Raw genomic sequence first — 144,179 nt, 5'->3', positions numbered from 1 at the left:
GGAAGCCATCTGCAACTGATGGTGGCCTACCTGGAAGACATCTACAATTCTATGTTTGCCCTACAGAAATATTTTCAGGCTCTGGCCTCCTTCCTCATGGCAGCCTTCCACGCATCCCATACTTCCACCCCACCACCTGCCTCTTCCCCATCCACTTTCCCCATTCCCATACCTGTACCAAGCACACTCACACATAAGAATGCACACACCTCAACAGCCCCAAGCGGTACACATAAACAGAAATACGACAAAACACACAAGCATGCAACTACTCAGCAGACACTCACCCCACTGACAATCACCTCCACAATACCTCAGACACCACGTCCACAGCCACACACCCATCCACCACCCCACCATAACCCCAGACATCACAGCCACACCCACAGACCCAGGCACTGCTCCCACCATAGCCTCAGGCACAAACACCCACAGACACATCCACCACTCCCACCATACCCCCAGACACCAAACCCACTCCAACAGACACATCCCACACTCCCGACATACCCAGCGCATCCACATCACAGACTACAAAGAAACACAAATGCCCACACTAACCCACACAACAGACACCTATAAAACATAAACATCATACATCAGACACAGACATCAGCACCAATAACACACACACACACACCTGACACTTCAACTTCCTCAACCTCCCAACCCCTGATCCCACCTGGACACCGTACCCATTTTCCTAAAGAAAGTTTAATGTTTGTCCTTGCCCTTACCCTTACCCCTGTAAAAAAACACCCCCCCAAAGCCAAAGGGACCACAACCACACCCCAACCCATCCCTTCCACATCCAAGTCCTCTCCTGTGACCCTTGATCCACCCACCACTGTACCCAGCCATAGACCAATGAAATCCCAAAAAAGGACACCCCTCCCAAAGTCCGACCCACCCCTCAGAAAACCAAACCCACCCTCCCCAAAACCGACCCCACACCTCCTAAAGGACATCATTGAGATGCCTGGACTGCCATCTAGATGCCCCTTGCTAGGAAGGTTCCCATGGTAGTGTTCTGTGACGCATGTTTAGTGGCACTTGGCCTTGACTACGTGGCTTCATGTTTTTCTAATAAAAATGAATTGGTAGTTTTCATAGACATTAGTCCGGCCATTACTTTTCTACCATTTTGATGTTCATGAATACTTTGTATACTAAATGTATGACTACAGTTGTTTGTTTTACCCTGATTGATGATCCAGTTCATGTGGTTGGTAGGCTCTGACCTTGGAACCATTGCTGGAGTCACCCAGGACAAGGGAAAATGTTCAATGGGTGGATATATGGGATGTAATCTTATTGGGGCTGACATTGCATTGGGTGATGTTTCATTTTTATCTTGGCTTGGCTAATGTAAGCAGCAATTGGGTTACCTTTCTACTTATGATGTAGGCTGGACATTTGTTTAAAGTGCACAAGCTAGAGATTTGTTTGTCCACACATAGAAGTTGTTCAACTGTCATACTTTTCTATACATTTTAATGGATATGTGTTCATTTTCATGTGTGTCCCTTACACCTACTTTAACTAAATGTGTGGCCCATGCTAATACTACTATATTTGCGTTCATGATTTGCACTTATACATTTCCAGCAAATGCATGGCACTTGTTCAAACTATTAGTTGTCCCTGATCTATATCAAACCACTATCCCTGTGTAAATAGTGGTTTTGAGGCATGTGCAAAGTGGAATGTGGGCTAGGGCGCCAGCCTTCTAGGGGTTCCCCAGAAAGAGGCATACCTATTTAACAGGGATTCTTTACATCGTGACCTTTGAATGTTTTTCACATCGATTATTTAACATCCCATTACATTGCAGTATCTTGAAATGTGGGTGATATGTAGAAGTCCACTACAGATTTTAGCAGAGACGGTATGTTTCAGTTCAATGACATATCCATGCAGACGTGCCTTTGATATCACAAAAGACATGTGAGCAATCTGAGGGTGTCACTTAGATTTGTGGGTGGGATATTGATGAGGAGTTGCTGTTGTGTGACACAATGTTATGGACACATCACTATCACTGAATATTGGTTGTGCACACATTTAAAATTTAGAATAGTGTGCCTGTGTAGTGTCAGTGAACTGGCCAAAGAGGGCTTCATAGGGCTGTGATTGGGTCATACATTGAGTACGACTCTGAACAGGGGCCCACAAAATATGTTTGGCCAGCAGGCCACATACCCCAGGCCAGGTCCATGGCAGGGCATCGATTTGCTGTGGGGTTGATGGTAATGGGTGTTTGGCTTATCGCCAGTTGAGTCCACGACGGCATCGGTTTTGGGTGTCATCTAGGAGCACAAGCAGCGGAAGCGTGTGTGAGATCGTCTCCATGGCGACACAGGTGTGTAAATCGGAGTACAAGTGAGTTTCAGCCTTATATGCCTTCCTTTCTGCCAGCTATAATGTGGTGGTTGTACCGCCACAGTCAAATCTGCAGAAAGCCACCTCGTAATTGGTCCAGCAGTTACACTGGCAATCCGCCCTGCGACAGATGCATTGGCCTATCTTGCCAATGCCACGGTCTAGATTTGCTGGTGGTGTGGGTGGGACTGCGGCGGTCTTTTGTCTATATAACCGCATGCATCATAATATGGTGGTCAAAATGCCAACACTGCTGCGGAGTAACCGTTGCTGCTTCCATGGCGGTCCCAAGACCGCCAAAATCATAATCAGGCCCTAAGTCCTTTCTCAAAGTGCTCCACCAGAAAATTGACCACTTCCTAACTTGTTTCCATGCACCAAAATACCCATATTTTCCATATTCCCTTGTATCTGTGCCTAGTACCTGGTGCCTACGTCTGGACACACCTGAAGATCACCTGACACTTACCAGACAAGAAGGTTTAAAACCCCCCTTTGAACTAAGGGATGTTCCTCTCCATCTACATCTCTCTAAAGAACATCTTCCACAGGTAGATAAAAGGTCACCTCACATGCAAGTCTAAAAGTATTGGAAACCACGTCTGTGACACCCAAAATGGAGTTAACAACACTAGAAGACATTCTTCTCTTCTCACCTTCTGCATTGCATCGGATTCCAGAACAAAATCCGGTATACATCCAAATATCGCTCACCCATGCAATGCATCTAAATTTTCCAACCACCATTTCAGCTCTATACTTGCCTCCTGAACTGGAATTATCCTGTCTCCATAACATAAGCCTGCTCAAAAAACTCTTGCCTTTACCCTTTGCAGTGCTCGATAATGTAAAGGACCTGAGAATACTGCTTGAATTGTAAAGCATAACAGACCTACCAATCTTGCTAGTTCCCTCAAGGCCAAAATAAATCTATTTTCACTATGTAACAAATTTCTTTCCTTATTTGACTGTATCTGTTTTGAAACCTAAAAACCAAATAACATGTTGGAATCAACACAAAATTATTCTTGTTTATAATGAAACCTAGACTCTCCAATAGAATCTTTACCATCTCCAACTGAAGTTAAATCAAGCATTCAGACATAATCAAAATGTCCTCTGGATAAACAATCATTAAAATTTCCATCTCTTTGAGGTAAGCTAACACTGCTTTCATTACTTCGGTAAAACACCAAGATGCAGAGGATAGACCAAATGGAAGACAGCAAGACTGATAAACTTGATTCTTCCAAATAAACTGAAGAAAGGTTTGACTGTCCTTTGCCATTGATATTGGAAAGTAAGCATCTTTCAGATCCAACTTCACCAACCAACCATCCTCAATAACATGCCCCTCAAAAGATGGATATCTTCCATCTTGAAATGTCTGCATAGTAGAAACTTCTTCAAATCTCTCAAGTTTATTACTGGCATCCATCCTATTTCTTTTTTCTCCACCGGGAACAGGGTATTCACAAAAACCATGTTCTCTTTGTTTACCTCAAATATTGCACCTTTCTCTAACATACTGTTTATCTCTTCTATCACACTCCCTTGTTCTGAATTCAACACTTGTTGCCTCAGTGGATCGGATTGAAAAGGCATCTCTATAAACTCTATTTTGAAAACCCTAGATAGTTTCCAACACCCATGGGTCTTGTGGTACCTATCCCACATTTTTATGAAACGTTTTAACTGACGACCTACTCTTACTTGGAAAAAAGGACTCACTGTACTCACCCTGGGAGCCAGGTGGTCCCTGACTATGGGACTTACTTCCTCTTCCTCTATGAAAGCGACCCCTCTGTGAATAGAAGTGTCCTCCTGTCGTGTATGGTAACATTTTCTATAACCTCTACTTCTATAGCTGTTGTGGTGGGACCTGTGGAAACCTAGTCCGGAAGAAAGTCCCCTTCTTCCATCCTTGCCAAAAAACACCCCCACTGAATACTCTGCGCATACTAATATATGCATTGTTCAGGGCGGTGAAGAGGCCACATATTTTCCCAAGCTCTTGACCATATCTTCTCAGAAAAATAACACTTTTGTGGTTTCACTAGCTTCTTCAGTTGCTAAATCTCCCAGTTTGGGGTTAATTTGTATTAACACTGCTTTCTTTCTGTGTGTGTTAAGTCCCAGCAGAACAAGACCCCTTTGCCTTCAGCCTCTCACAGGTCTGAGTCTAGAGGATGGCCTCTTATAGGAGCTTCCTCAGACATATCAACTATACGGGCTAAGGGCCAAGCACAACAAAAGGATGATGGACAATACAAACACTCATCCCCCAGTCACAGATCTGGGTTTAATCCATTATTCTTTTGCTCACCATGCCACCCCAGTTTGGACCCAGCCATATGCAAATCAGTCTTGACACTGTTCCTCATGGGAACAGTCCAGCACATGCAAGAGCTGGCATTGACATTGCTTCAGCAACCATTCTAGTCCCTTTCTAGTATCTCTGCCAATCGTAAACAAGAATGTGATCATCTTCTGATCTAAAGTAGGGGGAGACAGACCTTATCATCTATTACTGGCATTGATTACTCTACTTTCAATATATATCTCACCTCTTTTTCAGGAGGAATTCTTATCCATTTGTTTATAAAATTCCCCACATGTTGCAATGTCCACCACTCCGCACTTCTAGGGTGCTTAATGTAAAGGATCAAAAACATTTCATCTCTCAGAGGATTTTTAATAGAATCTTTTGAAGTCGATGGTGCATCATCTACAAATGGTCATCACCTTCAACATCCTCCTGTTGGAGGTCAAACACATATTCATTAATAAATTTATCATACCCTTTCATACTTTCAGTAGTTTTTCCCTCAGGGATTTCAGGTACATTTTTAAACGTTTCTGCCATTTTAAAACAATTTAAAATATTTTCTTTAGATTGCCCAAACACAAACTGAGGGCCTCATTATGAGTTTGGTGGGCTGACCATTGGCATGTCAGACCCTTGGGGAGGAGCCCGCTGCAGAGCTGGAGGTCTCCCCTGGGCCCTATTACAAGGTTTCGAACAGTATGACCAGCGTAAACCTCCGTATCAGGAGGTTTCCACTGGTCAGCCCAGTGGAAACAGTGCAATGGCATTGGCCTCAGCTCCTTAGAGGCCAATGCTGTCGCACAGAGGGTGCTTCCAGCACTCTTGGAATGTGCACTGTCTGCTGTAGCAGACAGTGCACATTCCAAGTGTGATGGGCGGGGTGTCCCTGCACTGCTAACGACATGGTCATAGAAAGAGCAGATGCCCCCATGTGGCCCCCAGCATTGCCTTTCATTCAGTCTTTTAGAAGCAGGGACCGCCCCATGAAAAGGCTGGCAGAAAGTGAAGTTGTGATGAGCACATTGGTGCTGAACTCAGCGCCACTGTGGCTGACCATATCTTTGACCGCCACCAACCCATCAGAATCCATGATCCGAGTGGTGGCGGTGTCTCCTGGCAGCATAACCCCCAGGGTCGTAATATAGGCGGTCATACCACCAGGAGTTAAGCGGTCCAACCGTCACTGCGGGTTTGGCAGTCTTTTGACCACCAAATTCATAATGAGTCCCTGAGTAATGACAAAACCTAGCTAACTATGTTCACCCAGAAAATACCTCTTCTGACCAGAAAGGCTCTCCTACCATCTTTTATCACAAACTGATAAAGTACCTGTCAAAAGATGCTTGCCGTGTAATTTCATTGAAAAGCAGCAGCTTATACTCTATTTTTTATATTGAGACAAGTCCATTCCAAGATGGCTTCTTGCTCCTATGAGATTTCAGCTCCCTACTGATTCTCATGTCTCTTCTCTAATGAAAGAACTGCCACATGGATCTTGTTAAGCAGTGCGTAAGCAGCTACTCTCACAGTCTGCTTCATTTGCACTGAGCACTTTGCCTAGTTGGCATGGCCTCGCTCACCGTGGGCATTATGCCCTCATTATGACTGCAGCGATCTTTAGCCAAGACCCCCGCAGCTGCATCTGTTGGAAGACCTGCAATGCTGGCAGTCTTCCGACCACCGTATTATGACTGCCAATGGATATCTGCATTGTCGGTGGTCAGATATCCGGCACATTTATCATGGCGGTAGGCGGTGCTTAAGCGGTACCACTGCCAGCACTGCCACACCAGAAAAAAGACGTTCCACAGAATAACAACCAGTAATTTTTAGTCGGGGTCTTCTGGTGGTGTGGCGGTGCCGACAGTGGGAGCGCCGGTTCCCATCTCCTCACAGAGGAGCACCATGTCGGACGAAGTGAGTGTCGTCTGCAAGGGGAGGGGGGATGGGGGTGTGTGAATGGGTTAGTGTGAATGTGTGTATACATGTCATGAATGTGGAGTGGAGGGTGAGGGGGAGTCTGTGCATGCGTGTGTGCCTGTGTGTAAATGTGGTGATGATGATGCGTGTGTGTATGCATGTGGACGGGGGGTGGGGGTAGGGGTGTGTGCATGGCTGAATGTGTAAGAGGTAATTGGGGTGTGAGTGAGTGCATGCAGGTGCGTATATGTATCTAGTTGAAGGGAGAGGGTGAGTATGCATGTGTATGGGTAAGTATGCGTGTCTATGCGGGAGAATGTTGTGAGTGGGTGTGTGAGTGGGGGGTGTCTGTGTGTGAATGTGTATGTGTGTGGGTGCATGCTTGCTTGTGTACGGAGGAGTTTGGGGGATATTCCAGTGACAGGAACGCAATTTCCAGTCGTTGGGATACCTTATCGACAGCATTTTGTGTCCAGAGCCGTAATAACCTCAGCAGTTAACTGACTCAGTGGGATGCAGGTGGAAACCTTCAGCCCGGCGGGCTGTAGTAAAGCGGCGGGTCGGGCGGGGACGCAGAGGTTTGGCAGTGGCCACAACACTGCGGTCGTAATATATGGTCTGCACCGCCGGTCCCGCGGTTGTGCGCCCGCCACAGCAGCCCTGGCGGTCCATGGACCACCAGAGTCATAATGAGGGCCTATATCTTGAGGACTTGGCCCCACTTGTGAAGGGTGCACAGTGCTCCTGTAGCTATATACAAGGAAACCCTTAAGCTCACTGTAAGTGCATTTATTAGCTTGCGCTTAATACACAAAACCACTGCTAAGTCTGCCCTCGACTCGCTGTTCTAAAAACACATTAAACAAAATGTTCCCATATATGAAGCACAGTCTAATATCATTACGCTCAAATCCATCACTTCACCAGCTTTATATCATATATGTTGATTTTAACCACACAAACAATACGTAGCTGCTTGTTTCCATAAACTGGAAATCAAATCCTACAATTAAACTAACACACCAGTAAAAATATTATATATCCAACAACTCAAAGCTATATCTAAAGTAACATAATCTGCTACTTATCTGATGAGAAGCAGAATTTAAAAGAGGAAGAGGATTCTGAGAAGGGATTATCAATGTGTTGGAGAAGGTTCAAGTTCTGGATTGTTTTTGTTCATGATGTAATGTATTCTTTAAAGTGCTGCATGGAGTAGCATTAAAAGGATTAATTCATAATGACAGCCTCCAGTCTTGTAATGAAATGATCATTGGATTGCTTAAGTTCAGAGCTTGCTATATTTTCATAAACAATGCAAAGTCTGGTTATTCTCTCCATATCCTGAGACCAATGTGCAAAAAGATTTTGTTGCTACAAGCCCAGCAATTTGAAACATTGCTGGTTTTGTGACTGTATATTCCCTTATTGTGATGTGTAAAACATAATTTTACAAGTCTAACATTTTCCTGTAAAATATGTTCTGTGATCACAGAGTGGAAAGAGTGTGAAAGGGTTGTTTCATCAAAATTGTCATACTGTGAGGCATGTTTCAATGATTTACAACTGCGGTTCCAAGGGCAAACCACTGAAACGTTACCAGCTCCTCAAAGGAGGTAGTAACTGATTTACAAAGTGGAGGAGTCACCTTTCCCATTTAGGACTAAGGGTGGCATCCTCAATGAGAGTATACAGTGGTCCAGAATTCGCCAGGCTTCTCTTCCTGAAGATTTCCAAAACAGATTTTTTTTAAAGTAGCCTACGTACTTTAAAGGAACCAGTGCTACTTAAAACAACATCTGTTTTGGAATGCAGTCACATGAATGATTGTCTACTGTCCCTTGAAAGCCACTATCCCGGTTACTGCAGTCAATCACAGGCGATGTGATTGATGAATATTAATTCATTGACCCCTGTGTGATTTTTTTTAAAATTAATTTTGTCACTGTGAAAGGTGTAGCCTGGGCTGAGAATCTAGTAGCTTTAAGACTAGGGCATAGTCACCAGGTCTGCAGCTCCAATGACACTTAAAAAGGCTAGTACACATGCAACTTCCTGACTTGCATTACAGGTTCAAGAATATGAGCCAGGAGAACAAGCTGCACAATCCTGGATGGCACCTGAACCACAATGGATGCCGATAGCGCAAGTGGTTAAAAAGGTTAACCTTCCCAGTGAGCACCATCTGTCACTCTGCAGCAAGAGGGGCAGTGGTAGAGCCCGTCTGTCGAAGGGAGATTTACTCAGGGCGTTAACTGAATCTCCCCACCTCTCCACCTGCAGTGGCCTTATGAACTCCTTAATGTCTTCCACCTCCAAAATCAGAATTGTCTTGTGGAAACTAAGGGAACCATGTACAGAGTTCTATATCTATGGATCAGTGTCTCTATGTGATGATGTCTTGATAGAACACCAGCACATCATCACTAGAATGTACGGTAGGTCAGTTAGAGAGCTGGCATCACTGTGAAACAATGTGTTTAATCAGCTGGCTGGGATAGAGCTTTTACTATTGAATTACCTTGGAATGAAGACTTCCGTTGTATACCTCTACGTCACAGTGGATTATTTCATTTTGGCGATGAGCTACAAAGTATACAAATATGATCTGCTGAGAACTGAAGTGTGAAGCATTTATACAAAGGTATACACAGCACAAACTCTAACACAGCAGTCTAAATTCTGAAGCTGAGATGATAAAATGAATACTGTTTAATTAATCTTATCAATTGTTAAATAGTACCTTTGGGACATGATGACAGTTTGGTGTTGATTCCCGAGCTCGAGCGTAGTAGGCTTGTGAGAACTGGAGGCCACAGAGTTCCGAACCGTGAGCTGCTTGTTGACTACAAACAGATGCGCTCATCTCACTATGCTTGTGCGTCAGTGCATTCCTGCTGTTTCATCAAGATTGTGTCTCAACGCGTACCCACAGCCACAGAGTGGGTAATGTATTATGGTAACATGCACAACAGTTGTAGGATACTGAAAGAAGTGCTCATCACTGATGCGCACAGCTACCAAAGAAAGCCAGTGTATAAGGTAGCATGCAAAGTTTCTTCATCAAAAATAATTTTTGCCTCATATACTAAGTAGTTTCATTAGATTTGTATAGTGCATCACTCTTATAGACAATAGAAAATTAACAGTACTACAGGGTATCAAATGCATTATTCGATGTGACTTTGTTGGTCTTGTAACTATATTCCTTGAGTCTTAAGTAGATAAATCTGTGTGGATAGAATTGTTAGTGATGCAGAATCTACCAGCAGCGCCTTACTTCCTGGTTTCACAGGGTGATCCACCAGTACATTGGCAGAAATAGAAGAAGGTTTTCAACCATTATGCCAAGGTGTGGGTGACGTCGCTCAATGCATAAAGAAAGATGTCCCTACTAATGCATTGCCTGGGTACCGAAGGTCAAGAAGTGTTTGAAAATCTTCCTGATCTGTCTAATAATGATGCAGCAGGTCTTAATGAGTATGAGATTTGTATAAAAAAATTAAACTTCCATTATCTGCCTAAAGTCAGCACAGTTTAGAAAGGTATCAATTTGGGAAAAGAATGCAATGTCAAGGTGAATCTCTGAAGCAATATATAACCGAATTGCGAAGACTCGCCACAACTTGTGCGTTTGGTAATGCTTACATAGAATGTTTACGAGATCAATTGTTAGTAATGGTGGAAACGAGTGAACACTCAAGGAAGTGTGTAGAAGTTCTTTGCAACTACAGCACAGTTGCTGAGAAGATTACAAAAGCTGGAAATGTAGAAGTGAAAGAGGTAATGAGTAGTACCGCAGAAAACAATAAAAGGAAAAACAAAGCAGGTACACAATCTAGCAAAATGTTTCCAGGAAATGTTTTAGTTGTTGGAATGCTGGCCATATGACCAGTAATAAAAAATTTCCAGGTTGGACGGTAGTTTGTACTAACTGTGGGAAAAAAGGTCATCTTGCCAAGTGCTGTAGTTCAAAAATTGATACGAAAAAATAAGGCAAGTAGAATGTGATGAAGAAGGGTGATGTAAAGTCTGTGAACGAAGTTGAGATTTTACAAACTAATTGTGGCTCCACACTAGTGGTCCGATCAAAACAATATTAGTGAATGACAAAGTGGTTAAAATTCAGTTTGATTCAGGGGCAAAAACAGTGCTGATACCGAAAACATTTTATGACCAACACCTAAAAGGAAAGGTTAAACTAATGAAACCAGATGTAAAACCTAAAGCTTATGGAGGAAAACCAATCAAATTGTTGGGTTACTTCTGGAGAACTATTGAAGTCAAAGAACAAGTGATATCTGCGAAGATTTATATTTCAATAAAAGGAGACTTGTTAATTAGTTGGTTTCACCAATGTGATTTATATGTGGTTATTGATCCAAATGAGAGTTCACCAGCGAGGCTCAGAGAAATTCCAAATGTAGGGAGAGTAATGGAAAATGGTAGCGATTGGGTGAACACATTTTCTGAGTTGTTTAACAAAGACTTAGATTGCCTAAAAAACTTACATGCATGAGATCAGGCTTAAGCCTTATGTCCATATTAAGTTGCAAAGCTGAGAGGGGTCTCAATAGTAGTAAAAGAGAAGATGAAGAAGGAGATTGATAAGCTGGTTAAGAATGGCAATATTAAAGAATTGGAGGCCTTTGAATGAGTAGCACCAGTTGTAATGGCACCTAAAACCAATAGTGATACCAGACTGTGTGTTGACCTAAGGGAACTTAATAAATCTGTGATTGTGGACCATTACCCCTTTCAAATATTAATAAAATGTTAAGTTCTCTTGATGGTGCCAATCACTTCTCAACACTTGACCTGACGTCAGCAAACAATCAGATTTTGTTGCATCCTTCGTCTCAGGAATTTCTCAGGATGCCTTTTGGGTTGATATATGCAGCCTCTGTATTTCAGAGACCTATGGAGAAGGTTTTGAGAGGAATAAAAGGAGTGAAGGTGTACCAAGATGATCTTCTGTTGTTTGGGGCTGATTTGAAAGAACATGATCAAAGAATGATGGAAGTTTTAGAGAGATTGCAAAAAAGTGGATTGACGTTAAAATTAGAAAAGTATAAGATTGATGTACCTAAGATTAAGTATGTGGGCCATGAGATCTCAGAAAACAGATTTCGACCAAGAGCTGGGTTAGTGAAAACCATCAAAAATCAACAAGTTCCTCAGAATAAAGATGAGCTGATAAAATGTTTAGGGATGGTGGAGTTCTACAATAAGTTTGTTCCTAAGTTTGCAGAGAGAATGGGTAACATGAGAAGGTTGTTATGCAAATGGAAGGAATTTGACTGGTGCGTTAAGTGTGAGAATGAATTTGAAGACATAAAAGAGAGCCTAGAGAAAGCATCAGAGTTAGAGAGTTATAATGATAAAGGTGAAACTGTAATAATGACTGATGTGAGCTCTAAAGGTTTGGGTCAATTTTAATACAAAAGTTGAATTCAAAGAGCAGGACTATATTGTTTATATCGAGAGGGCTGAGAGGAGCAGAGTGCAATTATTCAGCTGTAGAGTAAGAGGCTCATGGTGTCTACTGGGCAATGAGAAAATGAAGGAAATGCCTGTAGGGGTGCAAGTTTAAAATAATAAGGCCAAAGCCTCTCAAGGAAGTATTTATGAACAAGGGAATGGATAAGGCGTCGCATAGGATTAAAAAATGGGTAGTACCCCTACCGAGTTTGAATATGAGATATTCTACATGCCAGGTATATTAAATGTACAGGCTGATTGTCTCTCAAGATTATGTGATGAACATAGTGTAAAGGATATAGAAGATGGAGATTATTTTGCTGGAGAAGACTTTGATGAAGAGGTAAAGGTATGCTTGGTAACAAACACGGTTGTGCACAAGTCAGAATGGAAAAACGTGCTTCTGGTAGATGAAATTTTACAAAAAGTAATGATGATGACACAAATTGAATGGTGTACAAAACAGAAGTGTGAAGACAGTTCATTGGCTTACTGTCAGGTGAGGAATTAATTAGCTATAATGGATGGTATTTTAGTAAGGGGCAGCAAGTTGATTCCTCCATTTGCCTTAAGAAGCATATTAGTTATTCATGCTTATGCTAGTCCTATGGGTATTTCTAAAACAAAGGAGAGGGTTAGAGCAAACTACTGTTGGCCTGCAATTGATGTGATGATAGGGGGGAGGTCAGAAGTTGTCCCGAATGTGCACATTCTGATAAAATGTTGTATGGTCATAGGAGAAAACACCTGAGAAAACACCTGAGGGCTGTGGTTAGATTTAGCCTTGAATATACTTGGTCCAGTTATATTGAGATCACATGACCAGTATGTCATTGTCTGCATTGACATGTATGTGAGATGGCCTAAGATTAAGGTGGTGAATTTAGTTGAATCTAAAGATGTTATTTGTTTCCTGGATAAATTATTTGAGAGAGAGTTTTCTTTCTTCTATCCTCACTGACAATGAAGTCCAACTACTTTGGAGTCAGTGGAGCTGTTTTTGAGGGACAGAGGCATCAGGTACAAAAAGGCAGCATTATATCATCCTGAATCTAATGGTGTGGTTGAACGTTTTATTAAGTTTCTCAAAGAATGCCTACAATTGTCTCAAGTGCAAGGTATAGGCAGGGAAGATGGAATGAAGAAAAAGGTTTATGAATATCGGTTGACACCGCATTCTACTACTGGTGTTTTGCCCTTTCAGCTGTTCAGAGGCAGATTACCCAATTCTGAAGTTGCTGCTGAATGCGTACTAGGGAAAAGAAAAGAAATAAATGATCGAGTAAATGATGTAGGAGGCTGGAGAGGAAAAGAAAAAGAACAGAAAGAGAAAAGGAAGGTAAAGTATGATGTACGTAAGGCAGTGAAAGAAACTCCAGCGTGACTGGATTAAAATCAAATCTCCTAGAAAAGAGGGAAAGTTGTCAAAATACAAGCGTCCTTATAAGGTCATTAAGTTATTTAAAAATGCAGTAAAGACAATTGATCACAAGATTTGGAACCTTAATAGAGTAGTGAAATGTGACCCCATTGAACCAAGGGGTGAGGGTATTTCAAGAATGGACTTTGATAACAATGTCAACTTGAGACCAAGGTAAAGGATAATGAAACCAACGTACCTGCAAGACTATGGGCCTCATTACGAGTTTGGCGGTCTTTAGGCAAGACCGCCACAGTGGCGGCCACCACAAGACTGCCATTTTGGTGGTAATCTAACCGCCGTATAATAACTCACACAGCAAAGTCTTCCAAAATTCAGAAATCATCAAGACACTGGAAGGCAAGATAGAGATGGTTCCACCACGAGCATTGCCAGCCCGCTAAAAAAACACAGATCCTATTACGACCCACAAATCACAATAGCGATTCTTGGTGGAAGACCAACCGCGGAGCGAACTGCAGCGGTCACATCAGTAATACACCACACCACATTGGATAGTTTGAAAACTCCGCACCTGACGCACACCTACACACTGCACTATAAAACACACCCCTTCACACTCCACAAGCCTTTGCAACCAGAACACCATACACTGCTAGATAGAGGCAGCACAATAATATTAACCAACCATAGAATAAACACCTCTACACACTTCACATAGCACACATCCCACACCTGCACAACACACCCACACATACATTCATATACAACATAGTCAACACCTCAGTCAACAACTCACATCACAGCACCCACACTTCATCACCACTGATTTACCTAATTATTCAATTCTTCCTCACCATCTCGTCCACCACTTCCATGTCCCCACAAAAACATCCCTGTTTCACAGATGATAGATTGAGGGTCATGGTGGACAAAATCATCAGAGTAGAACCACGACTATTTGGAGCACAAGTCCAGCAAAAATCTATAGCCAGGAAAATGGAGCTGTGGCAAAGAATAGTCAACAGGGTGAATTCTTTATACAGCTACCCACTTAGTAGGGTGGACATCAGGAAGAGATGGAATGAACTCAGAGGGAGGGTACATGCCATGGCCTGGCACCTGGTGATCCTCAAGACTCGCAGTGGACCCCCACCTCCTCCCCCACAATTCACATCATGGGAGGAAGAGGTCTTGGACATCCTGCATCCTAAGGGCTTGACAGGAACACATGGGGGAGAAAAGTCAGGTAAGTCACAGTTCAACAACTGTCACCAAACTGCAATGTCCTGCATGTTCACCTTTGGCCAAATTAACAGCTAACCCACTCACCACCCCTGTGTCCAAATGTCCGAATACCCTCAACTAAACTCACCTGGGGGCACACTGTTTGTGTATGGCATGGGAAGTGCAGGGACTGACAGCACTACAATTCCTACCATGCACTGTTCTACAATTAAGGAAACCAGAACTTTGTACTAAACGTCAAATCAACCCACCTGACTCCTCCACTATTGTACAGTCCAAGGTTATGACAGCAATGCTATGGCCATCCACCTGTACCATTACAAGCAATGTACAGCTACTGCTGTGTTCCCTAGTAAACTGGCTTTTAAATCAACATTCAAACAATTTCATGTACTCACCTCGGGTGGAACCAATATAAGAAGCTGGATGTACTTGAAGTATACCCATACAGAGGCCCAGGTATACTGGTTACACCTATACTGTTGGGCAGCTCTGTTACCATAGTACATTGTGCAGCTATAGTTGACTCAATGATGGCATACACCTAATTTGGACATCACTTTAAAATGTCCAGTTATCATTCAGACAATATATGAGTCAATGAACAGTTATTTACCCACCAAGATCTCCAACTTCCTATAGCAATTGGAAATCACTGTGTCCCGTATAGGCCTAACCCAGATGTGGAAGCAGGTGTCATTGTCAAGGGATCAAGTAAAGGCCTCGAGTGCATGTTAGATAGGATGTCTTGTGGTAAAACTTTGATATCACTTGTTGCATTACTTTCAGTAACTTTGTATTCCACTTCTCCTACAGGTAACCTATCAAATGTCACCATGGAAAGGTCACCCAGGACTACCATTACCCTTCTGGATGAAGCACTCAGTGAGTAATACACCCCTGGATGTGTGGACATTGAGGATGAAGATGGCCCATTTGGGACACCTGGTCGGTCAACAACTGTGAGCCTCACCCTGCTCATGTCGACTCCTCCCAGCCCTGTTGCTTCAACATCACAAGCAACCATTCTCTCCCAAACCTATATTCCAAGGACTGTGTCTACCATCTTGTGCCCCCAGTACAGGTATCTGAGTCTCCCAGACAATGATGGACCTGGCACCAGTGGGAGTGGGCAAACTGTCCCAGGGGCCTAGGCACGTGGGGGAAGGGTGCATGGGAGGGATGGCTTGGGCTAGAGGATGGAGGCCCCTAGGGATACTACTGGCCAGGACACCATGTCCCAAGTGTTGGGTGCTTACCAACATTCCCAAGGCTTGATGGGCCAGGTACTTACCATGATGGAGGAGATAAAGCAGCTCGAGAGGGACAACCACCAGGAAGTCATACAGTAGTGGCAAGCCCAAAATGCCCACTTGGCTTCCATTGCAGGGGTGCTAAGAGCCAATAATACCACACTGAGTAGGTTTTGTACCCAGCAGCTGGCCCCTTCTACTAGCAATGAAACAACAGGTCTTTCTACATCTGTGGCTGCTAGTGGATGGAGGCCCCGCCAGAAGAAGGAAATGCCTCAGACACCTCTGCCTCTGAAGAACCCCCCACAAACGTGGATGTCCCTCAAAACATCCAGGCGGAGCAGATGTCAAGACCAAAACCACTGCTAGGAAGTGAACCTTTACTGATTGGTTCCCCAAGTGTGGCACAGATATACCCTATTGACTTTTCTGAAACCTATTTCCATTTCCTATTGTACAAGGACACTGGACTTGTGTCTCCAGATGTAGCAGCTTCCCTGATAATTTTATCCACCGTGACAGAACTCTTCACTGTTTCATTTGTGTTATATTTGATCCAATTCACTAATTTTGCTGTGCACTCCTCAATAAATACGACTTAACCACAGATCATGTGTGAGAGTCATTTATCAACCATACTTAACGGTCATCTATAACACCTCTTGCATAAGGACATTTCTCTCAAAATAAGACATTCATAATGTTCCATCTCACATCTACTATTTACTCTGGGTAGATTTTGCATTGAACAATAATGATAGACATAACTCAAATCTCTTTTAATGAACTTTCCCACATTTAGGTTGAGAGAATGCCAATGATCACACACTGAAGTACTGCTGCTCAGTACAGTGTTTCAGCATAGATGTCATACACTACCAGCCCACAGACTACTGGAGTTATGGACATGTCAGTCTTTCACTATCCCAAAAGGCAAACATATTGTTTCAATAAAGCCTTATCACTTGCCCATACCATAACTCCCAATTGACTATACCCCATGATTCAGACAGAGGTCAGTACAAATGCCCCCAGTCATGGAACCTTCCACTTAGCATGGACATGGAATCACTAGTTATACCACTCACCTATGTCAGTCTTGATACACACGCACAGTGGAATGCAGTGAGAAAACACAGTGGCAGCTACATACAAATTAGTTATTACCAATACAAACCATTCTGATGGTTGAGGGTATGGATAGCACAGGATGAAGTGTGAGAGACAAATGAACACACAGATGGCACCAATTAACAAACCTCCAATGTCAAACAGGTCTATTGAGTAGAATAGGACATTACCATCCCACTGTCCTAACAGTCTGGGTATGGAACTCATACACAACAAATCTCATGCCTGACAGTACCTGGTTCAATTCATGTCCACTTCACTTGTCAGTCTACAAACTCCACCTGCCTGTGACACTGTCTGATATTGCCAAATGAGGATGGGCTTTTGAAGTGATCTGCAAATTATATATATCAAGCATACGGTTTGGGCTGCATTGAATAAAAAACATCATACAGCCAATTCCTATATACAATGGCAACTCAGACTGTGCATTTTAAGAAAATCAGACTATGGTGCTCAAAAGGCTGCACACTATTCCATGTAACATTCTGCATGCACATCTGAATTATGTGTTTTGAAGCTACTTATGACCTGTTTGATGGTCATAGAAAGACCCTTATCAAGCATCCCCAACCCCACCAATACCCTACTGAGTTACTTACATTACATAACATCACATACCTAAAGTCAGGTGAAGTACTGATTGATGAGATCTGCCCCGATGCCATCATCCTCATCCTCGCTTGGCAAATCTGCATTCTCACCCACTGGAACTGCTGGCTCCGTGTCATTTGGTATAGATGGGATTTGACGTCTCAGGGCAAGGTTGTGGAGCATGCAGAAGGCAACAATAATTTGACAGACTTATCAATGTTATGGAATCTTGCCTTCAGAAGCCCAAAAGTCCGCTCCATGACACACCTTCTCCTTCCGTGAACCTCATTGAAGCGGACTTCCCCTGGAGTGGTTGGGTACCTTACTGGTGTCAACAACCAGGAATGGTTTGGGTATCCAGAGTCCGCTGTAAAGAAGAGTTTAGAAAGGCAAACATAAGTAACAGACATCCACACATTTGTTAGCAGGTAAAAGTTAGAGACACACTTGAAGTATGTGACTTACCAACCAGCCAGGCCATCTCTGTGTATTGTTATGTCATCAGCAGTGGGATATTGCTGTTCTGCATGATGAAGGAATCATGGACTGACCCTGGGTACCGTGCACAAACTTGTGAAATGTAGAGGTCAGCCAAACAGACCACTTGGACATTGATGGAATAGAAGTTTTTCCTGTTCCTATACCCCTGCTCATTGGCTTTTGGGGGAACCAAGGCTACGTTGGTGCCATCTATGGCTCCAGCCACAATTGGAATGTGTCCCAAAGCATAAAAATCTGCCTTTACATGGGCCAAATCTTCACTTTGTGGAAATCTGATGTGGCTGTCCAGGTGTTTCCACAGTACAGAAAATACAGCCTTCAAGACCAGACTGAACATAGGCTGAGACATCCCCGCAGTTAGGGTCGCTGTATTTTGAAAGGATTCTGTGGCCAGGAAGAGCAGCACTGACATAACTTGTACAATGGGTGGTATGCTATGGGGATTACGAATGGCAGGCATCAGATCTGGCTCCAACTGACAACAGAGATCCATGATTGTATGCCTATCCAGGCATTAGATCTGAATCACATGTTGCTCCTCCGTGAGCAGCAGGTCTGCTAGCAGATGGTACACTGGAGGTTCTCTCACTCTTCTCATGTCAGGGTAACTATGTGGGAGAAATACCAGTATGTATGAGTATCACTCATTCTGTACATCATAAGTATGATCATACCTAAGTCACATATAATGCTCTAAAATGCCACATGAAACTGTTGAAATGTTGTCCACTGAACATACCTAGGCAAATAATGGATTATTAATGCATTCTCATCCCCTTTCCTCTATCGCATTTTAGAAATGGGAAAGCATGTCACTGACAGTTTATGTGATATTATCATCATTAACATGTAGCACATATATAGGACACATATACCATATGTCAGATTGTCATTGCTCTGTTGACTATGCTATTATATTTACATGTCTTAACCCCTTCGCTGACAGGCCTTTTCCCCCTCCTGTGCCAGGCCTTTTTTTGTCTATTTGGAATAGTTCTTGCTTAGGCCCTCATAACTTTTTGTCCACATAAGCTACCCATGCCAAATTTGTGTCCTTTTTTTCCAACATCCTAGGGATTCTAGAGGAATGGGAAAAAAGGGCTGCAGAAGAAGGCTTGTGGTTTTTTCCCTGAAAATGGCATCAACAAAGGGTTTGCTGTGCTAAAATCACCAGCTTCCCAGCCTTCAGGAACAGGCAGACTTGAATCAGAAAACCTAATTTTTCAACACAATTTTGGCATTTTACTGGGACATACCCCATTTTTATGATTTTTTGTGATTTCAGCCTCCTTCCAGTCAGTGACAGAAATGGGTGTGAAACCTAAGCATTTCTGAAAAGTAGACAAAATTCTGAATACAGCAATGGGTAATTTGTGTAGATCCTACAAGGGTTTCCTGCAGAAAATAACAACTGAAATAAAAAAATATTGAAATTGAGGTGAAAAAACAGCCATTTTTCTCTACATTTTACTCTGTAACTTTTTCCTGCAATGTCAGATTTTTTAAAGCAATATACTGTTACGTCCGCTGAACTCTTCTGGTTGCGGGGGAATATAGGGCTTGTAGGTTCATCAAGAACCCTAGGTACCCAGAGCCAATAAATTAGCTGCACCTTGCAGTGGGTTTTCATTCTATACCGGGTATACAGCAATTCATTTGCTGAAATATTCAAAAATAGGTATCAAGAAAACCTTTGTATTTCCAAAATGGGCACAAGATAAGGTGTTGAGGAGCAGTGGTTATTTGCACATCTCTGAATTCTGGGGTGCCCATACTAGCATGTGAATTACAGGGCATTTCTCAAATAGACGTCTTTTTTACACACTGTTATATTTGGAAGGAAAAAATGTAGAGAAAGACAAGAGGCAATAACACTTGTTTTACTATTCTATGTTCCCCCAAGTCTCCCGATAAAAATGGTACCTCACTTGTGTGGGTAGACCTAATGCCCGGGACAGGAAATGCCCCAAAACACAACGTGGATACAACACATTTTTCCACAGAAAACAGAGGTGTTTTTTGCAAAGTGCCTACCTGTGGATTTTGGCCTCCAGCTCAGCCGGCACCTAGGGAAACCTACCAAACCTGCAAATTCTCCGAAACTAGACACCTAGGGGAATCCAAGATGAGGTGACTTGTGGGGCTCTTACCAGGTTCTGTTACCCAGAACCCTTTGCAAACATCAACATTTGGCCAAAAAAACACTTTTCCCTCACATTTCGGTGACAGAAAGTTCTGGAATCTGAGAGGATCCACAAATTTCCTTCCACCCAGTGTTCCACCAAGTCTTCCGATAAGAATGGTACCTCAATTGTGTGGGTAGGCTCAGTGCCTGCGAAAGGAAATGCCCCAAAACACTATCTGGACACATCAAAATTATCAAATACAAGACTAACTGTTTTTGCGGGAGGGGCACCTGCGTTTTTGGTCCTGGGCTCAGCAGCCATACAGGGAAACCTACCAAACCCAGACATTTCTGAAAACTAGACACCCGAAGGAGTCCAGGGAGGTGTGACTTGCGTGGATACCCCAGTGTTTTCTTACCCAGAATCCTCATCAAACCTCAAATTTAGCTAAAAAATCACATTTTTCCCACATTTCTGTGTGGGATCATCGCACCGGGACAAATGTCCAACCACCCAACGTTCCCCTCAGTCTCCTGGTAAAAATGATACCTCACTTGTGTGGGCCAAGTGCCTGTGACAGGGAAGAGCCAAAAACATGTCAAAATTGAGGGGGGACCAAAGCGGGTCCAAAAGGGGCAGTTTGGAAAAAAAACATTTTAAGTCTGACAAGTGGGGCAGAATTTCTATCGGTATAGAGGAGACAATGCTGGGTGATAGGAATTTTGTGGATTCCTGAAGATTCCGGTAGGTTCCATCACAAAAATGTGGGAAAAATGTGTAATTTCCAGCAAAGTTGGAGGTTTTCAGGGCATTGTGGGTAAGAAAATGGTGCGGGTGCATTTGAAGCACACCACCCTAAACTCACCCAGATGTTTAGTTTTCAGATATGTCTAGGTCTTGTGGATTTGTCTTCATGGCAGCGTCCCAAAGCCCTCACCATTCCAAGTGTGACGATTTTGAGAGTTAGCCAAGCTCTCATGGCCCAAATGTAAAACCAAAAACCCCAGATAATCAAATGTCCACCTGCTTGCCGTGGGATAAGATGTTTTAGTGTGCGGGGAGAGCTGAAAGACTGTTACCCCCTTCAGTTGGGGTAGGGGCATAACCATGCCCATACTGGTTGGTAGCCACCACCCCACTAATTACTATTTTTAATTCTGGCATTTAGTAGACTTCCTGCTCCCTGGGGTGTGGATCGGGGGTAATTGCCCCATCTGCCCACTGGTGGGCAGAACAACTTGGGCCCCATTTATTTGCGGTGGGGGTATGGCCATACCCCCACCCTCTTATTTTGAAAAACAATCTTCCCTGGTCTCTGGTGGGCTTTCTGCCCCCCTTGGGGGCAGATGGGCCTTCCAAAAATAAGTCGATCTGATATGGACAACAGTATTGTGCCCCCATGGTGAGCAACCCTTGCTCAAGGGGCTGCCCCCCCCAAACAAAACACACACTCCAATCCCTGGTACCTAAGTGGTTTCTGCCACCCCGGGGGCAGATCGGCCTAATGGAAATAGGCCGATCTACCCCCAAGGGGAGCAGAAATTACCTAAAATAAATATGCCCCCCAAGGGGATCGACCCTTGCCTAAGGGGCCACTCCCCTTGCGTGAAATTGGCGCAAAAATAAAATCCCTTGTGCCTAGTGGATTCTGCCCTCCTTCGAGGCAGATCGGCCTAATAAAAACAGGCAGCTCTGCCCCCAAGGGGGGCAGAAAGGGCCTAAAATAAATTTGTCCCCCAGGGGAACAACCCTTGCCTAAGAAGTCGCTCCCCTTACGTGAAATTTTCACAAACAAATAAAAATCCCTGGTGTCTAGTGGTTTCTGCCCCCCCGGGGGCAGAAATGTCCTAAAAACAAATTTGCCTACCCCCAGGAGAGCGACCCTTGCCTAAGGGGTCGCTCCCTTCAAGAGAAACTGACAAAAAAAAATCCCTGGTGTCTAGTGGTTTCTGCCCCCCTTGATTAGCCTAATAGAAATAGGCCGATCTGCCCCCAAGGGGGGAGAAACGGCCTAGATTTAATTTTGCCCCCAGGGGAGCGACCCTTGCCTAAGGGGTCACTCCCCACATATAACAAAAAAAATAAAAAATACCTGGTGTCTAGGGGGTTTCTACCCCCCCTGGGGGCAGATCTGCCCCCAGGGGGGGCAGAAACGGCCCTAAAATTATGTGTCCCCTGGGGAGCAGCCCTTGCCCAAGGGGCCGCTCCCCTTGTGTGTACATATTAAAAAAAACAAAATCCCTGGTGTCTAGTGGTTTCTGCCTCCCTTGGGGGCAGATTGGCCTAATAAAAGTAGGCCAATCTGCCCCCAAGGGGGACAGAAATGGCCTAGAAATTGTTTTGCCACCAGGGGAGCGACCCTTGCCTAAGGGGTCGCTCCCCACAAATAAAAAAACAGAAAAAACAAAAAATAAATAAATCCCTGGTGTCTAGGGGGGGCTTCTGCCCCCCTGGGGGCAGACCGGCCTAATTGTATTAGGGGCCAAAAAACAAATTGCCCCCCTGGAGAGCGGCCCTTGCCCAAGGGGCTGCTCTCCTTATCAAGTAAATAAAAAAATAAAAAATCCCTGGTGTCTAGTGGCATTTCTGCTGCCCGATCGCATCGCGATCGGGCAACAGAAATGCTCAGAGAAGCCTGAAAGGAGAGGAAAGTCCTTTCCTCTCCTTTCAGGCTTCTCTGCCCCCTCCACGTGATCGGAGGAGAAATGCTTTGCATTTCTCCCCCGATCGGGGGCTGGAAGCTGAGCTTCCAGCGCCAGAGGGAAGGCCTCTGATGGACGCCACAGGGTGTCACGGGGGGCGGGGATGGAAGGGAAAGCGATTCCCCTTCCATCCCTGCCTAGGGGAGGGGTGTGCCTGGCTATCGGGGGGGGGCGCTAGCGCTCCCCCCGGGGGCCCATAGCAGGACGAGGTGATCTCGTCCAAGGCACCGGGGAACCCGCGCCTTGGACGAGATCACCTCGTCCTGGGCACGATAAGGGTTAAAAAACATAAATTTGACATCCTGTACATAATTCATGCACATTGCTACATGTTTGCTCAAAGCCGGCAGTGAACACAATGTAGTAGATATGTTTCACAGCTTGTGACCAAACTTTTTAATATTTTTTTCAGTCATATATGAACCTTAAAATGGCAGCTGCCTGACCTACTGTACTGGACATTAGGAAGTGACCTAAGTCCGCCGGCGGAAGTCGTCATGGCGATAGGCGGATACAACCGTGGTGGACACTGCCATTGGAACACATTACTGCCTTTGGTAGTCATGGGCCATTGTCGATGTCCACTGGCGGGGACATTCTTTTACGTGGCAGACATTACCGCCATCTCAAACTTCATCTCTCACTTGACTCCTGACACTGCTGCCAGCAAGAGCTCCACAACCTGAGCTGCTGTGTACTGCCTCAGGGAGCAATCATGCCACATCCTACAGGTGATAGGACCCCTGCCCTCTCCTCTGAGGAGCTTGAAAAGCTTGTGGAGGAGGTCCTACCCTGTATGAACCACTCTATGGTGCACCAGAGGAACAGGTAATTGTACTGCAATTGCACTGTTTTTAAGGGTTGAGTGTATGATGATGTCCAGGGAATGTGGTGGAATGAAGGATTGTGGTTATATGTGTGGGTGGATGGGCATGTGCATATGTGTACAGATAGGTTTTGGCCCTGAGGCATAGTAGAGTGTGTGTGATGTATGTACCCTGATCCAACTGCAGACTGTAATGCATGATCAATGAAAATGGTGTGAAAAATTATTTTGAACGATATACCATTTTTAGAGATATGCTTTTGGTCTGGTCATGTGTTTCAAGCTGACACCAAGTGCTGAATATGCATGTTGTATGCCTGTCTCAACGTCACACATGGCCTGACTGCAGATGGTCATCCCTAATTGATGGGATGTTGAAGATAGTCTGTGTATGGCTATTTGCACTAACTTGTATTTTCACCCTGCTAGTTTTGGTATTGTGTATGTGGACATGGATATGACATTCTCTTCTTGTCTGTGTCATCCATGCAGGTCAAAGTCCATCAGAAAAAGGGGATTTGGCATGCCATCGCCAAGAAAGTGTGGACCATTAGGGTCCACAGCCAGCAAGTACCCACTGTAGGAAGTGGTGGGAGGACCTGAGACTCTAGGCCCGGAAGAATGCAGATGCCCAGCTCGGGATGTCGTCCGAACGAGGACGGGGTGCCCAATGGACCTTGATCCCCCTAATGGCCTGCATATTGGTTTTACCCCTTTAACAGGTTAGTGTATGATATGAAAGTTTCTAAGATGTGACAATGGGGTAAGTGTAAAGGGTCAAAGATCTCCAAGGAACACATTGATGAACAGTCCCCAACATTGTTACACAGGTGTGCACATTCTAACTTCTATTGGGATGTGTTACTCTCCTATGTTGTCTCCTCCGTACAGAAGCATATGACAATGCACATGTGATCAAATGTGTGTACCACCATACAACTTTTCATACCCTGGTGGTTGTTCCTTTCCACCTATAGGAAAATACTCCCAATATCATGATGGTAAGTTGTCTAGGTCTTTGCACTCTGTTCAGTCCAATGTCCCTTGATCTATATCTATGTGCAACTTTTCAAAATGTTTTTGATGAGTGACAGCATTATGTGAGGCTGTGATGTCCATCTGACATTTCACATGCCATACTTGCAAGACTCAGTCAGACCTGTTACAAGGTCAACCCCCTTGGTAAGTGAGGGTTGTACATAGGCCTGTGTAATGTGTCATCTGAGTGGACATCCTACATGTTGATAACCATGGAGTTATTGCTAGACTCCTATTGGGTCACATACATTGGTGTCAGGGTTATGAATGTTAGTACCATGTTCTTGTTCTGTAGGTGAGAAGTGGCTACACAGCTATTTCCTTAGGCATAGTGTTGTAGGCATGATAAATAGGCTAACATATTATTGAACGTTACAATCTTAAATGTTTTTTCTTTTGCCAACACCATGCGTACACTTAAAGGTTACATCATGAATCTACATTGAAATGAGTTATTAACATCCTTTCTGTTGCCAGTTTGGATATGTTATGAGTCCTTGTTGTTTGGGAACCTATTGTTTGCACTGACACCAAAGTGGTGGAGGTGTGGTAGTTGACATACACATGTGAGTGGTATGGTATGTGTATTCAGGCATTTGGTTTGCATCATGGTGAGTGTACCTGCCATGGTAGCCTCAGATGTGGTTTGTCTCGCTGAATTTTTCCCCAAACAGATGTGAGGCTAGCCATGTCTGATGTGTGTTGAGTGATGTTGCCACTCAGTCATTGAGCTATCAATGGAACAATTGCACAATACCTTGCACTGCATGTCACCTTCATGCACATGACAGGTGTCTATTGTCTTGAAATAGTAGATATAATACCTGTGGTTGTGCATGCGTAAATGCTCTCAGCTTATTAGGCCCTTATATGAGTGCCATACTTTGTTTTCAGGAGTGAAGTGACTTGGATGATTTAGTCCACAAAGTTTTTATAATCCTTTCCTACATCACTATTGGTGCATGTGTAGATGACATGTGTTCTGACTCTCATCTTCTAACATTTGGTTATGCCAATTAGAGTAGTAGCATGTGTGCACATTTCCATTGTGAAGGTTGTGAACTCAGTGACATGAAATGGGTATGGCTTCTGTACAACATGCTGTCTTGTGTTTACTATACAATATGTTTTTTTGCCTGGTACATGATAACAGGCCAATGTGTTTAGTTTGTGTATGTGATATGTAGAAATCTGTGTTACACCTATTTCCCATACCTTGGTTGTTGGTTGTTTATGTTGCTATGGATGGGGACCCTGTATCATGTGGGCAAGTCACCTTGTCATAGAATGGTTAGAGTGATAGATCTGCTGATATCATGGTATTGTAGGCTAGATAGCTAGCTAAGCTGGTGTGTTACTATGCTATGAATTAGGGATGTACACTGTATCTTGTTGTGACATGATGTTGGCACTAAACTGGTACTATCTGGAGGTGTTGTACTACTAGATGTGATGTTACGGATGTGTACAATGTGGTTTAAGTGGTATGTAAAGAATGTGATGATCCTACCTCACTTTCTGTATTCCAGCATCTGCAGGCGAAGGAGATGGGGCACAGGTGAGTGGGGAAGCTTCTAGCCATGGGACCTTCAATCACAAGAACACCGACACCGAGGGGCCCAGTGGCCTGGAGGGCGAGGGAAGTGCTACGAGGAGACTGGATCCAGTACACCATCTTCAGAATCCTTCTCCAGTGTATGCTCCCTGGAGGTGGTGGACCCATCTGGGAGCACCCCAGCACCGTCTCTGTCTGCCAAGCCCTTACTATCACCGCCCTCCATGTAGCTCCCCACCTAGTTGGCTGTGCCCAATCACCCAAGAGTGAGCATCTCCTTTGCCACAGACACCTCTGCCCCAGCCCCTGTCAGCCCTGCTGCCCTCAGTGAGGAGGCTATTGACCCCTTGAGGTCGATCTCTGTGGGTCAGTCGACCATTGTGAATGCCATCCAGGGACTGGCAACTCAGATACAACAGAGTAAGGCATTCCTGGAGGGCATTCACTGTGCACTGGCTGGCCTACAGAAATCATTTCAGGCTCTGGCCTCCACACTGATGGCAGCCAGTCACCCTTTGTCTACCACCTCCTCTTCCCAATCCCCCCTTCCCACACCCAGCCAAAGCACACAAACAGACAGGCATGCATCCACCTCAACATCCAAGGGTAGTGCAGATGAACTAAAGCACCACAAGACGCACCACCGGCATGCAAACAAGCAACATACACCTGCACACACCACAACAGTCACAACCTGCTCTCACACCCATGCCACCCCCAGCATCACAGACACGTCACCTGACACACCTGCAGGCACCACACCAACATGCGTTGATTCAGCCGCCACACCTATCCTACCCACCAACATCACCCCCAGAAGACCCTCAGACATCCACCCTAGTCACCACACCTGCAAACACCACTACCACTGACATGCCTACATGCAGCTCATTCACCATACCTGCAGTCACTACCCAACAGACAGCCACCCACCCACCACGGCATCCTCCAGCACCTCCACCCCCCTCATCCCAGGACACATAAACACCCTCACTCACCCACCTAACAGACACTCACCACCCACAAACATACCTCCCAAATACACGCACCCAAGACATCCACACAAATACCTCAGACAACCACTCCCCCTTCCTCCAAAACCCAAACCCCTTAGTTATGACTGTCCCCTTGTGTGCAAAAAGTCTTTCCTCTCAGAGTTTGACCTTTTCCCTACTCCCCTTAACTCCCCCTCCCAGGAACACCCATACACGATCCATTTCCCTCCCCAAGGCCATCCCTTCTATGTCAAAGGCCTCCCCTACCCCTGCCAGTACCCATGCCCCTCCCACACCAAGAAGTCGACCCCTCCCAAGATGACTCAGCCCTCCAGCAAGTGTAAGCCAAACACCCCCTCCCAAGCCACCACCCCCACGTCATCCCTGAAGTACCTGCCTGCCCCCTCGATGCCCCTACTGGTGGAGGTTACACAGCAGTCAGGAGTCGAGTTAGGGCACCACATAGTGCCTTTGGCCCACCAAATAGCTTTTATATTGGACTTGACAGTGGCCTTGAACATTTCCATGGCTAATATATATTCTGACCAACCAGTTGTTGGTTTTCAAGTTACATCTTTGTCCCGCTTTTGAATTCCTGGGTTTGAGTTGCTCCTGCCTGACATTGGTTGTGTGCAGGTTTTAGTGCTTGTGCTTCCTGTATTGTTGGGCAGTATGTGAGGGTGTGTGCAGTGCTTTGGTTCCCCAGAATAGGGGGTGTGTTGTGTGACAGGCATGTATATGTTGCATACATGCTGCTGTGATGGTATTGTGTGGTGTTCGTGTTGACATGTGTTTGTTGTGTATGTTGCTTTGTGTGCTTTGACTGTGTGAGTGTGCGTATATTGTGCATGGTATGATAGGTATGATGTGCTATGTGTGTGTGATATTTGTGTTGACTTCTAAGTTGTATGATTGTATAATTGTGTGTGTTCATTTCCTGTTGGTTGTACATTGTGTTGATTGTGTGATGAGTCCCTGGCCAGTGTCGGTTGTCAGTGCTTGACAATGTGTTTATGATGGTGTTGTTGTGATGTGTTAGTATGTTGTATGGGATTGTGCGAGGTTGGGCCTGTGCTGTATTGCCGTCCATAAGTGTGTGTTCTTTTCGTGTGGTGTGTGTGTGTGCTAGCTGAAGTGTGTGTGCTGTGTATGTGTGGGTGTCTTTGTTGTTGTATGTGAGTGTGCGTTTCTCTGTACTTTTACATGTGTGTTGCCCTCTCAGCCCCCTTCCTATGGAATGTTAATTAACAGTACAAAATGTCACAACATACAACAATAACAGGTGCGTGTGTGTACTTTCGGTTGCTGTCGGCGATGTCGGCGAAGATTTCTTTGTCTTTCGGCGAGCAGGAGCAGTGGGATGACGTCTAGTTCTATGGCAGCTCTGGACAAGTATGGTTTGCTGGAGGTAACTGTCTCGTTTTATCCAATTCATTTCCGCCTGGCTTTCCGTGGTGGTCCAACCATGGAAGAAATGTTGGCAGTGTGCTACCTCGTAATACGTCTGACGGAAACTTGGTCTCCGCCGGCCTGCTGATGCCTTCAATTGTGCGCAGTGGACTGTCCACCCTGGCAGTGCCGTCGGTGCTTTGGCAGGATTCAGTATGCATCACCACCAAAGTCATATTTTGGCGGTCCTCTCTGCCAGCCTGTTGGTGGTCTGATTGCCACCACCAACGTGGCGGTCCTCGGACCGCCAAAGTCGTAATGAGGCTCTATGTGTGAATTATTGTGATCATTTGTTGTGGTAATTAGATGTGTAACTCAAACTGTAGTATAGTTTACTAGCATACGCTTCTCTTAGCGTATTAGTTATGCAGTTGTTATGTTGGAAGAGGGAAGTGATGTGGTAACTAAAGGAACCATGCACAGAGTTCTGTATCTATGGAGCAGTGTCTCTATGTGATGATGTGTTGATGGAACACCAACACATCATAATTAGAATGTACGGCGAGTCAGTTGTAGAGCTGACATTGCTGTGAAACGTTGTGTTTAATCTGCTGGCTGGGATAGAGCTTTTACTACTGGATTAAGTTGGAATAAAGAGTTCAATTTTAAACCTTTACGTCGGAGTGTATTATTTCATGCCTCCCAGCCCTTTTAGATTATGAGATTGTTCTATCCCTTTTTCACCATCATCATTTGTCTTCCCAGCACCTTCAGGGTGACTATAAACCTCTCTGAAGTAGTGGGTTGGCCAAGAACTTCCGGCCCATCTCTCTTCTCAATTCCGTTTCCAGTGCAGAATCAAAATTAAAAAAAAGATGTAAGTGACCTAGCAGGCAACCAAAACCACAGGAGATTTCCCAAGCTAATCATAACATCCTCTTGCCTGCCCTCCCTATTCCAAGAAAACTCCTCTAATGCAAGAAGGCTCCAGCATTGTTGCCCTCTTATCCACACCATTTCCCCGAGCAGGCCCAAACTTGTATATCCACAACACTTCATAGAAAACATAAGGCCTTATACAAGAGACCTGCTACTAACCAGGGCCGGCTTTAGGGCTGGTGGCGCCCAGTGTGGCAATCTTTTTTGGTGCCGCTCCCCATGACCTCCTCCTTAGATTCCCTATCCCCGCCCGGCAAAAGTGCCCCTCATCTCTCCATAGGCCCTCTCGCATGTACATTTCATTTGTTTTAAAGCGCTGATAAAGGCTGGTTTTACTAATCCACTGAGCTATCCACATAATTACAGATTTGTTTATTGCAGCAGGCATATTAACCCTCTGTGCTACTTTGGGGTGTCAAAAATGCAAACAGACAAAACTCCATCTTTCCCTCTCTCAGGAACATTTATCATAACAGTTATCTTGACATTTTTATTGCTGCTTGAAAACTGGAGGTACAAGGAACTCTGCAGCAGGTGCTTTTAAATCGTAAGTTATTGATCAACACAGCGCCCCCCTGAATTCAGGACCCTTCCAGGTCTGCGCCCGGTGTGGCCGCACCAGTCGCACTGCCCTAAACTGGCCCTGCTACTAACACACACCCTCTCTGATTAGCTTCTCACTTGAGACTTCAGAGAGAAACATGTCCAGCCACCAGTTATGCCCTTTAAATAAGCAAGCATCCTTGGTATGTTACTGCGTCTGATTGCCCTGTCAAACAACCACCACCAGTTAATAGCTAAATCCATCCAGGCACACGTTTTGTCTCAGTTAATGCAGCGTGAATTCTCACTCTTTAGTTTATGGCAGCAACCCCGCACTATGGGGTTGATCAACAAAAGCCTTTATGAATACAGAAAATAGAAGTAAAGGAGTTCTATTTTTCATACTCTTACATACCTTTAGGAATCAACCAGTAAATGCCCAAATTCTGTTTTTTCGGACAAAACATTGAATAAAAAATATTGAGTTGTAAAAATATCAAGTTTTTAATATCTTGATACAGAAATATTATGTGCAAAAATATCGTTGACAAAAAAAAGTTTTTTTAAGGTAAGTAATATTGTTTTTTTTAGTTTCTTTATGTATTTAAATAATATTTTAAATGTAAATGTTTTATATTGTTTGTGCATTTGTTAATGCTTTTAAATATAGTTTGTTACTTTAAGTTATTTGTATTTTTAATGTATTTGTAAAACAGTACTGTAGAGTGTTGTAGTGGGTTGTGAGGTTCGTAGGGGTACAGGGTGGAAAGTTAATTAGGTTTAATTTATATATTTTCAAAAATTAATATTACTAATTTATTTGATTATTAAAGGCCTCCTTACGAGCTTGTTGGTCTGTGCATTGCCGTGGCGGTGGTGGGGGTCCACCCACCATCGGCTTAGCAGTTGAACAACTGTATTACAAGTCATGCGGGGCTATGGAGCAAAGACCGCTGTGGTCCAGCTGGCTCCACCATGCAGCAGAGACTGCCACGGCAGCACAAACAGGCCAGCGGAGCCTGTGTTTCTGCCTGGCACATTATGAGGCGTCACACTGCCAGTGTGACTATGACGGTCCAACCACCTCATCCCAGCAGGTGGAAATGGAGAGTATAAAGGGAGCAACTCACCTGCAGGAAGCGTTACCCGTCCAGTGCCCCCATGGAGCCCATCACACATGTCCTGCCCCTGCTGCTGCTCATCGAAGGAGCCCAAAATCCACACTGCCATGGATGTAACCAACTATAAGTAAACCTACCTACCTGTGTCATTAGGCTCCACACATGAATGTCATGCCTTCATCCACATGATATGGGCTCATGCTATGTGCACCAAGTACACCTGTCATTGTGTACACAGCCCGAGTCATCCACAAAGAAGGACACATTTACAGCCAGAAAACACCCCTTTTGGGCGGGCCACTCATACTGCGCTGCAGCACTACACAAAAACACACATCTGACCATCACAAGCAGAGGGACAGTGAAGTGTAGACAACATTGGGCCTCATTATGAGACTGGCAGGCCAAATGTCAGCCCGCCAACCCTGTGGAGAGGAGACTGCCACGGAGCTGGCGGGCTCCTCTCTGGCCCCATTACAAGGTCTCCACTGGGCTGACCAGCGGAAACTTCAGAAATCTGAGGTTTTTCGCAGGTTAGCCCAGTGGAAACAGCGCAGCACCATCATGGAGCAGAGGCCAAAGCTATCACATAGAGAGTGCTCCCAGCACCCTCGGAAATTATGGTGGGGTCCCCGTATGAAAAGGCTGATGGAAAGTGAAGTCGTTATCAGCACAGCAGTGGCTGACCATGACTTAGACTGCTGTTACCAGATCAGGAACCACGCTCCTGGCGGCGACGGGCAGTCTGACCGCCAAGGTCGTAAATAGGTGGTTGGACTGCCTGGTGTGCAGCAGTCCAACCGACACCACGAAGACCGCCAGACTCATAATGAGGCGCATTGTGTCACACAACACCAACAAGGACGACCTGGTCAGTGCATTGCTCTGCCGCCCGTGGCTCCATCCTGTAAGTAGAGCCCTTTCCCTGGCTCCTCTGAACTCTTGACCGCTCTCAGGAGTTCGAGGCCCTCCTTCACCTGCAGGCTTCTACCTGCACCTCATTTCTGGTGTCTAGTGGGAGAGCTCTGCTTTCCTACTAGGCTACCTTCTGCCTCTCTCCTCCTTTTGCTGTGCTTTGCTCTCTACTCTGCTTCACTACTGTCCTTTAGTGCTCCTTTTCCTTGTTCTCTCTCACTCCGCTCTCTCTCTCTCACTTTCGCTTTCCCCTCCCACTGCTGCCACTGCGGTCCCACCCCCTTTTTCAGCTCTGCCCCATTTTTCGGCCCCCTCCCGCTTCCCAGCTATCCTTTCCTCCCCCCACCTCTCTACTTAATGGCAGCCGCTGCATGGCCGTGCAGTGGATGCGCACAGCGTGTGCACTGCTGGCACGCCAAAGGTGCACCAAAGGCAAGCCCGTCTGCGGCTGTCCGCACCTGGACCGTGCCCTGCGCCAGAACCCCTGGCTCCCGTCCCCCACCCGCCGCCACACACGTCTTCATTACGACAACGCCACCCTCTGCGCCCTCAACACCCGCCGCTCCCCTGCCTGCCTTCAAGCCTCCCCGCAGACCACCCAAGGACCCTTCTGCCAGAACTGCACCTTCACCAGCCTCCACGCCAACGACCCATCCAGCAAGGCAGAACGCAACCATTGCAGATGTATCCTCCTCAACACCTGCTCCGTCCACAAGCACACAGTAGAGCTATGGAATCTACTCAGCCTCCCCAGACGTCGCCTTCCTGACCGAGACCTGGATGAACACCTCCTCTGCGCCTGACATTGCCATAGCCATCCTGAAAGGCTACAAGATCACGCGCAGGGACCACTCCAACAAACCCGGAGGAGGCATCGCCATCATCCACAAGAACACCCTCAGGATCACGAGCAACACTGAAGATACCCTCAGCACCGCCGAACACCAGCACTTCCAAATCCACACTGACCCAAACACCACCCTCTGAGGGACCCTCGTCTACAGGCCCCCCGGCCCATGACAGCAGTTCAGCGACTCCATTACTGACATCATCAGCACGCTCGTTCTCGCATCCACTGACTACATACTCCTTGGAGACTTAAACTTCCATCTTGAGAACACCAACAACAACAACACTGCCACGCTGCTCGACAACCTCTCCAACCTCGGCCTCAAGCAGCTCGTCACAACACCAACCCACTCTGCAGGACACACACTCAACCCTATTTTCTCCACCAGCAATCATGTCTCTTTCAGCCACACCGCCGAACTCCACTGGACAGACCACCGCTGCATCCACTTCTCCTTCAAGAAACCCACAACACACCACCACCCACAACAGATCCCCCACCGCAGTTGGAACAAGGTCACCAAAGACCAACTTATCGCGACCCTCTCCCAGAACCCACCCATCAACACCCCGACACTGATGCAGCTGCCCGCAATTTCAGGCAGTGGGTCAACCCCTGTGCCAATACTCTCGCCCCAGTCAAGAATCCCTCCAACAGACGCACCGACAGAAAGGCCTTCTGGTGTACCACCAACTTCCACGAATTCAAGCAAAGCTGCCGAAGACTCAAAGAAAGTAGCACCAAGATCAGTATCTGGACAACCTCGTAGCCTTCAAAAACGCCATCCGCAGACACCACCAACTCATCCGAGCCGCCAGGAGAATGGCCTTCAAAGACCGAAACAACAACAACGCACACAGACACATGGAGCTCTTCAACATCGTGAAGGAACTTTCCAATCCCAGTTCCAACGCCAATGACATCCCACCATCCCAAGACCTCTGCAACTCCCTAACCTCCTAATTCCACTGCAAGATTGCAGACATCAACAACAGCTTCAGCACCCAGACCCCCCCAGCAAACACCGACCCCACAGATTCACCTCCGACCAACCTCCTGATCTCCTGGTCCCCCGTCAACGATGACACCATTGAAATCATGAACACCATCCACTCTGGCTCTCCATCTGACCCCTGCCCTCAACACATCCTCAACAGAGCAAGCTCTGTCATCACACCCCAACTACGGAAAATCATGAACAGCTCCTTTGAGTCCTCCACCTTTTTGGAGAGCTGGAAACACGCCGAGATCAAAGTCCTCCTCAAAAAAACAAAGCGGACCCAAAGGACCTCAAGAACTTCCGGCATATCTCCCTGCTCCCCTTCCCGGCAAAAGTAATTGAGAAGGCTGTCAACAGATAACTAACCCATTTCCTCAAGGAGAACCGCACCCTGGATCCTTCCCAATCTAGATTCCACAGCAACCACAGCCCCGAAACTGCCCTCATCGCCGCCACCGACATCAGAACCATACTGGACAGTGGTGAAAACGCAGCCCTCATCCTCCTGGACCTCTCGGCCGCGTTCAACACCATCTGCCACCGCACTCTACGCTCACGCCTCAGCAATGCTGGAATCCGCGACAGGGTCACCTCCTTTCTCACCGGCAGATCCCAGAGAGTCCACCTACCTCCATTCCGCTCAGAGGCTACCGAAATCATCTACGGTGTACCCCATGGTTCGTCCCTCAGCCTGACCCTCTTCAACATCTACATGGCCCGCTCGTTAACATCGCCCGATCCCACAACCTCAACATCATCTCATACGCCGACGACACCCAGCTGATCCTCTCCCTCACTAAGGACTCCGCCAAGACCTACCTCCACGAAGGAATGGAGGCCATCGCTGAATGGATGAAGAGCAGCTGCCTCAAACTCAATTCCGACAAGACGGAAGTCCTCATCTTCGGCTCAACCCCCTCCGCATGGGATGACTCCTGGTGGCCTGCCAATCTTTTAACCACTCGACTCCAACCGACCACGCACCCAACCTAGGATTCATCTTGGACCCCTCACTTTCCATGACCCAGCAAGTCAATGCCATCTCCTCCGCTTCAACACCCTTTGCATGCTCCGAAAGATCTACAAATGGATACCCACCGAAACCAGAAGAACAGTCACCCAAGCCCTCGTAAGTAGCAAGCTGGACTATGGCAATGCCCTCTACGCAGAAACCACGGCCAAACTCCAGAAGAGGCTGCAGCGCATCCAGAACGCCTCTGCATGCCTCATCCTGGACATCCCCCACCACTGCCACATCACAGACCACCTGAAAAACCTGCACTGGCTCCCAGGCAACAAGAGAATCACCTTCAAACTCCTCACCCATGCTTACAAAGCACTGCACAACACCGGACCAGAATACCTCAACAGACGACTCTCCTTCTACACTCCGACCCGTCATCTCCGCTCCACCGACCTCACCCTCGCAACCGTCCCACACATCCGCAGAACTACAACGGGCGGTAGATCATTCTTGCACCTCACTGCCAAAACGTGGAACACTCTTCCCACCCAACTGCGCCAGACCAAAGACCTCCTTACCTTCAGGAAACTTCTCAAGACCTGGCTGTTCGAGCAGTAGCAGCATCTCCCCTCCCCTCCTCAGCACCTTGAGACCCTCACGGGTGATTGGTGCACTCTACAAATTCCTGATTGATTGAACAACAAGCAACATCACATTTACAAATACATCTGACACCCTGACATGCCATGGACTGCCGTCACATTCAACACACATATGTGTGGATGTGTCGTAGAACACAAACACCACTTCCATGAAACAGCCCTGCAATGGACACACACATCCCGCACATTGCAACACAATTAATGGACAATGGGATGCACCAATACATGGAGAGACAAATATGCAAAGCTCACTATGCAAACAATACCTGCAAAATAGGGATGGAGGCATCAGGGACACTCAGGGAAGGATTCTGCACTCTGACACAGTACACTTTGTACACACCCCAAAACAACATTTGCACAGGAATTGGCCCTTCAGGTATCTCAGGGTCAAACAATACTATAGCCACATAACATGCCTACCTGTACAATGTGGAAGTACAAGTTAAGAAAGCACATACAACTGCAAATGCATGGGCCAGACATCTAAATGAAGTAGCTGCAAGGTACACACAGCAAAATAGACACATGCGCAGTCAAATGTTAAGGAAGCTAGCACTATTGAACACCCTCAAGTCTGGAGCTCCTGCACATGAAACAAATGTACACTCCATATCAGAGGGACAAGTCTAATACCATACGTGCTGACATTGGACAATACAAAATGAAATACTTACAATACCAGACAGAACACAATGCAATGGCACCACAATTGTATTAACAAACATATCCATATAGTCAACATCTACCTTTGGCTTCAGAGACATTAGCACTGCCCACAAAGTCTGATTTTCATAACAACAGCAAATGAATCAGCAAGCAGGCTGAAACACATACAACTGTACACAGACAACACAAGTTACTCAGGAATATCATAAAAGTAAAAAAGGAATTGCAGGACAAATGTGTACCCAAAATAACAACTGTTTGGGTTTATTAAGATGCAATGGAAAAATATCTAAGGCCATTGGCCAATCCAGTATTGTATCATTGCACAGTACTTTGCCAACACTTGACTCCTATTACTTCCAGGGAACCTCAACAAGAAGGGGCATCAAGTGGGCAGGCAGGCACCTAAGGGATCATCCTTTGGGGGGTCCGAATTGGGGTGGGTTGGTTTGCGTTTGGGAGGGGGAAGACTCTTTCTTAGGAGGGGTGGGCTTCTTCTTGGGGGAGGGGTATGAGTGCTTGTATGGGGTTCAGGTGTGGCTGGGGAGGACCTTGAGGTGGAAGGGGTGGCTTGGGTATGGGTTGGGACCTCTTGGGTTTGGGACAGGGTTGAAGGAACAGGGGAAAAGGGAAGGTTAAAAAAAAACTTTCCTTAGGAATATGTTGACGGTCATCTGAAGGGGTTGGGGATTTGGAGGTTGAGGGAGTAGTTGCTTGGTGTGTCAGTCTTGGTGTCTTGGGTGTGTGTGCTTGTGAGTTATACTTCTGTTTGGGTGGTGTGTGTTGCGTGTGCGACTGTGGGCATTTGCGTGTCTTGAGGGGCTGGGAGGTAGAGGTGCTTAACGATGGAGAGTAGTGGATGTGTGTGCGTCTGTTGGGGTGGGGGCTGCGGGCATGGTGGGTGTGGTAGGTGTGACACTGACTGTTGTGGTGGTGCCTGTGGATATGCTTGATGTGGTGTGTGGGCCAATGGGAGTGGTAGGGGTGTCTGGGGAAGTGGTGGTTGATGTTGTATATGTGGGTGTATGTTGAGTGCTTGCATGCCAGTGTGTTTTATGGTGTTTGTGTTTATGTGTGCTGCTTTTGTGTGTTGATCTGGGTGAGTGTGGATGTCTGTTTGCTTGGGATAGGTAGGGGAATGGAGAATTTGGATTGGGAAGAGGGAGGTGGAGGTGGGATGAAAGAGGGGGTGACTGCCTGCCATTAGTGAGGAGGCCAGAGCCTGAAAAGATCTCTGTGAGCCAGACATGGCACTATGCATGCCTTCCAGGTAAGCATTGGTCTGTGCAATCACAGTCACTATTGAACAAGTAGGAGTCCACATCACCTTCAATGCTTTACCTCATGGAGCATACATCACTTACATGTTGTCATACAAGAGTAGGCCAATGCCAACTCCATTCCCACATATCCCACACAAGGTCAGACAGATGTTTATTTGTCAAATACACAATAACACGACAATAAGAAATGATGCTCCTAGAACATGCCATGCTGCTGACAACAGTACAGCAGCCTAGAGAAGGGAACGTGGGAATACTTGTGTCACACTGAAAACATATCCAAAAATGTACACTTCACCAAGTGAAATTTGTCCCAATTGAGTCATGAAGGTACTGCCCATTTTGCTCTGATAGGCCACACATTGGGCATGGGAATGTACACTGGAGACATCATGTGCAAATGGTTAGGGAGACGTGTCCCTAAAATCCACAGCACAATGAATCAGCAAGCCCCATGAAAATCACCACTAATGTCTAACACCCCTTAAAATTACATACTCTGATTGCATCAGTAGAGCCCATTAGTCCTTTGTATGTTTGTGTGCAAGTAATTGTAGGAGGCCCTCAACAGTGGGAAGCTCCATGTTGGTCCTGCAAACCCAGATGTCTGTGGATGAATGGTTGGACCCAATCACGTGTGATTTCAACATAACTGCAAGACATTCCATGATGCATGCCAACAGTCAGGTAAAAACACCTTACTAATTACACATCTGCAGTGCACTTTGCTACATGATGCCACATCAATGGGAAATGCACATTGTGGCTAAACAATCTAGTCATACAGGTCTTGCACCTCACGGCTACTGAACTTGTACATGCCAAATGACATGCAGTGACAGCTGAGGGTATGTGTGAGCCAACAGTCAATGACCCACTCCTGTCTGTGGCTCCACATGAAATGTACTCCTATTACAAATATCCTGTTCCAAACACAGGTTGGCATGCACAAATATGTGAGGGAATACAAAGTCATCCCATGAACACAGGTAGACCATGCATGAAACAGCAGTGTACAAATCTTGACAGAAGAGAAAGGGACACATGCTAACACGACAGCACAAGAAATGTTGGCAACAGTGATGGCACTCAAATCATGTCAATGGACATTTCCCATTTACCAAGGGAAGGTTTTGTAGCTCTGTACAAAAAACAATGTAGGCCCTGTCAGATATATGATGGTGACATTCACATGACAGTAGTGAGACACCAGCACTCGTCACACACTGAAGATAAGTGGCTTCTGGGGGGCAAGTGCCATTTTACTCTCTTGACCAGACACATGTCTGAGGACAGTGATCCATCACTTCTTTTTCTTTGGACTGTAACACTGAGGTGTAGATCATATGTTACATAAAATGTACAGCCACTACAACAACAAGCATTACTTGATTGATCACTGTACACAGCCATGTGTTGTCCTTAGAGAGGAACATTTTGAGGACTGTACCCTGTTGTGTCTTAGGTCCCTGGGATAATAGGCAAAGCACATCAGTATGCACCCCATTACATAACTACACAAACAGTTACTCATCTAGTGTGTCATACATGGCCCATCCCCAATTGTCAGGGGGAGATGTTAGATCCTAAAGCTAACATCTAAAGCTACCTACCTACCACATCTAAAGCTAACAACCTAAAGCTTTAACATGGCAATGTGACAGGCAGGATTATGCTCTGTACATATTCCCTTGTGGCTGCTGTGCTCCTCTCAAATGCCCATCAAGGTCCGGGTATGCCATAGCTACGATGTATGACATTACGGTGGTCGTGGTCCGATGGGCACCCCACCCACATTGGGAGGACGGCCCCAGCTGGACCGCTATGATCTTCTGGACCCACCATCTGAGGTCCCCCCACCTCTTGTGAAGCTGGGCGCTCCGCTGGCTGTGGACCCCAGGGGTCCACACCTTCTGGGCAGTGGCTCTCCATATACCCTTCTTCTGATGGGCTTTGACCTTCTTGGATGCAAAAGACAAATGAAGAGATTACAATCACAAATTTTGGCACAAATGGTTGAGTCACTCACATGTCAGAAAAACCAAACTAGAAATTTATATTTGCAACACACCACAAGTTTAAAGGACACAAGCCAATAAGTACAGGGATGTGACTACACACTTTTGTATCCATCTGCAGACTACTCCACTACCCTGCTCATGGCCTACAATGAATAAGCAAGCCTACTTGCATCAGGTAACCCATGCTCCAGCAGCATGTACTGGGATATGAGTCAGAGTGAAACACTACACACACATGTGGCTTCTGAAGGATAAACTCCTGAGGCCTAACTGGACCAACACATTCACACACTGTGCAATTGACTGACTGCATACAGTGCCTACAAGTACCTACAGGCAACTGCTATAGTACAAACTTTGCCCTTACACTTGAGTGATACTGAATGGGCTAGCATGGTGGGTACAGAAAATGTCTTCATTGTGCATGTGTTGATATGTGGCCTATCAAATGCAGACCCATGCTACTTCAGGGGGTGGGTTCTGGGATATGTACCTGTAGCACAGAACATTCATTTGGGCAATCATATGTGTCTATCCCACAGAGATGGCATCCAACATACAAAGCTATGCATGGTACAATTTCTGCAATGCAACAAGGCTGCTCAGTCACATTTCATGGCCTTCCAGAAATCACCACATTGTCTGCACTGCGGGGCTGTCATCAGTGCACTAACTTGTACAGGACAAATATGACTTCTGTGAAGGAACTGTGGGAGGGGCATGTCATGAGTCAAAGACACACATTGACTCTGATGCAAAATACACATAGGACAAGGTCATGGATTTACCTCAGTACCCATTTCTAATCTACTCACTAGAACATCACATTGCCCACATGACAGGATCTATGGATGCACAGGGAGTGGGCACAGTGCCACAGTTGAATTGCCACAATGACTCCACCACAGTCTGGACTATGTCCCATACTGGGAGATGCATTTGACAGGCCCGAGTCTCTGCAGGCTGAGAATACAGAACCTACATGACACTCACATTTCCATCACTTGCATGCATGACTGTACATCATGTGCCATCATCAATTTGGCATGTGGTGTGTGTCAACCTGAAGGGCAGACTGAGTCAGGATAAACCTTACAGACTACAATTTGTCAAGGCCAGATATGGGGTACTATATATATTGTTTACAAGATCCTCTAAGGACTCATACAAAATGCAAACACAGATCATACTGTCAAACACATGCATGTTGTCTAACATTTACAAACATTGTAAAGAAAAAGATGGCAGTAAAGTCTCCTTACCTAGTACTGTGCGTCCAACACAAGAAGGATCAAATCCTCACACAACACAATGTGACTGAACTTTCCATATGTTACTGCCCACCAATACTTGAATCATGTACACCCCTTTAATGCCACACAGACTGCAACAACAGACACACAAGAAGTCTAACTGGCACACAGGGGCACATTGTAGCCTGTGAGGAGGCTAAGAATGGTGTTAAATTGTATCAATTGTGCCTATGAGATTCTTACCTGCTCCTCTGGTGAGCCATAGAGCTGTCCATACAGTGGTAGGACCTCATCAACTGGCCTCTCCAGTTCCTTTGGAGAAAAGGCCGGGGCCCCATCACCTGCTGTATGTGGCATGATTACTCTCAGAGGTGGCTCACAGCAGTTCAGGTCGCAAAGATGTTGCTGAGTCAGCAGTCAAGTGAGTGAATAAGCACAACATGGTGGTCATTTCCGCCACGTACGCCGTCATCACCCCTGCTGACCCAGCCATTGGTATTCGACCACCACTGGCAACAACATTAGCCTATGGCTCGGTCTGCCACCGTTGGGACCGCATACCACCCTGACGACTTCAGCCAGCAGTCGCGGGCAGTTCCAAATGTCCAGTGGAGTAGGTCAGGCAGTTGCTACTTTGGTGTTATGAAATACTGTTTTTGGCTTTGTAAACTGTGTCACACCTACAAAAAATAAGTTATGCCAGTGCAAACATCCTTATCCTGTCTATTCACATATGTCCTACTATACAACCACCAGTGTAGTGTGTTGCAGCCCACAGATGGCAATTGAAGGGTGGTGCTTGGCCCACCACCGCCGACGGTCATTTTTGCAGATGGACTGAACAGACACATTTCGAGGAGCAATTGTGTAGCAGATAGTTGTGTTTTGTCCACATCCATGTTGTGGGCACATGTGACCCTTGTGTAGTTGACAACTGTGCTGTTTACCGGGTTTCATGTCTTTCCAGTCAGAAATGCTTTGTCCCATTACATTATTGATATGCATATTTATGGTGCTGTGGACACACTGACTAATGTTACAAATCCTGTCATGTCACACAAAGGTACCCTGGGAGAGGGAGGAGATGACAACCTTCTGTCTACTGTCCCGTACCAGAACTTCAAGCCATGGAGCAACAGCATATAATTATGTGCTACAGCCTGGCGAGGCAAACAATAGTGACCTTTGCCGTCAGTTGGAGCCAGATCTGATGCCAGCTGTTAGTTATCCAACCTGCATACCACCCATTGGACAGTCATGTCAGTTTTGCACTTCCTGGCCACATGGTCCTTCCAACATACAGGTGCCCTGTCTTTTGGTATGTCCCAACCTATTTTCAGCCTGGTGTTGAAGGATTTCCTCTCAGCAATGATGAAACACATTGACAGCTATCTCAGGTTTCCCCGATGTGAGGATTTAGCCATTGTGAAGACCGAATTTTATGGATTTGCCCACCTCCCACATGTGGTGGGGCCCAGAGATAGTACATATGTTGGCTTGTGCCACCACAGGCCTCTGAACAAGTGTATTGCAACAGAAAGAACTTCCATTCCATCAATGTGCAAGTTGTCTGTTTGGCAGATCTCTACATCTCACACGTCTGTGCCAGTTGTCTTGGCTCAGCCCATGATTCATTCATGATGAATAACTGCACCATACCACTGATGTCACAACTGCAAGCAGAGAGTGCTCGGCTGGTTGGTAGGTCGTCTATCCTGATTGTGTGTTTGCAATGTCCGGTGTGACAATCAGAAAGTAAGTGAGTCATTGTTGCATTTATGTCCCATTCCTTGACAGGAGACTCTGCATATCCAAACTGTCCATGGTTGTCGATGCCAGTGAAGAATCCATCTATGCTAGGGGAAGTCCGCTTCAATGAGACTCATGGAAGAGCATAGTGGCCAGCTTAGCGGGCTTTTGGGCTCCTGAAGGCCAGATTTAGGTGCCTGGACAGGACAGGTGGGGCCTTCCTCTACTCACCCGGTAAAGTGTGTCAGATCACTGTGGTATGCTGCACATTCTAAAATCTCGCCCTGCAGAGGAACATCCCATGCATCCTAGAGGAGGGGGAGTCTGCAGTGCCACCGGGTGAGACTCCTGAAATACCAAGTGAGGATAACAGTGGTGAAGAGGAAGGATCTGATTTGTGAGAAGATTTCATCAACAGCTACTTTTCATGAGTGTAAGTATGTCATGTGATGTTATGACTTTGACTGTACAATGGACTGTAGTTGTGAGAATGTGTGGAGTTGAGCATTTTGGAAACAGCTACAAAGCTGATACTCAGCAATGTTCAGCCAAACGCTGCTTGATGAGATAGCTTTTGACACATCCACACCTTGATGATGTTTCTCAGTTTGTGTCAGTTTCCTTGCAAAGTACTTTGGGGCTGATTTAAGAGCCCCCAGGGCCTCCTTGTGCCACATTAGCATCACTCTTTTTACGTTAATGTGGCCAACGAGGCCAAAACCGATGCGCCAAATTTACAATTCAACTGTTTGTGCTACATTATGCCTGTGACAGGCATAATGCATGCAAAAGGAGCGTTCCTCTGTTAGGGGACCCAAAAAACGGTGCAAAGCAACTCAAAAGATTTCTTTGCTTCATTTATTTTGGCACGTCTGCTCTGAGCAGGCGTTAGAAGGAGGAATGTCATTGCTTTCAAAAGGCCTCAATGGGCTTTGCAGGATTAGCGTAGCATTTCTTTACGCTAATCCTGCAAAGCCCCGAACTAGCGTCAGACATGTTGATGCTAGTTCACCTAATTACCACCATGGTGAGCATTATCTTAGATATGGTGCACACATGTTGGAGTTAGGGGGCGCTAATGGGCCCAAGAAAAGTGGGGCTGCACTGGGTGCAGAACCACTTTCCTTAAATCAGGCCTTTGTTTTCCAGTTGGTTGCTATGTGACTTGTGTCGTAGGTATGGTTTCAAGCCTATGCGCCTTTTGTCATTTGTACAGGTTCCTGCACCTTGATATCTTCCCGTGGGCATTTCAGAGTTGTGACACTGGCAGATATCTTATGCTGTTCTGACATACCAAGTGGACATGGGTTGTAGGAGGTAATGTATGTTGCAGAGTTTGTATGTATGAGACCTGTAGCAAGACAGTTTGCACTGTGATTTGGTGGAGGTACAGAAATGTCAATTGCATTTGTTTTTTTGTGTTGTGGTGGGCCTGATGCATCATGTGTGTCATCATGTTGTCATGAAATATGTAGTCCTAGCTTTTGGCCAAGCCGTTTTCCCTTCTCATTGGCTTAACATACTTTTTGAATGACCTGTATGTAGCTGTAGATGAGTTTCATTGTAGGCCACAGTGCCAGTGCCATAACACTGACATATGTTTGTGTCATACCACCAGATACATGGTCATAGGATTAGGGTGGTCCTGTGATCAGGTGTTGTTGTACTGCCATCTGTCTGTACCTTGGATTATGTAATGTGGGATTACTTTGGTGTGGCATGTGATAAGGCTCAAGCTGATGGCTTCAAACACTTCTATGTTTTCTTATACTACAGGAAAATGTCTGACAAATCTCTTCCTTCCATGGTATGGTGGCCTGTACCTGCAAATGTGTAGATTTGCTCATTATGAGTCACACAATATTGATTTCCAGTAGCCCAGACACATTGACAGCCTATGTGCTGAACACTGGATTCACATTTTTGGTTTGACCAGACAATTGGATTAATGTGCCGGTGTGTAATGGTCATAATCCTGAAATGGACACTGTGCACCTGTGACATACCCCTGCTTGCACAAATAGCTTGTATCTTCGTCATATGGTTAACATGGTCTTACATATCTACATAGCTAAATGAGAAATCCAAGCAAGCAGACAATGAATTTGTGATGGATGAATTTATTTTGATGCCAATACTACATATATATATAGGATTGAATGAAACAAAAATGAAAAGTGAAGGAGTAAGTCATGGTGACTGAAATTGTAGGAGTAGATTCCACACCATTAGGAGTCCAAAGTCCAGAGGACTCCTCCCATTGGGACAAGTAGGTGGTTCAGGATAAGTCCAAAGAGTGAATGTGTGGCACACAAAGGAGTTCAGTAAGGAAGAGGGTTATTATTGGCAGTGGTGGATGTCTTGCCATCTGCACCTCCTGGATTCATGGCTGGACGTCCCCGCTCGCATGGGGGGTTGGATCTGCTGCTACAGAGGCAGGGGCTTGTTCCACTGCCAGGGCCTCTCTTCCAGTGGCTGGCACTGATGAAGAAGGGCCTGGTGTTGTGGCACCAAAGGAAGGGGTAGAGTGGTGTTACAGACACCTGCTCAGGGTGGTATTAATGTCCCTCAACACCCTTGCTAGGGAGGCCATGTTGTATTGTGGGTCTCCCACTGTTCACACATATCACTATGGATGTCCTTATGTAGCTGCTTGATTTCCCAGAGTTCAGTCAAGACCAGCCCATCACGCCTTGGGGCTCCTGATAGATCCCAAGACGTGGCTGATGGTGTCCTGGTCAACAGCAGCCCCAGTGGCCTCACCCCACTGGCCCACAGCATCTCTCCCATGTACTCTACCCCCACGGGCCTGTGCCCTTGTCACAAGGGACCCTCTCCAACTTGTTCCTAGACCATCATTTTAGGAAGTGTTGCCCTGCAACTCAGGATCCAGGTCTGGGGGCACAAGATGGTAGACACTGTGCTAGGTACACAGGTTGGGGGGCAAATGTTGGTCTGTGATGTTGAAGCAACAGGGCTGGCAGGTGACATAGTGGGCACAGTGAGACACGCTGTTTCCGTCTGACCAGGTTGCTCAGATGGGCCCATACCGTCCTCCACGTCCAGATGTTGAAGTGTGTCTTCTTCACTGAGGGCTTCATCCAGGAGGGTAGTGGAAGTCTGTTCTGTGGACTTTGTGTGCTTAAGCGGCATCTCCACCTCTTGTTGTGAAACAAACAATGTTACTGGTTCTTTTGTGACATCTACGTCAACGGTTTAGTGGTACAGTAATCAGATCCCTTGTTCATGTTGCAGTTAATCCAAGTGTTCCATGTGACAATAGTATTGCGTGTTTCGATTTAACTTGTGAAGCTGGCCAATTCTTTTGACCCAAGCAGCTGATGTGCAGATCACTTGCACTTTGGTGGATGGTCTGGAACGGACATCTTGCCTCCAGTTCAGGCAAGACAGTGGCTAAGTACGATATGGATTTGCCTATCTTGAGGCCTAGTTGAGTGTGATGCAGGCAAACCTAGGCCTTTGTTGTATATGAGACTAGAGTCATTATGGGCACAGTGCAGTGTGAATGTGTCTGCTGCCAATACCAATCTGGTGTGGCTTCTTGAGACCTTAGGAATACTTGTTATTCACACTGAATAAAGTGCCATTCTTGTACTCAAATGTTTAATCTTGGATTTACAATTCAAAATGGAGTTACATTCACAGATATGACTCTAATTTGTGCATAATGTGTGCTTGATCACTCCCAGGTGAGTATACTTTATTTAAGAGATTACAAACTACCGTATTTGGACTAATGGCCACTATGCTGGTGGTTGGAGTAAGAGTGACAGGTCCTATAGGGCTTTGCATTCAGGTCAGTCCCTCTACTTCACACAGTAGACAAATGCTCTCCCTTCAGGTGAGTAAACTTCATTTGGGAGTTGATACACAGGGGTATTTGTTCACAGGCACACTGGTCTGGTGTTTGGGGTTACAGAAACAGGACCTATTTGGTGCTGTAGTCAGGTCAGTCGCTCTACTTCACACACTCTACCAATGTGATCTCCCAGGTGAGTTTACTTCAATTGGGAGTTGACAAACAGGGGTAGCTGGACAAGGGAGGACTGGTCTGGTGTTTGGAGTTGGTGAAACAGGGCCTCCTGGGAGCTGTAGTCAGGTCACTCACTCTCCTACACACACTATAACAATGGTATCCACCCAGGTGAGTTTACTTCAAAAGACACTTAACAAACAGGGTTATTTGGACAAGTGAACACTAGTCTGGTGTTTGGGGCTACAGAAACAGGGCCTATTGGGAGCTGTAGCCAGGTCTGTCCCTCTACTTCACACAGTAGACAAATGTTCTCCCCTACCCCCAGGTGAGTAAATTTCATTTGTAAGTTGATACACAGGTTTATTTGAACACAGGCACACTGGTCTGGTGTTTGGGGTTCCAGCAACAGGGCCTATTGGGAGCTGTAGCCAGGTCACTGCCTCTCCTAAACACTATACCAATGGTATCCTATCAGGTGTGTTTATTTCAATTGACAATTAACAAACAGGGGTACCTGGACAAAAGAACACTGTCAGGTGTGTGTAGTTGGTGAAACAGTGGCTCCAGGGAGCTGTAGTTGAGTCACTCGCTCTCCTCTACACACTCTACCAATGTTCTCCCTCTAGGTGAGTAAACTTAATTTGTGAGTTGATACACAGGTGTATTTAGTCACAGTCACATTGGTCTGGTGTTGGGGTTACAGAAACAGGCCTATTGGGAGCTGCAGTCAGGCCAGTCCCTCTACTCCACACACTCTATCAACGTTCTCCATCCAGGTTAGTATCTGGACTAGGGAGGACTGATCTGTTGTTTGGAGCTGGGGAAACTGGGCCTCCTGGGAGTTATAGGCAGGTCACTCACTCTCCTGCACACACTATCACAATGGTATCCCCCGGGGGGGGGTTTACTTTAATTGAGACTTATCAAACAGGGGTATCTGGGCAAGTGAACACTGGTCTGGTGTTTAGGCTTCCTGAAACAGGGCCTGGTGGGAGTTGCGGTTAGGTCACTCTCTCTACTGCACACGCTATACAAATGTTGGGTATTACATAGCTGTATGCAGACTGCATTTAAGGTTTGGGCATACTTTTTCTTGTTGAGTCATATTAGGAGTCCTGGGACTGTTGTTGTATATTGTGAGACTTAAAGGACCCATTTGTACCAATGGCATGTGATGGGCCTTAGTAGCTGTGATGTTGGGTCCAACAATACTGACTGAACACCTAGATACTCTGGTTACTGAATGTTCATGGGGTACATGAACAAGACTGTTCCAAGAAGTGAGCTATGCTCATGCATGACATGGCATTTTTGTGAAATTTTTTGTTGTGACTTACCAGACTCTGCTCCCCCAGTATTCCTGCCAAGCCTTCAGGATGCAGGATGGACAAGACCTTCTCCTTCCAGGGAAATAAATATAATGGGGAACTGGGAGGGCCACCGCCAGTCTTCTTGGCCTGCAGATAGTGCCTGGGGACCAGGGAAGGCACCTTTCCCCTGAGGTTGTTCCACCTCTTTCTAATGTCCTCCTTTGTTAACAGGGTGGTGCCTACAGCATTCACTCGGTCAACTATCCTGTCCCTCATTTCCATTTTCTTACTGATAGGAGTATGCTGGACTTGTACTCCCAACCATTGTGGCTCTACTCTAATGATTTCATCCACCATGACTTAACTCATCATCAGAAAAACGTGGGTTTTTGGAACGTGACATGGTGGAAAAAAAAGCAACAAAAAAAAAGAGGGTGACAGTGACTTAATAAACAAGGGAAGTGCAAAAGGGTGTGAATGGATAAAAGTGTGTGCAGGGTGTTCTATGGGATGCTAAGACAAAGGCAGATGTGAAAACGATGCTGAGTGTTTCTGGTCGTGCAGTGGAAATGCAAAGGATTATGGTCTGAGAAGAGGTGTGTTTTATAGTGTCCTTTGCACATGTGTCAGCTGTGCTGTTTTCAGAATCATCCAATGTGCAGTTGTCTTTTACTCTGCATTCCGCAAACCGCTATGGTTTGGATCGCCATTGGCTGACCACCGTGAAGGGACCACCACGGCAACTGTGTGCTTGTATTAATATTAGTGGTTTGTCACGAGGCTGATGGGACAGGTGGTTGGACCACCTTTTTCCAGGCCACCGCACTGCTGGCGGTCTGCCATTTTTGCTTGGTGGACTGCAGCCCTGCCTGTATAACTCGTAATAGGGCGGTCTGGAAGACCGCTAACACGGCAGTCTGGTGGACCGCCTGCCAAACTCACAATGAGGCCCAAGTATGTGAATTGTGTAAATAATATATTTTAAGTTATATTTTAGGTGCGGGTTGTTGGCTTTGTAGGGGTATAGGGTGCAAAGTTAATTAAATATTATTATAGAATGCCAGGGCACGGTGCATCCAAGAAAACAGCCGGAAACGTGTTTCGTCATCTAGACTTTCTCAAGGCAAATACTACTAATGACAACATCCAAACGTAACAATAAAAATGTAGTCTTCAAAAAGAATGTTCTTTAATGGACTGTCTGGTTTATGGTACATGTGCACAGTGAAGACGTGACGTATCAATAGCAATATAAGTACCTACACCCTCGTGGATTACAATGTCCTCTTCCTCTATGTAGGAGTACCTCTATTCCGTTGGGGTGAGTGCTCAGCTCGCGTATGCCACAGGTGTTCACTTGTCACATGTCTGTCTTTGCAATAGGACAGGGCTGGCATCCATGGACAATTTAGTGCCCTGGGGGTCGAGGTATTCCACTGTTGTCTCCTCCGGCAAGGTTTTCTCTTGTCTTTGAATGCTTGCACCACCTTTGGCCCCAGATCCATGGCAGCAACGCTTTTTTGAGGTCTGACAGCAGCTGCGTCAGAGTTGTCAGGTTCTGAATGAAACATTCAAAGTATGTGACCATTCCTAAGAGAGGGGGGGAGGGGGAGGGTAGAGGGAGCTGATCATGCATCTCTAACCTTTTCTGGGTTGCTGACGCCTCCCTGTGCAGAGAAACGGTAGTTGATGTCCTATTTTAGGAATTCCCATTTCTCCTTGTGAAGTGTCAGTCCAGTGTCCATGAGCCCAGGGAAGACTGCTCTCAGGCATGCAAGGTGCTCCTCAAGCGATGGGGCATGTACCAGAATGTTGTCATTGAAATTTAATACCCCAGGCAGACCAGCCAGCGCCTCACAGATAATGTTTTGGAAGATCTCCAGGGCACCTGGATACTCTCAGAGGTGACAAGCGGCATTCTGAAAATCCACCTTACATTACTTTGCATTATATTTGCTGCACTGAAGATGCCAAAACTGAGATATTTGTATTGTCGTAGTTCGATGTGGGTTGAAAAAGTGGTGATTTTGTTTGACTCGGGGAAAGCAGAATCTAAAATAATCCAATCTCAAGCCAATCTTGCAGAGCCACCTTGAGCTTGCCAGCTAGTTCACTGTCATCCACCTTGGGAGGGAGTGGGGGCTAGGTAGCCCTCACTCTTAATTTCCAGGTTTGGGATGTACATGTTGACACATATCCTGACCTCTCTGGGTTGCGTTGGCTTTCCGGCTACTACGATTGAGGACACCAGCATGATGGTTCTTCTACCCTCTTACTAATGTCCATGTCTTCCAGCTTCCTCAGCTCTTGTACTACTCTGGGGCATAGAAGAAATGCAACAATTTGGTGACAGAGACTTCCAGATTTGATTGAGTGATCGATGTGGAGGTGTACCATCCTCCCTTTTAGGCACGTTATCCTTCAACAGCCATGCAAAGTCCTCTACCAGGGTCTCCACTCCCATCGCTTGGATGCTGTAGGTGAACTGGACCATGCAGAGATCCTCGGGTGTGTGACAGCTGAGTAGCAAACCATTCCCATCCTTAGCACCATATAGATTTGTGCTTGTCAAGTGCCCTTGGTGGCTGGCCTGCATTGTGAACTCACCAGCCACCAGAAGGAGTGTGGAGTTCCCAAAAGCAGACACTCATGTGTGTGTTTATCTTAACTTCGAAAGACCTGTAGTGTGCAGTAAAGCTCCTGTGATATGATGTTGCTAGACTCACCAGTGTCGATCAGGGCCATATTTGGCTGCCCTTATACTAGGATTCAGCATTTTGGGTTGGTTCACGTTTTTTATGGTCCGGCTCGACTGCATGGACTACGTGGCCTGTTCCTACTGGTTCATCATCATCCATATCGCTGTCTCCTGCCACTTCTGTTGTTACCTCAAGTATGTCCAACCCTTTCATCTGGTCTTTCTTCAGTGTTGATATGGATGCACATATTTTTGAGAAATGGTTTTGCTTTCTTCAAGCTGAATATTTCTTGCCCAAATGAGGGGCATTCACCTGAGTGAGAGAATTGCCTTACATACTATCTGCACAGGTTGGTTGTGATCTGTGTTTTGCTGCTGTTTTCTTTTTTTCAGCACATGTTCCCCAGAATACCAGGTTGATGGGTTCCGCCTTGATTAGGTGCTGCAGGGCCACCTCCATGTGGGATGCCCACACCTTTGACAGTTCCGTTGAGAGCCCGAGTGTTAGGACGTCAGCCAAGGATTTGCCTGATTCTTGCAGGATTTGTTTTCTCTGTTTCACCAATGTGCATACCTGAATGAACTTTGCCATGATCTCATCTTGTTTATCTGGGAGGATGCATGTGCTGGCTAATTTTAGGAGATGAGCGTAGAATTAGTCCACAGATTCACCAGGGTTTTGGTGTGCTTATCATAGGAGGAATCTCTCCTAGCCATGGTTGCCGAGACATTTAAAATAGGCCGTAAGGGCCTTCTTCAGCATGTTTTTGTTGTACGGGGGACCCATCACTGCAACAGTTTTCACCAGTCTATAGATTATATCTCTTCAAGGTTCAAGATTAAAGGGCTCGTACGACTGTCATTAATGGCTGCAAAATAAGTATCCAGCCGCTCCACCCATGACTTCCACCAGGCATCTTGCATGGTGGTGGCCCAGTGAGGGGAAAATAGATCTATCGGTGAGATTGAGGACATGGATTCTTAGAGCAGGCAGGAGTTGGTGCCAGAGAGGGGCCACTGCTGCCTGAAACAGGTAGGTGCATTTCTGGCATGGATAGATGAGGCACTGCAGGATGGGTTGACAGACACTGAAGGGGTCCAGTCTCTGGTCTGCTTGACAGGGGGTGCCTTGCAGGGTCTAACTTGGGCAGTGAGCAGATGACTAACTGCCTACCTTGACATGCTGTTTGTTTCTCATCATCATCGTCGTCGTCCTGTGCTGCAGGAGGATTCAGCCACAGCCTCTGCTAGGCCACTGGCACCGTGGTAGGACTGTTGTCCATGTGGCAGCATAAAAGGTGTACCATGCACCCATGTTGCAGGCCTCACGAAGTGCTGTGGACGGGCTCTTAGTTGCTTCGGTGCTGCAGGCAGTGGAAGAAGAGTGCACTTAGCAGGCTGTAGCCAATACTGAGCAAGCAGTCAGTGAAACATGAGATTCTTGAACTTATGTAAAAAAATTCCAGTCCTTGATAAGAGTTAGTATAAAAGGCTGACACTTGACCACCTGACAGTAATATAGTTTAAGCCCTGGCTGGAGGTGGATATTTAAGAGTCCGGTGCTTAGCACATTACATCAAGCTAATTTTGCAGGACTTTCTCGAAAAAAAAGACAATGGGCCCGATTTAGATCTTGGTGGATGGAATACTCTATCACAAACGTGACGGATATCCGGTCTGACAAATTATGATCTCCATAGGATATAATGGGATCGTAATACAGAGGATAGGATATCCGTCACATTTGTGACCGTCTATTCCCCTCCTCCATTATCTAAATCAGTCCCATAGTCGGCAATATACTTGTCACCTGCCAAAGAATATGCACTCATTTTGATAATTCATTCAAAGCCGAGCAGCAGTTGAGGATCATTCAGAATGCTAATTAAACTACCTGTAAAAGTCCCCTTTAGAAAAAACTTCTCTATCTCCATGGTTCTCTAGTGTCAGAACACCTTAAATGGGGTACAAGTGCACTCTATAAGGTGCAGGAGTTGCCAACACCATGGAACTCAAACTACTACATGGTGAAATGCCTGTTTGAGCAGTAAACTCTATTAAAATGTATGTTATTCGAAAGAGAGAGGATGCAACTGCCAACGCCATGACAATGGAGATAGACAAATGGGGTAGAAGGATATGCCAAACGCTACTCCCTTTTGAGATTATGACATGAACAGTCAATAAGGTGGAGCATACAATGAGCCTAGCCATCCCATTGTGCACCTGCTCCCAGAACATTTAAGACCCTGTGCAGGACCATAAGGAGTAAGTTCTCCTAAAGGGCGGACCCATCAACATTTGTGATGGCTAAAATGCTAGTACAGGCTGAAGCTAACAGCACAATTCATTTGTGGGACTCGCAGTTTCACTTTTAATGCTTTGTAGTATAATGTATGGTAAATGGGTGGGCATTGTGGCTGGACTACAACAGGTTATAATTATCATTCAGAAACAACCCCCTGTTCGACCTGTGCAGAATTGCATTAGGACCTTTACAAAATTTGCAATAACTAAGCAGAATGATTTAATTTTAGAGCTATTAAATTAAAATGTGCTTTATGGCACCCATGTATACACAAAATTACATTTCAGTGATTGATGGGGCAGGGGTTCTAGTGGGAGAAAACAAAGAAAGACACTGTGTATTATTGTTTCAGTGCCTATATCTGTTTTGTGTTTAACCGCTTGGGTGCTAAGGATGTACTGAACACCTCCTCAGCACCGGCGCTCAGGGGGTGAGGATGTGTCCAGCATGGCTTAACAAGCCCCCACAGGGGAACCACTGGTGCTCCGGGGGAGGGGGGGGGGGGGCACCCACCTTATGTCCCTCCAGGGATCACAGTAGTGCTTCCGCTGCTACCCCTGACCCCCTGTCGATCTGATGACATCAGCGCTTGCACAGTGTGCCACCTTCAAAAGCTGCTGGAAAGGGACTGGAAGCCATTTGCTTCCAGGTCATCCAGGATACAAATAAGGTTTTGCTCTTGGGAGGGATTGGGAGGACAGGGAGGCATGGAGGGGAAAGAAAAGAGTTTTCCCCTACTTCTGGTGTGTTTCTGCAGTCATTCCTGCTGCAGGATTACGTGTGGGACTGTAATTGCACAGCAGGAATGCACCTACTAGACACCAGAGATGAATTTTTGTTGTTGCAGACAGTGAGAAAGGGTTGCTCTCTATTTGGCATTTGCTTTGGCCATTTTCCCACCACCCCATGGGCAGACTAGCCATTTTCTAGGCCACTTTGCACCCAAGAAACACAGACAACCAATAGACACCAGGGAATGCAACACTTAGGTCGCTCCCTAAGCTGCTGTTCCTCTCCATTGCTGATATTATGCTCGGCGGCCACTCAGGGGCCAAATGTGCTGCCCATCCACAGTCCAGGAGGCCAGCTATGGGGGACCAGGCACTGAAACATCTGATGCCATCTTCATCCGACTACAGACTATTTGCGCTTAAAAAAAACCACCCTTTTCAATATGTATGTCTCTCCTAGGGTAGGCCCGAAACAGCCTGCAGGGTGGAGTGTATTCCAAAAGTTAGACCTATACTTTTAACTTTTGCATGTCCTGGTAATGAAAAAAACCTCCTAAGTTAGTTTTACACTATTGTGAGGCATACCTCTCCCATAGGATAACATTGGGTTGCGGTATTACATTTAATAAATGATAACTTTTGTTTGGGAGCAGGAAGGAATGTCATGTTTGGTGTCTAAGGAGTGCTAATTTTAAATCCTCTTTAATGTTAGAGTCATTTTTTAAAATCAAAATTCTGAAAATGTCACTTCTAGAAATGCATTTTCTTGTCCCAACCATTTGGTGCCTGTGGCCTGTAGTTGTCCTCTGTGTATTCTTACCAGATAGTATCACAATATAGGGTCTGGGTGTTGGCAGGATGAGCCATCCTGGCTTGATTTGGGGGGGGGGGGGTGGGGGATGGGAGAGCGTCACCCACCACACTTGCACTTCAAAGGCACTGGCCCAGTAAACTCACAAAGAACTTCACTGGTATGAAAAGGGGTCTCTCAATCCCACTCTTCAGTACACTCTTGGAGCTGTGGACACTACAGATTAAGGGATGATCTGTCAGAGGAACTACCCTGCTGCTTGAGGCCTGCCCTGCTATCTGAGAAAGAAGACTGGGTATGCTCCCTTCATACGAGGCTACTTAAGTGACTCCCAGGGCTAGTTCGCTGCTCTCTGTTCTGAGCTGCAGGGACCTCAGCTCCACAGGGCTCCCTGCTACTGCCCAGCTGACATACTGCACTAGACCTGCAACTGTCCTACCTGAGCCCTGATGGTCTCTGCTTTAGTGAGTTCCTAATCCTCAAGAGGTGCCTCCCAGGTGCTGGACCATTGGTATGGCATCAGCATAGAAGGAAAGGAGAAATGTTGACGTTTTAGGCTCTTTGCGACCACGAACAGGCCAGTTCATGCCAAGAGCTTGCTGCCCACCTCTGGTGAACCAGACTACGCTACATCAGCCACCAACATTGACTGGCAATGCAAGATCTGCACTTCACACTACAGCATCAGCAACCCGCGATGACTGCCAATGGAAAGCTCCAGCAGTGTCTGTGACACCTGACAGGATCTTCGTGCTGCAGAGACGATCATCTGCGATGCCCGGTCTACCCGTCAGACTACATCAACGACCATCCACAAAGCTCTCATTTGCTCCTTGTGGCCTCCTCCACCGCAAAAAGAACTCTGTGGTGGGCCATAGAAGTCAACTTTTTCAACAGGACTAAACCTGGTCCCTGTATCCAGCCCACGCTCCATTGTGGTCTACCTGAACTTGTGACTTTCACCCAGTCTTACACAACCAGATTGCCACGAGTGGCTCCGTGAGCTTTAAGAAACCATATTTACCTTAAATGTTTCAAATTGCATATCTCCGACTATGCCGATTGGATTATTGTCATTTTGGCATCCTATAATTTATTCAATTTTTCTCTATCTAAATTGGTGTGATATTTTCTTATGTTTTCGCTTTATTACTGTTTGAAGTGCTTCATATACACATTGCCTCTAGGTTAAGCTGGACTGCTTTTGTGCCAAGCTAACAGAGGGTTAAGCACAGGTTAATTTAGAGACTTTTGTGGTTCACCTTCACGAAGATTGTGGCTGCTACTTGAGAAGCGCTCACACCTCCCTCAACGAGCAACCAATTTCTCACACCAAACTTAAAACTATATCTGAAAACATATCTGGTTTCTTAGTGAGAATATTTCCTTGCCCGGGTTCTGGTTATAGGATCATTCTAAAGTATCTTTCTCATCTTGTACTTTGGAGGAAGTGTCTGTGCAGTGAGGAAAGAAAGCAGTGATGTTTCTTCCGGTGAAGCTTACATTATCATAAGGTAACACCCATTCCAAGCTAGTGAAGCATTGATACAGCACTGCTCAGGGAACCCAGTGAACCATAATTACACCAAGAGGCCCTGCATCATGGATTGCCAGCACATTTGGAGGATGGCAGAAGTTCAAGGAAAGATGTGGTGAAAATCTCCACTGCTTTTAGCCTGGCACTTACTTTTTGAAAAAAAAAGATAGTACTTGATCACCAGCGTACAATTGCAGAGCAAAACCTAAAAATTGCAATTACCAAGCACAATCAGTTATTTCGTTGGCAGATAGTTTTAGTAATGAAATACATTCAGCAGAGTCTTTCCATCTTTGCCAATAGGCTCAAGGGATTTTTGATTGGAGACCACGAACGTGTTGTTGATCAAATATTTTTATTTTATTTTGGTGGCTCTAACAAGAACTAACTCTTTAGGTAATATAAATATAGCACTACATCCCTACAGTGCAACCGGCTATGAAAGATTTTACAATCTGTTCTGTTTATTGCATGACAAAGATTTGCAAAAATATTTTATGTATATATATATATTATTTATTTTTAAGAAACGAGAGAAACCAGAGAAACTGATGCTTGCGAGTCGTAATTTACAAACAAGTGCATAGGTTTCAAGTCAAAGATTAACTCAATACTCCAAATAGAATCAGAAGGAAGACAAAAAATTGCCATTACAGCATGGGCGCAAGCTGCTACAACACAAAGCTTGTTAGTGAATGGGAGCTTCATCCAGAAACGGAATGCTTACATAGTTCCAGAGTTCCCTTCTTAAATATGGACAGCTCTTCTCTACTGGAATGACATACCTCGGCCAACATGATATATACGCACTGTCCCAACGTGAGTGAAAATACGCAGTAGACATTGCTTTGTCTCCTACAAAGGTAATAATGTAGTTTTTCACCGACTGCAAAACACAAAATTGGAAAACATAACATTTTTACTACAACACCTATACAATAGTGCTTTAGAGAAAGCATGTTTCTCCTCAAAGAGCAAACATAAAAAAAACAAAAAACGAATGTTCTAGCTGTCTGGCATTAGGATTCCCAAGGTTGTTCCACTCAACAGTTTTGCAGATGCACAATCCCACACATTCCCCCCATTATCTGGGGTGTCACTTACACCATTACCAACAGCCACAAGCATACAACTGCGCTCCAACAAATATTTTTTGCCTGCTGGTGGGCATTCTTCCAAAACGTGTTCAAGTGTTTTGCTAATTTCCCAGTGTTGTCAGGACGCTTTCATAATAAGTAGCTTTATGAGCTTAATTGACAAAGAAATTCTTTAGAATACTTGCTTTGGCAGAAGTTGTTTCACAAAACAGAAGTCTCTAAAAGTTGCTCACAAAAAAGCACATCGAATTTCAATGTGGCAGAAATTCAGAACTCCTGTCTTAGCTCTCTTGTTATGTGCGCTGGCATGAGGAAAAAAAAACAAGTTAACCCAAGTAGTGACCACCATGAGATATGAACACCAGCGAGGAAGCCAAGATTCTTAAACATACTCTTGTTTAGATATAGAGCTACCAACACCACTGGATGGACCGTCAACAGCATCAGCTGCCACCATGAAGAGGTCGCTCTGGGATAACCGGTCAAGGGCATTCTTTTTGTACTGCGGGGCTAAGCACTGCTCAGTGCTGAAGTTGGCCCAGTTCTGCTCATTGGATGACTTGCAGAATAGAGGTGCTGGGCGGTTTGTGTTCATGGGAAGGTGTGAGCAAGAACCATCTCGGAAGGGCTTAGTAGAGACCTTGTGGACTTTATGTGGGAAGCCTGGGATATCCCCTGTGGAATAGGCAGAAACTAGCTGAGAGTTGTTCTTTCCACGCATGCTTTTACAGACTAGATGGATAAGCTCAAGTAGATTGAGAACCAGCGATATCAGAGATACGACCATCATGAAGATTATGAAGATGGTCTTCTCAGTAGGACGCGAGACAAAGCAGTCCACTTTGTTGGGACATGGGTCTCTTTCACAAATATACACTGGGGGCATCACAAACCCATACAAGTACCATTGGCCCAGCAGAAATCCACTCTCAAAAAACATTTGGAAGAGGACGCTAACAATATAAGTGATCATCAAAGTGCCTTGAAGCTTTATTTTTGTCTGAGGAGGCTCTTCAACATGCTTTGACTGGAGCATTCCCAGCGCTTGTTCCTTCTGCTTTTCTTTTCTCCTAGACAGATACATGACGTGACCGAGGTACAACAGTGTTGGCGTGCTTACAAACAGGAACTGCAGCACCCAATAGCGAATATGAGAGATGGGGAAGGCTTCATCGTAGCACACGTTGATGCAACCAGGCTGCAGAGTGTTACACACAAAGTCTGACTGCTCATCTCCCCAAACAGACTCGCCGGCCAACCCCAGGATCAAGATGCGGAAAATGAAGAGCACCGTGAGCCAGATCTTGCCAATAAACGTCGAGTGCTCTTGGACTTCGTCCAGAAGACTTTTCAAAAGGTCCCAGTTACCCATTGTGCAGCAAGCCTGTGGAGAAAAATGCAAAATCCATTTTACTTTTCAAATATTTGACGATATTGTTATCATTGAAAAGTACATGCATCTTTCATTAGGTATTTGCATGATAAAGAAACTACTTCTTAGCGCTGCTGAAGTTTTGACGGTGCCACAAGCTGGGAAGAAATGGGTAACTGAGCTTTTAAACAATGTTTTCGGTATTGGGTATTAAAATCACTGGTGCAGGCAACACGCCAGATGGCCCCTGACATATCTATGGTCATGCATTAAACACAAGCAAACTTACAGGTCTAAAGCCAACCTGTAATTCGGACTTGACGTTCCCGTTAAATAGACAGTTCTAAACCAAACAAAGTTTTCGAAAGGCACAAAGCATTGAATGGATTCCTATTTGTATATTTGAACAAAAACTGATCGCAACATGGGTGGTAAGAGAAGCTCCCATTTTCCTTTTAACTGGTCACAAGTGGAAACATTTTATTATTACATTTTACCAAACAAAATCTTGAAAAAGCGTTGAACACCTTGTGGATTATTTCGTAGAAGCCTCTTCCATCTGCACGGCCCTCAAACCCATTATCAATATGTTCAGCTGGGCTAGATAAAAGATGGTAACTCTGCTCCCGTTATTGTGAGGAGTGGAGAAAAGGCAATTGTTGCAACAGATCACAAAATCCTGCACTACTACAACTTCTCTTTGAACAGCTACAGTCCTCTGATGTTCAAATTGATGGCTAAGGGTATGCAACACAGTATTACCAAGAGCAATGGATCTACACGGTTGTGAAATGATTCACGGATGATCACATCTATGGCATACGTGAGAACCGGAGATTTCAAAAGGGGTTGGCGGCTATAGAGAGGGACTGTAAAGACAAGTATTAATGGAATTGATCAAGTTTTCAGGACAACCACTATATTGCCTTCAGGTTCATTGGACCTGATTCACAAAGGGCCTCCGCACCTGTGGCGGAGGCCCCACAATCATGGGAGGGCCTGGGCACTTGTGACAGAATCTCCATAATGTGAATTCTCACTGTGGAGATCCAAACACGAGTGCAGAGACTTCACCACAACTGCAGGGCCTCCGCCATGAGCGCAGAGGGCCTTTGTGAATCGGGCCCATTGCCTTTAGATGAAGTAAATGTTTATAGATCCTGAAAATCTGTCAAGGATGTAGTTCTCCTGGAACTATGTGGGACGTCCTAGGAGTTTTACAGAGCATCATTGGGTGGGTTCAAACTCAGAGGCTGGTTCATAAAGCTGCTAGATGGATGTAACACTAGCTGCTCAGGTTATAAGAGTGCCATGTATTGAGTGCTTACAGCATTTAGAGATCAGGGTAAGCGAGCAGTTGGCAAGTGTATGGGAAGCCGTTTATGTCAAAATTACAGCTCCCTATATAGGACACCTCCTGGAATGCATAGCCTGTTGCAAAATGAATATGACATACACCAGAATGAATGTACTATGTGTCAAAATAAATATCATACCTGGCAGAGTGAATCTGACTTGATCCAAAACAAATATGAAACCAGGCAAAGTGAATATGCTACTTAGTGATGATTATGAATAACTCACACTCCGAACTGAATAAGAGATATACTGAAATATGTATCAATCACACTGAAATAAATATGGCCCTCACTGTAAATATTAAAGCAATCACTGAAACGCATACAATATTTGTCAAAAAGAATGCAACATTTCTTGAAATGACTGACTAATGCCAAGAGGAATATGACACACAATGGAATGAATATGACAGCTTGAAATGAATATAAGGTACTGAAATGAAAATGCATTATTCTGAAAGGAATATAATGTGCAATGAACATTACATTTATAAAAAAAATGAATATGGTTTGCATTGAAAGTATTATGACACACATTGACATGATTATGATATGTTTTGCAATTGGTATGAGTCATGGTAAAATCAATATGATGTGGTAATATGAATGAGACCTCTATTGAAAGGAATATTACACATGCTAAGATGAATATGACATGAAATGAATGAGCCCTTTTGAAATTAATTTAACATGCCTTAAACTGAATATGACCAATGCAGACATTAAAATGAAACTTGTCAAAATTAATGTTATGCTTTGAAATCAATATGATACACATCGACATGAATATTGCATATATTAAAATGAATTTGACCTTTGTTGAAATGGATATAACACGTTAAAATTATAATGTCAGGTGTTAAGATGAATATGACATCCACTGACACAAATATACCATTCGTTTAAACCAATATGACACATGTTAAGATTTATATGAACCATTTTCAAATGAATATGACATCTGGTGAAGTTGATATGACCCATATCAAAATTAATATGACATTCATTAAAATTAATATGACATTAAAATGGATATGAAACTATATGAGATAAATATAGCACGCTTTGAAATGAATAAAGCACATATTGAAATGAACACAAGCCATGTGTAAATTAAAATGCTCACTGTTTAAATGTGGCTTGAATCGATGTTTATTTGCTTTAAAATTAACAATGCATACTGAAATTCATATTATATATTCTGAAAGGATATGAATTAAAATAAATATATGTTTTCGACTATGTGCTACATTTAGTTTTTGCTGGCTTTCGGACCCTGAGCACTTCACCACTGCTGACCAGTGCTAAAGTGCAAGTGCTCTCTGTCTAAATGGACCTGATGATTGGTTTATCCATGATTGGCATATTTTTTTTTACCAGTAAGTCCCTAGTATAGTGTAACATGTGTGCCCAGGACCTGTAAATCAAATCTACTATTGGGCCTGCAGCACTAATTGTGCCACCCACATGAGTAACCCTGTAAACATGTTTCAGACCTGCTACTGCAGTGGCTGTGTGCAGTTTTAACCTGCCATTTCAACCTGCAAGTGCACCCACTTTCCAGGCCCAAACCTTCCCTTTTACTACATGTAAGGTACCCCTAAGGTAGGCCCAAGGCAGCCCCATGGGCAGGGTGCAGTGTATTTAAAAGGTAGGACATATACTGGGGTATTTTACATGTCCTGATAATGAAATACTGCTGTAGGAAAGTACCATCATCCTTGGCATGTTACCCCCATTTTTACCTGTATGTCAGAATGTTTCTGCCCATCTCACTGGGATCCTGCTGGTCAGGACCCCAGTGCTCATAGTTTATGGCCTAATGTGTGTGTCTGTATAGTGCTTGACTGTCACTGAGGCTCTGCTAATCAGAACCTCAGTGCTTATGCTCTCTCTGCTTTTAAATTTGTTACTGTAGGCTAGTGACTTAATTTACAAATTTCAATTGGCACACTGGACCCCCCTTAATAAGTCCCTAGTATATGGTACCCAGGGCATTGTGGTTCCAGGAGATCCATATTTGCTGCAGCATTTCTTTTGCCACCCAGAGGGAGCTCAGACACTATTTCACAGCCATTTCACTGCACTTAAGCAACTTATAAGTCACCTATATGTCTAACCTTCACTTGCTGAAGGTTAGGTGCACAGTCACTAAGTGTGAGGGCACCCATGCACTAGCAATGGTGCCCCCACATAGTTCAGGGCGATTTCCTGGGACTTTGTGAGTGTGGGGACACCATTACACACGTGCATTACATATAGGTTAATACCTACATGTAGCTTCACAATGGTAACTCCGAATAAGGCCATGTAACATGTCTAAGATCATGGAATTGTCCCCCCATTCCAAATCTGGTATTGGGGAGCCAATTCCATGCTTCCTGGGGGCTCCAGCATGGACCCCCAGTACTGCCAAACCAGCTCTCTGAGGCTTGCACTACAGCTACAGCTGCTGCCACCTCACAGACAGGGTTCTGCCTTCCTGGGGTCTGAGCGGCTCAGTCCCAGGAAGGCAGAACAAAGCATTTCCTCTGAGAGCAGGGTGTTACACCTTCTCCCTTTGAAAATAGATGTTACAGGCTGGGGAGGGGTAGCCTCCCCCAGCCTCTGGAAATGCTGTCTTTCAGCATTATTGCCATCTTGCTTTGCAAGGTGTGGGGGCACTCTGGAGGGCTCCGAGTAGCCAGCGCCAGCAGGTGACATCATAGAACCCTCCAAAAGAGGTCCTTACCTGATAAGGTAGCTAATCCTACCCTCGCCGGGCTATTTAGTGTCTCTCCTGTGGATTCTCTTCAGATTATGCTTGCAAGTTTCTTCATCCTCGGACCTCAGATCAACTGCAGCCTGCTCCAGTAACAGCAACAAAGTATCCACAAGGTATACTTTTCTTCTGCAACTTCAGCTCCAGCCAGCAACTGCAACAGTTTCCAGAGTGTGCACATTCTGGGTACTCCCTGTCTTCATCCTGCACCAGAAGGACTGAAGAAATCTCCCGTAGGGTGACAGAGTCACTCCCCTGCTCACGCAGGCACCTTCCAAGATGACGACCGGTACCCTTGGACTCCTCTCACAGCGACGAGCTTGCTCCTAAGGACTCATAGGGTGGACCCCATCGACATAGGCTGTCCTGAGGTCCTGCTGATGCAATTTGGAGGAGGCAAGACCTTGCCTTCCCTGAGAGCGATGGTACCCCTGTGTACTGTGTCTTCTTCACCTCCTGAGGCCTCTGTGCACTATTTGCAAAATTCCTTCATGCACAGACAGCCTGGCCCAGGTCCCCAGCACTCCATCCTGTGACGCTCAACTCGCTGAGTTGTTCTCCGGCGGCGTGGGACCTTCCTTTGTTGTGCTGCACTAACCGCGTTTTGCACCTCCTTTGTCCCCATGTCCTGGGACTTACGTGTGTGCTGCCTGGCATCCTGAGGGCTCTCTAAAGTGATGAGAGCTCCCTCCTCCTCCTCACACTGATCTGAGGCCCCCAGGTCCCCCCTGGGTCCAGCCAGTGCCATTTTGATGCAAAACGCATTTCGCCGTAACAAAGGCTTGTTGGTGACTTCAGACACTAAAGCACGTCTGCATCCATCTTCACGTCGTGGGATATCCTTTGCATCATGCAGGAACCCGCTGGCATCTTCCTAGGGTGCATTCCTGCAGTCTTCATCCAACCGGGGACTGCTCTTTTGCACCCTCTTCTGGGTTGCCAGGGGCTCCTGGCCTTCCTGGAACTTTTCGACTTCTGGACTTGGTCCTGGCCTTTTGCAGGTCTTCACGTCCAGGAATCCAGCAGTTGTTGTTTGCAGACTTGGTTGGTTACTGCAATAATCCATATCACGAGGTGTAGTATCCTAAGGAAACAAGGTCCAGGTCCCCAGCACTCTATCCTGCGACGCTCAACTCGCTGAGTTGCTCTCCGGCAGTGTGGGACCTTCTTTTGTAGTGCTGCAGCAACTGGAATATGAACCTTCTTTGTGCCCGTGTCCTGGGACCTCTGTGGGTGCTGCCTGGTCATCTGTGGGTTCCCACCAGTGTTGGGAGCCCCCTCTGCCTCCTCAGTCCGAGTTGAGGCCCCCAGGTCCCTCCTGGGTCCAGGCAGCGACATTTTTACACAATCCACGACATTGCTTGAACCAAGGCTTATTGGACTAATCCAGCGCAACAACTCGCCTGCATCCAACATCTCCACATGGCACATCCTTTCCATCATGCAGGAACCCACAGCCATCTTCTTTGGTGCTCTTCTGCAGACTTCTTCCAACCGGAGAATCCTCTTTTGCACCATCTTCTAGGTTGGCAGGGGCTCTGGTCCTTCCTGGAATCTTCTGTGACTTCTGACTTGGTCTCCTCTCTTTACAGGTCTTCAGGTCCAGGAATCCACCATTTGTTGCTTGCAGTCTTGCTTGGTTCTTGCAATAACTCTTAACGACTTTTAGTGGGTCCTGAGGAAACTTGCAGTAGTTTACTCCTACTTTCCAGGGCTCTGGGTGGGGTATTTTACCAACCTTTGTGGTTTTCTTACACTCCCAGCACCCCTCTACATACTACACTTGCCTAGGGGGGAATTCGTGATTCGCATTCCACTTTCTTAGTATATGGTTTGTGTTGCCCCAAGGCCTATTTCTTCCTATTGCATTCTATGGTATTTTCTATTGTTTGCACTATCCTATGACTATTTACTTACCTGATTCTGGTGTCTAGTGTATATATTGTGTATAATATTTACCTCCAGAAGGAGTATTGCCTCTAAGATATTTTTGCCATTGGGTCACTAAAATAAAGTACCTTTATTTTTGGTAACACTGAGTTTGTCTTTTATTGTGAATAAGTACTGTGTAACTATAAGTGGTATTGCAGGATCTTTGCATGTCTCCTAGTTCAGCCTAAGCTGCTCTGCTACAGCTACCTCTAGACAGCCTAAGCTGCTAGAACACTACTACATTTCACTAATAAGGGATAACTGGATCTGGTATAGGGTGTAAGTACCTAATGTTCTCACTACAAGCCAGTCCAGTCTCCTACAACAGCTCACAACCCACAGCCCCACACACCTCAGTCACCATACCCCCAGACACCACCACAACATCCACAGACACATCCACCACATTTGCTGTTGTTTTTCAATATCTGACTTTGTGGGAAGTGTTGGTCACCCAAGACAAGGGTAGATGTTCCTGTAAGGATATGTGGGGGTTGATCCAATTGGGGCGTCATTGCATTGTGTTATGCTTGCTAGGGTAAGTATTTCATCTTGTGTTGGCCAGTGTCAGCATGTATGGTGTAGATTTGCCCCCTGATATAGACTATGCTTTCGTCTCATGTGCGGGAGCTAGAGTTTTGTTTGTCCACACATTGAGGGTGTTAAATTGTGGTAGCTTCCTTTGGATTTGACTGACCATGTGTCCACTTTGATGTGTGTACCTTACAGCTACATCATCTAGATGTCTGGACCATGATGTTGCCGTTGTATGTGCTTTCTTGACTTGCGCTTACACATTTGGCAGCTAGGCATATCACTTGGCTCAAATATTGTTTGTCCCTGAGATACATGAAGGGTCAGTTCCTATGCAAATGCTGTTTTAGGGGCATGTGAAAAGTGAAATGTGTCCATGAATGCTCCTGATGTCGCCATCATTAATATGCAGGTATTGTTTGCATTGTGAGCTTTGGATATTTGTTTCCCAACCTATTGTGCATCCCATTGACCTTCCATTGTGTTGCAATGTGGGTCCATCGATGAGCAGCACCTGCGGCAGGACGTGAGTGTGATTGGCTCCATGGAGGCTCAGGTCATGTAACACTGCCTGCAGGTGAGTTGCTTCCTTTATGCTTTCTGTTTTCACCTGCTGGGGTGTGGTGGTTGGACTGCCACGGTCATGCTGGCTGTTGGCAACATCATAATGTTTCCATCCGAAACACTGGCTCAGTCAGCACTTTTGGCATGCCTCACCGCTGCGGTGGTCTGCGCTGCCTGGTGGTGCTGGTGGGACTACGGCAGTCTTTCCCTATGTGACTGCCAGTAGCGTAATACTGTGGTCTGAGTCCCAAGCAGATCGCGGTCACACCGCCATCATGGTGGTGCACAAACTGGCAAACTCGTAATGCGACCCTTTGAGAATATGTAACATTGATTTCAATATGTAATATTAATTTTAAAGCAAATCAACATAAGTTCAGAGCAAGCCATATTCATTTAAACATGGCTTGTGTTAATTTCAATATTTGCCTAATTCACTTCAAATAATGTTACATTTATCTCACAGTTTCATTTCAAAAAGTGTAATATTCATGTTACAGAATGTCATATTACTTTTGATGTGGGCCATATTAATTTCACCATGTGTCATATTCATTTCAAAGTGGCTCATATTCATCTTAACATGTGTCATATTCCTTGCTATGAATGTCATTCATTTCAATCGATGTCATATTCACCTTAACACCTGATAATTTTTATCACGGGTCATATCCATTTCAACATAGGTCATATTAATTTCAATATATGCAGTATTTATTTTGCTGTGTATCATATCAATTTCAAAGCACAACATATTCATTTTAACAAATTTCATTTTAATTTCAGCATTGGTCATATTCAGTTTAAGACATGTTGAATTAATTTTGGTGGAGCTCATATTGGTTTCAATGCATGTCATATTAATCTCAGCATGTGTCATATTCCTTTCAATCAATGCTTCATTCATATCAACACATCTTAATTTTAACATGAATCATATCCCTTGCAACATATATCATAATCATGTCAACGTATATCATATCACTTTCAATGCAAGCCATATTCATTGTGATAAATGTCATGATCATTTTAACGTTACTCGTATTAATTTTAAAACATGTCAAATTCATTTCAATGAAGGTCATTCATTTCAACTCATGTCATTCATTTTAACTTGTGTTATATTCTTTTCAATCAATGTGAGTTTTTCAATGGATGTCATTCATATTAACACTTGTCATAATTTTAAGATGCAACTTATCAATTTTAACATATATCATATTAATTGGAATATGTATAATTAATTTGAATATGTGTCATTAATTTCAAGGCATGCCATATTCATTTTAACAAATCTCATGTGAATTTCAGCTGTGGTCATACTCATTTGAAGGCATGTCAACTTCAATTCAATGGGATTGCATTAATTTCAACACAAGCCATATTCATTTTCAACCATCTCCTATTCATTTCTGTGTGTCTCATATTCATTGCCATCTCGGTAATATTGATTTCAACACAATTCAAATTCATTGCAACATGTTTAATGTTCATTTCAATGCACATTGTATTAGTTTCAATGTGCATTGTTTTCTTTTCAGAATATAATCTATTAATTTCAATACTTTATATTATTTTCAATCTGCCATATTAATTTTAATGTATGTCATATTTCTCTTGGCATACGTCATTCATTTCAAGAAATGCCCCATTTTTTTAGGTGAATATTGTATTAGTTTCAGCGATTGCTTTATTGTTTACAGTGAGGGCCATATTAATTTCAGTATGATTTATATATATTTCAATATATTGCTTATTTAATTTGGTGTGTGTGTTATTCATATTAATCACTAAGTAGCATATTCATTCTGCCAGGTTTCATATTTGTTTTGGTTCAATTCAGATTCACTCTGCTAGGTATCAATTATTTTGACACATGGTACATTCATTCTGGTGTGTGTCATATCCATTTTGCAGCACACTATGCATTTCAGGAGGTGTCCAATATGGGGAGCTGTACTTTTGACATGAACGGCTTCCCATACAAGTGGACTCCAGGGAGGGAGGTCGATTAAGAATGATTCGCTGGAAGTTCGAGAGATCTCAACCTTGAATGCAGATCCTTTACCCGTGTTCTGGTCTTGCGCCTACTCTGCCCAGGAGCAACTACGATGATATATTCATCACAGGCTTTGGGTGAGCTATTAGTAGCTAACAATGTATCCATAAGGTTGAAATAGATTTAGGGGGGAAACCAATGCATAGTGAAAGACTGAGCCATGTTTAGACTTCTCCAACTGAAAACACCAACTTGAACAGCAAGTGAAAGTTTAATTTGGGACGAAAAAAACAAATTTGAACAATTCTCCAATGGTCTTTTCCAGGTTAATTGGACGGAATATTCATTGAATTAAACATTTTTTTTTTTTTTTTTTTTTTTTTTAATTATCATGCATTTTATCATTACTCCCTCTAAAAATCGAAGGCGTTTCCATAGCAGTTCAAATAGCAGGCCTATTTGGTATTTGAAAATGGCCATCATATACATACACTGGTGCATAAGAAAATATTCTCATTTCTTTGCAGACCTGAATGACATTAAAATAATACTGACAAAATTCATAAATTTCCCCAAGTTTGCATTCTGCGATTTCTCAGGAATGTCACCCACTGGAGACCTGTTCGTGCAGAAGGAGTGTCGCAAAGATACTTTTTGTTCGAACCAGTTTCCAAGCAGTAAGACTTTTCATTCAGGTCCATGGGCGGGAAAACAAAATTACATGATATATTGGCAAACTACAAGTTGTGCTAAAAGCATAAATTTAGGGGAATGGCCATAAAATTTACCAAACTTTGTCGCCAAAACACTACTAAGCAGTATTGCTCATCTTAGTATCTGTCCTACAGTTGGACGTGGAATATTTACTTTATCTCCGAGTTAATTAAATTTACTTGGGGTGTCTGAATGAAGTAGTTCTACTCCTTTAAATACTGGAAGTGTCCCAATAATAGATAAGAAAAACTTATCATGAACATTGTTATCACAAAGCACCATTGGTAATGTCCATCAGTTGGGATAAAGGACGAGGGTGTTATATATATATATATAGATAGACTACGCATGGCAAGTCGACGATTTCCCGTTTACATTTTATTCTTTTTTTTTTTTCCTTTAAAGGCATTAGGTAAGCACAAAACCAAAGAAAACATCTGTCTTTGGATACGAAAAGAATAGCTGGCCCACCTCTCCCTGCTTATAGTTACCAGCCCGGGTGTAGGGGCCAGGAGCAGCAGGATGGGAGGCCAGTCCCTTCAGAGGGGCCCATGCCACCAAAGGCCAATGAAAATGTTTGAGATGTGGGAGATTCAGGAGTCCCTCTTTTTATTCTGCAGGGTAGCTAGAATATTCCTGGGGTGGGCAGAAGAAAATCATTGGAACACAAGGGCCTGGGCCATTCTCACAATATTGCTAGGACACCATGCTGGCATACTGGGATTGGGAACAGTGCATGCTTCACATAGACAAAGTCGTAAAGAGCAAATAGACTTTGCCTTGCTTGCATTAGTGATCAAAAGATTTTATCACATGATTTCTCGAAATTTTCTTGAAATTCTATATTTTACCTACTGGTGGTCGCCAGTAGGTAGTTCTAGTTAGGATCTAGCTTCCATAGAAAAAGCGTTTTTTGTTTTGCTAATAACTTTGGAGCTGGTTGATGAATCTTCACGAAAGTTTGAAAACTAGTTTGCCACTCACTTCAGCGGTCTTAAAAAAAAAAAAAAAAAAAAAAAAAAAAAAAAAAAAAAAAAAAAAAAAAAAAAAATCATGGTGATTCATCAAGCGGGGCCTAAGAAAAAGGGAGGGTCCCAAAACACGTTTTCCCCATGCAATTTCCCCTTGGGATTTTAAACATGACTAGACCGAACCACTGAACAGAATTACACTAAATTTGGCAGAAAGCTAGATCTTGGTCCAGAAAGAACACCTTTTGTAATTTGCAGATCGGTTCAGTAGTTTTTTGCGTTATTAAAGAAAAATACATTTTATAAATACAGATGCAGAAGGTCCACAGATTCATGATATTTGACTGGCTGCCTTGAAGGTGGTATCCTGCAATGCTAATGGAATTTCAAACCATTTGAAATATGGGAGTATGAAAAGATGGCGGATATTATTTAGACCCAAAGTGATCTATTTGCAAGAGACTCATTTAAAGAGTAATAATCCAGAGATCTATATTCCAAAACTGTATTCCCAAGTGTTTTTTCCCTCCTCTGACTTGCAATAAGGGGTGTTGTGATTTATCTGAACAGCTAGATTGATTGGGATATAAAGGAAGTTATTAGGGATCCCAGAGCTATATGGCTCTGGTTGAAAGTTTCGGCTCAGAGGGTCCCTTTAAATCTGGTTAACTAATATGGTCCAGTTAGTGAGGAGATCGATCCATTAGTATAGTTGCATATTATTGCAGTGGGAGCAGAGTGGTATATCATCCCTGGGGGGGATATTAATTATTTTGTTTATTTTAATTATATTAAAATTCAAAATATAGTTTACTTGTATTCAGGACACATCCAATCAAGCAAAGAAAAAAATTCAACCCAATACTAAAAGAATCTTCACTACCATAAAGCATGACTTTCAGTTAATAGATCCCTGGTGGGAAGATCATTTTGGGTTAGCTCAATACACATGCTACTCACAGAGTTTCAAGACAGCATCACAATTAGATTATTTTTATTTAATATCTCAGGCTATCAAAAGGAGTGGCTCTGATATGTGGGCAGATACGCCATTCAGCAATTTCTCTTCCTATAAAGCTGGACACTCCTATGAAAGGAAGGCCCAGATGGCAGTTTGATAGGTCGTTGCTAACTAACCCAGGTTGAGTGGCAGATATGAAGACCTTTATAAAGGAGATTTTCCTTTCCAACCATCACTAGGCAGCAGACTTTATAGTACGAGAGGCCTTTAAAGCCATGGTGCAGGGTATACTATATCATAAACAGCTAACCAATCTAATCAGAGGGCTTCTCAAATAAAGGAGCTGCAGTTACTGGTGAATAAGGCTACAAGAGTCTGTATCAGGGCGGGGGGTTGTTAAAGTGTGTAAAATGCTAATAAAAGTGCATGATTAACTGAAAGAAAAACATGCATTTAAAAGTGCAAAGCTGAAATGAAAATGAGGCCTATACTGATAATTTACACATTTCGACAAAGAAAATAAATCCCTGTCTAATTAAATGTATTTTATGTTTTACTAATTGAGAATAATGGAAAACTAATAATTACATGTTCAGAAAATAGTTTGAGATTCATGAAATGTTGTACTGCACATTTAACTGCGTTTTTAAACAGGCCTGTGCTAAGCTAATTCAGAATGAAATAATGTTATGTTTAGAAATTGCCATGTAAATGGAAAGCCATTGCCAATGTTCTGTCCTTTCTGAAACATCCTGTGTGATGATCTAATGTCGGAGAGAAATGTTCTCGTGCTGTAACATTTTATTTACCCTCCTGATAGATAATGTTCCACAGAAAACAATGGCTTTCAGTAGTTGTGTGTAGTTGAAACATTTTATCTGCGCAGCAGAAACTGGCGATGACATTAGAAGAAGCTGAACCAATGAGGGAGAAAAATGAAAACAAGAATGCAAGAAGAGGGTATCAGCTGTAATTGGTTCTGCCCAACCACCTCATAGCCTGACCAATGGTAGAGTAGCTAGTTACTTTCTGAGGCTTTAATACAGCAGTGTGTAAGTGATGAGCTAAGATTTATTCTTTTGCTATTCAGATTTTTTTCTTTCTTGCTGAAGCTCACTTATTTTTTTAGCAGCAGTTACCGTCTGTGCTGTATTAAAATGTGCATTTAGTTCTGTTAGTGAAATAATGTGCTGTGCGCCATTTACAGTTCAGATGCATTAAGGTCAAACTTTACTGAACTGTTTCCCCGTATGTCACTGTTCACTGAAGATGACCAGAAGATGCTCAACTAAAGAAGACTTCGCTGTCTGCTGAACCCATTAAGGAGAGGTATATTAGAGATGTGCATTCGTCTTTCTTGCAGGTTTACATGCTTTTCTCTTCTAGAAACCCAACCTCTATTTTTTTTTAGCGCCATAGATATGTTTTCCAAACAAGTTTTGGTCTTCTTTTCCTTTTTGCATGAAGCCCAACATGCTTAATCTAATTAGGGTAATAGTTGCAATGTCACATTCTGAATTTGGCTGCACCGATTGTGTATAATACATCTGTGTTAATGCAATGCATTCAATCTCAACTGCGCATCTGATATTATTGTTATTCTGTATAGTGATTCTTCAGTGTCTAATAATGTATATTTTGTCAAAGTTGATATTCTTTAGAAGATTTGGTCAACCTGTGTTATTCATGTATCTTTATAATTTAATTTTGCGCTTGATTTACGTGATTTTAGCATTGTTAATCTAAAGGGAAATACATGTTTGAACTTTATTAAACTGGTGTGGTGATTCATGGCCAAATAGGTCATGGTGCATATAAATTATTGGCTTTAATGTTGATTAATGATGGTATGGTTTTATTGTTGACTTCTTTTTGTTTAGAGCCAAACACTCACACCTATCGGAGTCCAAAGGGTCATTCGACCTAATGAAGGTACATGTTTGTCTACCCTTACATGTCCCCTTATAAATGAATTATCAAAGCAAATATAAGGTAGGACGTGCCAATTTTTTTTTTTTTTTAGCTATTGCAGAGGATGGTTGTGTCTCAAAAAAGGAGAGGTTTGGCTATGTCCCAGTTTGAGGTGATTGATTATATGCAAGTTGGAAATTTGGTTTTACCAATGCTTGTTTGAAAATTTGGTTTTGCAATGCTTGTTAGGATGGAATTTGATTTTGCCAATGCTTGTCTGAAGAAGGTCTCAGTGGTCCTAGTGTGATTTGTGAGGGTTTTGCGCTTGCACTGCTTAAGCAAATCACAGATGAATTGTGATGTTTGTGAGAATTAGGGAGCTGGAGTATTCCAATTTAGTTTGTTAGGGAGTGTGCGTACTCCAAAGGGTGCATGTAGGGAAGTCAAACTCCGAATTGTGTGTGGCGCTTTGTGCTCAAAAATTGCCCATGTGGTTTTTGATGTACGGACTGTGCGTCGGTCTAAGACTCCGGAGTATTTGATGCAAGTATTTGAGATACTTTTTTTTGTAACTTGTCTGTTTTAGTATGTCGATCGGGCATGATTGACAAAATTCCTAGAATGCATATTAAAAGGGAGTGCTAGTTTGACCAATATTGGTGATTTCTGAGTGCACAGGGAGGATCTAGTGTTTGGTCAAGGGTAGAATTTGCTGGTCGAATTTTACTTGCGAGTCAGAGAAAGCTGAAGTTGAATGAGTAGTTGTCAGAGCTAAATGTTGCTATTGAAAATTCTGTGAGGTTTCCAACGTATTTGTGTCCTTTACCTGTAGCAAGCAGACAAGTTGGTGTGTTAATTTTTTTAATTAGTGCTCACAATATTTTGCATTAGTTTTGTGGGATTTGAGTTTTGGGAGGACAAGCCGCAAGACTTTGTCAGTTCGTGTGTGTAAGTGTGACATCACATAGGTCTGCGCTGAGATAGGTCGATTGGTGAAAGGGAGCTCCTGAATGGATTGGTGGACAACCGTGAAGGGCTATTGGACTCGAGAGGCAAGCGAAAAGGATTTCGGGATTGAATTACTACCCGTTTTGAGTTTAATTTGTTGTTTTGGGTCAAATTTGATGAAAAATGAAATTTTTTAAAGAGTGTGCTAAGGGGAGATAAATATATTCCAGCTTGAGTAGGAGAAATTTGCCTGCCAGAAAGTGCTCCGACATATATCGTAATTGAGGAGAACGGTAACGGTGCATGTCTTTGGTTAAAACATTGGTGCAAAATTACAGAGAAGAAAGGGGGTTTAGCGTTTCCTGTCCATGGAACTTTTAATATGAGAATTAAAAAAAAATTGAGAAAAGTGATGTATGATTTAGAACCTCCTCTGAGACCAGCACAATTTGAAATTTTAGCTTTTTGGGAATTAGTGGCCAGAAAACAAGAGAGATTAAAATTTGAGAGAAGAATGAGAAAAGCGGGGAAGACATTAGCAGAAGCTAGAAGGGACAATGAGCTAACATTTTGGAGAACTGAGACTTTACAGGGAATTAAAATGTTTCCTGCAATTGCACAAGAGAAAGAAAGCGGTGTCAAACAAAAGACTTAAATAAAAGCTCTTCTGAAGAAGATGAGCCGGAGTCAGTTGAGGCTAGAAAATCATTGACTTATGATGATGAATCAGATGATGAGGAATTTATAATGCAGTTACTGAGAAGGCATCCTCCACCATATGCAACACAAGAGATAAGTCCAAATACTAGTACTGATCCAGGTGCTCCAGTTCCAGTTACACAGAATCAAGTACAGGTCTCAACTAATGTTCCTGCTATTACTGTTACTCACACACCTATGATTCAGACTGTCTCACCTGTAGTCTACCCTACTGTTCCTGTTGTGAGTTCCACACAGAGTATGACGGGGTCTATTGTGAAGTCATCACAGATATCTCAGGCTTACCAGAAACCAGTGATGGTCCAGATGGAGTCTACACCTAGGTAATGGTCTCCAGTACAGGTTCAGAATTTTCAGAGGTACACACCTGTTGTAAGTTCACAGACCAGTTTCTCAATCAATTTTGACAGGCCAGAATACAGGAGTAATATACTCAAGAAATCAGAATGTTCAGACAAGTCCAGAAGCATTGACAGTACCTGTTACTATTGGCCCTGTTGTACCACTGTTTTCCCAGGGAAATAATGAGATTAACATACAGAATGGTTGCAATTCAAATGCAGAAATGGAAAGATTAAATGTTCACATAGGAGTTATATCTCCAATGAACCAGACTTTTGACAAGACAGGTCTGCTAATTGATTTGACTTATTCCAGAACTTTACAGATTCCAGAGACTCCATGTATTACTTCACTGGGCATACCAAATGTAAATAATAGTAATGTTTCATTACAAAGTTTGAATGCTCAGCAGTTAACAGACTGGCTAGAAATGGTAAGTGGAACAAAGATGAAGGCAAATATTGAGAGGGAAAATTAATTGAACCTGGCAATGCTTAAATTAGAAATAAATGATAACTGAGGGAACAATTGATGTAAATAGAATAGATTTGTATAATGGAGTTGAGTTATGCTTCACATGTAAAATTGTTACACACAGAGCAGGACTGGTACACCAGAAATTAGCAGACCTTGCAGAAAAATGACATAGGTCTTGAGAAAACAAAACAACTGAGAAGAAGTTACAGATTTGAATTTGATTCAAATGATTTTGAGATCATGAGAATACCAGGAATGAAGATTCCTATTAAAGATTTAATTCAGAATATCCAATTATGGGTAGCACTAGATAAATGGTAAGGCAGATGGGTGAAGAAAAGGAGTTTGAGACTTTGAATGGTAATGTACAGCAGACTGATAATATAGTAAAAGTATTTCCAATGAGAAAAATTCCAGGAGGGAATTCTATACATGTCCCTTGGAGCAGAAGTGATATTTTGTCATTTACAAATGACTACCCGAGATTGAGAGAGAAACCAGTGGAATGGTACCAGCAACCAGATACGTTTGTGAAACTTGCAAAATGCCTTTCGGAAGACTTCAATACCCCCTTATAAATAGTGGTTCCAGCTGATTTATGGGTTGAATGCAAGAGAAGTGTAGATTGGCCAACAAGAGGGCCTCCACGAGATCCAGTTACAGGTGCACCATCACCTGCTGTAATGAAGTACTATTAAAAAGTGATTGAATTTTTGAAAATTAGAATTTCGCCCAAAAGTATTGATTAGCAGCGAAGTGATAGGATAGCACAGGAAGCGAAAGAGTCAATACATGCATACTATGAGAGATTGCTGCAAGCGTTTAAACATTACATTGGTACAGAAACAATTGAGCTGAAAGACATGATTCATTTTGTGTTTAGATTTGTTGAAGGTTTGAGACCTTAAATTGGACAGATTAACACTTCATCAACAAATCTAATGACTGAATACAGTTTGCAAAATACTGTAGTGATGAGATTGAAATTAAGCAGAAGAAGTTGAAGGAAAGGACTATGGTGATTCAGATTAAAGCAGCACAATCAGGGATGCAGGGAAATTATCCACAGCAGCAGGGAATCTATCCTCAACAGGGAAACATGTTTCGGAATCAAGCAAGGAGGTAGAGGTCGCGGTGGAAATGGAGGTGGAAATCGTGTTGATTCGAATGTGATGGTCACTTCAGGTGATATGCAGGCAATGAAAAGGATGTTACCTTGTCATAGTTGTGTTTTTTTGGGGCATTGGAAGCATGAGTGTCCAATGTTTGTACAAGAAGGTATGGTTACACAGATGAAAACAATCTTTTTCAAAGAATGCGGGGTTCTAATTTAAATGTCCAAAATAATCAGAGGCTGATTCCTCAGCAAATGCAAAGTTCTCAACCAGTGCAGCAAATGCCACGTTTTCAGGTGCTACAGTCACAGTTAATTCAGGCTCAGGTACAAATGGTACCAAAGCAACAAATGCAAATACCTCAAATTCCAATAGTGCAGCAGCAGATGATGCTTCCTCAGTAGAGGATAGGTCAAAAGTTAAATCACATTAATCATTCAGTTCAATAGTTCAAACTTCACAGTGAGGATGAATCGAATGATGAAGTGATGAGTGATGGAATGGTGGGTGAGAGTAAATATTCGATGAAGAAGAATGCTCGTTAGCAGCTTCATTAGAAGTGGATCAAAATGGTCCTTATGTAAATGGAAAGGTAATGGGTCTTGAGGTCTAATTCCTAGTTGATACAGAAGCTACACGCTCTACAGTAAGAACAGCAGAAGTTCCTAATGTGTCACTTTCTGGGAAAACAATCGAGATTGTAGGAGTTGCAATGCAGTTTCTGACAAACCCAATTAGTAAACAAGTCCCTCTTAAAATTGGAAACTTTGAAGGACGACATAAATTTGCAGTTTGCAACTCAAGTCCAGTTTCCTTGTTAAGAAGAGATCCATTGTGCAAAACATAATGTTTGGTTACCTGTTCAAATGATAAGATTGCTATTCAGACGAAAGATTGATGAGGACTTCTCTGTAGAAACAATGTGATTCAGTAAATGAAGAGTTTCCACTGATTAGTTTCTATCCTGCTTTCACAGTAAAAGACCTGCGGTCTGATTTGCAGGATACAGTAAATTTAAAGGTTTGGGATTTAGCTGGAAACAATATCGGTCTGATCAAAGGAGTTGAACCAGTTAAAGTCACAGTCAAACCTAATGTTGTTTTTCCACAGATACCGCAGTATGACATGGTAGCATATGTGATTAAAGGAGTAATTCCTATAAAATTGTAGATTTTGTGAAGCAGGGAGTGCTAAAAGAAGTGCTGAGCAGCCTATGCAATTCACCTATTATGGGTTTGCGAAAACCGAGTGGCAAATTTAGAATTGTCCAAGATATGAGGAAAATTAATGATATAATGGTAAAATGTTGTCCAGTGGTACTGAATCCAGCAGTGATTTTTTTCCAGATTCCATGTGATACAGAATGGTTCACAGTGGTAGATCTTTCACAAGCATTTTTCTCTGTGCTTCTTAATGAGGATAGTCTATTTCTTTTCCATTTTAAATCCTTTAATAAGGTCTACAGTTGGTGCAGTATTCCACAAGGAATTTCAGAGTCACCGTCAATATTTATTCAGGTGTTGAAAAAGAATTTGGAACCATTGGAAATGCCTTCCAGTGAGCATTAGTTCAGTACATTGATGACCGTTTGGTTGCTTCGACGACAAAAGAAGCATGCAGGCAAGATAAGATTGCTTTGTTGAATCACTTCGGAGAGAATGGACATAAAGTGTCCCAAAGCGAAATTACAGTACTGTCAGAAAGAAGCAAAATATGTAGGACAGCATATTGAAAAGGGTATGAAAAAAAAGTTTCCAAAGAGAGGGTTACATATATTTTGCAGATGAATCCTCTAGTCACACAAAGAGATGTCAGGATGTTTCTGGTAATGGTGAGCTATTGTCGCCAATGGATTCCCAATTTTTCTGTTATTTCAAAACCATTACAGAGACTGACCCACAAGGACAGAACAGAGCCAGTACCCTTTGATGAAGGTTGCATGAAACTTTTACCGAGTTGAGAGAGAGTTCGTACAGAGCACCAGCATTGGGAATACTGGACTACACTAAACCATTTATATTGTTTTGTCATGAAAGAGATTTATGTGCATTGTCTGTTCTTACACAGGTATATGGTGCCGTAAAACCTTTAGATCCATTCACAACAACTTTACCTGGCTGTTTTGAGCTGTGGCAGTGGTTGGTACTTCTATATCACAATGTGAAGCTATTGTGATGGGACACCCTTTAACTGATTTGGTCCCTCACTCTGTTAAAGTCATTCTTACCCATACGAAAACCCAGTTCTTGACAAACTAAAGGCTTACTAAGTATGAGATGATATTAGGTTTTCCAAACATTACCTTGAAAAGATGCACAGTGCTTAACCCAGCAACCTTACTCCCAATTGACAATGTTGAAGTTCTGAATTTGAAAGAAACTGAACATGATTGTCCGGAGGTTACTGAATTGTGTATGAAACCCAGACCTGATATTAAAGATACCCCACTAGAAGAGAATGATGAAATTATTTTTGTTGATGGTTCCTGTTTAAGGGATAATGTGGGAATGTAGTAAAAGCTGGCTATGCTGTGTGCACAATTTCTGGTATACTCGAAGCTTCATGGCTTCAAAGAGTATTTTCTGCACAAGTTGCTGAATTAGTTGCCCTTACAAGAGCCTGTTGTATTGGTGCACAGCTTACAGTTATACTTTTTATGTATAGCCAGTATGGAATTGGAATTGTCAATGATTTTGGCCAGTTGTGTTCACAGAGAGGTTTCATGACCTCTTCTGGTTCAACAAAAGGGGATAAAATTAATGATTTGTTACAAGCCCTACAATTACCTGAGAAGATTGCTGTGGTCAAATGCAGTGCACATCAGCAGACAAATGATTTTATTTCAAAAGGAAATGCTTATACAGATCAGGTTGCTAAATACTATGCTTTGATTTCCATTGCAGTTAAAGAAGAATGTCAGAAATTAAGTCTCTCCAAAAAAATGTGTCTGATGAAGAAAAGAGATTGAATCAAATTAAAATGTGTTCAAAGAGATAATGTTTGGGTCACCATTGAAGGACAGGTAGTCTTATCAAACTGTCTATTGACGCAAATGGCAAGACATTATCATGGTCAACCACATATTAGCAGCGATGCAATGATTCAAACTTTTTTTTTAAATGTTGGTTTAATACGAAGTTTAGACTGGTTGCCGAAGCAATGTCACAAATGTATCACCTGTCAGCAGAATAAGGTGGGAAAAAGAACAGTTGTCAATTTGAGTCGCATTGGAAGAGCAGGAGGGCCATTTAACAGAATGCAAATGGATTTCATTGAGATGCCTTGTGTGTGGTGGTTTGAGATACGTGTTGGTGCTTGTTTGCATTTTAAGTTACTGGATTGAAGCTTACCCTACACATAGAAATGATAGTCTCACAGTAGAAAAGCTTTTGCTTAGAGAACTGATACCAAGGTTCGGATTTCCAGCCTCTTTAGAAATCAGATAGAGGAAGCCACTTCAATAACCAAGTGATAAAATTACTATATTCAACCTTAAACATTGAACAGAAGTTGCACTGTAGCTATTTACCTGAAGGATCTGGATTGGTAGAGCAAATGAATGGTACACTGAAAACACAACTAGCAAAGATATGTGCCTGTACGAATCTGAAATGGCCAGATGCGTTGCCCTTGGTTTTGATGAGCATAAGAAGCACACCCAATAGGAAGACAGGACTGTCTCCCCATGAAATCCTCATGGGTAGAGCAATGAGGTTGTCAGCTGTTCCTCTGGATTACTGAAAGAATCTAGCTGATGTGGTTCGCTCTCTCTCTCATCAGGTGGAAATGATAAGCATGCAACCAACCGAGGACCAGATTCAAGCTGGCAACTAGGTGGTGGTCAAGAAGCTTGTGAAAACAACGTGTCTGGAACCTAGGTGGACGGGTCCATATCAAGTCGTAATTGTGACTGCGAATGCTGTGAAGTGTGCTGGGATCCTGAATTGGATTCATGCCAGCCATACGAGGAAAGTGCCCTATCCACTAGAAGATGAAAATGAGTTGTTGAGAGTACCGACAACTATTGAGCAGTCTCAAGAAGCAAGAAGAGAGACTGTGGAAACAGAAACAGAGATAGAGTCAGAGACAGAACAAACAGGTGAAGTTCCAGGTACACCTTAGAGATGAAACAGAGGTTCCTGAAGTTGCTCAGGCATCAGCAAATGAAGCAGGAGAGTTAAGTCAGAGGAGAACTCTCCCAGAAGCAGACAAGTGGGAAGATCAGTTGAAACGAATTACGTTTCCTGAAGAGGCAGCTAATGAGGGAGTGGAGTTGAAACAAAGTCATTGAGATTTGACTCCTCCTGAATTGGCGAATGGTGCAGGTACATCAAGTCAAAGTGAAAATCCTGCCGAAGCAAAAAGAGCTATAATCCAGTTTTGCAAAAGATGCAGTCAAAGAAACCTGTGAAAGGAGAGAAGTGGTTTGAATTACAGACAAGTGAAAAAGTTCCAGATGTACTGCAGACAATAAATGAAGAGCCAGACACAACAACAAGAGCAAACACAGTTGAAGAACTGAGTGAAGGAGAAGTAAGTGCAAATCGAAGATCAAAAAGAAAAAGAGTTGCAAGTCGAAGATACTCTGGTCCTGAATGGGCATACTGTGCAGCAGATGGAGTGGCACCGAGAATTTATGTAATTTTATTTTTCTTGAATTTCCAGAATTGAAATTAGAAAGTAAAGTACCCGCTGAACAAGAAGATTAGATGCTACAAGTGCAAATAGAAATTATTGTTTAATAGACTATGACATACTGAAAGAGACTTTGAAACTGATTTCTGACAAACTGGACCGATTTTGACAAGCTGGTAAAACCAATTGTGTCAACAGTTCTGGAGAAGAGTCTGAAAGCTGTAAATATCTGCAAAGAAAATTATTTTTGATTTTTGGATGCATAGTTAAATATTTTTCTTTTCTTCTACTTTCTGATTCTTTACAGGATGGATAACAATCACAATAGAGTGTTGTAAGTGTATGTGTATTGCTTTGTGTTTGTGATCATAAGTATTCATCACACACCTGAAATAGTTCTATTATATTAGTTCTGTAGAGACTACTACACTTTCAAAGTTAGAAAAGTTTAATAGGGATAAGAAATACTTACATTTAGACCACTCACAAGGAGATCTTTCTTCTGTTTTCTATTGCTTGTTTTATGAATATGTTGAGACGAATGTGAGAGAGTGTTATTTTTCTACACAAATTCCTTCATCAGTGCAAGAAGGAATAACCTCTCGTAGTTTGCCTTTAACATATTGAATTAGTTGTAGTCTTATACTAACAAGATTTTATAACCAGGAATACATTCATTGTTCTACTCTAACCTAGAAGTTGTGTTTTCTTTTGTTCCGATTAATCAGCATTTGAGTAACATTGCCAAACAAAGAAATATTGACATCATGGCAGGTTTCTTTGACCTACACTAACATTTGGGACTGCATGTGCTCATCACAATACCCTAACATGCTTGCTTTCATAGTAGAAAAGTCCTTTTTAGATCAAACTGATGACAGGAGAAAAGCTTTGAAGGAGAAGATAGAGAAAGGGAAAGTGAAGATGACATTTAGAAATGACTACGCATTCAGTGAAACTAAAAAACAAGGGAAGTTAGCTTTAGAGTCACAACATGTAGGAAGGGTTTGCATTTATAGACCTCAATCCAGAACCAACACTAACTTTGTTGGAACAAGTGAATGCAGACATGTATTTCTTTTTAAGAATACATGGGACTTTATGCTAAATGGCCAGGACCCTGTTATTCCAAGAGTTTATTACATCTGTGGAAAGAATGCTTATCGTCGTCTCCCAAGGGGATGGTATGGGACTTTCTATTTCGGAGTTGTATTCCCGAAAATTTATCAAATTGCCAATATAGATGACACACAATTTGAATGAATTGCAAAGACAAAGACCGAAAAGAGAAACATTCTGAAATAATTGGGGATATATTTGGAGCTATTATTCCTTCTGTAGGAGTTGTTCTGAACACTCTGAAAGTTAGAAAGTTGTCTACTGTTGTGGATAACATGCTAACTGATTTGTCTGGAGCTGTAATTTTAAAGGATACTGAAATGGCTGCGGTCCGTTCAATGGTTCTTCCGAACCATTTTGTATTAGATATTATTTTAGCAAAATAAGGCTGAGTCTGCCCGATGCTGAAATCAAAACATTGCTGAATACATATCCCTGACAATAGTAAAGGGATTCGAAATTTTATTAAGAATCAGGCAGATTCAAATTCAGACTTAAAAAAAATCTAAAAGAGCCAGGGCTATGGGAAAATGTTGGCAGAAGTGTGACAAATGTGAGAAATTGGCTGGGCAACCTTGCTAAAGGGATTGCGGGAAAAATTCTAAGACCATTATTGATTGTAGTTACTTGTGTCATTTGTACTATCGGATTTTACAAACTGTATAAACTGATTAAGAGAAAACAAATGAAAAATGATCTGAGGAGAGAAGAATTGAGACTTGAGAAGCAGACAATTTGATGACTTAAAACAAACTGAAAATTGGAGAAATATAAGAAAGAATAGATGTATTAGAGAGACTAAGGCTCTCTTAACATTGGCGGTAACTGCTGCCTACCACCACGGCGACGGCTGCCAACATGCCGTTGTCCCATCTCCAGCCGGAAGACCCCCTGCAAGCAGATAAGTCGGGTTCTCCAACAGGAGTGGGGGGGGGGGGGGTGCTGTGTGCGTGTATGAGGGTGTTGTGTGTGTGTGTGGGGTGGGTGTCTGTTTACGAATGCGTGAATGTGGGTGTGAGTCGCGTTGAATGAGTGCGTGACTGCCCGAATATGAGTGTACGTGTATGTTGTGAATGCGTGTGTGCGACAATGTATGTTAGTGTGTGTTGCGGTGTGGGTATGTATGGGTGCATTCGTGGGTGGATGTGTGTGCGAGTGTGGGTGTGTAAATGGAGGGGGAGGGGGGCAGGGGAGACCCCTATCAGTGTCAGGGAAGGAATTTCCTGGCACTGATAGTGCCTCCCGCCATGGTTTTCGTGGTGGTACGCGGTAGGTGGGGTCATAATCCCGAGGGTGGGATTGTGACTGCCGCCAGGCTGGAGACCGAAGTCTCCAGCCCAGCGGCCATGACTACCCTGGCGGACGGAGTGGTACACTGGCGGTTTGGCTTGAGCCAAGCCGCCAATGTCATAATTTGTAAAAAGGTACCGCCAGCCTGTTGGCAGTTCCTTTCCCCAAATTACAGCCAGGGTCGTAATGAGGGCCTAAGTTTTAGACTAACACAAATGAATTAATAGATTAATTATTATAGTTTTGTGAAGACATATATAGTCATCAGAGGAGAGATTGGTAGTGTGTGAAAAATGCTAATAAAATTGCATGATTAACTGAAAGAAAAATGCGCGTTTAAAAGTGCAAGGCTGAAATGAAAATGAGGCCTACAGTGATAATTGACATCACCAATTATTATTTAAATAATATTTTTTCATCTAAAATTCTAAACACCGCTGGTACTATAAAATATTTATACACTCGCGTACTTGCTCATCTCGTTTTTCGTTTTTTGCTTTCACGGGCACTTTGTGGCCGCCGTCTTTGACACATGGAATTCTCCTTAAAGTGTATACTTACTGAGCTCACGTTAGCGTATTTTTACTGTTCACTACTACGGCAATCATCTGGTACATGCTACCAGTTTCACTTTTCGTTTCTTTTCCACCAATTGGTCTTTGACATTGAGTCATTGCCGACAATCCGAGCCTCGGATTTTGCCTTACGCTTGTCTCCTGTTTACCCTAGCCCCAATGTATTTGCATTTTAAGGCCCTAACATTTCCTTTTTAACATTCCAATACCACAAGAACTACTTCGAGACCTTATAATGTTTTTAACAGTCGTTCTAAACTTTCTCTTTTACCTAGTCCTCTGGGGAGATTAAGTTCGCTTTTGTCATAGTAATACAGGCTTCCCCTCTCTCTCCTAATTTGTGGTTGACATCTTTATAGGTTTAACTCGAGGCTTATCAGGGCTTCATATACTTCAACCCACGCGCTCAACATCCAACTTTCCTGCCGCTGCTCGGGCAGCGTGACTATTCTTAGTTTTACTATTACAATAAGGTATGTACACACCGACTCAATTTGTGCTTTAATTACAATGCTTACTCTAACCACTTCTCCTCCTCCTCCTGACCACCCTTCTCTCGACCTATCCCTTGTCTTCTCCATGTCTACGTTCTGATCGTGTTCCCTGTGCCCACTCATGGCAGACCTACTTGAACTTAACCTCTCTCCCTTTTTCTTCCCAGATCTTTTTCCTTTTTCTCCTACTTAAGCCCACTTAGCTGCCCACTATCTACTACCCTGACCGCACGGCCCAGGTAGGAATTCCTGACCTTGGCTCCTAAGCGGCCCTTCCTCGTGACTTATGTACTTTATCTGGCTCTGTATTTTCATTTTTAATTGGTTTTTACACACATACGTGCCTGATTTCTCTTAGTCCTATTTCACTCCTGTATCTATCACACTTCATCCTTTAGTCTTTGCACACTCCGTCCACACCGGTAGGACCTTCTTTTCGTTATTTTTACTCGCAAACTCAAGTCACAGATTCATGTTGACTCACTCCACCTGATGTGTACTTAGTATCACACTTCATCTTTTAGTTTTTGTACACCCCTTTCACACCGGTAGGGCCTTCTATTCGATGTCTTTACTCGCAAACTCAAATCACAGACCCATGTTGACTTACTCCACCTATGTGTACTTTGTAGCAAACGGTCCCTCTCACACTGCTCGTTTTGCCATGTTTTAGTCACATCCTAATTAAGTTTTGATACCAAACATTAGTCACTGCACCATGTTTTGGACTCTTTTTTTCTTTTCCTTGATCACCAAAGAACCCACTATTGGATTCCTCACACTTGTACATACCAATGTTTGCTCTTATTACTATTCTTTGCAGCCTTGATGAAGTCACTTGTGTGACGAAACACGTGTTGGCTGTATTTCTCTGATGACATCATGATTTCTAATTTCCACAATTAAAGACTCCATCTAGCAACAAGACTCAAGATTGTCTCTTTACCTATACTTCTTCAAAACCTTCAACGTACCACCGGGGATCCCTTATCCTCACTACATGATTGGACAATATATTCTGTGTGCTGTGGCCAATTTGTTTCAATTTTGTTCTTGGGTACTTGGATACCCGTGATTGTGCCTCCTGGGTAGTAGGGCACAGGGCCAAGCTGCACCAGACTTTGCTTCATCTCATATACCTGTCTCTAATTATTGTTGTACTGCCTAGAAGTGCGGCTGCAATCACCCCTACTACCCTAGTGTATCTTTACTTTATATTTTGTCAGAATAGGGTGAGCCGCACTCTAGTTAACATTAACTTCTTGTACTGTACTATTTGTATTTCTTCTGATCGGAAGGCATACCCCAGTCTCAGGTTTCTAAACATGGCTTTATTTGATGACAACCGGGACACCCTAGCTGCGGAGTTATTCTCCAAAAAACCTCTAGCACCACACACCACGAACTCCTCACCTCTCAAGGAGGGACTGAGACATAAATTTATCAAATTAGAAAGACTGAGGAAACAAGAACTATCCCGCTGGTGGGATATTACCACACTTAAACGCTACTTGGAACTCAAACAAGTCCCTAGAGGACTACGTGTGATTATATTTCCATCCTTTGAGGATCTTGACCCCGACTTACTTGGGGAATGGGAACACCTTATTTCATCCACCTCATTTAGCATGATTAATATATTGATTAAACATGCTGATAGAAAACGTAACAAACTACTACAGGACATCACATCCCTGGAGGAGGAGATTAAAAATCTCAACCTCCCAGAAGCTACTGACAAAAACTATACCATTATGAGGGAGATACTCACGGGGTATCAACTATACATTAAAGACAAAAAAATGCGTAAATTGGTCAGAGATGACAACGATTACACCAATGGCAGGATATATACTTTTGCACGTAAATTTGATCAGGTCAACAAAGAATCCGGCAACAGACACACCAAATCTAACACGCCTGCAGGTTCCACCGCGGGTAGCTTATCCGACATTTCTAACCTATCCAGTGACTGCGGGGAATCATCTGTGGAAGGGTCCTCTGCTAGCACACATCCACAAAACACTACCCAACAGTCTAGTTCTTCTTTTTTAGAAGAACTTGGCCGATACAGAAAGGGACTACAACAGAATTACAACAGGTCAGGCATAAACACAAACCCACCCGCAGGGGGGGGCAGGAAACACCGCAGTAAACACCAGGGAGGGCATGACAACTCGCTCGACGGCGAAAATCCAGAGACCATGAGAGGTCACCCCCTACAGCTAACTTCTAATGTTGCAGAAGAGAATGTATAGGTTATGAATCTCTCTAATTTACAACTATCCGTCCATGAAATAAATGGACTAAAAAAAGGTCTCGGCTTCTGTCCTACTTCTTCACCGGATTTTACCACCATACACATAGATCTCTTTAAGTTCATACGCAACCTTAAATTAAAGAAGTTTTTCCACAACAAACCAGACACTAACAAAACTATTCGCACGGCACTACCCATCTGCAATCAATCCATTAGGGACCTGCAGGACATCCATACGGTTCTCTCCCTGGACAATACATCCTCGTCATCACTCAGTTTTGACGAACTACTGACTGAACTTAGCATTACACCAAACTTGGAAGTGGACAGTGGGCTTAGACCAAGATCTATTTTTGTCCCCATCTTACCTCCAGATAACAACATCGACGTCTTTTGCAAAGCAGTTAGCACAGAACTTCACATCCTAGAGGACAAGGCGAACACATGTACCCACAGACCAAACAAAAACCTCGACCACAACGAACTTTGCGCGCTGTATAAACTCTCTACCAACACAGATATAGTCATTAGGGAGGCTGACAAAGGGGGCAATGTTGTCATCATGAACAAGATAGATTACATCGCTGAAATCGACAGACAACTTCATGACACTCAGGCTTACTCTGTGGTTCCAACCAACCCTCTATTTGACATCACCAATTTGATTAAAACTAAACTCACGTCCTGGAAGAATCTTGGTCTTATAACTGACTTAGAGTATAGGTTTATGTACACGGAGGCACCACGTGCTCCCTGCATATACATCCTACCTAAAATCCACAAACCAGGGGGCTTTCCTCCTGGGAGACCAATCATTTCCGGGATTGGTTCACCCACGGAACACATCTCGGAGTACATTGACTCTTTTCTCCAACCCTTAGTACGCAACCTACCTTCATACATACAGGACACTAGGGACCTGCTGTGTCAACTTGAAGACATTGAATGGACTGATGATTGTGTATTTATCTGTCTTGACGTCAGCTCTCTCTACACATCCATTCCCCTGAAAAAGGGTCTCGAAATGCTCCAACTTGCGCTCAGTGCCCGTGATGCAACACTTTTTGAACACACACGCATGTTACTTGATCTCACACGACTAGTGTTGGAAAATAATGTTTTTCTACATGACGGAAGGTGGTTCCGGCAGTGTCAAGGTGTAGCCATGGGAGCTAAGTTCTCTCCATCGTATGCCAATCTATACATGGGCCAATTTGAGAAAATACACCTCTGGTCCAAATGTCCGACACATCTTACCCAACACATCCTCTACTGGGGGAGGTACATTGACGATATCCTTGCCATTTGGACTGGCAACATTCCTGACTTACACTCACTTATTGAACACCTCAACATCAATGACTTTAACTTAACATTCACCCACAAAGTGGACACTACCCAGATTGAGTTCTTGGATCTATTGCTGTACACTACAAACAACAAGATCATGTCTAGACTGTACAGGAAACCCACTGCCTGCAATTCCATCCTGCATGCCCAGAGCGCGCATCCTCTCACACAGATCAGGGCCATCCCATATGGGGAAATGGTCAGGATTCGACGAAACTGCACCGACACGGGTGTTTTTAAGCAAGAACTCAGGAATCTCACTCACCGTTTTCGTGCTAGGGGTTACCCAAACAAACTCCTCTCAAGAGCTAGCGGACGTATTTTCAACAAGAACCAACACGACCTACTAATCAAGAGCCCTCATAATCCTGGTAAGAACAAGCTCTCCAGACAAAGACCAGTCTCATTCATTACCCAATACTTTTCTGTGAGCAGGACAATACTACGGATTCTGAAGAAACATTGGCACTTGCTATTGCTGGACACATGTCTCAAAGATTCTGTAGGTGACTCACCTACCATTGTGCACAGCAGGGGACGCACACTTAGGAACATCCTGTGCCCTAGCTTTCTCTGCCCCTCCGCTCCCACATGCTCTTTGGGGTGGATGCCAGAGAAACCTAATGGTTTTTACAAATGTGGCTGCTGCATATCCTGCCAGCTAGCCCTCAACAAAACCCTTTTCTTTTCCTACAACACTGGAAAAACGTACCATATCAGGACTTTTATCAATTGTAACACGAAATATACTGTTTACTGCCTAATATGCGTGTGTGGTCTGGTCTACATTGGAAGCTCTATACGCCCACTGAAAGAACGCATTCAGGAGCACATCAGGGCCATTAGAAATGCCAACACTAACTATCCCCTTGCTGTTCACTTTAACACTGCACACGGGGATAATGATCTCTTAAAGGTTAGATTCCATGGCATCGCTCAGGTCCCCAACTCACCAAGATGTGGAGACAGAACCAGGGACCTGCGCAGATGCGAGGCAAAGTGGATCATAAAACTCCGTGCTGTCGAACTAGGCCTCAACACGGACCGAGAATTACATGTCTTCCTGACATAACCACTGTAGCCCGTTCTTTGCTTATCTGATGTTGCATCGTGTTCACTTATGTACACCTTTTCTTGTTCTTTAACATGTATTCTTTTACTCTGTGTTCAACCAATTTACTTATGTATTCGTGTATTGATGACACTATTGAATTTTGGTACCACAGTTCGTTCATGTAATTTGTAGGCACCAATGCTTTCTAATCCATGCATGAAGGGAACCATTGTACTTTGTTATTGTGCTTCATGGTTTCGAATTTTACAGGCACCAATGCTTTGGACCATGCGAGACGAGACGTCATAACTGTCGAATAGGGTTACTATATTTCTTAGTCTCGTTCTCCACAAACACCATTACCTTTGTCACTGTTTTATCACCTCTACCAATGTGTACACGCCAATTTAACTATTCTACCACACTGGTAACCAAAGTAACTTTATCAACCTCCGACAAATTGTACAGCTCACCTATCACCTTTCTCTCTCTCTCCGTTTCCCCCTCATTATTCCACACTTTTAGAGCTTACCTTTCTGTCCTCCAGAGTGTCTACAGTACTACTGTCCATCATCCCACTGGCACATTTCTTAGCCTACGGCTATTTATAACATACTTTCCAATTTCTTATTATTCCTCCTTTTCCAACTTTCTCAACGCTGCTCTCCTATTTCTTATACTATTTTTTATACAATCTTCCTTATATTATATCTCCTTGCCTCTCCTCCCTTGGTTATTGTCCGTTCTCGTATGCTCCATTTTTTACCTAATGCCTTATACCATCTTAAAAAGGCCACCGTCCTACGTGCTCCGTGGCCATACCTGTATTTCCACTCCTGTCACATGTCCCTCCCCCACACCCAACATGGCCGCCATACCATCCCATGGACCCATTCTCTGGTCCTTTGTTTATTGTTACAGCGCTTCCTCTTACCAAAAATACACGAGCGCGGGTCCTCACCGACCATTAGACGCTCTCTGACTACTCACTTCATTTCTACAAACAACGCAGCTCAGGTATGTTCTTAACTCTGGTGGATTAGTCCACCCCGGTATCGGCTTTTCTTACTTGGCCATTCGTAATATTTAAATAATATTTTTTCATCTAAAATTCTAAACACCGCTGGTACTATCAAATATTTATACACTCGCGTACTTGCTCATCTCGTTTTTCGTTTTTTGCTTTCACGGGCACTTTGTGGCCGCCGTCTTTGACACATGGAATTCTCCTTAAAGTGTATACTTACTGAGCTCACGTTAGCGTATTTTTACTGTTCACTACTACGGCAATCATCTGGTACATGCTACCAGTTTCACTTTTCGTTTCTTTTCCACCAATTGGTCTTTGACATTGAGTCATTGCCGACAATCCGAGCCTCGGATTTTGCCTTACGCTTGTCTCCCGTTTACCCTAGCCCCAATGTATTTGCATTTTAAGGCCCTAACATTTCCTTTTTAACATTCCAATACCACAAGAACTACTTCGAGACCTTATAATGTTTTTAACAGTCGTTCTAAACTTTCTCTTTTACCTAGTCCTCTGGGAGATTAAGTTCGCTTTTGTCATAGTAATACAGGCTTCCCCTCTCTCTCCTAATTTGTGGTTGACATCTTTATAGGTTTAACTCGAGGCTTATCAGGGCTTCATATACTTCAACCCACGCGCTCAACATCCAACTTTCCTGCCGCTGCTCGGGCAGCGTGACTATTCTTAGTTTTACTATTACAATAAGGTATGTACACACCGACTCAATTTGTGCTTTAATTACAATGCTTACTCTAACCACTTCTCCTCCTCCTCCTGACCACCCTTCTCTCGACCTATCCCTTGTCTTCTCCATGTCTACGTTCTGATCGTGTTCCCTGTGCCCACTCATGGCAGACCTACTTGAACTTAACCTCTCTCCCTTTTTCTTCCCAGATCTTTTTCCTTTTTCTCCTACTTAAGCCCACTTAGCTGCCCACTATCTACTACCCTGACCGCACGGCCCAGGTAGGAATTCCTGACCTTGGCTCCTAAGCGGCCCTTCCTCGTGACTTATGTACTTTATCTGGCTCTGTATTTTCATTTTTAATTGGTTTTTACACACATACGTGCCTGATTTCTCTTAGTCCTATTTCACTCCTGTATCTATCACACTTCATCCTTTAGTCTTTGTACACTCCGTCCACACCGGTAGGACCTTCTTTTAGTTATTTTTACTCGCAAACTCAAGTCACAGATTCATGTTGACTCACTCCACCTGATGTGTACTTAGTATCACACTTCATCTTTTAGTTTTTGTACACCCCTTTCACACCGGTAGGGCCTTCTATTCGATGTCTTTACTCGCAAACTCAAATCACAGACCCATGTTGACTTACTCCACCTATGTGTACTTTGTAGCAAACGGTCCCTCTCACACTGCTCGTTTTGCCATGTTTTAGTCACATCCTAATTAAGTTTTGATACCAAACATTAGTCACTGCACCATGTTTTGGACTCTTTTTTCTTTTCCTTGATCACCAAAGAACACACTATTGGATTCCTCACACTTGTACATACCAATGTTTGCTCTTATTACTATTCTTTGCAGCCTTGATGAAGTCACTTGTGTGACGAAACACGTGTTGGCTGTATTTCTCTGATGACATCATGATTTCTAATTTCCACAATTAAAGACGCCATCTAGCAACAAGACTCAAGATTGTCTCCTTACCTATACTTCTTCAAAACCTTCAACGTACCACCGGGGATCCCTTATCCTCACTACATGATTGGACAATATATTCTGTGTGCTGTGGCCAATTTGTTTCAATTTTGTTCTTGGGTACTTGGATACCCGTGATTGTGCCTCCTGGGTAGTAGGGCACAGGGCCAAGCTGCACCAGACTTTGCTTCATCTCATATACCTGTCTCTAATTATTGTTGTACTGCCTAGAAGTGCGGCTGCAATCACCCCTACTACCCTAGTGTATCTTTACTTTATATTTTGTCAGAATGAAATAATGTGAGGTTTAGAAATTGCTAATGTAAATGGAAAGTCACTGCCAATGTTCGGTCTTTTCTGAAACATCCTGTGTGATGATCTAATGGCCGAGAGGAATGTTCTCGTGATGTAACATCAATAACATTTTATTTAACCTCCTGATAATGTTCCACAGAAAACAAAGGCTTTCAGTAGTTATATGTATTGAAACATTTTATCTGTGAAGCAGAAACTGGTTATCACAGTAGAAGAAGCTGAATCATTGGGGGAGAAAAATGAAAATAAGAATATAAGGAAGAAACATGTATTAGCTGTAATTGGTTCTGTCCTAACCCCCTCATAGCCTGATCAATGGTAGAGTAGTTAGTTATTTTCTGGGGCTTTAATGTAGCAATGTTTAGGTTTCTTTTGCTGTTCAGATTTTTTCTTTTTTGCTGTAGCTTAGACTTATTTTTAGCAGTAGTTACTGTCTGTGCCTTTATTTCTGTTAGTGAAATAATGTGCCACTTACAGTTCAGATGCATTAAGGCCAAACTTTACTGAGCTGTTTCCCCATATGTCACTGTCCACTGAAGATGACCAGAAGATGCTCAACTGATGAAGACTTCGCTGCCTGCTGAACCCATTAAGGAGAGGTATAACAAAGATGTGCATTTGTCTTTCTTGTAGGTTTACATGCGTTTCTCTTCTAGAAACCCAACCGCAATTTTTCTTAGCGCCATAGATATTTGTTTTCCACATTAGTTTTGTCTTCTTTTCCTTTTTGCATGAAGCCCAACATGCTTAATCTAATTAGAGTAATAGTTAGAATGTCACATTCTGAATTTGGCTGCACACAATAACTGATTATGTATTATACATTTGTGTTAACGCAATGCATTCAATCTCAACTGAGCATCTGAAATTATTGTTATTCTGTATGGTGATTCTTCAGTGTCTAATAATTCATATTTGTCAAAGCGGAGATTCTCTAGAAGGTTTGGTCTACCTGTGTTATTCATGTATCTTTATGATTTGGTTTTGAGCCTGATTTACGTGATATTAGCATTGTTAATCTAAAGGGCAATAAATGTTTGAACTTTACTAAACTGGTGTGATGATTCATGGCCAAATAGGTCATGGTGCGTATAAATAGTTGACTTTAAAGTTGATTAATGATGGTATTGTTTGGTTTTGTTTATTGTTGGCTTTGTTTTGTTGAGGGCCAAACACTCACACCTATCTGAGTCCAAAGGTTCATTCGAGCTCACGAGGGTGGATGTCTACCCATGTGTCCCCTTATGAATGAATTATCAAAACAAATATAAGGTAGGACATGCCAACAGGGTGAAGAGGCTGCTAATACAGCATTGGAAAGGATCAAGCAAAATCTTTGGGAGTTTTTCACACTCTACGAAATAAACAAATCATTCATTTCAGCAACAAATGTATGAAGGTAATCAACAGAGAGGAACATGTTTTACCTGGTCTTCTCGAACTAGGTATGACAAGCAAGTAATAAGGCAAATTGAGAATGCTGATGCCCACTTATTAGTCTCCCAGGTTGATACTGTCGCCCAGGTCTTCCTACAGCATTATAGTAAAATATACGAGAACACCTACTCAGCCACATTTCCTGATATCAAACAATATTACAGCTCTATTCACTTGCTTCAATTGCCTAGAATCCATGTAGTTAAAGTAACAGCTCAGGAGGAGATAGAGGTGTTCAAAAATGCCTAATGCAAATGTGTAGGAAGTTGGCTCTGTATGTGCTATTTCAAAGTAAGGAATAGCATGCACAGAGTCCAAGGGTTCCCCTTAGAGGTAAAATAGTGGTAAAAAGAGATAATACTAATGCTCTATTTTGTGGTAGTGTGGTCGAGCAGTAGGCTTATCCAAGGAGTAGTGTTAAGCACTTGTTGTACATACACATAGACAATAAATGAGGTACACACACTCAGAGACAAATCCAGCCAATAGGTTTTTGTATAGAAAAATATATTTTCTTTGTTTATTTTAAGAACCACAGGTTCAAATTCTACATGTAATATCTCATTCGAAAGGTATTGCAGGTAAGTACTTTAGGAACTTCAAATCATAAAAATTGCATGTATACTTTTCAAGTTATTGACAAATAGCTGTTTTAAAAGTGGACACAGTGCAATTTTCACAGTTCCTGGGGGAGGTAAGTTTTTGTTAGTTTTACCAGGTAAGTAAGACACTTACAGGGTTCAGTTCTTGGTCCAAGGTAGCCCACCGTTGGGGGTTCAGAGCAACCCCAAAGTTACCACACCAGCAGCTCAGGGCCGGTCAGGTGCAGAGTTCAAAGTGGTGCCCAAAACGCATAGGCTAGAGTGGAGAGAAGGGGGTGCCCCGGTTCCGGTCTGCTTGCAGGTAAGTACCCGCGTCTTCGGAGGGCAGACCAGGGGGGTTTTGTAGGGCACCGGGGGGGACACAAGCCCACACAGAAATTTCACCCTCAGCGGCGCGGGGGCGGCCGGGTGCAGTGTAGAAACAAGCGTCGGGTTCGCAATGTTAGTCTATGAGAGATCTCGGGATCTCTTCAGCGCTGCAGGCAGGCAAGGGGGGGGTTCCTCGGGGAAACCTCCACTTGGGCAAGGGAGAGGGACTCCTGGGGGTCACTTCTCCAGTGAAAGTCCGGTCCTTCAGGTCCTGGGGGCTGCGGGTGCAGGGTCTCTCCCAGGCGTCGGGACTTTAGGTTCAAAGAGTCGCGGTCAGGGGAAGCCTCGGGATTCCCTCTGCAGGCGGCGCTGTGGGGGCTCAGGGGGGACAGGTTTTGGTACTCACAGTATCAGAGTAGTCCTGGGGTCCCTCCTGAGGTGTCGGTTCTCCACCAGCCGAGTCGGGGTCGCCGGGTGCAGTGTTGCAAGTCTCACGCTTCTTGCGGGGAGCTTGCAGGGTTCTTTAAAGCTGCTGGAAACAAAGTTGCAGCTTTTCTTGGAGCAGGTCCGCTGTCCTCTGGAGTTTCTTGTCTTTTCGAAGCAGGGGCAGTCCTCAGAGGATGTCGAGGTCGCTGGTCCCTTTGGAAGGCGTCGCTGGAGCAGGATCTTTGGAAGGCAGGAGACAGGCCGGTGAGTTTCTGGAGCCAAGGCAGTTGTCGTCTTCTGGTCTTCCGCTGCAGGGGTTTTCAGCTAGGCAGTCCTTCTTCTTGTAGTTGCAGGAATCTAATTTTCTAGGGTTCAGGGTAGCCCTTAAATACTAAATTTAAGGGCGTGTTTAGGTCTGGGGGGTTAGTAGCCAATGGCTACTAGCCCTGAGGGTGGGTACACCCTCTTTGTGCCTCCTCCCAAGGGGAGGGGGTCACAATCCTAACCCTATTGGGGGAATCCTCCATCTGCAAGATGGAGGATTTCTAAAAGTTAGAGTCACTTCAGCTCAGGACACCTTAGGGGCTGTCCTGACTGGCCAGTGACTCCTCCTTGTTTTTCTCATTATTTTCTCCGGCCTTGCCGCCAAAAGTGGGGCCTGGCCGGAGGGGGCGGGCAACTCCACTAGCTGGAGTGTCCTGCTGGGTTGGCACAAAGGAGGTGAGCCTTTGAGGCTCACCGCCAGGTGTGACAATTCCTGCCTGGGGGAGGTGTTAGCATCTCCACCCAGTGCAGGCTTTGTTACTGGCCTCAGAGTGACAAAGGCACTCTCCCCATGGGGCCAGCAACATGTCTCGGTTTGTGGCAGGCTGCTAAAACTAGTCAGCCTACACAGATAGTCGGTTAAGTTTCAGGGGGCACCTCTAAGGTGCCCTCTGGGGTGTATTTTACAATAAAATGTACACTGGCATCAGTGTGCATTTATTGTGCTGAGAAGTTTGATACCAAACTTCCCAGTTTTCAGTGTAGCCATTATGGTGCTGTGGAGTTCGTGTTTGACAGGCTCCCAGACCATATACTCTTATGGCTACCCTGCACTTACAATGTCTAAGGTTTTGTTTAGACACTGTAGGGGTACCATGCTCATGCACTGGTACCCTCACCTATGGTATAGTGCACCCTGCCTTAGGGCTGTAAGGCCTGCTAGAGGGGTGTCTTACCTATACTGCATAGGCAGTGAGAGGCTGGCATGGCACCCTGAGGGGAGTGCCATGTCGACTTACTCATTTTGTTCTCACTAGCACACACAGGCTTGTAAGCAGTGTGTCTGTGCTGAGTGAGGGGTCTCTAGGGTGGCATAAGACATGCTGCAGCCCTTAGAGACCTTCCTTGGCATCAGGGCCCTTGGTACTAGAAGTACCAGTTACAAGGGACTTATCTGAATGCCAGGGTGTGCCAATTGTGGATACAATGGTACATTTTAGGTGAAGGAACACTGGTGCTGGGGCCTGGTTAGCAGGGTCCCAGCACTCTTCTCAGTCAAGTCAGCATCAGTATCAGGCAAAAAGTGGGGGGTAACTGCAACAGGGAGCCATTTCTTTACACAAGCCCCCCCCAGCCCACAGGCCAGGAGACTCAGCCCAAGCTGGGAGAGTCTTCCTAGTCTGTCAGGCGAGGAAGAGTAGGAGAAATAGGCTGGTTAGTTGCAGGGCCTACTCTGCCTTACATCCTTCTGTTCAGGTCATTCCCTTTGGGGAACTGACCTACTTCCACAGTGATAGGACCTAGTCTGAATTGCCTCTTGTCTGCCTCTTCAATGTCTCCACCCATTCTTTCTATCTTGGTCTTAGAGGTATCCACCTCTGCTAACCTTATCTTGGCCAGGGTTACCCCTAGCTTACCCAGAGAGGTTACCCAGAGCTGGAGTAACCCCACCATGACCAATAGGGTCAGGGGGCCTAACTTGCTATTTGGCATGGGGTCAGACCACCATGCTAAGGATAGTGCAGCCATAAAGGCTAACACCCAGCAGAGGCCACTGACAGCTGTCAGTGCCCAGAACCACACCTTTAGCTCTTCACCTAAAAGGGAAGGGGCTAAGTTACAGGCTTCTTTGGGTTCAGGTTGCCTGTCTGCTGTATTGGAGTGGGGGGTTACCACATCTTGTAGTAAACACCCTTCTTCCACTCTTTCTTCTGTTAGCTGAGGAGCCACCCACTCAGGTTTAACAGTTGCCTGACTAGCCAGGACTTCTTGTGGGTCAGGTTGGACTTTATCAGGGCCATTTTTGGAGTTCTCCCCTACTGGAGCAGAATCTCCTTGGCTTGCTGTAACCTTGGCTAAAGGTTGTCCACCCTTCCTACTCTGTTTTCTTTTCTTCTTCTTCTGGGGCCTGCTTGCATTTACTGCAGAGGCAGGACTTCCAGAATCCTTGGGAGAGGACTGGCACTGGACCAGTTCCTCTCTTGAGCTCTGACTAACCTCTGGGTAGTCATTTCCAAGGAGACAATCAAGGGGGAGGTCTGTACTGACTACTACCCTTCTCCAGCTAAGAGTGCCACCCACTTCTATGGGCACTAAAGCCACAGGCCTCTTAGTGACCCTGTCTAGGCTAACTCTTACCCTGGCAGTCTCACCTGGGATGTACTGGTTTGAGAGCACCAGCCTGTCATGCACAATAGTGTGACTGGCACAAGTGTCTCTCAGGGCAGTGGTTGGGATTCCATTCACCAGTAGGTGGTGGAAGTGTCTACTTCCCTCTGGAATCTCCAACTCACCTGTTGGGCCCTGTTTCCAGTTGAAGGCTAGGAAGACCTCCTCATCGGAGGAGTCATCTCCCATGGCTACACTGGTTACCCCAGGAATTTTGTTCTGGGGTTTGTTTTTGGGACAAGAAGTGTCCTTGGTGTGGTGCCCAGACTGTTTACAGTTGTGGCACCATGCCTTAGTGGCATCCCAGTTCTTACCCTGGTACCCACCTTTGTTTTGGGTTGTGTCCTGGGGCCCACCCACCGGTTCTGGTTTTTGGGGGCCTACAGAGGACTCTTTCTCTTTGTTTCTAGTGTTACCCACTTTCTCCTGGGGAGTTTTTGTAACCCCTTTCTTTTGGTCACCCCCAGTGGAAGTTTTGGTTACCCTAGTCTTGACCCAGTGGTCTGCCTTCTTTCCCAATTCTTGGGGAGAAATTGGACCTAGGTCTACCAGATACTGATGCAACTTTTCATTGAAGCAGTTACTTAAAATGTGTTCTTTCATAAACAAATTATAAAGCCCAACATAGTCACACACTTCATTTCCAGTTAACCAACCATCTAGTGTTTTTACTGAGTAGTCTACAAAATCAACCCAGGTCTGGCTCGAGGATTTTTGAGCCCCCCTGAATCTAATTCTATACTCCTCAGTGGAGAATCCAAAGCCCTCAATCAGGGTACCCTTCATGAGGTCATAAGATTCTGCATCTTTTCCAGAGAGTGTGAGGAGTCTATCCCTACACTTTCCAGTGAACATTTCCCAAAGGAGAGCACCCCAGTGAGATCTGTTCACTTTTCTGGTTACACAAGCCCTCTCAAAAGCTGTGAACCATTTGGTGATGTCATCACCATCTTCATATTTTGTTACAATCCCTTTGGGGATTTTTAGGATGTCAGGAGAATCTCTGACCCTATTTAAGTTGCTGCCACCATTGATGGGACCTAGGCCCATCTCTTTTCTTTCCCTTTCTATGGCTAGGAGCTGCTTTTCCAAAGCCAATCTTTTGACCATCCTGGCTAACAGGGGGTCATCTTCACTGAGAGCATCCTCAGTGATTTCAGAAATGCTGGACCCTCCTGTGAGGGAAGCAACATTTCTGACTATCATTTTTGGAGACAGGGCTTGAGAGGCCCTGGTCTCCCTATTTAGGACTGGAAGGGGGGAATTGCCCTCCAAGTCACTAATTTCTTCCTCTGTGAAGTCATCCTCAGAGGGGTTGGCTTTTTCAAACTCTGCCAACAGCTCCTGGAGCTGAATTTTGGTAGGTCTGGAGCCAATGGTTATTTTCTTTATATTACAGAGAGACCTTAGCTCCCTCATCTTAAGATGGAGGTAAGGTGTGGTGTCGAGTTCCACCACATTCATCTCTGTATCAGACATTATTTTGCTAAAAGTTGGAAGACTTTTTAAAGAATCTAAAACTGTTTCTAGAATCTAATTTCAAACCTTTAACAAACTTTTAAACTCTAAAAGACAATGCTAAACAGGGACTTAACACACAAGGCCCTAGCAGGACTTTTAAGAATTTAGAAAAATTTCAAATTGCAAAAATGAATTTCTAATGACAATTTTGGAATTTGTCGTGTGATCAGGTATTGGCTGAGTAGTCCAGCAAATGCAAAGTCTTGTACCCCACCGCTGATCCACCAATGTAGGAAGTTGGCTCTGTATGTGCTATTTCAAAGTAAGGAATAGCATGCACAGAGTCCAAGGGTTCCCCTTAGAGGTAAAATAGTGGTAAAAAGAGATAATACTAATGCTCTATTTTGTGGTAGTGTGGTCGAGCAGTAGGCTTATCCAAGGAGTAGTGTTAAGCACTTGTTGTACATACACATAGACAATAAATGAGGTACACACACTCAGAGACAAATCCAGCCAATAGGTTTTTGTATAGAAAAATATCTTTTCTTTGTTTATTTTAAGAACCACAGGTTCAAATTCTACATGTAATATCTCATTCGAAAGGTATTGCAGGTAAGTACTTTAGGAACTTCAAATCATAAAAATTGCATGTATACTTTTCAAGTTATTGACAAATAGCTGTTTTAAAAGTGGACACAGTGCAATTTTCACAGTTCCTGGGGGAGGTAAGTTTTTGTTAGTTTTACCAGGTAAGTAAGACACTTACAGGGTTCAGTTCTTGGTCCAAGGTAGCCCACCGTTGGGGGTTCAGAGCAACCCCAAAGTTACCACACCAGCAGCTCAGGGCCGGTCAGGTGCAGAGTTCAAAGTGGTGCCCAAAACGCATAGGCTAGAGTGGAGAGAAGGGGGTGCCCCGGTTCCGGTCTGCTTGCAGGTAAGTACCCGCGTCTTCGGAGGGCAGACCAGGGGGGTTTTGTAGGGCACCGGGGGGGACACAAGCCCACACAGAAATTTCACCCTCAGCGGCGCGGGGGCGGCCGGGTGCAGTGTAGAAACAAGCGTCGGGTTCGCAATGTTAGTCTATGAGAGATCTCGGGATCTCTTCAGCGCTGCAGGCAGGCAAGGGGGGGGTTCCTCGGGGAAACCTCCACTTGGGCAAGGGAGAGGGACTCCTGGGGGTCACTTCTCCAGTGAAAGTCCGGTCCTTCAGGTCCTGGGGGCTGCGGGTGCAGGGTCTCTCCCAGGCGTCGGGACTTTAGGTTCAAAGAGTCGCGGTCAGGGGAAGCCTCGGGATTCCCTCTGCAGGCGGCGCTGTGGGGGCTCAGGGGGGACAGGTTTTGGTACTCACAGTATCAGAGTAGTCCTGGGGTCCCTCCTGAGGTGTCGGTTCTCCACCAGCCGAGTCGGGGTCGCCGGGTGCAGTGTTGCAAGTCTCACGCTTCTTGCGGGGAGCTTGCAGGGTTCTTTAAAGCTGCTGGAAACAAAGTTGCAGCTTTTCTTGGAGCAGGTCCGCTGTCCTCGGGAGTTTCTTGTCTTTTCGAAGCAGGGGCAGTCCTCAGAGGATGTCGAGGTCGCTGGTCCCTTTGGAAGGCGTCGCTGGAGCAGGATCTTTGGAAGGCAGGAGACAGGCCGGTGAGTTTCTGGAGCCAAGGCAGTTGTCGTCTTCTGGTCTTCCGCTGCAGGGGTTTTCAGCTAGGCAGTCCTTCTTCTTGTAGTTGCAGGAATCTAATTTTCTAGGGTTCAGGGTAGCCCTTAAATACTAAATTTAAGGGCGTGTTTAGGTCTGGGGGGTTAGTAGCCAATGGCTACTAGCCCTGAGGGTGGGTACACCCTCTTTGTGCCTCCTCCCAAGGGGAGGGGGTCACAATCCTAACCCTATTGGGGGAATCCTCCATCTGCAAGATGTAGGATTTCTAAAAGTTAGAGTCACTTCAGCTCAGGACACCTTAGGGGCTGTCCTGACTGGCCAGTGACTCCTCCTTGTTTTTCTCATTATTTTCTCCGGCCTTGCCGCCAAAAGTGGGGCCTGGCCGGAGGGGGCGGGCAACTCCACTAGCTGGAGTGTCCTGCTGGGTTGGCACAAAGGAGGTGAGCCTTTGAGGCTCACCGCCAGGTGTGACAATTCCTGCCTGGGGGAGGTGTTAGCATCTCCACCCAGTGCAGGCTTTGTTACTGGCCTCAGAGTGACAAAGGCACTCTCCCCATGGGGCCAGCAACATGTCTCGGTTTGTGGCAGGCTGCTAAAACTAGTCAGCCTACACAGATAGTCGGTTAAGTTTCAGGGGGCACCTCTAAGGTGCCCTCTGGGGTGTATTTTACAATAAAATGTACACTGGCATCAGTGTGCATTTATTGTGCTGAGAAGTTTGATACCAAACTTCCCAGTTTTCAGTGTAGCCATTATGGTGCTGTGGAGTTCGTGTTTGACAGGCTCCCAGACCATATACTCTTATGGCTACCCTGCACTTACAATGTCTAAGGTTTTGTTTAGACACTGTAGGGGTACCATGCTCATGCACTGGTACCCTCACCTATGGTATAGTGCACCCTGCCTTAGGGCTGTAAGGCCTGCTAGAGGGGTGTCTTACCTATACTGCATAGGCAGTGAGAGGCTGGCATGGCACCCTGAGGGGAGTGCCATGTCGACTTACTCATTTTGTTCTCACTAGCACACACAGGCTTGTAAGCAGTGTGTCTGTGCTGAGTGAGGGGTCTCTAGGGTGGCATAAGACATGCTGCAGCCCTTAGAGACCTTCCTTGGCATCAGGGCCCTTGGTACTAGAAGTACCAGTTACAAGGGACTTATCTGAATGCCAGGGTGTGCCAATTGTGGATACAATGGTACATTTTAGGTGAAGGAACACTGGTGCTGGGGCCTGGTTAGCAGGGTCCCAGCACTCTTCTCAGTCAAGTCAGCATCAGTATCAGGCAAAAAGTGGGGGGTAACTGCAACAGGGAGCCATTTCTTTACAAAATGCATGTGGGAATTATGGTTTTCCTGCAGAATTTTACAAGGCTTTTGCAAAGAATTGCTACCTTTTCCATCAGAACTGTTTATTGGTATAATGGAAGGAGAACACATTCCTCCCACTTTCAAAGAAACCACCATAGTGAGTTTTCTGAAAAAAAGACAAATGCCCAACTAATGTCAGTTCATACCGCCTGATAGGTTTCCTTAATGCAGATTACAAATTGATGACAAAGGTTTGGGCCAAGCAGATTACCCTGGCTGCCCAAGTATTACTACACACTGATCAGAGTGGATTTGTAGCCGGTAGATTAATAGCAATTGACTATTTATCTCACAAAGAAGTCGCAGCAGCAACAATAATGATGGACTCCGAGAAGGCATTTGATTTAGTCAACTGGGATGCCTTGTTTTATAGCTCGAGTCAATTTGGATTTCCCACCAAATTTACAAGGATAAGTAGGAATTTATATCAAGCGGCACAGGCCGAAATAGTCATCAACTCTTGATTATCAGAGAGCCTGTAACTAGAGAGTCTCTTGTCAAAGGTGTCCTCCTACCCCCATTTTATTTGCACTCTTTATTGAACCATTGGCCATAAAGATCTGTAGCACGAAAGGGATCAGTCGAACCAAGTATGCCCAAGATAAAGGTACCCATGGATGATAATATTCTATATTAAAAGCCAGATGAGACAAATATACAAGGGATGTTCTATCTGATTGAAGAATCTACTAATATTGGTGGATTCAAAATCAAAGCAAAACGGAGGTTCAAAGCATCCACTAGCGATCTTCCCATTTTCTTTTTTTAAACTTCAGGCTAGTTCACAACGACCAATTCGTTATTTAGGGATATTCATTGTAAAAAACAACTATGGCCAGCTAAAACTATGGCCAGCTATTTCAACTAAACTATACAATCATGTTAAGAAAAGTTAAAGCCTTGTTAGAAACATGGTTGGTTTTTCCGTTAACATTGATAGGGAGGGTCTATTGTCAAAATGTCCATTTTACCACTTTTTCTTTTTAGCAGTGTACCAATAAAAACCCAAGTGAAGTAACCAATATGGCAGCTTGATAAGACACAAAGTAGAGGAGGGGCTAGCACTCCCCCATTTTCAGACCTATCATCAGGCAGCATTGCTTGATATCTTGGCACAATTAATTGATGACAGAGGTGTTAGAAGTGTTTATTGTGAGAGAGAGGATTCAGGAATCTGTAATAAGTCTCCCAGTTTTCATTAAAACTGCAAAATCATCCAAGAAAACTTGTTATAAGTTTATTCAGGAGTTAAGTAGTAGGATTATAGCCTTTTTAGCTACTGTCGCAGTATAAGGTTCAGTGTAGTCAGCTTTGGGCAGACAATCCATTTCCTTTCTATCAATATACAGCAAGAGACTCAAGAAAACCACTTGTCTGGTGTGCATTAGCTAGCAGTAAGCTTACAGGAATTGGTAAATGGTTCAGGCTGCTTCGCAAGTGTTAGGCTCAGGGATTGACAGCAGATTTCCTGGAAACAATTTATGAGAGAACTCAATGGAGGTTGAGGGGGACTGGCAGCTAATCACTGAGCTTGGACATAAATCCCTTAGGACAGAAAATTACAAAAGGATGTACTTTCTGTCCCACTGGATGGTGTACTACACTCCTCAAAATGTTTCCATCAGTACTGGATCAGTGCTTTCGCTGCCAACAGGAAGGAAGCGGGGATTGGCTACACATTTTATGCATGCCCAAAACACTTATTTCTGGGAGGAAATATTTGCATCTCTTAATAGGGCTTTGCATTCAAAATTGGAAGCAGGGGCAAGTGTTGACTTATTTGGGACATCTATGTAGACCATTAAAATGCATGAAACTGAACAGTATTTTATTTCAGTTGAATTTACAATAGCTCATTCTTTGATATTGCAAAATTGGAGGACACAGCAAGTCCCAAAGCTTCAGGCGTGGTGGGTGAAAATGCTGAGGAATAAACATTTTGAAGAAGAATATGTGAAGAGAGTTGGGAGCATTAAGAGGTTTACAGCTGTTTGCCAGCGACTCATACCTCTTGAACAGGAGTAGGATGAGTTTTAATCATGGAGCTTAAGAGGAGCATAATGGGCAATAGTGAACCATAACAAATATAAAGCACTAGCGCTTTATCCTTCCTCATTCTCATTTCATTAAGAGTGAAAGTATTATATTGTCCTCTTTGCACTTCGAAAGCATAAATCACTAGCACTTTTATGTAAGTTTTTTTTTGTCTCTTCTATTTGTACTCATTACTGTCTAGATCTTAGCTATTTGTACACTGATTGATAAACACAATCGATCTAGGTTGTAAAAAATTCCAGCACAAAATAGATCAATGTATTTTATGCAATAGCACTTTTTTCTTCTTTTTTTTAATTGTAGGTCCCAATTAGAGCTCTTAAGCTCAGTGCACTAGCACTTTGCACATGCTCCTTCTCATCTATGATTCATAGCTATCTTTTATTATTCTTGATGTCATTTGATAAAGGTTAGTCACTTTAACTCATGTCATGATTTGGTTTTAAAAGGCATATTGTAATGTGATGGCTAGGACTGGTCAAAAAAAAAAAAAAAAAAAAAGCACCACAAGATCTAATTGGCTGACAACACTTCAACCAGGAAAACTTGCCACAAATTTGCAAAGAATCCACAAATCCACTGCAAAAATAAAACAAAGAACAAAAACAAATTCAAAAGAAGAATTGCAGGCTCTCAAGCTTGTTTTTGTAATTTGCTCAATGGGTAGGCAGGTCCCGGGGCCAATTTGTTTTATAAAAATTAGGGGCGGGGATGCACGTGACCATACTGCCTAGGGCACTTAAGGCCCCAGGAACCGCCAACCCCATGGGACACAGCTATTTTATTGACAACTGGCCCCCCTCCCAAGCCAATTTCAGCCCTAGGTACAACTCTCTGCCCCCCACCCCCAAGGCTAACCCATGCATTTATGTGTTTTGAGAGGGCCACACCCTCCGGCCGTTTTCAGCCTTGAGGACTCCAATCCCTGCGGCCCAGCCACTCTAAAACACTAACATTATTCAAGTTCACCACAAAAGTGGAATACTGTGCAATGCCGAAATTTAGCGTCAAGCAATGTGCTTAAATATCACAATTTTGCATAGCACATTTGTGTGTGATTTTTGCAAGTGGGGGCCTGGTTCAAGCAAAAAAGATTTTATGCTCCAACATGGGAAAAATAACAAGTTATGCACAGGCCTGGACTTGTCTAAGTTTCTTGAGTCTTAGGGCCCGTTTATGAGTACAAAGGTCCATAGGACCGCCGTACTCGCTGTGGTGGTCCGACCACAGCATCCTTGGTGGTCCAACCACCAGATTACGATGCTGGTGGTTGAACAGCCACAACACCACCAGGATGAGAGATCCCGACGGGTTGGCAGCGGTGAAAGTCATGGCCAGCAACATCATGTCGAGTTCAGCACCGACGTGCTGATCACAACTTTACTTTCCGAAAGGCGGAGTTGTGGGCCCCAGTCAGCACACTCTAAATGCGCACTGTCTGCCATGGTAGACAGTGCTCATTCAAAGGGTGCTGCACTGTTTCTACCGGTCAGCCCAGCGGAAACATCGTAATACGAAGTGGGGAGACCGCAGTCTTAGTGGCTGCATCCCCACCGCCTTATTGGAGTTCCGGCAGTCTAACCGCCAGACTCCTAATTAGGCCGTTAGTGATAAATATTTGTAATGGAGTACAAAGAGCAGTAAGTCCTTTAGTGCAGTATACTATTCACTGCATGTTCACTTGCTGACTTCATCGCATGAGCCACAGGATGACAGGGCAGCTGTGCAATACTTGTTAGTTCATACTCATTAATGCCACCGCCATCAAGGTCCAGCTTACTGCTTAGACTTGCTTTGCCATCCACTTTTATATGCAATACAAATAACGCATCTTAATTAAACTCAGTAATAGAATCGGAAATCACTTCCCGCGTTCAAACCATGTCAAATAAACACGAGAGATACATTTTCCATCACAGATGTTATTTAATTTGAATAATCAATTTTAATTGTATTCCTGTTCGACTACCTATTTTTCCTACGCAGCCTTTGGTTACTCCCATGTATTTTCACTTTGCTTAAAATGCGGGCTATGGCTCCCTCAACTGGATTTTAAAAAATATATCTTAGTTTGACATCAATGCATGGACATTCTTCAGTATTTCACATCAACTTTAATCAGGTCTAACATTTTTCATTATCAATTAGCTACTTCCTCACTTCGATTTATTTCCCTTAGTGTTATAACAATAGCTTTGGAGCCCCCATCAAGCCCATAACCCACTTATTTCCCACGTCCTACTTTCATGAGGCCTCACAAACTCCAACTGTACCACAAGTTACACCGACCCTCACTCACGCTTGTGCAATTACCCTACATAACTAAGTCGTGGGTGAAACAGAAAATACTGGTTAGATATTAGTAATTCATTGCATTGGTTTCAATTGTGCAGCAAAAACGCAGCAAATAATTTAGCAGCATTGTTAGACTCATCAGCTCTTGGCGTGGTTTCCCATGTCTTTTTGGCTTCTGACCTCCTGTTATAATCATGTGCTGAACTTTGTTTTTGCTGGCTTTGGCACTCTTGGCACTTTATCACTTCTCCGCAGTGCTAAAGTTCTCTCTTTCTAAATTGGGTTGGTGATTGTTTTCTCCATAATTGGTATATTTGATTTACTAGCAAGTCCCTAGTAGAGTGCTATAGAGGTGTCATTGAGCCTCTAAATCTAAAGTTACTAGTGGGCCTACAGCACTGATTGTGCCACTCACATGAGTAGCCCTGTAAACATGTCTCAGACCGGTCACTGCAATGTGTCTGTACAGTTTTAAACTTCCAGTTCGACCTGGCAAGTGTACACACTTGACAGGCCCAAACCTTCCCTTTTACTATATGTAAGCCACACCTAAGGTAGGCCCAAGTTAGCCCCCTGGGCAAGGTGCAGTGTATTTAAAAGGTTGGACATGTACTAGTGTGTTTCACAGGTCCCGATGGTGAAATACTGCCAAATTCAGTTTTAACTATTGCAAGGCCTATCTCTCCCATGGGTTAACATGGGGATTGCCTTGAAATATCTTTTAAGTGTAATTGACCATAGGGACCAGATATAGATATGGAGTTTGGGGTCTCTGAACTCAATTTAAAAATACATCCTTTGGTAAAGTTGGTTTTTAGTAGGGGTGGGCGGTGAGCTCTGCTTCGCCGGCAGTGCTAACAGAGTATTTGGCACTTAGCTTGGAGCGCGGAGTTCGGCCAAAAACTCTGCTAGCCTTGCCAGCGGAGCTCACCGTGTGGGCACTGCAGCCCACTTATGGGCCATACAGCGCAAGTGCAGTCAGCGCTTGCGCTGTGTAGCCGTAATTGGGCCAGAAGGCAGAGAGCCAACCAGGCCGCTGGCAATGATGGCCCCCCTGGGAACGACGACCCAGGTAAGTCCTCTTTTTTTTTTTTTCTATGTGACAAACCTACGGCCTCTTGTGCTCCGGCCTTCCCATGTGCAGTCAGTGCCCTAACTCGGCCTAATCCTGTTTAGTGCTTCTGAGATCGGGCACATTCAGGTTCCCTTCGCAGCTCATAGAACTGCCTCTGAGGAATTCCACGGAGTTATTAACCAACTCCACGGAATTCCACAGAGTGGAACTGTCAGCTCTCCCCCCACCCCCCTTGGTTTTTAGATTGTCTGTTTTAAAATGCCACTTTTAGAAAGTGGGCATTTTCTTCCTTAACCATTCTCTGCCTGACTGCGGACTACACTTCTGGGTCAGACTGACAGTTGGGTTGTTTGTGAATTCACTCTAGGTACTAACACAAAGGGAGCAGAAGTGTGTCCTGCATATCCAGATAGTTCCTTCCTCCACTCTAGCCCAGGAAGACCTGACACTTGCACCTAAATAGGGCTGTGCCTGTCCTTAAACAAAGCAGTCTCAAACCCCCTAGAGTGTGTTTGGGGCCAGGACAGGGAGAGGCAGGGTCTTGTGCACTACAAGACTTTCTTTTGAAGCTTACCTACTTCAAAGGGAGAAATTAGAATAAGTATTGAACTGCTGGTCCCACAGCTTCAGAACACTTCTGGACTGAGGACATTCTGCCAGGGAGAAAGGCTGGATGCTTGAGTAGGACCTGCCACTCTGCATGTTGCTTTGCTGTGCTGGCCGGTTGCTGCTACTTCTGCCGGGGAGTGAAAGGACTGTACTTTGCTTTCTACATCCTGCTTTCCAAGGTTCTCCAAAGGGCTTGAACTGAGCATTCCTCCTGTTAAGAAGTCTCAGGGACAAAGATTTCATCCACCAGCAGCCGAGCTCTCTTGCGGAGACTCTCGACTTGCCAAGTGGTGCCACATCCAGTCCCTGGGACCTTGGAAGGAGAAGCTGGTAAAACCTGAGAGAGAAACCACACACAGCGGAACCGAGCAGCAGGAAAAAAAAAAAAAATAATAATAATAAAAATAATGATGCATCGCCTGCACCGCAGCTGGGGAAAAAATAAAAATAATAATAAAAATATATATATATACATATATATATAATAATAATATATATATATATATATATATATATATATATATATATATACACATACACATACACACACACACACACACACACACACACACACACACCGCACACAGCCTCATTGAAATCAACACATCACCTGCTTCTGCACGGATTCATCGTTGCCGTGTGTCGGGATTTTCCACACATCGTCCCTGGGCATCAAATCTTCAACATCAGTGCAAGGAACTGAGTTTGCTTGTCCGGAAACCGACGTGAGGAAAGAATCCACGCATCAGTTATCCGGCAGATAAAGAATCGGCGTACAGCCTCACAGGTGAGTAAGGAATCAACACCTTGTTTGCTTTTGTGATGCACAGTCACCCCTGCGGCTTTATTTTTGATGTATACCAGGTACTTTGTGCTAGAACTACCTTCATCGAATCTTATAGATTGACTTTATTACTTTGAAATTTGATCTCTTTCTATGTATGTTGGATTTTTGTTGTTTTAGTCTGGTTTTATTCAGATAGTTATTGGCTATTTTTCTAAACTGCTGTGAAATACTTTTGTTTTCATTGTGTTAATGTATGTGTTTGTACAAATATTTATACATTGCCTCTGAGATAAGCCGGACTGCTTGTGCCAAGCTACCAAGGGGGTGAGCAGGGGTTATCTTAGGGGTGTGACTCCCTTACCTGGGTTAGAGGGAGGGTCCCTACTTGGGCAGGGTGTAAACTGACTGCCAACTAGAGACCCCATTTCTAAAGTTGGTGATCAGCGGCGAGGATACCACTTGTATTTGTACTTGACATACAGTGATTGGTGTACACTACTGTTTTATTGCAAACCATTACACAACCACATACTGTTTTTCTCTTGGATTTTTATTTTCTTTCCTTTTTGGATTTCTCTGCCTCTTGAAACTTTGCACCTTTGTTTTACCTTATCCACAAGCATGTCTCAGTCCGGGGAGCCATCAACAGTTGCTACAAATGTGGTGTTGGAGAATTTGGATACCTACGCGTCTCAGCACAAGCTGTTTTGTAAGGAATTCAAGTGTCCAATCAAAAGCTCCACCAGAAAGGAGGAGCTGTAAAAGGTGTGGAGGGCCTGGTTGGCAGCGAAAGATACTGAGGAGCACACAGCAGAGGAGAATGTCACTGTGGATGAGGAGGTGCAGAGCATACATGATGATGTAATAGATAACCAGGACCTGCCTGGAGAGAGGGTCTCCAGTGCAGGCCACAGTGTTTCTTTCAAGTGTCTGACCACAGAGGAACTGACCAAATGGAGAGAGAGAGGCAGAAGCGAAGAAAATGGCAATGGCCATGGAGGAGAGAAAAATGTTGTTAGCTCAAGAGCTGATCTTGAAGGTGCTGGATCTAAAGAGCAGGTCCAGCACAGATGGTGGCAGCAGTTCTCCAGTGCAGTCTGAGGGGAAGATACATACACCCAAGGATGTGGTCAAGTATTTGTTGTGGGTGATGACAGAGCAGTGGTTCAAGGGTTATGAGGTGGTACTGAGGATAAACAGGGTCCCTGAGAGAGACTGGGGTCAGGCCTGTGGAAGTATTTTTCAGTTGAGGAGAGGGGCACCTTGTTGGCCTTAGAAATAGAGGATCAGATGAGGTACCCTGCCACGAAGTACGCCCTGACCAGGAGGTATGGTCTCACCCCAGAGAATTACAGATCAGGTTTTGGGAGAGTTCCAAACTTGGGTCACAAACTTGGGTGAAGAAAGAGAATTCTTTCTGCAGAGCACTGGATGGTTGGGTGAAGGGTAGCAAGGTAACAGACTATCATGGGCTGTACAATCGGATTGCATGGAAGCACTTGTCTAGTTGTTGTTTTCCAGAGCTGCACCAGCACTTAGTTGACAGCAAGCTTACTGACCACAGGAAGCTTGCCAGGGAGGCAGACCACTTGCTTAGCACCAGGGTCCAAAAGAAGTTGTATCTGGGAGACTCAGCCAAGGGTGGGCGGGGTCCCCAACAGAAGGAGGGGTGGGGAGACTAGTATAAAACCAACACTACTTTCTTTTTCCTGAAATAAACTGTAGCAATAGATGTGGGTTTCAAGTTTATTTACATGTGAGGGGAGAGGAGCTCTGATAAGGAGAAACCCAGCAGAGTCAAGGACCCCTGTATTATGCCCTTGACATCCATATGAAGAAATCTAATTTGATCATAGGTGTCATTTCCTGTGGCGAAATCAAGAATAAGTTCTAACAATGCTCCTTATTGGTGATGGACTCCACACAAAATAGAGTCTATTCCCCCCAACCGCTAAGGTTGGTGGCCCCACAGTAGTGACTGGTAATGCAACACCCACTTTCCTTCAAACAAGGTGGTAGAAAAATATGGGGTTGACTGTACACTATTTTCATAGGCATAGAAATAAAGGACCAGAGCTGCTCCAAGAATTTCATGTTGCTGTCCCACCTTCTAGGGCACCCATCTCACTCTCTGCATACTCCAAGACAATAAAATTCTATCCTGCAACTCAAGAGATGAGCCAGCCGGAATCCAGCTCCGTGAGACATGCCATCTCTGTAAAGCCTCACTAGTCCTGGATGGAATTTTAATTACACTGCAATAATTTCGGTAATTCTGTGCTATTACTTGACTTAGAATTGCCGATAATTATGCAAATCCTCCTCCATGCGTAGTTTGGGGGAAGAAGCTCCTACCATAAGAGCACATTTATCAAGCATGAGCAGCTGCTCGCATTAACTTATCGTGTTCTGCTGCATTTATCACTATTTCTTAGCCCAAAAATGCATCCTCCTTTGATACGAAAATAGCGCTAAATGCCAAGGGTAAGTTGGGGGGAAAAAAAAAAAATCCTACCTTAAGAGCAAAATTAGCAAGTGGGTGCTTGCGAATCACGTCCTGCTGCATCTAGTGCTATTTCTTAGCGCAAAAATGCATACTTGAACCCATTTTGGATGCGAGGGGGTAGCTTTGCACTAAATACAGAATTACTCCTCACATAATCTCACAGAATTCTTAGGTAATTCTGCATTATTACCCTACATGGAATTACACCCACCTCTACTATTCACATCTTCAACTCCTAGAGAAGTCTCGTCTTAAGCATGCACAGTCACCCACCGATGCATTCAAGTAATCAATCTCCAGCGCGAACTCTGAATTACACTCAGCTCTGCTGCCACTCACTGTACCAAAGTGCCATCAATCCTTCAGGAAAATTGCTCAGACACCACCCTAAAGAAGTCACAAAAGCTCTGCATTTCCAGACCATATAGTAGCATTAAACCTGCTAATCAGTCACCCCCACAAGCTTAACCCGTGCCCCACCACAGAAAAAAAATATAAAAACAGACCCACACCCCAAGGATAAACTTTACATTTCCAAGGGGCCATGGTCCCCAAGTTGACATGCCTACAGGGGGGGGGATTTGTGTTTACATGCAGTTCACAAGATTTTGGGGAGGAGAGGATCAGAAATCAGATGATGATCAGATTATGCCCAAATTGCCCCTACAAAAATGCTCTTGGGTCATTCTTTGAGAGCAGAGCTTCAAGATCGTTTTGGGACCTTGGGTGGCATGCTCCAGTCTCACTACTTGGCCTTTCTCTTCAGACTTTCTGGTTAGGGAACTGCTTCTTTCTCCTCACCAAGCTGTACATCCTCCTTATTTTCCTGGGAAGGTTACACCATTAGGACTTCACAAGAGTCCCAAGTCTTCTCCTAGTCTTGAGCAAAACAACAAACAGAATCCTATTTCTGGCAAATTGGCTCTCCTTCTGGATAATAAATGTAGTGTAGTACAATAACTGGACTTGGGTGCAGTTTTCATCCTGCTTTGGGGGCACTGCAGGAAACTAAACCCAACCAAAACTCAAAAGTTATTCATTACTGATTTGATCCTCAAGTCATGTCCTGCACAAACTCCTTGACCATGCAAACATTCAACCAGACACAAAACAGTTTCATTTTATGCCCACCTCCCCCATAAACACAGCCATGTATTTTGGAACTGCACAGATTGTCCAGGTGAAGACTGGTGGGCTTTCCCACTAATAGGAGTACAGGTAAGAAGACCTGTGCCTCACAACTATATTTTGCCCATTTCCCTAACAGCCTGGTATAATCGGTCAGTATCCAGCCCATACCATGAGTTCAGATGCACCCTGTTGTCAACAGAGGCTGGAACACAGATATACTGCACATATAAAAGCTGGATTGAAGAGATCACTGTAATGATGGAGATGCCAGCACCAGGCTTACAAGCAACACCAAATGATGTTTGGTGTTGGTGTCCAACAAGCAAGTGAATGGGATGACTTGGAACATGGAGCAGGGATGCCCTCTCCAGAGGCCCAAAGTGCTAGGGGGTAGCGGAGGTAACATCACATACTCTTTGAACTCATTGACATCAAAGGAGTCTCATCATATGACCCCTGTCCCTGATTACTTCCAGGGAGGTATGCTAATGACCTAACATCACAACAATTGAGGACTTATGTTGGATAGTATTACAAAGTAATGCAAAGTTGTGCTACACGCTCCTGTGCATTATTATTATTATTATATTTTTTTTTATCAAGTGGGTATTCCATGGATAGTGCATTGGGGTTCCCAAGCAACCACCTAAGGACATGGGCACAAATCTTTATCTACAAACATTGGTAGTCAGGAATTTGTAACAAAATATTATGCCTCCTCGAAGCAGGAGTAACAAGGAGAAAACATTCTTAATTTCTTGTCATTTTTCCATGCATGCTGTATTGTTCAGAACACATGCAAAGTGGGAATTGCCTTAAAGCTGAGATTTTGTACTGAAAAGGGACCCCTTCCATTTCAAAATTTATGCATCAGAGAATGCACACACCTTGCACTCTGACACAAGTGTATATCGATGCATTTGCTGCCAAAAGTGCACCAGCGCACTGGGAGAGAAGAAATATGCCATAGATATTAAACTTAGTACTTATTTTTTTCTTTCCCAACTTTGACACAAGATAGCACAGCAACTTTGGTGCAGACACTCCCTACTTCAAAGAACACTAAATCTGGACCTCAGTTTCACTTACTATGTCACTTGACTCTCATTCACTTTCGCTCACACACACACACTCAGAAACATTCTCACATACATGCATGCGCTCTCACTTAAACATCCTCAACTGCAGGCATGCATACAACAGACATTTAAATCCATTTTTACTTACCACAGTTGCCACCATAGGTTCTAAGCGTGCTGCATTGTGTATTACAGAGCGTGAATACTAGAATATTGTTTTCTATTAGCATAATTAAAAAAACAGGAAGCAAATAAGGAATTCAGAGCCCTCGTGTGTTCTTGCCACCCCTGAAGCCAGGGGTTATAAAGACAGTGCCAGAGTTCGCAGCTGCGACAACTGGAGACCACTAAATGATGTCCATGATAGAAAGCAATGCAGCACTTATATACTCAACCGAACTCTCTCACAAATACTCTGTTATGCTGGCCTAATTGGACTTCCAATAAGGAATACGCCCAAACTACCAAAAACAATCTCACATGTTTGACCCCTGCAGAAGCAGAGGGTACAGACCACTGACTGCAGGAATATAGAGTTTTTGAGACAGTTGTTGAGGATAGGCCACTCACTCCCTTGAGCTACTACGGATATGTATCGGAGGAAGCATCTCCTTTGTTAAATTCTAGAGCAGTCACGCTAGAGGAACAATTGACTGAGAATGTGACATTTGGGCCTGCATGCTCACCTGGCACATACGTCAGCAGGCATTTAAGACAAGGTGCCTCCCCAGCCAGTGGTCCTGGCCGAGAGGTGACAAGTTAGCTAAATGCAAAGTAGAGTCAGACTAATGCCCCATGAAAGAACAAAAGGCCACCACCAGCAGACTCCAAAGGCACGGCAGACTCTGTCTCTATATTGCACAAACTCGCTTTCATAATAGCTTTTGTGGCGGCAATCAAGTCTAACACGAAGAGGTCAAACCCAGACATCAAATCAAGGAGAGCAGATATCTTTACTTTCCAAAACAGGCTAGATGCAGTAGAACGGTTCCTAATTGAGCCCGAGAATCATTTGGGGCAAGTAATGCCGGACGTAGAACAGAACTGCCAACAGTGCTTTGCATCCGGCAAGAACTCACGGGACAATCTGCGTGCACCGCTACATGACTATCGCAGGTCAGGGCTGATTCTGCATAAAAAGGTGCTCCTTTCCCTGGATGCTGAAAAAACTACTTACCATGTGGAATGGGACTACTTTTTCAGAACTTTACACTGAGCAGGGCTAGGACACAGCAGGAATCTACACGGTCCTCCTCTCTCGGGCACTTGAACCCGAGGCTGCCAAGATTTGAACAACACACGTAAAAGGCAAAGCTGGTCCTGCAGAACCCCAAAAGATTTAACTTTACCCAGAGAATATTCTGCTAATACTTACGGAACCGGTATGCTCTATATTTTTACTATGATGTTAATAGACAATTTCAACATTCACTAGTTCCAAGATTTAATTACATCTTTGCAATGCTGTCTTTAAAAAGGTCCAAAAACCCCACTTTTGGATCTAGAAGCAGGCATTACTTAATGTATATAGAGATGAACTAAACCCGAAAATGAAGCCCCATTATTATACACAACTAACATGGGAAGCCTGCACCCCCACCTCCCCCCCCAGCCAAATGGAATCCTGTTATTTGACCAACCCGTTCGCTCTTTTCCCCAAATGTTAACACACATTACCTCCCGTCCCTCCCTCGCCTTCCTTTAACCAATGAGTCTTCCTGCCTCCCCCTAGACCCTCCCTTCCCCTTTCAACCCCCCCCCCCCCAACCCCACCACCTCCTGTTTTTTTCTGTCTAGCCCACGCTAGACTTACATTCTGCTTTCTCTCCACGGTGGGGCCTGGGGATCATCGATTTGGCACTCCTCGAGGCGCGGAGCTCCTCGGGGTGTGCTCCGGCCGGTCGCGTCTCTGGAAGGCTGATTGTTTTTTTGTGGGAGGACCTTTCCCTAGTTTATATAGAGGTTGGGTTCAGGTGGATGGTAGTTCTATTTGTGGTTATCATGCCGAAGGTTCCTACAAAATGGCGCAGAATTGTTTCTTCTTCCTCCTCCTCGGGGGAGGAGGGTAATGCTGCCATTTCTACACCTGGGGGTCACCAGGTTGCGGGTAGTTCTTCTGCACCACTCATGTCAAGAGAGGGGGTGCAGGACATGATAGAGGTGGCTGTTTCTCGGGCTCTCCAGGAAGGGGTGGCCAGACCTAGTCGGTCTAAAGCGGCCCGTCCTCCTGCGACTGCGGAGAGATCCTCTTCAGGTGATGAGGAGGATGATGCTCCATCTACTTCCTCCGGGGGGAAATATGTCTCCAGAGAAGAGATGTGGGAGGTGATGTTGCATGTTCGGGACAATTTAGGTTTTCCGGTGTTTCAGCCTGCGGGATCTGATTCACACTTGTTTCCTCAGTATGAGACGCCTTCTAAGTTTGCCCTGCCTTTTCAGGGACCTGTGAAGGATATGGTGTTTAGGGAATGGAAGGATGTGGATAAAGCTCAAGTTCCATGATTCCTTCCGAAACTTTACTTACTGGAAGGGGAGGATGTACTACCTCCCTCTGTTCGTCTGGATTCCATTTTGGCAACCCTGATTGGCAAGACGGCAGTCAATCCGGAGGATTGTGTGCCTACTGATGCCACGGACCGTAAGGTGGATTCTGGTCTCAAGAGGGCTTTTGCGGCAGAGAATCTGGCCCCGAGAGCAGGTATCCAATCGGCTCATTCTGCACAGTCGTTGGTGCAGGATTTTGATAAACTGGCGGTTGCTGTGCAGGAAGGTGCGGAGTGCTCCGAACTTCTGGCTGTCATGGAGCTGGCGGACGTATCATCGGATGTGGTCCGTCCTTCGGCTCTAGCATCTGGGGCTTCGATTGGGGCTCGTAGGTCCCTCTGGTTACGATCATGGAAGGCGGATCCTGGAGAGAAGTCTGCTCTCCTGAGACTGCCTTTTGAAGGACGTAGTTTGTTTGGTGATCAGTTGCCTTCCATACTCTCCAAGGCGTTTAAGGAGAGAAAACATGCCTTGCCTTACAAAGGTGGCTCTGCTTCTGGCAAAGGGTGGAAGAAGCATTCCTGTTCTTCTCCCAAGATGGATGCCAAATCTTTTTCTTTCAGGAAACGTAGCTTTCAGCCACGTTTTTCCCCTAAGAAGTCTGCTGCTTCGAACCGGGGTGGGTTCAAGAAGGGGTCCTGACAATCACTGTGGGCCTGGCATAGGGCACGTTGGGGGGGGGGGGGGGACAGCTGAGGTACTTTCTTCCTGCTTGGCAGGAGAGTGTCAACAATCATTGGGTGCTGGACATTGTGGCCAATGGTTACGCCATAGATTTCGATATGGTGCCTCCAGATTCTGGGGTTCATCCCACTCCTCTACTTGCGGTTGGGGCACGGAGACAGGCGTTGTTGAATGGGGTCCGAGACTTGCTTCTCAAGGGGGCCATTTCCTGAGTTCCTGTGGGAGAAAGGGGTCTGGGCACTTATTCAGTCTTGTTTCTGGTTCAGAAGGTGTCAGGGGGTTTTCGGGCCTGTCCTCAATCTGAAAGGAGTGAATGCTTGGATCAAGACGGTACATTTCCGCATGCTGTCAATTCAAACTATATTTCCCATGGTCAGTCAGGGGGATTTTCTGGCATCTCTGGATCTGCAGGATGCGTACCTCCATGTTCCAGTGGCGAGATCTTCTCAGCGGTTCCTACGGTTTGCAGTAGTCCTGGAGCATTATCAGTTTTGTGTGCTGCCTTTCAACCTCACGTCATCTCCCCGAATTTTCACCAAGGTGCTGGCCCCTCTGGTGGCTCTTCTGCATTCAGAAGGGGTGTTTATTCATCCTTATCTGGACGATATCCTAATCCATGCACCCTCACAGGTCCAGTTGCGGAGGCATGTGGCCCGGGTTCTCGTGGTCCCGCAAAACCACGGGTTTTTGATCAACTGGGGGAAGTCAGATTTGGTCCCTTCCCAAGATCTGGTGTTTCTAGAGGCTCAGTTTCTGACGCATCAAGGTTTGGTGACTGTCGGAAACGCAGTTATGTGTTCTCCAGTCCCTGGTGAGGGCGATCGTGTCGCAGTCTGCCCCCGAGCGCTTCTATGGTTACGTCTGCAGGGTCATTTGGCATCAGTGATTTTACTGGTTCCCTGGGCGCGATTCCATCTTTTTTGCCTAATGAACTGGTTCCTAAGGCGGTGGGCTCCAGGGTCTGGTTCTCTGCTGACTCGGATTCCGGGGTCAGGGTTGATACGCAGGGAGTTGGGATGGTGGTTGGTGTCCAATCATCTTCAGGTAGGGGTGTCTTTGTCTCCTCCGATCCCAGTTGTGATAACGACGGATGCCAGCCTCTCCGGTTGGGGTGCTTGGATGGGGTCGGCGCAGATTCAGGGGTTTTGGTCCCCGCTGGAGGCCAATCGGTCGTCGAATTGAAAGCGGTGTTGTTGGCTCCGATTCATTTCCAGGTATCCCTGAAAGGAGTTGCGGTTCTTATTCGGACAGACAACTTAGTAACCAAAGCTTATGTAAACTGACAGGGGGGGACCAGGTCGAGGGCTTTGTTCAGTCTGGCAAGAAATTTTGTGTGGGCTCAGGAATGGGTTCCTTCACTCCGGGCCACCTACATTCGGGGTGTGATCAATGTTCGGGCAGATCTTCTAAGCAGGGTGATTCCTTCCTCGCAACTTTTCTCCCTGCGGGGGTCGCTGTTTCTTCATCTTGTTCGCCTCTGGGGTCTTCCGGTGATGGATGTGTTTGCGTCTCCGGAGAATGCAAAACTCAGTTGTTTCTGCTCCCGGTTTCGTTGTCCTCAGGCTTGGGAGGTGGACGGGATGTTGTGTCCTTGGCCTCGGGGTCTTTTGTACGCTTTCCCGTCATTTCAGCTGCTCCGGGCTTTTCTGTTGAGAGTTCGTCATTTGGGAGCCAGGGTTATGTTGATTGTGCCCCATTGGCCGAGGGCGAATTGGTTTCCGTTGCTGCAGTTGATGGCGTCCGGTCGGATGTGGCCTCTTCCTCCGTCTCCCCTGGAGTTTCTTTGCCTCTCGAAAGGGTCGTTGAGGAGGTTGCACTTGACGGCTTGGAAGTTGAACGACAGGGTTTGACGGGTTTGGGGGTACCAGTAGCTTTGAGTTCTACTTTACCGGCTTTAAGGCAACGTTCCACTTTGATTTCTTATGGTAGGCAGTGGAAAGTTTTTTCTTCTTGGTGTTTCCGGCATAAGTTGGATCCTACGTTCACTTCTATTTTTTATGTGATGCAATTTTTGCAGGATGGTGCACAATTGGGTTTGTCAGTGGTTTCTCTGCGGGTGAAGTAGGCGGCTATTCAGGCATTTAGGGGTCCTTGGCGTAATCTGTCGGATGAGGGTAATTTGATGCCTAGGTTTTTTCAGGGTCCTCTTAACTTGTTTCCTCGCCCAGTACGTTCTTTTCCTTCCTGGGATCTTTCCTTAGTTTTGAATGCATTGACTGCTCCCCCTTTTGAACCTCTGGGGGACTGTGACTTGCGTCATCTTTCTTTGAAGACTTTCTTTCTGGTGGCCATTACTTCGGCCCGCCGTTTAGGGGGATTGGGGGCCTTGGCCTGTTCTTTTCCTTTTTGTAAGGTTTTTCCGGATAGGGTGGTGCTTGTTCCGGTTCCTTCTTTTGTTCCGAAAGTTAATACTTCTTTCCATGCTTGCCAGGAGGTCATCCTTCCTTCATTTTGTCAGAATCCTTCCTCGGATGAGGAGGTTCGGTTACATTCTTTGGATGTGCGCAGGGCTTTGTTGGAGTATCTGCGTGTTGTGGCTCCTTTCCATAAAGGTGATTCTCTTTTTGTAAATTTCGGTCCGGCCCGGAAGGGCGAGAAGCCTTCCACGGCTTCATTGAGTCGGTGGGTTCGCTCCTTGATTCTGTTGGCTTATTCATTGAAAGAGCTGGTTCCTCCCCAGGGGATTCAAGGCCGTTCTACCAGGGGTATGGCGGCTGAGCTTCAGGGTGCTTCAGTGGTGGAAATTTGCAGGGCCACCACTTGGGCCTCACCTTCAACATTTGTTCGGCATTATAGGCTAGCGGAGTTGGGAAGTTTGGAGTCGGTATTGGGTCACAGTGTCTTATCCTCTATGATGTAATAGGGGGGTAGGATCTCGATCGTCTTTATGAATTGTAATTAAACTTATTGCAACTCAGTGTCCGTCTCCTGTTTTCTCTTGCTATGTCTCATTGGTTAAAGGAAGGCGAGGGAGGGACGGTAGGTAATGCGTCCATTAATTACGATAATAGCATTACTCCTAGTCCTACTCCCTCACCTTCCTTTCCGTTCCCTCCCGCCCCCCCCCCCGGTACGGACCGCCTGAGTTGCTGCTTGGGCTTGTTTTTGTACAGGAGGTGGCGGGGTTGGGGGGGGGGGGGTTGAAAGGGGAAGGGAGGGTCTGGGGGGAGGCAGGAAGCCTCATTGGTTAAAGGAAGGCGAGGGAGTAGGACTAGGAGTAATGCCATTATCGTAAGTAATGGATGCAAGAGCACACCATTGTAGCTGAAAAACAAAGAGGAAAACACTGCACAGAGAGAGCTTTCTAGCCCTTATGTACAATGGCTCTGAAATCACAATGAACAAGCCAGTCCCCTCCTGTACTCAAAAGACTGTGCAGGGTGCAACAAGTACAATATGCTTAAAATAGACCAACACGTTCACTCCGAGACCCATTGCGGGGTAATGCGGAAATAAAAATAAGCAGGCATGGAACTGATGGAGCAGACTACAGATTACCTGCTGGGCAACGGTGAATGAAGACCTTTAACCCTTTACAGAATAACTACAGCATATGCCAAGCACAGGCCTGGAAATACAACCAGTTAAAGCAACAGGCCAAGCTTGTACACCCTTGCAAACGAACTAACCTAATCCTGTATCAAACCATACTTGAAGTTAGGAACTAGCTAAAAGGGAATGACATTGTGTCTCTACAGTACAGCAATTGAGAACGTAAGTTCGGTCCCAGCAGTAAGAACACTTAGATTTAACTGGCAGGGTAAACGAGTGGTATAATTCTCTGATGAGGGATGCAATGCTTTTTTAACACCCAATGTTAAAGGTCCCAGAAGCAGGACTGAAATGCAGGTACTATAAATTACTTCACAAGTGGAATTATCCAACATACAATCGACTTTGGGCGCGAATGAGCATAAACTCAAACAGTTGGAGATGCATACACGAGGGGGACAAAATAGTACATATATTGTCGTCCTGCACTTTCCTAGCGCAATTTTGGACATAAATTAGCATGACGCTAGCCCAGGCTCTGGACACTCCTGTCCCACTGTTGACACAGATGATCATTCTCCAAAGTACAAAGGACTCTCGTCAGGAGTACACATAGAAGGAGATAGCTTAACCGCTGAAGTGCTATGGATCGCCATGTATACCGAGACTTTGGAAATCTCAAACAGACTGGTCCCTGGAAACAATAGCTAGGACTGAGAATGAAGAAATACTCTGCAAAATCAATGATCAAATAGCCATAGTTGAGGAAACATGATGGAAGCTTCCTTCCTCCAGCCTGTACGAAGTAAATATTCTGTTGTGGTATGTAATAAACCTCCTAACAGAGAACCACCTCATTTCCTGTTCTCTGCCTGGTGAACAAGAATCATTCCTCTGAGTGAACCCATCTTAGATCCACTGCCCCTCTTTATTGCATAGGTCTTGCCTATGCAAGAGCTATTGGCTTTCAAAATGCGTTTTAGCCATGTTGTTCATCAGCGTGGCTGCTGTTCAGCATGGCTAAAAGTTAGTGGTGCAGATGAGTTTTGTGGAGTGTCGGAGTGGAATGGTGAAGAGTGGAGGAGAGTGTTGTAGGGTGGAGTGGAAGAGAGTTGTATATTGGAGTGGCATAGTGTGGAGTCACAGAGTGAAGTGGACTGGTGTAGAGTGCATTAGCATAAAGTGTTGCAGAGTATAGTGACGTAGAGTGCAGTGGCATTGAATTTATCAGCATACAATGTAGCATTGTAGAATGCAGTGGTGTATATTCGAGTGGTACACAGTAGAGTTTAGTGCCATAGAGTGCAGTGGCGCAGAGAAGAGTGGTGCACGGGCGTAGTCAAGTGGCAGAGTGCAGAGTTGGGTGGCATAGAGTGCGGTGGTGCAGAATAGAGTAGCGTAAAGTGGTGCACAGTAGAGTATAGTGCCATAGAGTGGAGTAGAGTGGAGCAGAGTAGAATGGCAGAGAGTGAAGTGTTACGGAGTAGAGTGTCAAACAGCAGTGGTGTGAAGTAGAGAGCAGTGACGTAGAGTACATTGATGCAGAGTAGAGTGCAAAGGCATTAGTGCAATTGTGTAGAGTACAGTGGCATAGACTAAAGTGATTAAGAGTAAAGTGGCGTGGAGTGGCAGTGAGGAGTGGCACAGAGTAGATTGTTGTAGAGTGAAGTGGCACAGAGTGGAGTGCTGCAGGGTAGAGTGCAGTTGTGTAGATTGGCGTTGAGTGTAATGGCAGAGAAAATGAGTGTGGAGTGCAGTGAGAGTGCAGTAGGGCAGCATAGATTAGAGTGGCATACAGTGGATTGGCAGGGTGCAGGAACATATAGTTGGATGTTAGAGTTAAGTGTATTGGCAAAGAGTGCAGTGGTGTAGAGTGACAAAGTACATTGGCATGGAGCAGAAAGGTAGACTAGAGAGGTGCAAGCTTGAAGTGACATTGAGTGCAGTGGTTCAACATGAAGTGGTGCAGAGTACAGTACAGCAGAGCGGAGTATGCATGGTATGGTAGCGCCCTGCCATTACAGACAACACATTGTCAATTGAAATGACCACTACATTTACACAGAAACACAGATTTACTAATAAACCACACAATGCAGAAACGAAAATGTGTGGAAATAGCATCACCTAGCGTAATGATTTGTTTTGATCATATTAAATTTTTTACAACACACTTCACATATAACAATAAATATGCAACATTTGTGTTCACAATTCTGATACATTCTGAAATACTTACACAGTTCATTAAAATGTATTGTGCACCTCTTTCCTACCTACCCCTGGTATCCAGCAATATAGGGCCATATGTACGAACACATTTTCCCATTGACACAGAATGGGAAAAACCCTTTGCCACATCTGGCCCATAGTTACATAAGTACTCTCACTTTGAAGTCAGAGAAAGGAAAGTAAACAAGCACTCTCAGAAGACAGCGCCTGACATTTGACCTCGTTCTTTGAATGCACAGCAAATGTGACAAGATAAGTACAAAATGTAGAGGCCTGTTTACAGAAAAGGAGTTAGTGGAAGAACACAGTAAACACAGATAGGGCAACAGGAGGGATGACCTGAACCTGGAGAGCCTAAAGCAAATAAAGCCAGAAAATAGTAAACCAGAAAATATGAGTTACAAACCACAAAGCCAATGGTAATCAATGGACGGAATGCATTCCTAGGTCAACTTTGTTAAAGTCCCCAAGATGTCTTTAGCAAACCAGACAGCTAACTTGTGTGGAAAGCTGTGACCTAAAAAGGACCAATTGCCATGGAATCATATCCTTTCACATCTTGTCTGCCCTATCCTCGCTTACCCCTACAAGGGCTCATGCTCCTAGGACCCTGTTAACTTAGTGCTATCACACATAAGCACCCATCCATGTGCCAAGAAGCACTAGAGCTAGAGTTCCAAGTTCCAAGTCTATTCTGATGCCAAAGGCCTGACTCAAAGCAGAAAAGAGATGCTGGCAGAAGCCCACTAACATGTGACAAAAATAAAAAATATGAAGCCAAGCCCCTGTGTGCTTCTGCTTACACGCAAAGCAGAAATCCTCAATGAAGGGGAACATTGTATGAAGGCTGCTGTAGTAGAATAGACCATCCATCGGCATAAAAACTACATCCTTTTAAAAGTTGCCACCCTTAAATGTCTTATGGCCCACAAGCGATAAAGTCTGCCAGTCATCCTCTGGGAGGCGACACTGTGTAGCTACCTAAGTTTTTTCCAGAAAGTTAGTTAGATGCTGCTGTGCTCTTTGATTGCATAGTAGCCCGTACCAATTGTCAATACCCAAAAGTTTAGACCTGAAAAGCCTGCACTAGGCTGGATGAATATCCTGGCTAGCTTCCTGGTAATGGGACCTCAAAAAACGGACAGTCTGTGGATAGCCTAGATAAAATTGCTTACAGTGATCGCCACACCGGGTGCAGATCTCCTGCCATGTAATACATTTACCCCATAGAAAAAAGTGCCCAACCTTCTTGAATCCACAAGAATTCAAATATCTACCCTGAGAGGAATGATTTGACAAACCAGCATAGTGGGCAGAATCTTTCCAATAGACATGGGATCACTTGAGATAACTAACCTTAAAAGGAGCAAACCAACACCCTTACATTTTTACACATTAGATGTTTGCGATCTGTAAATTTTACCTCATATGACAATGCATTTGTGCAATAAAGTAAAAATCTGCAACAAAAATATTAGAAAGTTATGTCGCAAAAAACAGAATTATACTAAAAACATACAAGACATGAACAGCTATTCCTGCCGTTTCATATAGCACCGCTTTGCATGCTGAGTTTGTAGAACACACACCTATAATGGAAAAAAACAAAGCTACAAGTGCAGTGATGCAAAGACCAGTTTTCTCACATTCCAGAATTGTGTCTGTCAGTGTCACAAATGTGAAAAATTGGAATTAGGGCTGCCAGCTGGTCCATAGGGTGACCAGATGGCTCATGTCACTAGGACATCAGTGATATTCATGGATTTGACTTTCACATATCAGTGCATTCTGGGAGGTGAGGTCGTTTGCTTTAGTTAGAGTAACAAACCTGATGATAACGAGATGTAAAATCAAAGTCTAGGAATGGGAACTTGGTGTCCCAGTGACAGAATCACCTGTTATGAAGGTTAATTTCAATGTACTCAATATTCCCAGTTCTTGGTGTGAGTGATTCATTCAGTCCGGATTTACTCTTTAACATTCTGGTACTTTTAATTTTGAATTTATACATCAACTACTAATCTGACATTTTCCAGGTATGCTGCAGCCTATGAAACATTTTTCAGAACTGGATGGACTACTATGGCACACCCATGCAAGCCTGATGTGGCATCCAGCAGGGTGGGGCTGGTTTCAACAGTTTTTTTGAGGCACCTCTGGTTTCCACTCAAGCTAATGGAGTGAGAGCAAGGGAAGGCTCGGGCCACATGCCTGGCTGAGATAGAGGTCAGTTTGGACACTTGCGTACAAAACAAGCCAAGCTTCCAGATGGCTTCTGTCTCTTACACACGTTCTAACCTCATGTGGTAAGAATTAAAGACCACATAACAGTCTGATGTAATGTATGAGAAACAGATACCAGTCTACTGGTTGAACTGCAGCAACGTGAAACCAGAAAAATTGGCTCAATTCAGGATTCCATATTGAGCAAATTGATCATAAGTACATGTTTTATTTCACTGTGTATCTTTTCTTCATTATTGGACATAAAAACACCTTGAACTATGCGGGATCAGGGTGCGCATGTGGTTCAAATCCTTCTGTTTGATTTAACAGTGTTTCTCCAAGCATAATTTTGAATGCCCAAGTGAACAAATTAGCACAAACAAGCTTCATCACCTTGAAGGCTCTACGACGCATCTTCCCCCACCTTGGATTTCCACACAAGGTACAAGCTACTATCTCGCTTGTACGATCCAAACTGGATTACGCCATTGGCCTCTACCATGGATCTTCTCTATTATGAAAAAAATTACAATGTATGCAGAACTCCACAGCCAGGCTACTATTACATGTAAAGCCACAAGCCCACATCTCCCCTGCCTTGAGAGCACTACACTGGTTACCCGTTGCCAGAAGATGCTCCTTCAAGCTGCTCTGTATCACCCACAAAGCTATACATGGAACAGGACCACTCTCTATCAGAAACAAAATAACCAAATACATTCAACAAAGAAACCTTCGCTCAAGATTGGCACCCCGCCTTAGAACACCACCATAGAAGAAAAAGACTATAGAGGGTACATCCTTCTCCGTTCAAGCAGCCAAACTATGGAATTCATTACCCCCAACTATAAGAGCCACATACTCTTTAAATCTGTTTATCTAATGTATATTTACTTATGATTTAAATATATATATATATATATATTATTCTATGCTTAACATGTTGATAGGTCATTGCATAACTCCTAGATAAGTTATATTAGATACTTATGAATCCCTGCTCTCATTTTATATCACACTTTGTCTACCTATCACCATATATCATGCCTCTATCAATCTATCCTCCATTCCCACTCTAACTCATCCCAAATCCATTCTACTACTTTCATCTCCTAAATAACCCTGCCTAAGCTTTTCCCTCCTCTTCCACATCTAACTCACCCAAAACCTCACTTACTACCATGATCTCCCAAACAACCCTACTAAATTCTCCCTCATTTAGCTCATCCTGCTACTATGATCTCCTTCCCCCTTTACACAGACTCTTCCCTCCTCCATCCCCCCTTTACTCATCCCAAGCCTAAATCCTATTACCATGAACTCCCAATTAACACTTCTGGATTCTTCCCTCCTTCACCCCTCCATTACTCCAGTCAATCCAACTAAAACTCATATTCGCGGCTCAAATTAACTCTTAATAATAGTAAAACTGCACTCATATTTCCCTATACTAAGCCACTACTAATTCCTTTTGGCTTCCGGAGTAGCGTGCTACTCGCAAAAAAGCGATTTGACGCCTCGTCAGGGGTAGTAAGCGCTATATAAATACTATTACAATACAATAATTACAATCTATCCCACTTAAAGGGTGCATTTGACAACTGACCTGCTTCTTAGTTCATTAATGACAATCATCGGGGCATGAGTGTTTCCAAACTCATGTTTAAAAACAATAATAATTATATAATGTTACGTACTACAGCAAAACGCTCTATATGTTAAATATATTTGTTTTAATTATTAAGACTATTATGTTGTTACAGTATCTCTGTTACACAATTGTTCTGGCCTGACTCGGTCGTGGGCTCTTAGAGCCAAGCCAGAGACGTGGATCTGCCTCCTAATTTGTTGGCTAACACACCTCCAACTCCAGCCCCATCTACAAGTATCAGAACACAAAGAAATACCTGGTTTGGGCAAGATACTCAAGCACGGACCCAGAAAACAGAAGAGCTGTGCTCCATCAGCATTTGTATATTGTAAGCCAACCACTCTCTGGAAGCAGGATGTGCATAGCCAAGCAGTGGTGCTGAAACAATTTTCAGAGTTGGGGTGCTTTCAACAGTGTACATCACTGACGTCATAGGGAATGTGAAAAATCCAAGTGTTTCACAAAGAACAAATATGTCAAATAAGCCACACCCATTCAGTAGGAGAGTGGTAAAGGTGCAGTATATGGGCAGTGACGCAATTTGGAGTACACTGTTGCAAATGTGTAGTAGAATATGATGTGGTAACTCACCGTCATTTACAGAAATGAAGTTGTCCACTGCCGTTTTACTGATTCAACTATGTAGTGCAGAAACAATATTGTATGGAAATCAGGTTTCTAAAAATATTCCACATCACCAACTAATGTGCCTTGATTTTTGTTGATCCATTTAAATGTTTTTTTCCCTTCACGCTTCGGAATTACAAAAATAAATGTACTTCATTTGTGCTTTCCTAGCTACTGAAATATTTTGAAATATATTTGTAAAGTTTTTTCACCTTCTGAACTCCAGCGTAGTTATTTTGGGGGGCGCTAGAGCACCCCTACTTCCAGCGCCTATACCCGAACTTTTTAAAGTGAGACCCCGAACTAAGTCTCAGAATGAAGACGTCATTAGCTTTATTTTAGGAAGGCCAACACAAGTTGAAGCGGACGTGGGGAACATCTAGCGATCGAATTTGCTACAATCTTGCCCACGACAAAGGTCAGAACGGCCTGGTTCCAAATTAAAACAACAACAATATGGTTGTCTGGTCATTTGAAGAAACGTAGGTGAATTCACTTTGCGTTTTAAAAGTACAAAACAAAACATTAGTTAAATGATTAGGTAGACGCCCAAATAAAACACTTTCTTTTTATCAGTACCAGAGAGCAAAGTATTCACGAAGGTTACTTGACAAAAAACGCTCGACTTACTTGAGCAGGCAAAGCGAGTAAGTTTTCATCTCACGCGGTTTCACACAGAAGCGTCCACGAACCACTAATGCTTCCGCTGCAGCTTGTGTTAATCAAATAATCAAACCACGACCAGCCAATTAGTAGGGATGAAAAATCAACAAAGCACGTGTGTGTTACTGCGACAAGACACACAAACTGCCGAATCTAGAAGTGAAACAAATATATTGTTGTCAAATTAACAAGAAACAGGGGGACACGAGGAAAAGCCCTGCCCTTATTACTGTTTTCCCTAGGAAGTTGGAAGGGCGGAAAAGCGCTCTATTTTGGTCGAAAAGATAAAACGGTGAGTTTGGCACTTTCCCAAGTTATGTTTTTCTTTTAATAACCTGTGGAAACAGATTTTTTTTGTTGCGAGCTTGTTATCTCGTTGTCCGATTAAATCTGACAACAGTCCCCCTGTTGTCTCGGCTTTTATTTCCTAGACGTAGCTTTCGATTGGCTGCATCTCACCTTCCGCCACCTGCTTTTTGTTTTGAGAAAACTGAACTACACGTCCCAGAAAACCGTGAGTTGTTGACTAAAAATGAATGACAGCCATTGAACGAGTTGGCAGCCATAGCTGCACTTAAGAGCTAGCTTTAAAGTGCTACTGCATGTATGCAAGTTCTCCATTGTATTATCAGGGCCAGTCAGTGTATGAGATTCTTTGGCAGTGAGGCATCTGGACTGATGAGGACTTCCGCATCGACAAAAGACGGGATCTATGGCATCAGCAGTGCCTGTCTCTCTGGCAGACTCAGGATGGAGAATGACACAATGATGTTTGATATTTAAAAGTCTTAGCGCAGTTCACAGCAGGAGCCACTCGTGGACTGAGAGATACCCCTTTATAACATTGGTTGCTCTAGGCTTTGCTCCCTTTTGGTAGTTTGCTTCCTCTGGGTGTTCCTTATCCTGGGCATCGTATTCGAGAACTTCTCCTTCAGGGCTATATACTCTTCTTCCCTCTCTCAGCAGGCTGGGAAATTTCTAGGCTCTAGACCCTAAACTCATCCAGCAGAAGGTGCAGACTTCAGGTGAAGTCACCATCTGTGGGAGAATGGGTATGATGCAAACACCAGCACTGTTCATGGTGCAATCATTAGAATATTCTACAGAGCACTCCTTGGTAAAGATGATTTTGGAACTGTAAGCAACTGGGATGGTTTGGATCCTACCTTTGTACCCAATTTAAGACCCAGGTTGTGGATCCAGTGTCTAAGATTTTAGAAGTGGGTTGAGTTGGCTCTCTTTCAAATGTCATTTTCTGGCTTGTTGGATGATGACTTAGCAGGTAGCCCTGGTGCTAACTCCAAACAGGAGTTTTCACAACAAGGGCACAATGATGTGCAAGATCTCTATGACAGTTATCTGAAAGCAGTACTCAGGGGCAGACGGGGGTTAACCAAAGCAAAGGCTGTAGAAACTGCAGCCCCATCCTCGATCCCTACCATCTACCCAATGGCAGTGCCAGGAAGAACTAATCAGCAGCCTCTGCTAACAAGAACCTCATTATATTTCTAAGGGTGGCCCTGTTTCCAGTATCTTTCACCTAATTGTCTGGGTTTCCACCCTCCAGCTACTGAGTACAGTTAATACACTTTCACTGTCAGAGGAAATGTATCCATCTTTGATCTTGTGCTGGGCTAAAGCTAGGGGCTATTAAAAATTGATCCCCACTGGTCCCAATTCTCAGACTCTAACCATACCTACAACCATACGTTTCACACTTGCTTAACACGCATGCACTCCACACACAGAATATGAGCACACATTAGTTCCCATTAAAGTGGACCTTTACATGTGAAGGCTTAGACCGTGCTCACTTCTAACACAGAATAAAAGATCTGGTCATACTAAAGGTTTTCAAAAACTTGGCACACTGCCATCACCACTTTATGTTACTTAGCCAGGCCATGGACATTCTTTCAATGGCCAGTACAAGGGCATGCTATGTGCATCCCTAGTCAGAAAACAGGTTCTGCACCTCACATTACATCACATCACATGGGCCTCTGCACACATGGTAGATTAATGTGATGTTATGGCCAACAAAAAGTTAGGGTGCCAGTTTTACATGCCATTGGCTACTCAGAACTACACACTAGTTCAACATTCAGAGGAAATTCAGTACTCTGGTGTCCTCCTGATTATGCCAAGGATGATGCAAATTTACCGGTAGGAGGTTGATCTAGAACGCCTGGTTACCTGAGAAAATTCTAATTCAGATGTTTGGTGCTTTGGGTGCCCAAAGAGGGATATCAAATAGAATTCTTGGCTCCCCCTCCTGACTCAAGAATTAGACAAAATCCTTGGCCAAGTGTCAGGAAAAAGGATCCTTTTATCTTGGCTTTCCAAGATTCCATCCTATTACGAATCTCAAAAATATTGGGAGGTTACAGAATGGTGATAAATCTAAAGGCCTTAAATTGATGGGTACATTTAAATCCATTCCAGATAGAGACTTTCTTCGGGCTTTATTGTGACAGTAGATATGGTGGATGTTTAATTTCAGTAACTATATGATGTAAGTAGTCCCTGCAATTCTGATTTCAGGATTGGTACTTCCACTTTTGAGTACTGCAATTTAGTCCAAGATCAGCTCCTCATGTCTAAAGGAAGACAATAGCACCATTAGTTGCTTTACTTCATCTGCTGAGGTTGCATGTCTGTCCATACCTTGACAGTTGGCTTCTTTGAGGTCTCAGACATTGGGAGGCAATTCAAGCCAACAAATTTTACTTCTGAACTGGAAGAAGTGTCCTTTATGTCAATTCCAAGAGTTACTGTGCTTTGGTGCAAGATTCAGAATGGTTCTAGACATGGTTTTCCTAAAAATACACCAATGACCATTTGTCAGCTTTTTTCAACCCTCTTAAAAAGAAGCATGCACCAGCACGTCTGTGGCTAAGGCTAATAGGTCATATGGCATCATTCATCTTCACAGCCTCTGGGATCATCTGCATTTCCATCCACTTTTGGAATAATTTCATACTCGTTCGATTCTAACCTGCCAGAATTTTGGAGCTTTGTTAATCTACTTGTAAGTCCTTAGTCAAGTGCAACTACCTGTGTTCAGAGGCTGTAAAATAAATACTACTAGGGGGCCTGTAGCATTGATTGCGCCACCCACGTAAGTAGCCTTTTAAGCATGTCCTAGGTCTGACATTGTGATCTGTGTGTGCAGTTTTAAACTGTGGTTTTTACCTGGCAAAATAAATATTTTCCCAGGCCCAAACCTTCCTTTTTAATACATATGTCCCCCCACAGTAGGCTGTGGTCAGCCCAGAAGACAGGGTGCACTGCATTAAAAAACTTGGACATGTACTTTTAAGTTTCAAATGTCTTGGTAGTGAAAACTTCTTAAATTTGTTTTTCACTACTACAAGGCCTACCTCTTGCAGAGGATAACATCAGAGTTACCTCATTACATTTAATAAGCTATAGCTTCCAAATGGGAACAGGTGATTAGTTCATATTTGTGTCTTTGGAATTGTAATAAAAAAAATCCTCTCTTCTGGTATTTTTTTTAATTACAATTTTGAAAATGCCACTTTTGGCAGTTTCATGCCTTAGCCATTTAGTGCCTGCAGCCTGTCTCTGGGTCACATGATTGAGTGAAGCTGACAGTTGGGTTCTGTGTATTTCTCCTAGACAGTCACGCACAACAGAGACTTTAGATGAGCTTGGTTGGACCATCACTGGCAGGAAGGGAGGGTGGAGCTTGTCACAACCCTACTCACACTTGAATAGGCTGTCTTGCCTTCACACAAAAGGCTGAATCCCCCCCAAAAGTTAGTCTGGATCCAGGGCAGGAGAGGCAGAAAACCTGTGCACTTCAACAGGAAACCTCTAGAACATCTCCCATTTCAAAGGAGGCACCTTGTATAAACATTGGACCTCAGACATCAAATCTTCAGTACAGGTCTGGACCTGTGGAGACTCTACAAAAAAGGACTGCTGTGCTGCCTTGCTGGACTACTGTATAGCTGGATTCTTGCCCTGCTGCTCTCCTGCCTGAGTCAGCGGGATTAGACCTGTACCTGAATGCAGGATTCCTAGTGTGACTCAAAGGGCTAGTCTTCTGGCCTCCTGTTCAGAGCCACAGGGACATAATGGCCTCCACACTACCTGAAACAGCTAGAGTAAGCCCCTGACCCCCTTGTATTGCCCTTCATGTCCTGGAACCTTGGTGTGGCATCAGTGGAGTGGAATTGACGTTTTTGAGCGCTTCTTGACTGCAGATGGGCCTGTGGCACCAAAACCTTGTCGCTCGCACTGCCTACCAACGCGAAGTTACGTCAACTCAACACTTCACACTACAGTATCAACCATTCATGAGGAGCCCCACTGAAAGCTCCGCCCGACTATTCGCGATGGCAACATGATCTTCTTGCTACAATGATGATCGTCTGTAATGCCGAGTCCACTCTTTGCACTACATTCATGACTGCTTCTCTGCTCCTTTCGGCCCCATCCACCATGAACAGGACTCTTTGCTCTGGACTGAGAAGGTAGCTTTTCTGTAGGACTAAGCTGGTCGGCCTGAACTTGTGACTTTCTCCCAGTTCGGTATGATTAGATAGGAGTGAGTGGTGCTTTGGGCTTGTTGTGACTTTTTCCTAGTCTGCCATGATTAAATAGGAGTGAGTGTTGCTTTGGGCTTTTTGGTGCTATTTTCAACCTAAATCTTTAACCCCTTAGCTGCTAGACGCCCCCTCAAGACTCCCCTACCTCCCTGTGCTGAGCCCTTTTTTGGCTATCTGGGGTAGTTTGTGCATAGGGCTTCATAACTTACTTTCCACATAAGGAATTCATGCCAAATATGTGTCCTTTTTGCCAACATCCTGAGGATACCCAGGGATTATGGATTCAGCCAGAAGGTAACCAAGAAAATGGGAAAGATATTGCAAAATGTTGAGTTTTTTTATTTATAAAAATAGGGAAAAAGTGCTCCAGTTAAAAGTATCTGTTTTTTCCCTGAAAATTGCAACAGTGATTGGTTTGCTGTACTAAAGTCACCTTCTCCTCTGCTTTTAGGAACATGCACAGCTGAATAAAAGAAAAATAATTTTGTACCAGGGTTTTGGCATTTTTCAAATAGGTAGCCCATTATTCCTTTTTCTTGTGCTCTAATCTACTTCCAGTTTGTGGTGGAAACCAGTGTGAAACCCATTGGTGATTCAGGAAAGCAATGGATTTCTAAGAAGTAGACAACATTCTGAATTCAGCAAGGCGTAATATGTGTAGATCCATCAAAGTGTTTTCAAGGAGAATAACTGTTGAAATAAAGAAGTATTGAAAATGAGTGGGAAAAAAAACAGCCATTTGTGACATTTTCATGTGTAACTTTTTGTCACAATGACACATTTACAAAATAAATTTACCATTAAATCCGCTAGACCAAATGGTTTGTGGGGTATGTAGGGTTTGTAGGTTCTCCAAGAACTAAAGGTACCCAGACTCAACAACTGAGCTGCACTGTACAATGGTTTTGAATTGAGTACTGACCAATTCATATTTTGAAATAGGTAGAGTGAAAAATGGGTATCATGGAACTCTGTGTATTTATTTAGTGAGCACAAGATATGGAGGTTAAAAGCAGTGGTTATTTGTAAGTATTTGAATTTGTAGGAACCCGTACTAGTGTAAGATTTAGAGGGTATTTTTCAAAATGTCTTCTTATACACTCGCTTACATTTGAAAGGCACAAATGCAGCGAAATCCAACTGATAATAACAAATGTTCTACTACCCCATGTTTCCACAAGTTTTCCAATAAAAATAATACTTCACTATTGTGGGTAGGCTTGGTGTCTGTGACAAGAAATGGGCAAAAACACAACAGGAATGCATCACATTTTTCTACTGAAAACTGACCCTTTTTCCAATGTGGATAGTTCTAGATTTTGGACACTAGCCCAGCCAGCACCTAGAGAAACCTAGCAAACTTGTGCATTTTTGAACGTTAGATGCATGGGAGTATCCAGGGTGGGATGACTTGTTGGCTGTCACCAGGTTTTTTTACCCAGAATCTCTTGAAAGCCTCAAACTTTGATTCAAAACACATTTTCCTCACATTTCTATGATGGAAGTTTCTGGAATCTGTGGGGAGCCACAAAATTCCTTCAACCCGGCATTTCCCCAAGTCTCCCGATAAAAATGGTAACTCCCTTGTGTAGGTAGGCCTAGTGCTCCAGACAGGAAATTATCATAAACACAACATGGGTGCATCACATTTTTCCACTGAAAATGGACCACTTTGTCCCCAGTGTGTGTAGCTGTAGATTTTGGACCCTTGGTAAGCGGGCACCTAGGGAAACCTAGCAAACCTGTAAATTTTTAAGAACTAGACACCTTGCTGTATCTGGGGTGGGCTGACTTGTGTGGCTGTTACCATGCTTTTTTGACCCAGAAGCCCTTACAGACCTCAAACTTTGACAAAAAAACACAATTTCTTCACAAGTCTGTGATGGAAAGTTCTGGAATCTGTAGGAAGCCTCAAAATTCCATCTACCTGGCATTTCACAAGGATCCTGTTGCACTGGGTTCTGCCCCAGCAACACACCCAGATTTTTTGCTTTTCTGATGAGCCGTTTTTCAGAATTTTTACTCTGGATGAGCTTCACTATCGGTGTCTCACCAATGGTAATCACATGGTAAACGGACTGCGTGTGTTTACAGCCAGTGTCCGCCTTTTAAGATGAGGCCTCTGAAATGCAGCAAGAGGAAATGGCACTTGGCTGGTTACGCATGAACATGTGTGCACATGTGTGAGGGCTGTGTGTGGGAGACTACTGTTGTGCGCAGCCCAGTAACAGTGTTCAGGCAGCCTGGCACAATTTGGACTCTTCAGGATTATGTATTCACCTCGGATAGGCCTCACTAGAGTAGTGTACACTGTTAGGGAAAGTTTATGTGCTGTACTGTTTTAACTATATTGACACTCCATTATACACATATGGAGGGAACTGCTTTAGAGTGTGGGTACCTTCCCCCTGGCCTCCAGAGACCAGTGACGTCTTGAACTGAAGTGTAACCTGTGCGAGAAATTCAAAGTTGTAACTTTCAAGATGATAACTGCATCTTGTGGATCATTCAGAGTTTACATGTTTTCTGGGCTGAGCTCAGGATGAGAGCCCAGGCCTTTTGTTTCCCTGCTGTGCTCAGCAATTACATTTTCTCAAGCAGCAGGAACAAAGGCAGCCCTCACACAAAAGGAGCAATTATCACTACTCCTTCTAGCACTTGAGAAGGAAAGGGATGGGCCAGATGATCTACATTAATCACACAGATGTCACACAGCACAAGGGATGGGCCTGCCCCAGGCCACTGAAGAAAGTTGAGTACCCAGACAACCGGAGCCAACCCATCAGGGTTCCCCCATTTGAAATTCTAGTGTGCAAGTCCCTGGCAGTGATGTCAATGAGGACTAGAGCTGAGACCCCAGGAGCTGATGTGATCAGCGGCTCCTGAATGGCACCATTTTGGTTTGTCCCAACATGCTCTGCAGGAGGGTTGGGACAGGGGTGGAAAATGTGATGTGGGCACCCCAAGATTGGTTAGGGATGCCTGTCTTCTGGAACCTTCCTCTCCCTTTGTAAACTCTTGCACAAGAGGAAAACTTTCTTTTCTGCAAATGTCCCACCTGCTTCACTGCTAGATCCTGACACTGAGAGGGAGAACCGGAAGGAGGAACCCCTTGGCCCCAACTCAGGACCCAGGACTCTGTCCACTTGACCCCAGAACCAGCGGCTCTCCCCAAGGGCCAGTGAGGCTGCCCCCTTACTCTTCCCTGAGGACCAGTTGGGGGAAGCTCTGGACTTTTCTGTACCCACCAACAAAGCCACAAAGGAGCACTGGTGGTGGGAACCAGGAGAACCAGCATTTTGTGGACTGCACTGCTTAAGAGGTGGTGGGGGTGTGGAGTTGCAGCAACTGCTCCTGGTGGATAGGCCTCACCACCAGGGGTACAATGTAGCTCAGGATTGTCCAAGTCTGCCCAGTGGGACCCAAGTTATGCCATTTTAAAGTTTTGCGACCTTTGACCCTTTTCCCTCTCAAAGTGCGTGAAGCTCCACTGCTGGGCCAATCACTTTCCCCCAGGGTGGACCGGGACCCCGGGGATTGTGCAATAAAGCTACCATGATGGGGGAGAGGACGTGCCTGGGCCACCTCCCTGTGTTCCTATCCCACCCAAGGACCCCAGGCAGATTCATGTTCCAGGGGCCGGGACCCCATCCCTCCTGTGTACAGCCAGTGATGGGGAAGCACATTTGAGCTTCTGTGGGTTTCAAAGGATGGGGGAAGCACTGGTGTGCTTCCCCCACAGGAGTCTGAGGGGGCCTAGGACCACATCCCTGGGCCCCATTACAACCCCGGGTCCCAGGAGGCAGCCCCAAAAACACCTGTCCATCCGCTGGAGCAGACAGACTCAATAAAGAATTCTGCCGTCTCCTGCGGCCGCATGCAGGAATGCTGGCCATGCGGGGACCCAGCAAGGGTAGCCAGAGGTGGGTTCCCCATGCTGCTGTCCAACAAAAGCAATCTCTAGGGTGCTTGGTTGGGACCAGGCACCCCCTTCATCAAGACAGTGAAAATGCTGTACGAGGCCGCATTTTAAAAACAGGAAAACACTATAGAAAACCTCACCACGACTCTCCTTGGCAAAGCAGGAGAGCCGCTGCTATAATATGCACAATTCACTGAGCCCATCCCATAATGCTTTGCAAAGCATTTATTTTAAACAGCATTTTTGTTCCCATTACTCTGCCTGTGGTGGCCCTAGGATGATGGGACCACCACCAAATCACTAAGCACGACGCACTCCTTCTCCTCAGGTCATCTTTTGGGTCCTCACCCTAAGTTGGGAGGGTCCCCCAAAATCATCACCTTTACTACTGTTCAATCCATTTTTCAAACCCTCCCATGGCTGGAGATTTTGCTCTTCAGCTGGGAGTAATTGGCCCCTTAGGGTCCTTATGTATGGTAATATTTTAGAAGGCCTAAAAATGTGTAATGCATTGTTTATGAGATTACATGGTATGGTTACACTACAATGCGTTTTTATCAAGCAGTTTTACTGTGGTGCTCTCTAGGGGTTGTTTTGACTATTACTATTACTGGCAAGTATTTGAAAGGATGCACAAACACAAAGTTACTTCTTGATTCTTGTTTTAGTAGCTTTTCATGCTGAATGCATGTTTTTAATGATTCATATTGTATTGGGTTTTCATGATGATTGCATATGTTTTTATTGATTCATCATAATTACAGTGATGACAATGATTCATGCCAAAGTAATAGTTATTAAAATGACTGCTGAAACTCACTAAATATGTTTGGGTGACCCCCTTTAGGGGGTCGCCAGTGATTACACAATGTCACATATGATATGTTCCATTTGCCAATATATAATTGTAATTTATTGCATAGTATTTAGTAGCATGTGCGTGATAAATGTACTTCTCCCTTTCCTAAAGAAATAGTACTGACTGGACAATCATTTATTGAGCGTTATTACTGTGTGCCAGTGATTGGTGATTACTAGTCCACACCACCTCCCTTGAGTAGGCCTTAAACTGCGCTGCCTCACTACCCTGTGAGAGTCAAATACTACAATGGGGTGTTTGGTTCTTTCTGAGGACAACGGAGGAGCTATTACTTGTGCTCGCCACACAACTAATAACCCAGTAAGACTATCAATGACAGACAGCTGAGTTTTCCTGTGGTTGTCTGACGATAAACAACATATACATTGTGTGTTGCCATCATGTGGGTAAACCGATTCGTCTAACAACTGCAGGCTTTATTATTCCCATTGCATGGCTAAAGTAACTGGTCACTCTTATGCACTGCACCCATGTACTTGTTATAATCAAGTATACAGGTTGGCTTGTGAACTTCGGCCAGCTAATCCCAAACCGTGACAGTGAAAGTGCTCTCATCATGAATTGTAGTGAGCGCATACACATTGTGCCTGTCAGACAACTTGACTGCGAGCAGTTTGTTGGAATGCAATGCAGTGCTCTGGGACTTCTGGAGTTTCTTTCAAACAAGCTCCTGTGGGAATCCTTTGTGGCGACAATGAACTATACCACATGCCTGTGGAAGAAAACAGCATATCTGCAGGTGAATTCAATCCAGTAGTTTACTACAATAACAGAGCACACGTCAAGCACTGTGCAGAGCCAGGAGGCCATCAACTAACTGTACAGCCAGCAGTCAAGAACTCTCAGCAGCATCAAACTTGAAAATGGAACCAACTCTAAAAGGATAAAAGCCCAGAGAAAGGCACACAATGTAAGTGCACAAGTATGTAAAAATACACATGAACATACACATTATCACAGCATTTTCCCCTTTACAAAACAAACAAAAATAAAGTGAACAATGAATAGTAATGTAACATGTTAGAAGTGGGGTCTCTAGTTGGCAGAGGTATACACCCTTGTCCAAGTAGGGATCGCAATCCAAGTCAGGGTAAGTCATACACAGTCCAAAGTATCCTGTGCCCACCCTCTGGTAGCTTGGCACTGATCAGTCAGTCTTAACTAAGAAGGCAATGTGTAAAGTATTTGTGCAATAAATCATGCAATAACACAGTGAGAATACCACAAAAAGACACCACACAGGTTTAGAAAAATCTAAGATATTTATCTGATTAAATTAAGGTCAAAACTATCAAGATTTGATAATCACAAGTTGAAATATCACTTTTTGTAATGATAAGAGAGTCTTTAGTTCTTAAAAGCAACAATTGTCTCTTGCAAGCACAAAGTACCTGGTTTGCGCCAAAATTACACGCACGAAGACCGCAGACGAGGAGATGCTTGGAAAAAAGGTAGATGTGCGTTGGATTTCCGTGTGCACACAGACGATGTGTCGATTCTTTTCCACACGGCAAGGGCTTTGCGTCGAATTCTGGCGCACAGACTTGAATCCTCTTTGCGATGCAGGGTCTTTTGACTCCCAGGGACGATGCTTGGAAATCCTGGTGTGCGGGGCGAAGTCACAGCTGTTGCGTCGATCCAATGGGCGATGCAGTGGAGTTTCTGTCGTATGGCTGGCGCTGTGTCGATTCCTCTCACAGGAAGTCGGGCTGCATCGTTCCGGCTCGGCGATGCGTCGATCATGTGGGCTGTGCATCAAAGTTCCAGTCACAATGCTGGTGTGCGTCGATGTCCACTCGGGCAGCCGGCTGCGTCGATCTGATTCGGCAATGCGGTGATTTTCTCACTACTGGACAGGCTGTTTATCGATTCTTGCAGGCTGTGCGTTGATTTTCGCCGCACAAGGAGTTTCTTTGTAGAGATAAAGTCTATTTGGCCCTGAGACTTCAGGAAACGGGTGGCAAGCTCAATCCAAGCCCTTGGAGAGCACTTCTCAGCAGAGCCAGAGGCCAGCAAGGCAGCAGGGCAACAGCAAGGCAGCAGTCCTTTTCAGCAAAGCAGTCCATTGCGAGTCCTTTGGCAGCCAGGCAGCTTCTCTTGGCAGGTGGCAGGTTGCAGGTTCTGGTGCAGAATGTCTGTCCCAAGAAGTGTCTGAGTTGGTAGGGTAAGGGATCCAGCTTATATACCCAATAGTGCCTTTGAAGTGGGGGAGACTTCAAAGAGTGGTTTTGAAGTGCACAAGGCTCCCTTTCAGTACAATCCTGTCTGCCAGGGTCCCAGTAGAGGGTTTGGCAGTTCATTGGGTGACGGAAGGCCATTGTCCTTTGAAATGTAAGTGTCAGGCCCTCCGAGCCCAGGAAGACCCATTCAGTATGCAGATGTGTACAGGTGTAAGTGAGCATCCTGTGTTTGTTGTTGTCTGGGTGAAATGCACAAGGGATCTGTCAACCAGCCCAGCCTAGACGTTTTTGGACGAGGATTGGGAACAGGCTGTAAGGCAGCACAGAAGGATTTTAAGTGCAGAGAAATGCTCACTTTCTAAAAGTGGCATTTCTAAAATAGTAATATAAAATCCAACCTCACCAGTCAGCAAGATTTTGTATTATTATTGTCTACCCCTTTCTGATCAGAATCTACCACTCAAACAATATATGAGGGTAGCCCTAATGTTAGCCTATGGAAGGAGCAGACCTCACAGCAGTGGAAAATCAATTTAGGAGTTTTCCACTACCAGGACATATAAAACACACAGGTATATGTCCTGCCTTTTACTTACACAGCACCCTGCCCTGTGGGTTACCTAGGGCCTACCTTCGGAGTGACTTATACATAGAAAGAGGGAAGTTTAAGGCTTGGAAAGTACTTTTAAATGCCAAGTCGAAGTGGCAGTAAAACTTCACACAAAGGCCTTGCAATGGCAGGCCTGAGACATGGTTATGGGCTACTTATGTGGGTGGCATAATCAGTGCTGCGTGCCCACGAGTAGCATTTAATTTACAGGCCCTGGGCACATGCAGTGCACTTTACTAGGGACTTACAAATAAATTAAATATGCCAATTGGGTATGAGCCAATGTCACTACGTTTTTAGGGAGAGAGCATATGCACTTTAGCACTGGTTAGCAGTGGTTAAGTGCAGAGAGTCCTAAAACCAGCAAAAACAGTGTCAAAAAGTGGAGGGATGCAGGCAAAAAGTTGGGGGTGACCACCTTAAGGCTTTCAGGTCTAACATAACATAAATAAAGTAATGCTTACAAAAGTCCTTAAATTTTGTTGGAAGATTTACTTTGCAAGTTGGTCTACTACAAACAAGTTATTTTCTGAGTAAAGAATAATTTTTGTCAAAATAATCTTCCACAGAGTCTAACTGCTCATCAGTGCCATAACCTACAGGACCAGTGGAATTAGTCTCTACAGATAACAGGATAGGGTCAGAAGAAATTACCTTTTTTTCATCCCATTGTACAACAACCATGAATCATCAAGTAGACCTGACAACACTTGGGTTTAGACCTCAACAAAATATCAGTTTGTTTCTGTATTAGTTCACCAATCATCATTTGCTACTCCATTCTTTGTCGTCAGTTAGTACTGCACCTGTGGAAGCCCTGACAATTTTCATGGAAACATGAATTTAGATTATTCTTTGCGCACTTTATACAGTTAATTGATAAGAATCCAATCACCAACATTCAAAGCAAATTCTCTTTCAAATTGTTCTTAATATCAAAAAGCTCCTAAGCACGTTTCTGTTGTGGCAGTACAGAATGTGAGATATCAATATGTATCCTCTCAACAATCTTAATGTGAAAGTTTGTTCTCAACCAATTAAGGCATATATTATATCTGGGAGTGCGTTTCCTCAGAGATTTAAAAGGTGAAACACCAGTAGTGCTGTGTGGTGTAACCAAATATGCCCCCAGTTTTTGACTTAAAAGCTCCTCCGAATCCAGATCATTAGCCAAAGTGGTATGGATAACTTCTTCCAAGAACCAATTAACTTTCTCCACTAAACCATTTGAAACGGTAGAGTATAATGATACACATAAATGAGGGATGTTATTGACATCAATAAAGTGTTTAATGCAGTTTAGAAGTAAAATGCATTTCATTATTGATGACTAGGATTGAAGGGACACCCTCAACTTGAAAAATATTCTTAAGTAACTTTATCAGAACAGAAGCTGTGGAAGATGCAGCAAAATAATATATATATATATATATATATATATACCCATTTGATAAGTAATCAACAAGTGCTAACAGGAACTTTTTTCTGATGGCAAGGAGTCAAAATGTCCAGCGAGAAATGCACAGCAATCTTATCCCAGAGATTCTCAGGCAACGGAACAACATGCAACAGTGACTCAAATGTTTTCCAATGCTTATCTGAATGAATACAAGGACTGTAGTAATTTATAAGATTGATTATCTGGGATCCATGGAAGGCCACCAATAATATGGCTTTAAATTCGTGAATGTGGCACTAATGCCCAAATGGCCTTCATGAGTAAACTTGATTAATGAAGTGCGAATGTCAACGGGGGAACACACAGATCTCAACTCTTAAGACGACCATTAACAATTGATAATCATGCTGAGACTTTTTCAAATGGCTTGAGCTCAGAATCTAGATTTCTATCTTTTGGCCAACACTTTTTATTGAAATCACAAACCTTATGAGAACATCATCAGATTCCAAAGCGTTAAGCCAGATTGCTCTAGATATTGCTCCTTTTTCCTTTAACATATCATGAAAAAAACAACGGTGCATCCTATGTTTTCTTCAAAATCTGTAGCAGTATCCAATTGCAAAGGAATCCTTGACAAAAAATCTGCACTCCTGTGCTTCCCACCGGGAATATATTTCTTAGAAAATGAAAATTCTTTAAGGTGTGCCAACAGACTAACTAATCTAGAAGAGAGCATGCCAGTGCCCCTTCCATCTAACAAGTAAATCAATGGTTTGTGGTCAGTAAAGATTTCAAATCTAGACTCCCACAGAAATTTTTAACTTGTTTACTGCCCAAAAGCAAGCAAGAGCTTCACGCTCAGATGTGGAGTAATTTGTTACTAACTGTTTGAGACAGTGGGATACTAACTGCACTGTGTTCTTTTCCTTTGACCGATTGAGACAGCACAGCACCCAGCCCAATTTGACTGACATCTGCTGTCAAGAAACATTACCCTCTGAGTCACAAGAAGCAGGGGCAGGTGCACATGTGATCATCTCTTTGATTTTGAAAAAAGCTTAATTGGCATCACTATCCCTGTTCAATTTTGTACCTTTCCTAAGCGCAGCTCGTAATGGTTGTACAATAAAAGTATATTCGAAAAATAAACCCAGAGTAGTACTCACTACGTCTCAAAAATGAGCAAAGTGAGTCATTGGGTGGTAAGACATCCTGAATGGCTTGTACTAAGGAAAATATGGATTTGAGCCCTTCCTTCGAAATGTGGTATCCTAGTTAGTTTAATTCTTGTTCTAGAAACTTGCACTTGTCAAATCTGAGTGTGACACGAATATCATGAATATTGATGAGGCAGGCCCCTTGTGACCCACTGGTAATTGCAAACAGTGTCTGGAACATTGTTGTACATCGTGTTTTGTGAGTTCCTAATTGCAAGTCACAAAAAAGTTGCAATTAGAAACTCTCAGAATGTAGCAATAGTATATGTGGGCCCAAATGCCCCAAATAGCATGACAAATGTGATATCTAAAGCAACCTTATCCCAAGGATTCTGCATTGTGACTCGCATGTTTTCCAATTCTTATCCAAATGAAGAGAAGTACTACAGGAATTTGTAAGACTGATTACCTGAGAATCCATGGAAGGCAACCAATTATATTTTTTTTAATTCTTGCATGTGGCACTAATACCCAAATGTCCTTTATGAGCAAACTCAATTAATGAAGTGCAAATGTCAACAGGGGGAACACCCAGATCTTGATTCTTAAGAAGACCATTAACAATTGATAATTCTTCTGAGACTTTAATACAAACGGCTTGGAATCAGAATCTAGATTTCTGTCTTCTGGCCAACCCTTTTTAGTGAAATCACACACCTTTTTAGAGCATCATCAGATTACAAAGCTTTAAGCCAGATTTCTTTAGATATTACCCCTTTCTCCTTTAACCTATACTTGGCAAAAACAACAATGCATCTAATGTCTTTGATTCGTGGTGGGACCTGCTGGGAGCGGTCATCCATTTCCTCCAGAGTACGCTGGCCTCTTCATTTGCTGTGATGGTCCTGGAGAACTTTCCGATTTGGCTGCTGCTCCCGTGGGTGTCAAGGATTTGGCTGTGCCGTACTACAGGCAATACTCTCAACATTGCTGCCTTATTATTTCAACCTTCGGTTGCCCCACCACATGACTGCATTGTGCTCAATCACTCACAAGCTATTTAACGCAGCTATACTCGAGCCACACTCATGTTGCGACTTGTGCTGCCCAATGCTGCAAGGCTCCTGAGGCTCAAAGGTTGAGCTATCTAAAGTAACAAGACTAGAGACTTGAGCCATTCAAAGCTGTAAGGCTCGAGAAAGGTTCTTGGGAACACAGATTAATTCTGTGCAGTTTATTGAGCTGTGGATTGTGACTCATTCCTCTACATGGCTTGGCTGCTCCATCTTTGTGTCGACTGCTGAGAATTCAGACTATGTTCATCCCTTCCCTCTACTCAATACGCAAGCAGTAACGCAGCAGTGCCCATCCCTCAACCGGCACAAAATCATCCTGCTGACTCAGATTAGAGACACTATTGCTAGTGCAGGTGTATTAATAAAAATTATGAATGAGTGTTGATGTGTTCTGAATAAGGGGTTTTTGTAGAAAATATAATATCGTAGAAAAATAATGCATGCATTTGAAAATATGATTACGATGAGTGGCCGCCAATGTTCACAAAGTGTACTTACTAGCAGTTTAATATTGTAAAATGTTGAATATATGTTTGACTAATGTAGTACTACGTCATATCAAGGGTTATGCATTATCCTCTAGCTTTATTAATTGTAGGCCTTAACTTAGCAAAGGTCTTGGCCTAGTTGCCAGGCCTTATGCCAAAGCTGTGTTTCATAACGTTTAATAAATGGCTGTCCTAGAGAGTTAAACAGTGATTTTCATTTTTGCATTGTTTAAAACGTGCTCATCACTAAAGGTTCTCATGAGAATCGAAAGCTAGAAGATGCTGTTCTTGCTAATGTAACATTCTGTGTGTAATGTGTGTGAGACTGACTTTCTCAGGAGAAGAACAATGGAGATACTGACTGGAGTGGATGCTGCAACAATATTGTTACCTGACAAGCTGGATGATGAGGACATTCCAAGACAAACCAATCAACGACATGTGAACGGAGTAATGGTAGAAGTCGTAGATTTGGAGTTTTAGTTTTATTGGACAAAGTATGAAAATGCGTATAACTGACCAATAGGAATTTGGGAAGTAGTTTTACTACTTTTTATTTAA

The 144,179-nt window shown here is 44.1% G+C and overlaps 1 protein-coding gene across 1 annotated transcript; it reads right to left on the bottom strand.

Moving 5' to 3' along the window:
* Positions 1–56,588: 56,588 nt before the first annotated feature.
* Positions 56,589–127,690, bottom strand: LOC138284704 (gap junction alpha-4 protein-like). The gene is made up of 2 exons (XM_069223785.1): positions 127,294–127,690; positions 56,589–58,693 (listed from the first exon to the last, which is right to left on the bottom strand). Exon 2 carries the CDS (start codon positions 58,679–58,681, stop codon positions 57,692–57,694), a length of 990 nt encoding a protein of 329 aa, XP_069079886.1. The 5' UTR covers positions 58,682–58,693; positions 127,294–127,690; the 3' UTR covers positions 56,589–57,691.
* Between the last annotated feature and the right edge of the window lie 16,489 nt (positions 127,691–144,179).

The sequence above is a fragment of the Pleurodeles waltl genome, chromosome 3_1 (assembly GCF_031143425.1).
Source record: "Pleurodeles waltl isolate 20211129_DDA chromosome 3_1, aPleWal1.hap1.20221129, whole genome shotgun sequence".
Classification (NCBI taxonomy): domain Eukaryota; kingdom Metazoa; phylum Chordata; class Amphibia; order Caudata; family Salamandridae; genus Pleurodeles; species Pleurodeles waltl.
Note: the sequence above shows the minus strand (reverse complement) of the source record. Positions and strands in the feature narration are given on the sequence as shown.

Coding starts and splice junctions, on each gene's coding strand:
- LOC138284704 (XM_069223785.1), bottom strand. CDS start 58,681: ATGGGTAACTGGGACCTTTTGAAAAGTCTTCTGGACGAAGTCCAAGAG.